This window comes from Ambystoma mexicanum, chromosome 1q, assembly GCF_040938575.1.
Source record: "Ambystoma mexicanum isolate Mex_15411 chromosome 1q, UKY_AmexF1_1, whole genome shotgun sequence".
Lineage (NCBI taxonomy): Eukaryota > Metazoa > Chordata > Amphibia > Caudata > Ambystomatidae > Ambystoma > Ambystoma mexicanum.
Window position 1 is genome coordinate 16,105,787 of NC_090922.1, and position 144,179 is coordinate 16,249,965.

Sequence of the window (144,179 nt, forward strand, 5' to 3'; positions counted from 1 at the left end):
GTGCAGCAGATGTCAATGGTACGCAAGACCCTCCTCCGCTACTAACCAAGTCAGGCAGAGACGCTGGTCTCTGTGGTACCAACCTTGACTCAAAGAATAAAGAAAGCAAAGCGGTTCATCACAGCCGGTGAGTAGAGAGGAGTATCGATAAGAAACAGAACTGTGTTGAGTGAAAAGTAGCAAGTAGCTAATTGAACTTTGAACAAACAAAGAACTGTTAGTATTTGAAGGGGGAAAATCAGTCTGGCACTACGTGAGTGCTCACTTAGGAAACTCTGGCGATTACCCGGTTGTTGAAACTACGATAACCAGAATGCTTTGGCAGAAGACAAAAAGGGGTCAAAGTGGTCATACAGGGGTCATGCAAAATTCTCTGTACCGTCAAAAGTCTTTGACCGACAGATGATTGTGAAGCAAAAGGGAAATGAATCCTGCTTGGTGAAGTGAACACCTGGACAGTGTGTAGCAAAGGTTGGAAAGAGTGAACCCTATCGAAGGACAGCCATGCTGAATTGTTTGAAAAGTCATTAAAACTCGTGAAACAGAAGTTTTGCAAGACAAGGGGAAGGGAAATGTCCCGCTTGTCATTTAGGGTCTCCTGAGGGAGATCAAGGGGTGAAAAATCATCAAGTTCATTGAGAAAGGAACCGTTTAGTTGTTTATCGAATTCGACTTGGGAGAGGCCTGCACCCAGAAGAGGGGGACCCAGGGGTGAAGCCATCACCAAACATGAACTATGGAAGAGAACATTTTGTTTGTGTTTGTTTGTTGGATACATCAATCCTCCAAGGAAAGAGACTTTTTAATGCAAGGAGACCTGGTAGCTTGAACGGAATTGTCAGCTCGTGCTCACCTTGTCCCGTGCTGAAAACGTGGGGAAGATAGACCCCTGACAATCACATCCTGACTTATTATTTGTAACACTTCTTTTCTTTATTGAAACCCTATCCCAGACTATTTCTATAATTGGTTGTAAGGAATTGGCAATAGGTTTTCTTAGTATAGGCCCTTTTTATTTTGACCGCCTTATTCAGGTCCATACTTACGACCGCCTTATTTTTCAGTTGATGGTCGACGCTAGCTCCCTTCTTAGATTTAGGTTTAGGTTAGGCGTTTTTCCACCCTGCATTCATTGTTCAATAAACACACTTAAACTGTGATCACTTGTGTCTGTTTTAATGTTGCCACCATGAGTTCTTTAAAATACACATATATATGTTCACTTCCCACCATGGGCCATGCACTACTAAGACTAACACCCAGGACATCAAAGATGGCATCATTAATGACATCTCTGATGACATCCCATATGACAGCAATTCTGATGCAAAGTCCCCAAAAGGAGCTCTGTTTAGGGTGTTGCTTGCAACATAGGAAGGTGGATCGGGATATCTCTCACAAACTACTCCATGTATCACAAAATGCACTTATTGAAACATAAACGTTCTACTGAGGTTTTGTTGTTAATATAGCAATCTAATAATGCATACACATAGTCAATGGCTGCAGCATGAACCATAGAAGTAAAGTATTTTTAATCTGGTATGTTTGGCAAGTAGAATCATAAGTCAAAGCCTATCAGAATCTTGCCTAATGATACATTTGGAATTAACAGCTAACGATACAAGAATTACTACACACATGTGTTAGTACAAAAAATATATATGGAGAGCACCAATGCATACAAATCTGAGGCACACAGGGAAACTCTACTAAGGCGAAAACAAATACCATGACCAAAAAATTACACTAACATTAGAGTTCATCATCATGTATAAAAAATGTATTGTCTCTCTGAGGCCTGCTTATTGTTCCATGTATGTGCGTCATGAGCTCAGGCGAAACCCTAAGGAAATTACCTTAAGAACATAGCACACGGTTAAGGTCTGGTTATCCAACACCATTGAAGTATGTGTGTCATGTTTTCAGTGCAGTATGACCAGATCAAGTACTTTGCTTAAAATGTTCACTGTCACTGAAAAAACCAACCTCCCAGGATATTTGATATTATCAGTGATGTCATCTTTGATGCCATTTGTGATGTCATCTTTGATGTCCTGGGTATTAGTTTTAGTAGTGCATGGGAGAGGCACAAGTTATGGTTGTATAGCTTACCAAACTGCTGAAATTCTTTGGTTCTTTGATTTTACCTTGCAACCATAACTTGCCTTTAACAAAGTTCTTTCACTGAATTTCAATGGGATTTATAAGTGAAAATATTTCATGGTGTTACAGTAAGTTATTAATTCCTCTTTTAACATATATGAAAGGACTATCAAACTCCTTTAACAAACATGTTGTTTGCAGCGCCTACTGATGTGTGTCATTTTCATCACACATGCTGGGGATGCAAGTCATGGTTGAATGGTCTAGGGCATGAGACTCGACCATGACCCCAGCCCCACAAAACAACTGCACCTAGTTATTTATTTGAATTAATGTATTCATTTAATGTATTCATTTGTAAGGTGCCAAGCGCATAAGCGCTTTGAAACACATTGTGTATAGGCGGTGGTCGGTCAAAATGTTGAAAATAAAATGTAGAATGACAATAATGTCGAAAATAAAATGTAGACTTTTTTTTCGAATTCCCTTTTTTAATTATATATTTATTTTGGGGTCTGGGAATAAAAAAAAAATGGGTAAAAAAAAAAAAAGAAAAAAGAGGGTTGGGGGACCCCCCCTTTTCTAATAAAAAATAAAATAAAATTCGAAATGTTTTTTTCTTTTTTTTTAAACTTTTATTTTTTTTGACAGAGGCAAAAGGCATACACACACATCCGAGCAATAACCACAAATTCGTTGCATATACAGGTGAATACAGAGCATATAGGCAAAATTATGGTAACAGTGGTAGAATAATGACATATCACAGGGCACCAAGAAGCCGAACAGCAATAGGGACGTCAGGGGGATTCATCCACAGAGGAAGTGTCATTTAAGCTAATCAAGTAGTTGTTGAATGCAGTCCATATGTTTCGAGGACGATAGCATACTGGGAGCATACCCAGAAACTCCTCCTCACAGTTTCGGGACCAGGTGAGTAAATTTAACCATTTCTGGAATGCCGGGGGGCTGGGGCTCTTCCAGCTTAGTAGGACACACTTTTTGGCAATGATACAGCTCACATTTAAGAATTTAATAATGTCTCCCGCTCCCCCAGCCTGCCACACTCCAAACAAAACCCCCAATGGGTCAGGGTCTACCTCAGTGTCAGTGATCTCAGACAGTGTCTCTATGACTTTTCTCCAGAATGTGGCCAGCTCCGGGCAGCTCCAAAACATATGCAAGTGGTCAGCGCCCTCCGCGCCGCAGCGAGGGCACAGCCGAGGATCGGAGCCAGCAAACCTAGACACTCTACCTGGAGTGTAATACAGCCTATTAAGCAGTTTATATTGTATGGTGCGGTAGCAGAAGTTTAGGGACACTTTGCTAGTATGGGAACACATCTTCTCCTTACTGTTGGTCAGTAAGTGCCAGTTCCAACTCGGAGGCCCAGTCATCACGGGCCCTGGACGGAAATGGAGAGGGCGAGGACAAGAGGAGCATATATAATGAGGAGACCACCCCGCGGGCGCCACCCGAGTTGGCGATGTAAGCAATCGCAGGAGAGTCCAGAGGTTCGATGGGGAAGATAGGCCATAGATTTCGGAAGGCAGCGCGGAGTCTGTAGAACTGCAGGAGCTCCAGAACAGAACCCGAGTTCCCCGGCCTCCACGTCTGCGGTGTTATAAACTGTCCCTCTGGATAGAAATCGGTGAGGGCGCGGTATCCCAGGGCCTCCCAATGGTGCACCAGGGCGGTGTCATGCGTGGGTTCCAGCCCGGGAAACCTCCAGGCGGGGAGCCATTTGTAGTACGGACATTGCTCGTCGCAAGTTTTGAATATCTGGCCCCAAGCCTGAACCGTGGTCCGGACCGGATCAATGGGAGAGTCCGGCACATACTGCCGGTTGAGAATCAAGGACATGACATCAGTGCCTGCCGCTGCCAGAACCTCAAGTTTGACGTGGGGACGAGGTGGGGGCCCAGGGTACCAGTATGATGCGAACTGCGCCTGTGAAGCAGTCCAATATCGCAGCAAGTTTGGGGCTGTGAAACCCCCCCTGTAATAGGGTAGTGACATATCCGACCACTTTTTACGCACCGCGCCAGAGTGCCATAGGAATTGGGCAAACAATTTATGCAGATTCGTAAAATATTTCCTACCCAGCCAGACAAGAACATTACCAAATATGTACAACAACTTGGGTAGGAGGATCATTTTTACCTGCGAGAGTTTGCCGGCTAGTGATAGTGGAAGGGTACGCCAGCGCATGACTTTCGCCCCGGCTTGCTCGGCTACTGCCTGGTAGTTGTCTGCTAGCAGCGATTCTCTGGTGAGGGACACCTGAACTCCCAAGTACTTAATCCCATTCGGGCACCAACGGAGCGAGTACTCGGTGGTGGGCTGCATCGTGGAGCTAGTGAGGGGGAGGATCTCAGATTTCGTATAATTTATTGTGAACCCCGAGTATGTGCCTATGCGGGTGACGTCACGTAGGATCGGGTCCAGATGAACAGCTGGGTCTCTAATAAAGAGTAGCACATCGTCCGCATACAGCGAGATGATCTCAGGGGAGTCCTTCAACCGCACCCCCCTCCGCGCATGCCGCTCCCTGACGTAGTCGGCCATCGGCTCGATCGCCAAGGCTAAGAGGATCGGGGAAAACGGGCAGCCTTGTCGGGTACCTCTGAAGAGAGGGAACAGACCGGACGTCTGAGAGTTAACTCGCACCCTGGCCACCGGGGAAGTGTACAGTAACCTAATGTATGCTATCATATTGGGCCCTACCCCTATATTTTCCAAGACCAACCAGATGTATTTCCAAGACACCATGTCAAATGCCTTCTGGGCATCCAGTGTGACCGCAACCGCACTCGCCCCTTGGTCAATACGTGCCATGATGTTAAGCAGCCTCCTAATGTTGTGGGATGTTGATCTTCCGGGTACAAAGCCTGATTGATCCTCGTGGACCATGTATGACATGACCGGGAGGAAGCGGTTGGCAATCACTTTGGTGAAGATTTTGGTGTCCAAATTCATCAGTGAGAGAGGCCTATATGATCCACATTCGTTAGTGGGTTTATCGGGTTTGAGCAGGACCGTGATGGTGGCCTCGCGCAGCGAAGGGGGAAGAGTGCCCGCCCGAAGTGACTTGTTCCAAACCTCAAGCAGCCTGGGAGCCAAGATGGCCACATGCTCCTGGTAAAACTCAGCCGTCAGCCCGTCGGGACCAGGTGCTTTTCCTTTAGGGAATTTAGATATAGCCTCAACTATTTCATCCAGCAGGATGGGGGAATCCAATCGGTCCCTGGTAGCGGGGGAGACGATAGTCATGGGGATCTGCTCAAGGAGGTCGCGCATTTGGGACTCACTGTGCTCGGGGGGTTGTGTGTACAGCTCTGAGTAGAAGTCCGTGAACGCCTCCAGAATATGTTGGTCAGACCACCGTTCCGACCCCAGGCTGTCCTTGATACAAGTTATCTGGGTCTGGCCCCACTCACCCCTGGCCAACATAGCCAGTGTCCTGCCAGGTCTGTCCCCCTCTCCATATCTACGAGCCGCCTGTGGGCGACTGAAGTATTGGACTTCCCTGGTGGCTTGTTCATTGAAAAATTGGAGTTCCTTGCTGATCTGGGATAGAGTCGGGGGGTCGATAGACGTTGGATGAGCGCTCTCAAGTTCGCGTAATTTGGCTTCAGAGCGGGCGAGGGCGGCCCTAATGGCCTTGAGGGTTCCCGCCTCCCTAGATATGGACATTCCCCTGATGAAGACTTTGAAAGCTTCCCACCGGACCCCTGTAGAGGTAGATTGAGATGTATTAAGTTCGAAGTAGGACTGGATGTCGGACAATATATCAGCCTTAAATACTATGTCCTGTAAGGCCAAAGACTTGAAACGCCAAGAGTTAATTGTAGGGGCGGGCACGCCCAAATCCATAGAGAGCCGGATCGGTGAGTGGTCCGACAGGGTGCGCGCCAATATTTGAGTTTCCAACACCCTCCCTAGCAAGGAACTGGACAGGAAGAACATATCAATTCTGGAGGAGCTGTCATGCACCGAGGAATAATGAGTATATTCCCGCGTCTGCGGGTGCAATACCCGCCAGGGGTCACGAATGTCAAGAGCAATGGTGTGTGCAAGGAGCTTACGCGCCGCATTGGAAAGGAGTCTGGGGGCCGAGCCAGTTCTGTCAAGTGTGGTATCTAAGATAAAGTTCATGTCCCCCCCCCAAATGATCTGCACCCCTACATATCCCAACAATATGGAAGCAATCCGGTCAATAAAGTCGGGAGAGTCCACGTTGGGGCCATACGTATTAACCAGTAAATAGTCCCTGTTCGCTATTGCGCAGTGTAGAATAATGTACCTTCCCTCTGGATCGATGTAGCTCTTGTGGAGTACAAATTTAAGTGACCTGTGGATCATTGTCAATACCCCTCTGGCGCGGGTCAAATAAGCCGTGAAGTACCTGTGTGGACCCCATGCAGGCGCGATGCACCTAGCTAGCGAGCCCCCACAGTGTGTTTCTTGCAATAATAATATCTTGCAACCATGTCTGTTGGCATGGGCTATGATTTTGCGCGCCTTGGTGAAGTTACTTAAGCCCCGGATATTCCAGGACATCACTGTTGTGGACATTACGGGAGACTAAGGTACATCCCACAACCGTCGGAGAAACTTACACAGTGAATGAGGAGAGCTCCCACGAGGGCGCCCTGATGTTGTGCGCTTTGCCAACCCGCCCCTGTCATTTACAATATTGTTACCCCAAACCCCAACCATACCACCCCCCTCCCTCACTGCCCACCAACAACTTGCAGTGGAAATCACCCCCCCCAGATGCACGCGCCAACAACTAACCCGACCATCACCAGGAAGTAAGGGTCGGTGGGCGAAATCCAACAGGGATATGCCCTTTCCAGGGCCCAACTGGGGCCAACTAGCAGTAGCATCCAATAAAACATAAACATTGCAATTGCAGTGAGGTGCGCTGTTACTGTGTGGACGGCCATTTAGACATTACGCAAGACAGCATAAGCTGTCAAATAACAGGTTCCTGCGGAATACAGAGTTTTTGTAGGGTCCCAACGCTAGTCTCCAACACCCAAGCCGGGCCACGGCCCGTAAGTATATTAAGGGTACCCTTATGATAGAAAATTGCCATTGACCCATGCACATTGACGGATTACCAGTCAGGTGATGCAGTGACAGACTAAGCTACATCTGGTCAGTCAGCGCCGGCATGATCAGGCGCCGGATTGTGGAGTGGTATGTGAGCCTCGATGAATTTTGTCGCTTCATCCGGGACAGTGAAAAAGTATAGTTTATTATTGTGAGTAATTTTGAGACGTGCCGGGAACAAAATGGCATACGGGACATTGCGCTCTCTAAGCAGTTTCTTAACCCCAAGGAATTGGCGCCGCTCCTGCTGCACCGCAACTGAAAAGTCCGGGAAGATCCTGATGGTGTGGGACTCATGGCGCAAGTCTCCCCTCTCGCGGGCCAGCCGGAGGACAAGGTCTCTATCCGGATAGTTGAGAATCCTGGCGATGATGGGCCTCGGGATATCCCCCGGCTTGGGCCGCGGAGACAGGGCCCTGTGCGCACGCTCGACAGTAAAGTACGGTGAGAAACTCGGGTTGCCCAGCAGATCCTTGAGTAGAGCTTCGACGGCGTCCTCCATGCGGCCCTTAAGTGCGTTCTCAGGGACCCCGATTATACGCAGCTTGTTCCTACGGGAGCGCGATTCTAGGTCATCACACTTGGCTCTCACGCTCTTCATATCGCGCGACAGGGAGGCGACGGTGTTCTGCAGCACATGAATCTCGTCCTCGTTCGTGGATATCCTACTTTCGGCCTCGGTGATTCTGGTGCCCGCCTGGACCACTCAGGTTTTAAGAGAGGCAACATTGGCATTAATGTCGTCCAATTTTTCGTGGAACGAGGCGAAGTTCTTGGCCATGGATTCCATAAGTGTGGTCAAATCGGGGGTTCTCGCCCCAGAGGGGGTGTCACTTTCCGGGTCCTCCTGCAAGGACGATGCGTGTCCCATCTCCTCCCTCGGGACGGATTTGGCAAATTTGTCCATGGTTCCTCTCCCAGAGACCCCCTTGGTTTTATTAGGCATTGTAGATAGAGACATAGAGATGGCAGATGGCCGCTGGGGCAGACGACGGAGTGGGGGAACCAGTCGTGGGATCCAAACAGTGGAAATCCGCAGGAGAGTAGGAAGCCAAGGCCGTGTAGGAGTCGACAGCGAGCGGCTCCCTGATAATGAAGCCAGGCAGTTGTTTCATAGAGGTCCCCCTCCAATCATGTCAGAGAATACTGAGTAGATGCTGCTCGCCAGGTGGCCCCTGTGGAGTGGGAATTTGTAGGCTCGGTACCCCGCCGGGCCCGAGACACGGCGGCCACCAGTAGCTCGCGTAAGGCGCGGTCCGGGCCCCCAGTATGGGAAGCAGTGCAGCAGCCCGCTGCTAGAGATCCAGGCCCTCCGAGAATGCAGGCCGCACAGATGACACGCAGGGCAGAGTGAGAGGGCCAGGATTCACAGGAGCAGGCAGACAAGTAGATGGTGGTCCGCCCGGTGCACCCCCCCGCTCCTCACCTCCTTAGTCCAGTAATGTGAGCCTCACAAGCTCAGGGTAACCAGGCTCCCGCCAGCCGCCTAGACGAGATGAGCTCTCCGGCACTGTATGCAAAGGGAGAAGTGGCAGGCGGGGTCCCAGTCCGGTCGCCACGCCGGCGCCGACTGTGGAGGAGGAGGCGAGTGCACGCGGGTCCCGGCAGCGGACCTCCGTTCGATGGTGTCCTTAGGGGGGCCGCCGTGCCCGCGGCTGATGAAGGAGGGCAGGGAGCGGGAGCCAGGCGCCCGCCAAGGCCCGGCGCGCCAACCGCCAGCAGGCCCAGAAGTCCCGTTCGCAGGCTTCCCAGGGCCGATTCGGGTCGGGATTGCAGCAAGATTGCCAGAAGAGAAGGGGCAGCAGCTCCACCAAAGATAAGGCAGTGCAGGCAAAAGGAACCGCAGTTGATGACGGATTTCAGCCGGAGCCACACGGAGCTCAAGAGCTAGGCAGCCATCTTGGGCTGCTCCACAGCGCCACCCCCGACATTTTTTTTCTACATTTTCTTTCCGACATTTTGACTTTCTACATTTTCACTATAAACCGTATAGGCACTATATAAATAAACTATATCATATATCATATCAAGGGCCCATAGGCATTAAAGCGCACATATAAAAGATACAAGAATGAACAAATATAAACAAAAACTGGAAAAACACTCCAGACCAAAAGCAAACTCATAAACCAGAAACTGAAATTGGCAAAAGTAGTCAGGGACAGGCCATTAAAGTAGCACTAGCAAATCCAGCAACAACTTATTTTAAGAATTGATTCTGAAGTGACTTCTTAAATAGGGGAAGGGAGATTATTTCTCTAAGGTCTAATGGAAGGCTATTCCAAAGATGAGGAACCGTTGAGCCAAAGGACGTCTACCAGCTCTTTCAAGTTTGACTCAAGGTATGGTCAACAAATTGGTGTTGCCGGAGCACAATGTCCGAGCACAGGATTTAAAGGTCAGTCTAGATGTTAAATAGGACAGACTTGTCCCATGTAGGCATTCATGGGCAAGAGTAAGTACTCTAAAGGCAAAACGCACCTTCACAGGTAACTAGTAACATGACTTCTACTTTTGATTTGGTTCACAATTCTAACCGCGCTATTTTGTAGTGTCTGCAGCTTATTTATAGTGCCTTGTGTAGTGCCGTGCAATGGCTGCCACAGTAATTATTCTGTGCACTAAGAATGGCATGTGCCAGAAGAGCATAATTGTCCTTATACAGGAAGGGTCGAATATGGCACAACAGTAAAAGAAATAGGTCACAGAAACAACATTGTTTGTGTAGGCTTTTATCGTAAGGCGGGCATCAAGATAAACTCCCAACGTTTTTTAACCTTTGTTGCCACTGGAATGACAGAACCAGCAATGGTAAATTCCCTAAAGTCAGAAGAGAGCTTCACTAGTCTTTATTGGGTGCCAACAATAAGCAACTCCGTTTTGGAGTCAGTCATTCAGCACTAATCCACTGAAAGCCATCTAGGTTTGGACGCTATAAAAATCGTGTTGATATTGTCTGAATCCTGTTTATAATCCCTGGTAAAATGCAGCAAACTCTGGGTGTCATTGGCATAGTTAGTATATAACACACCAAGATCATCAAGAATACCCCAGAAAGGTTTTGTGACTACATTATATAAGGTGGGGGAAAGACAAGACCCCTCCAGGACACCACAGATCAAGTTAACAGGGGGAGCTGCTTCAGATTCGCTTACAACTCTTGCAGTGCTTTCAGATAGAAATGAGAGAACCCAGGCTGTGGTCAGATTAGCATCGGTCTATCTACCAATATATTATAATCTACCAAATCGAACATCACAGAGAAATGAAAGATTCAAAAGAATAAGCATACACCACCCTTATCCTTAATCCGGAGCATGTTAGACTTATGGTCTAATAGGGTGGTCTCCGTCCTATGCACAGCCCAAAGCATGTCTAAGACCAAGTAAATTGTACTCCTCCAAATAAGACTGTATTTGTAGGTATGCTACATGATCGATAATCATGAGTAAGAAAGGTACATTAGTTATTGAGCGGTAGTTAGTAGCCACACTAGGGTCCAGGGAGGACTTTTTAAGAAAAGTTATTATCCACGCCTGCTTGATGGTATAAGGTACAGTAGCTGAATTAAAGGAAACTAATGATCACAGAAAATAGAGAGGGTACACAGTCCTTCACAATGATAGCTGGGCATGGATCTACTTCGCACACTGTGTTCTTAAGGGAGTGGATAATAGCTGGAACCTCCTGTGCTGTAACATTAGAGAATTTAAATGATGGAAAAACAGCATAAGGGTTATCCAAGCGACTGGGAAGTGGCGACAAAATAGATAGTTTTTGAGCAATTGTTTGTTTAAGAGTTTTAACCTTATTCATTAAGGCATCCTGTATAGCAGTGCACCACGCTTCATCTTTGCTGATAAAATCTTGTGGTTTCACATCAGGTGATGCAGGAATCAAAGTGTTCCTTTTTGGCATTAAGTAAAGCTTCCTTATATTTTTTTTGCAGCAGGCAGTTAATCTTCCTAGCCTGCATTCTGGTTCAGTGTCCACTATACCTCCATAATGTGACCAATGGCCAGTGCTCATGGCTTGCAGCAATGGCCAATGCCATTATCTATGGGTTGTGTGCATCGGCCATGCCACAGGCAGCAATCAGAGTAGACTTTGTGAACGCATAATAAGCAAATCAGAGTAGACTTTTCTCCTTGCCGAAGGGCCAGGCCACTGCCGAGGCACCAAAGTTATATCATTTTTTATGCATACATTTTGACATTTTGGAAAAAATAAAACACAGGACAGATTTGCAAAAGCATGCTTTCAGGTCAGTGCTGATTCTTCTCATTCAAGTTTGGTTCAAACCCGCACAGCACTTCATGCTGTAGCCGCAAGCAGATTTATTTCCCCCCATTCAAGCCTATTGCGATTTTGAAAATGTTGGGACCCCCTACAATTTAGCCCCCTCTTGACAAAATCCCTTCTAACTTTTCACAGACATTAAAAGTTGGATCTGTAAACCTTTTGCACACTTTTGTGCAGATTAATCAAACTGCACTAACGTTATAAGCCAGACGAAATGTCACCAAACAGTCAATGTTTGGTCTATATTTATATTGCAAACATTTGTGCAGTTTCGTTGAAGGTTGAATAGCGCCAAAGTTATAAGCCATCTAATAACTGCTTTCTACCAACCATGTAATGCACACATATGCATTGATGTCCTCAAATATTTGTCAAGTTCGCGAACATCACAGCAATGTCCACGAACATCTCAGAAGGAAAATCACCAAATGTTGGCCTTTTTCAGGACATGACCCATCCCATTTTCATCACCCCTCACTTACCCAGAGATTGTTTCATTTGTTTGACAAGTGTAATGTTGTATGTTTTTACTGCAATGTTTGCAGACTACGGGCGCAGTTTACGAATCCAACATGTCTCCCGTTTCAAATGTTTTGATGCACTTCATGTTTTTAATTGACCAATCAGCAGCCACTTATGATGTCCGCCAACGTTATGCAGCTCCCTGATTGGTCTAGAAGCGTCTGCGGATGCCAAATCCGGAAGTGAGTCAGTGGACCAGGCAGAGATATCACAAATTCTTTTGGCCTACATACATTTCTGCCATTTTGAAAGAATCTACTAGACGGATAACTCCAAATTTGCAAAAGCATGTTTTCAGGACCAGGCCGCAGCTCCTCACGCAAGTTTGGTGCAAATCCGTCCAGAGGTTTGGGCTGTAGCCTCAAGCAAAAACAATTCAATTCATGTCTAGCTGGATTTCAAAAGTTCTGGAACCTCCCTATAACTTTGCCCCCCCCTTGATGAAACAGTACAAAACTTCACTAACTAATTCAGAATTGGCTGTATACTTTTTTTTGCAAAGTTTTGTGAGGATTCATCGAATAGTGCCAGAGATATAAGCCACCTAAAAACTGCTCTTCCTATGGGTTGAACAACTTGACATAACTACAGGGGGGCACTACCACAGACCCTGTAATATATTAAGATATCTATCACTGAAAAACCTGTTAAAGGGAAGTTATGGTTAAGTTGCACTAATACCAAATTCAGTGAACAAACATTGTTAAAGGGACATTATGGTAAAGTTGCACTAACAAAAACCTATCAAATTCAGAGAAAAAACGGTATTAAAGGGATGTTATGGTTACAAGTAAAATAAAAAAAACAAGAGACACGCTAGTTATGGTAAGCTATGGAACCATAAATCGCTGGCACCATGCACTGCTAAGTCTAACACCAAGGACATCAACGATGACATCACAAATGGCATCATCGATGGAATCACTGATGACATCACATATCTGGGCTGGTTCTTTTAGTCCAGTGACAGTGAGAATTTACAAATTTTAAAGGTGCTGTATACCTAGACGTTAACCTTGTCATATGTTCTTAAGGTACTTTCCTTAGACTTTCCTTAGGGTTTGGCCTGAGCTCATGATGCACATGATTCACATAAGCAGGCCCCAGACAAACAATTTTTATACATGATGCTAAACTCTAATCTTATTGTCATTTTCTGGTCATGGTTTTTTTTTCCTCCTTACTAGGCTTTCCCTTTATTTGCCCCAAATTTGTCAGCATTGATGCTCTTCATATGTATTGTTTGCACTAACACGTGTGTAGTAATTCATGTATTGTTAGCTGTTAATTCCAAGATTAACATTAGTCCAGATTCTGTTAGGCTTCGATTTACGATTCTACTGGCCAATATTACCAGCTTTAAAATACTATACTTTAATGGTCCATTCTGCAGCCATTGCCTATATGTGTGTATTATTACATTGCTGTGTTAACAACAACACTTCAATATAACGTTTCGGTTTAAATAAGTACATTTGTTGATACACGGAGTAGTTCATGAAAGGTCTCCTGATCACCCTTGATATGTTGCTAGCAACATTCTAAACAGAACCCTTTGTTGGGACCTTTCATAAGAATCACAGTGATGTCATCAATGATGCCATTTGTGATGTCATCTTTCATGTCCTGTGTATTAGTCTTAACATGGCGCATGGTGGTGGTGCGAGTTATGGTTGCATAGCTTACCATAACTGGCAAATTTACTTGCACCCATAACGTCACTTGGACAACGCTTTTTCTCTGAATTGTATAGGTTTTTCTAAGTGCAACTTAACCATAACGTTCCTTTAACAACGTTTTTTCACTCAATTTCATAGGATTTTATTAGTGAAACTTTACCATAACGTCCCTTGAACAAAATGTTTTCACTGAATTCCGTAGGTTTGTATAAGTGCAAATTAACCATAACTTTTCCAAAGTTTTTTCACTGAATTTCATAGGTTTTTATTAGTGAAAATGGTTCATAATGTTACTTCAATTTATATCATTTATTAATAATTCTTCGTTTAACATTTATGAAAGAACTAATAACCTACTGTAACAAACATATTTTTTGCAGCGCATACTGTTGTGTGTCACTATCAGCAGCGCATGCTGGGGATGCAAGTCAAGGGGCATGAGGCTCGACCATGACCCCAGCCCCACCAAACCACCCCCATTATCCACTGCACCTAGCCTGCATCCTAGTACAGTGTCCACTACACCCTCATAATGTGACCAATGGCCAGTGCTCATAGCTTTCAGCCATGGCCAGTCTCCACAATCCATGGGGCTTGGGCTTCTGCCATGCCACATGCACCAATATGCAAATCAGAGTAGACACTTATCCTTGCCGAGGGCCAGGCCCACTGTCCAGGCACCAAAGTTATATCACTATTTTTTGTACTTACATTTTGATACATCGGAAAAGGTAAAACACAGGACAGATTTTCAAAAGCATGCTTTCAGATCCTTGCTGATGCTCCTCGGACAAGTTTGCTGCAATCCTGTCTAGCACTTCAGGCTGCAACCACAAGCAGATTTCTTTTTCCGAGTCAAACTTAGGGCTTTGGCCATGCTGCATGCCCCAATAACCAAATCAGAGTAGATATTTGTCCTTGCTCAGGACCAGGTCCACTGGCCAGTGTGAGAAACCAGAGGGTGACTCAGCTGCTAGTCCCTGGGGATCTCTCTCTCACAGGTGGCCAGAGCACACCCATCGCCTTTGGATCCACACCTTGACAGTGGACCAGTGCAGGAGGATCACCTGGGTGAGGCATCTTTGGAGAGTGGGGGTGGGGCAGCCGATGGTTAGATGCGGTATTCCCCCCTTTTTTGTACATCCAACCCCTTTAGGATCTGATGTCCCCACTCCCCCGCCACCCTTTCTGCACAAACACTAGGCTGAGGAAGAGGGCGACTGAGAATAACAAGACTAACTCTTATGCATCGTACTGGACATGTCCCGCTAACGGGCTCAGGCAGTCAGGCAGTCAGGCACTTGAATTCAAGTGCATACACCTGATAACAATTAGCTTTTATCACATGGATAAAAGGCAGAACCTAGAGATACACTCTAAGCAAGGTGGAACACGAGTACAAGCACAATTTCCGGGACGAAGACAAACCTACTAGAGCAGAGCGACGGACCAAGGCTAATATGGCTAATGGCTAATAGCGCCATGACTAGCACCATTACCGGTACCGTGACGGCCCTGGTTCAATGGGGATTTACCAGTCTAGTCTGACCTTTGCGGGACCGGTAAGTCCCCATTGAAAATGTCAATCCCCATTCCCATGTGAGCCCCCATAGGGCTCAATGGGAATGGGGATGGAGGTAATAACGGTACCGTAAATTACGGTACCGTTAGTAGCTCTGAAGTCCCTTTGCGGGTCCCGTCCTTAACGCCTGCTAAAAGCAGGCGTTAAGGAAGGACCCACAAAGGGAACTCGTAGTAGGGCGGTAAGGGTTTAACGGCACCGGTCTCCTTACCGGTGACCGTTAACCCTTACCGCCCTACTCGGAATGAGGCCCAATGAGCTTTCAACGGCCAAAAACACATTTTTATCTTTTCATCCACCCTTGGGCCACACAACATTGTGTGCTATGCATCTCTGCCTGTATTGCACTGTAGAGCAATAAGGGTGCAATACAGCCACTCATGATGCATCTATAAAAATGCCCTTGCCTTCAAAAAGGATACCTCCCACTGCCAGAGTTCCTGTCCAAATCTCTGGGCATATGTCACAGTTTTATAGCTAGCACACAAGCACACGCCCCAGCCACGCAGAACTAGCCATCCCCTCTGCATGGTGGAGGTGCACGGGAGAGTTTCCATCTTCCATTTCCACAATGCTGGCTGGCGCTGTGCACCGCATGCCCAGAGGCGTATGTCTGTCTCAGGGCTCATATGCGAGGACGTGCAGTCACGTACTGAGGATTGCCTGGACTGGCCCACTATTTATTGCCCCCACCTGCTCGTGCATATCAATGAGCTGAGTAGGCTCTACAGGTTAAGTGGCTCACCTTTATCAACAGTCCTTTTCAGCAGTCCTAGCCGCTAATTGCAAGCTGATCACACTGCACTAACTTTATTTCAATGCAATGTAGACAGTGCATTTTTAACCCGCACACACCGCCTATGTTCTCACGGGCTTGGCCGAATGCCTGACTAGTCAATCTAAGCCTGGGCCTGTGCAGTACATTTTTTTTTAAAAAAGTGAAGGAGCAGTAACAATCATCTGCAACTCTAACAGCTGTCACAGTCTCAGCTGAAGTTAGTAGGAAAGTGCCATTTACTTGGCTAATGGCAAACAATAATCAAAGTTTGCTGTGGAAAGAAATCAATGCACAGCTGTACTTCGGCCATTTCATGCCGTGAGAATCACCAGTTCTGGTGCCAATGAGAGAGTCTGCTTCACAAACTCCCCTTTCCCTCTGTTTTACCCGTAGCTATGCCCTTGCATATACGTGGCGCTAGCACCACCAATTAAGCCAAAAACCAAAATGAAGAAATATGCTGACTGGTAATGAAAAGTCAGGGAATCCCAAATACAACCAGGAGAAAGTGTAGTGGTGCGTCAACCCGTTTCCCACAAAGAAACGCCGCCATTTGACCCGCAACCATTGATGATCACTGCTAAATGGAAAAAAATAGAGAATCTAGAAGTGCAACATTCTTCAGAAAGACAACAGATACCAAATCACACAGTGATGATAAAAAGGAAGAGGAGCAAACTTTCCACAACGCCGAATCGGGTTACACAGGTGATGGAGACTGTCCGGTTAATGAAGAAATACCTTTGGAAGAAGAAGATAAAAATGAACCACCAGGATCTACACAAGTGCGACAAAAGAGACTGATAAATTGGCCTACTAGATGGATAGAAGAAATGGGATACAATTGTTACTTATCATTTATTCAAGGAGGAGCTTTCCTGCACATCATATTCAGGATGGTCAGGATTGAATTGTGTTCAAGGGAGGAGGACATTACGTAAGGAGAGAAGGGACGAAGGAGTTCCTATTTGGTCTCCATTGTGTGAAGATGTGGATTTCTTACTTGTATAATTGCATAAATTAGTCCAGACAATAAAGATGGGCTGTCTGCTTTGGGGGATTTAGGTTGGTTTTGTATGCTGATGCAAATTGGGTGGTCTCAGTATTTGCCTTGTAAACCCATCTCATCCCTATCTTCAGCATTCTTCAAAAGTAAGTACTGGGATGAGTAAGAAAGACATGGAGGTAATGGTAGGATTACTTCCTGTAATCACTCCTAGTCCTACTTACCTCATCAACATGCCTCACACTGCATGGCATGGAGAGGCCAATGACCTACTTGATTATGTAACTGAGGACTTGAGAGAAATTGGGGGTGGAGGGTATACCTCGTAGGGGAAAATGGTACCTATCTAAATGAAAAGTGTGTTTCTGTCTCAGAGGTTGGTATCTCCAAAGGAAGTACTGTGACGATGAAGAGTAGGTCTAGGAATAATGAAGATTAACAGTAAGTACTCCTACCAATAATAGAATCAACCAATAAGTTCTCTGTGCTAGCTAAGAAGGCTTAGCTAGCACAGAGAACTTACACAGGACAAAAGCGCACAGAATATTACTCTGGCATACACCGAGTATGGAATGAGTGAGTTTTTATTTTGGGCTATTATGTGTCGCTTGCGATGACGAGGGACACAGAAGAATGACATCTGAGGAGGGACACACAGTGTATAAGTGTTATTTGGTTAGGAGCCCATCCATTGCCTGCCCATAGCCATGCTAATCCCTATGGCCATTCACACCCATTCCTGTCTCTCCCTGCCCAAAACTCCTCCTCATGGGAACTCTTTGAGCTTGCAAGCTCGCTTTAATGAAGGCTTTCGGTTTGTGCAATGTGCTGACGTAAGGCGCAGGCTGGCGGTTTTTTGTTTGGTTTGGGTTGCGGGAGGGAAGTTACACAGGGGACATAACAAGGGGATTACAAGTAAGGGTGAGTTTGTAAAGATGCCTTTTTCTGCCACTTCAAGTTCTTATTCTGAAATACCGCAAAGCACTCTTGCAGCTTTGCAGTAGTAAAACCTGGACAGCAATGGTTTGCAGACACGTACGGAACATACATCTTGTAGCAATTAGTGCCGCCCAAGCCCCCTTTGCTCCCATTAGACTCTAAGTCATCAGATAGCTCTAAATGTTCATGGTAAATTTTCTTTTTGAGAAAAATGCCTGTGAGGCAGTTCCTGCCATGCACGTATACACATGGAAATTGAGCCCTTGAAAGCTGCGGGTAAAAGAAGGAACTGAAGTGCTATGTGGATGACACTGGGCTCATTTTTAGGCTCCCTTCTGCCACCTCCTGTCCTTCTCTCATCTCTGACTGTCTGTCCGCTATCCAGGAGTGGTGTGCCACCAATGATCTCTGCCTTAATGTCAGTAAGACAGAGATTCCCCTCATCAGCACACCTGCTCCCTCCTTTCCTATCACTCTCTAGCCAGCCTCACTTGGCCCTCTAAAACCTTGGGGTCATCTTCGACTCCACACTCTCCTTCTCTCCTCACATCTCTGACATCTCTAAGACATCACACTACCAGCTGCACCTCCTCAGAGGTATTCTTCCTTTCCTCTCCTTCCCCCAGAAGCTCAATGTCTCCAGAGCACTGGTTCTCTCTTGGCTGGACTACTGCAACAGCCTCTTTCTAAATCTGCCTGCTTCTACTCTCTGCCCTCTGCAACTCATCCAGAACAGGACTACAAGACTTGTCCTTGGCCTCAAGCCCAGGGAGCATATCTCCCCAGGACAGAAATCTCTGCACTGGCTCCCAGTGGCAGCGAGGACTAAGTTCAAAACCCTCTGCATTGTCCACAAGACCTTCTGGGACCTGGGGCCTCAATACCTTCAACTCTCTTTTCCTAAATATTTTCCTTCTCGAGCTCTTCGTTCATCTGCCTCCAACTCCCTCAGGATCAGTCGCTTCGCCAAGCAACAAGCTGGTCGTAGAACTCTTTCTTCGGCTGGGGCCTCCCTCTGGAACAGCCTCCCTGCCTCCCTGAAACTTGAGGAGAACCATCTCTGGTTCCGGAAGCACCTCAAGACCTTTCTCTTTGCTTCTGCTTTCCCTCCTCTTCTCCTCCTCTCCCCTGCTGAACTCCTGACTGAAACTGCACTGGTCACCTGGCTACTCTCTGATCTCGGGCCCAGGTCCCCTCCCCCATCAGCTGCACACCTGCACTGCCTCCCAGGCAACCCCTGCACTTGGGGGCTGTTTCTGTATCCCTATAGTCCACAACAGCTGTTGACACTTGATGTCTGCACTTACCCCTGCACTTGCCACAAGCTGGCCACACTTTTTATCTATTGCCTTTATTATTCTATTTATTTATTACTGTTGATCCTATGTACTGCACTGCCCCCTGCCCCCGCACTTTCCCTCTCCTCCTCCCCTGCACTTGCGCAATCTCAATGTCACCTGGCCTAGTAAGATCGTTGTCTCTGTCTTCCCTCTGTTCCCCCTCCCTTGCCTAGTCACGCCTTGAAGCACTGTGTATAGGCGCCTTATAAATGCCATATCATATCATATCATGCCCAGGAAAAGGTTAGTGTGTCCACATCAGATAGGCCTTCTTCAAATGGCCGAGGGGTGGGTATTGAAAATGTGATATGCATTGATGGGGTGGGTAATTTACCTCTTGGTCCTAATATTCCTTCTTTAATCCAAGGAATCCCACCTGTGAGTCCTAGTACGACTCAGACAACGGTTCCTCTGCAGATAGGAATAGGGGAACAAACTGACCTATGCCCTTCAAAGTTTATAGGATTGGAAACAAATACACAAACCCATGGGTTGATAAGATTAAATAGGTCAAGGCTTATGGACACATTCAAGCAAATTCCTCTATTAATAGCTCTGCAATCAGAATAGATTCTATCTCACTTCCTCTGGATTATACTAATCGGATGCTTTCTCATTTTCTATCTGTGATTGTTGTGAATATGGTATGGGGACAAAGGGTTCCTTGGGGTATGACCTTGTAGGAATTAAATCAGCAGAAGAGGCCAAATCTTTTTTGTTGTTTCCCGTCGCAAGTAAAAAATCTACACATATGTCCGATCGGATTGATAGAGGTTTAACTTCTGATTCTTTGCAAAAAACACAACCACGGCCCACCCCCAACAATGGTTAGGATTGGTCATGGATTGAGTCGGCCCTCAAAACTGTTTTAGCATGAGGCAGGGTTTGACTCCTCCCTAAGCAAAGCTTGCGAAGGATTCTATCATGGGATGTGTGCGATTTATCCAATTTGAAGCGTTTGTGGGAAAGCCCTAGGTCTTTGAGGAATTTATGTGGATTTAGGAGGATATTATACCTACACCTTGCTGGCCACTTGGGCAAAGCCGTGCCGCCCGAGTGGAGGTTTGGTTATAGCTAATGATCTTGCCCTTAATCTAATTTATTTACTTTGGTGTGCTGCAAATGGAATTTTAGCTGTGGGAATGAGCTGTCCTGGCTCTAAACTAGAGTTTTGGTATTACCCAAATTGGTCGTTTACAATTGTTCGAATAAACAATTGACCAAATTTAAAGGGTCATAATTGACCTTTTCACAATTGACCGAATATATATATATATATATATATATATATATATATATATATATATATATATATATATATATATATATATATATATATATAGGGGTTTTGGGGGGTTTGGCGTTGGGTGGGGGGCTGTGGTACAATTGACCTTCACAATTCGGTCAATTGTCATTCGAGCAGTTGTAAAACGATCAATTCGTATACAACCAGAGTTTTTACTAGTTAATGGGCCTCATTACGACCCTGGCGGTAAGGGGTTTACGCCAGCGTTAGCTGCGCCGACCCCTTACCGCCAATTATGAGGTCCCTTAGCGCCATGGCGCTTTTAACACCTGCTTTTAGCAGGTGTTAAAATCCATGGCGCTAAGGGACCATGGAGTTAATTACGCCACCGTAATTTACGGTGGCGTAATTAACGCCTTCCCCACTCCCATTATGCCCTATGGGGCAAAAATGGGAATGGGGAAGGGTAAATGGGGATTGGGGACTTACCGCCCCGCCAAGGTCGGAATGGGGTGGTAAGTCCGCCAACCACCATGGCGTAAACGTAGTTTACGCCATGGTGGTAAAGTCACGGCCCAGGCGGTAACTTACCGCCTGGGTCGTAATGAGGCCCAATGTATATTGGAACCCTGCAAAGTATTCTATTCATGAGTAATTTGGATAAACTTTTTGAGGCCCCGTTGGTGGAGGGTCGTGACCACACGATAATCACGGAGGGTGATTTCAATGCCAACTGTGCCAAAGGTCTTAAACATAATATCGAAATATTGACTGCGTTATGAGAGGTTCTAACTGGGACTCATTCATGACAGAGTGGGATTTGATCCAACTGGACTCTCCATACAGGGCACTTCACATGTTTTCACCTGTTTTAGGGGTAATTTCACATCTTGTATTCATTATTTTTTTGTCTCTGGATCCTTAAAACGTAGGAGTGGTAGGTTGTGGTGCTAAAACCCGTGTATGGGTGACCATTTGAAGATTCATTTTAATTTATAAATTAGCTTCCCTAGTAATGATGTGTCTCCCGTCCACCTTCCAGTAGTTACAGACTCTAAAAGTTTATCCTGTTGATGGGACAACAACATGTACAAAAGAACCTGTTGCAATTCCCTTGCAGAGGGTTGGGCCCTTATCTGAGCCATCTGAGAGAGGTGAGATATTGGACATGGTTAACTCACAGCACTGGGCTGTGTTGACCCCCTTGACGTGACCATAGCCCACTGTATTACAAGTCTATCCTTTGAGTACCACGCATCCACTAAAAAGGGTTACCCTCATCACTTTGATGAAAGGATCTCGTTCTCGAAGCGTGAGAAACGATATAAGATCAGAAATCTAAGTGTGCAGGGTCTCTCTGTGGCTGCGTACAAAATGGCAAAAGAATGTGTCTGTCAACAACATAAAAACCTTGTCAAATATATTAAATATGATATGTACTTGAGGTACAACCAATCCATTCTGAGCCTTGAGGTTAAGGCTGACTCTAGGCAGTTCTGGTCACGCATTAATATTACACCAGAAAATGAAATCTACCTCTAGTGTTTTTGAGATTACATGATCCAACTAAAGGCTTGGTTACCTCAGAAATGTGTTTATGGACTATGGAGGAGGTAATATGGGCAATCACAAAACTCAAACCATCAAGGGCACCGTGTCCTGATGGTCTTCCACGTTTTATACTGAAAAAGGATCCTGGTTTGTGGGCTTGTTTTTAAAAACCTTATTTTGAGATTTATAAAACTCATGTTGTTCTCATTTCCTGGACTCAGTCGGTCATTATACCAATGTTTAAAAAGGGGGACACTGGGGACCCATCTAATTACAGGCTGATCGCTTTGATTGACTCAGTAAGTGTCACGACTTGGGGAAATTGGCGGCTCTGGAACCGATGGAAACGACATCCTTCGATGAAGTTTCTGTTGCGTTCCATACAACGCCGGGTGCAGGTCTAGTCTTCTGTCATGATGCCCGCTCCCGGGGAGCCGGTTCAAGCCCTGCGTCCCGAAAGCAGACATCCAGTCCCCAAGGAAGGACCCAGCAACCCCATATAGGGGCCCTTTGGACAGTGTCCTGGCGCCTATGGCACCAGGCTCATAAAAGACATCAGTCCTGGCGCCATAGGCGCCAGGCTCATTATGGGAGTGCTTGGGTGCACTTACCTGATGCAGACCATGCTGCAGGATCCCAGCCTCCTTGAGGCCTGAAAGGAACTACTTTACCTGTGGGACTAATTTACCATCCGGGCGTGGTCGGGGAAGGATACATACCTGATTGGAGGAAGGATACATACCTGGAACTTCTTCCAAGGCTATTTAAACCCCACCCGAACAGCCACACGTGCTTCGCGTTGTTCTGCATCTAGCAGCTGGACGCTCACCGTGTCTGCTCCTGCATCCTGACTTCTGCCACGCCTGCCAGCATCCTGGATCACCTGCAAAGGAAGAGAAGAAGAGAACAGAAGAAGGAAAAGTCCTTACCTGCTAAATCCACATCCCGGAGACATCTCGCCGACATTCCTGAAAAGGAAGACTTTTATTTAAAAGCTCATCGCATCGATTGCTGCAGCGCCGCATTCCACTCACCTTTACCGGGCGCCTCCATGTTCAGCAGCGATCATCCGGATTCGCAGTCACGCCCCAGCGCCTAGGGAGAAAAAGACAAGAACAAAAGGTGAGAGAGAGAAGGGAATAAGGAAAGCTAAATCTCCATGTTAAGACTTACCTGTTGATTCATTCCCTCTTCATTTCGGCTCCACACCGCATTTTCCGGACCCCGGCCCCTAAGGGGAAAAAGAGACATCAGCGTTAATGAGCGAATGAAAAGACATTACCAAAAAAACGCTCATTAAAGACTTACCTGATTTCTACAAGGATTTCACCTCTCATCTCGGGTCGGTGCCTGTTCCCCGGCATTCCGTACCCCGGCCCCTATGGGGAAAAAGACATTAGCATTAGTACATTAATGCATGGACACAAGGGGAACCTCTTATCAAAAAAACTTACCTGGAAGCCAAGCAAGTTTGGTTCTCACCAATCCGAAAATCCAGTGAAGTAACTGGATACCAACTCGCCCCTGCATCAGAAGCAGGATGGAGAGCTCGTCCTTCCAGACCCTAAGAAGGATACTTCTGCGAGCCAGACAAGCCAGATTTGGGGGGCCCGGTCCAGTCCGCCTTCCGAACCCTGCGCATCACCTCAGAAGAGGTCACAGCAGCGCAAACCAGGCCAGCGCCTCTGTGGGAGTCAGGTGAGCGTTACAGAACGCGAAGCCTTCCTACAAATTCCCACCCAGGCGCTATGGAAAGTTCTGAGACTGATCAGTTGGCCCTATTACTGGGGGAATTACGGGCCGAAGTACATGCCGCTCGTCAAGAGACTAATGCCCTCAGGAGGGAATTAATAATATCAAAGGAAAGAACTGATGACCTGGCCAGACAGCTTTTGCAAGGTCAAGCTGGGCAAACTCCTCTACCCGGTTCCGGAGGGAACCCCGCTCCTGTGGTTTCCAGTAACCCTGTGCAGATTAATCTACCTGGAAACATGCCGGTGGCCCCAACCGAACGCTTTGCTGGGGACCCAAAACGATTAGCATTATTCATGAATCAGTGTTGTTTGCACTTCCTATGCAGACCTGGGCCTTCCCTAATGATCAGACCAAGGTAGCCTTTGTATTGTCATATCTCAGCGGCTGCGCTGCCGATTGGTCAGTTCCACTGGTTACTCAAGATGACCCGATTCTCCGTGATTTTCAAGGGTTTCAAGCAAGCATGGAAAAGTTATTTGCTCGACACTCTCAGGGGCAGGCTCTGGATGACGAACATCTATCCCTGCGACAGGGCAATCAGGACCTCCTATCCTATATTGCAACCTTTAATAGACTAATTGTGGAAACGGGATGGCCAGAGGATAAAAGAGTCACGTTGTTTTATCGAGGCCTACGCGGAGAACTTAAATATGTCTTGGCCCAAGTTGTAAATCCACCCGAAGAATGCACAGAATATATATAGACTTAGTGGTCCAATTGGATCACAGACTTCAAAACAGAAAAGCAGATCGGTCCAGGTTTGAGACCCGGGTGTTGGTCAAGACCCATGCTAATCCCAAGGGATTTGATGTCTCTGAGCCTATGCAAATTGGAGGGGTTAAAGGACCCTTAACTCAAAAGGAACGTGAAAGGAGGTGGCAGTTAAAATTATGTCTTTATTGTGGGAATTCTTGACACTTTCTACGAGATTGCCCGGCAAAACCGGCCCGAAAGGCGGTAGGAGCCGCTGATAAAAACCATGAAGACTCTGTTTCGGGAAACGACTCCGCCCGACAAGCGTAGGGGTCCGCTTGCCGAGCTTGAAAACTAACTCTCAGACCTCGCATTTCATTGTGCCAATGGTTCTCGTAGATCCAGAACAGCCTAAGCGGTTGCATGCAATAAAGGCATACATCGATAGTGGGGCTATTGGAAACTATGTGGATCGTGAATTGGTCTCTAGGATTAACCTCCCTCTCCGTCCTAAAACCAGCAAAGATGTTATCACCACAGTCGATGGAACTGAAATTGCCTCTGGACCGGTAACATATTCCACTACTGAGGTGACTCTTATTGGTCCCGACGGCCATCGGGAGGGTGTTGTGTTTGATGTAATCAAGGCTCCACAGTTTCAGGTTATTCTTGGAATCTCTTGGTTAGAGACACATAATCCTCGAATTGATTGGCGAGCTAAAAGAATAACCTTCCCGGATTGTACACAAACCTGCTACCCAGAAAACCTGAAGATTAATCTAGCATCTGTAACCTCTGCCTCCATGCAACTACCTCCGGAATACCAAGACTTTCAGGACGTCGTCCAAAAGGAACAGGCCAACACGTTACCTTCTCACAGATCGTACGATTGCCAAATCGATCTGGTGCCCGGTGCACAACCCCCTTGTAGCAGGATTTATGCCCTTACCGAACCTGAGAACCTGCATTTGAGACAATATTTGGATCAATACCTAGCTAATGGTTTTATTCGCCCGTCAAAGTCCCCGGCATCCTCGGCTTTGTTCTTCGTGCCCAAAAAAGAAGGCGACCTTAGAACTTGTATCGATTACCGTGCATTGAACCAGATAACGGTTAAAAACCGTTATCCTCTGCCTCTGATCCCTGAACTCCTTGACCAGGTGAAGGACGCTTGCATATACACCAAGTTAGATCTCCGGGGGCTTATCATCTGGTACGAGTTAAAGAAGGCGACGAATGGAAAACTGCCTTCCGTACTAAATATGGATTATTCGAGTACCAGGTGATGCCTTTCGGATTGTGTAACGTGCTGGCTGCCTTCCAATACTTCATGAATGATGTCCTTCGGGAACTCATCGATGTTTGTGTTGTCGTATATATTGATGACATTCTGCTGTACTCCTCTTCGGAATCTGATCACAGAAAACACGTCAGGGCAGTACTTGAAAAACTGCGCCAACACAAACTATGTGCTAAATTGGAGAAATGTGTTTTCCACACCACAGAAGTCGAGTTTCTAGGTTTCATCCTGACACCCAAAGGAGTCCGAATGGACTCAAGAAAAGTGGATGCCATCCTCAAATGGCCATCACCTAGCTCTGTAAAAGGGGTTCAAAGCATGCTCGGCTTTGCCAATTTCTATCGCAGGTTTATCCCTGAATTTTCACGCGTGGTACAACCCATTACTGCACTCTTGAGGAAAAATAAACGTTTTGAATGGTCTGAAGAAGCCGAGCAGGCCTTTCATGATTTAAAGGCTAAGTTTACCTCCGTACCTATATTGAAACACCCGCGTCCAGATCTCCCTTATGTCGTCGAGACTGACGCATCCAGCCTAGCCATGGGAGCTGTCCTGTCCCAAAGGGATCCCGAAACCAACCAACTGCATCCCGTAGCATTTTGGTCCAGAAAATTCTCGGCACCCGAGGTTAATTATGCAATCACTGACAAAGAACTGTTAGCCATTAAGTCCGCTTTTAAAGCCTGGCGGCATTATCTGCTTGGCGCTCGACATACCATCACAGTGATCACTGATCACCGGAATTTACAGTATTTGAAAACTGCCAAGGCTCAGTCATCACGGCAACTCCGATGGGCTTTGTTTTTCGCTGAATTTGATTTCGTGATTACCTATCGACCTGGCTGCAAGAATGGCAAAGCAGACGCCTTATCCCGAATTGGAATGGGAGAATCTGATACAAACTCAGAACCAGTACCAATAATTCCCGAACAGAGGATTCTAGGCATGACTTCGTTACAGACGCTTGAAGACATTCAAGCCAGAGTGAAACAACTCCTGGACCCTACAACCTTACAGGATTGGATACAAAAGGGATCAGACTTTACCATAGATAATGGTTTACCTTATTTCCAAGGACGCTTATTCCTGCCACATAAGGAATTACACGAACTAGTTATTTCCGGTTATCATGATACATTAATAGAGGGACACCCCGGTATTGCCAAGACAGAGGAAAAGGTGAAACGACAATTTTGGTGGCCCTCTTGGCGAAAAGATGTTAAATCTTTTGTGATGTCCTGTGGTGTTTGCGCCCAAATTAAAAGTCAAAAGAAAAGACCAGCCGGTCTCCTTCAACCTCTAGACATACCGCCAGCACCCTGGCACACCCTATCAATGGATTTTATTACGGACCTGCCTCCTTGTTCGGGGTACAATACTATTCTGGTAATTGTGGATTTGTTTTCCAAAATGGCCCACTTTATTCCTTTGAAAGGTTTACCTTCAGCTTCTGTCCTAGCCAAAGAATTCCTCGAAAATATTGTTCAGCTACATGGATTCCCATCTATACTAATCTCTGACCGGGGAAGCCAATTCATTTCCCACTTCTGGCGCAAATGTTGTCAAATGGCGCAGATCGACGTAAGATTATCGACCAGTCACCACCCTCAGACCGATGGTCAGCCCGAGAGGACAAATCAGACCCTTAAGCAGTACTTACGGTGTATGTTACAGCAATCTGAAAGCAACTGGAAAGACATTCTTTGGATAGCCGAATACGCATATAATAATTCGGTACACTCTGGAACTGGCCACAGTCCTTTTTATACCTTGTTTGGGCATCACCCTCGAACCTCAAACCTTGACTCACCTCAGAACCATGCAATGCCTGCAGTAGAACATCTGCATTCTACAATTACCCAAGCCTTCAAAGAGGCAACTACGCATTTACAACAAGCCAAGAGAAAATACAAGGAGAATGCTGCTCTACATCGGAGTGAAGCACCTCCGTATCAGATTGGGGATCAAGTGCGGTTAGCTACCAGACATTTACCACTCAAAGGGCCTCGAACTTTTAACCCAAAATATCTGGGACCTTATTCTATTACGCAATAATTAACCCAGTGGCTGTTAAACTTGATTTACCAGCTAGTATACGAGTTCACCCTGTTTTTCATGTGTCACTTCTGAAACCAGTGGTACCCGGAACCCGACTACTCAAACCTCCAGAACCTATTTTAATAGATGGGGAGCCCGAATTCGAAGTGAAGAACATTTTAGACTCAAAAATGTTTAGGTCAAAACTCTTCTACCTAATTGATTGGAAGGGGTACGGACCTCAGGAGAGGTTGTGGGAACCCAGCGACCATGTGCATGCACCTCGATTAGTCAGGAAATTCCACCGACTCTTCCCAGACAAACCAAAACCCCCGGAGGGAACAACTTTGGGAGGGGCCTTGGGGGGGAGTGCTGTCATGATGCCCGCTCCCGGGGAGCCGGTTCAAGCCCTGCGTCCCGAAAGCGGACATCCAGTCCCCAAGGAAGGACCCAGCAACCCCATATAGGGGCCCTTTGGACAGTGTCCTGGCGCCTATGGCGCCAGGCTCATTATGGGAGTGCTTGGGTGCACTTACCTGATGCAGACCATGCTGCAGGATCCCGGTCTCCTTGAGGCCTGAAAGGAACTACTTTACCTGTGGGACTAATTTACCATCCGGGCGTGGTCGGGGAAGAATACATACCTGATTGGAGGAAGGATACATACCTGGAACTTCTTCCAAGGCTATTTAAACCCCACCCGAACAGCCACACGTACTTTGCGTTGTTCTGCATCTAGCAGCTGGACGCTCACCGTGTCTGCTCCTGCATCCTGAGTTCTGCCACGCCTGCCAGCATCCTGGATCACCTGCAAAGGAAGAGAAGAAGAGAACAGAAGAAGGAAAAGTCCTTACCTGCTAAATCCACATCCCGGAGACATCTCGCCGACAATCCTGAAAAGGAAGACTTTTATTTAAAAGCTCATCGCGTCGATCGCTGCAGCGCTGCATTCCACTCACCTTTACAGGGCGCCTCCATGTTCAGCAGCGATCATCCGGATTTGCAGTCACGCCCCAGCGCCTAGGGAGAAAAAGACAAGAACAAAAGGTGAGAGAGAGAAGGGAATAAGGAAAGCTAAATCTCCAAAGCTACAAAACCATTATATTAAAAAGACAGTCACAAGGGGGCTTACCTGTTGATTCATTCCCTCTTCATTTCGGGTCCGCACCGCATCCAGACTTTTCCGGACCCCGGCCCCTAAGGGGAAAAAGAGACATCAGCGTTAATGAGCGAATGAAAAGACATTACAAAAAAAACGCTCATTAAAGACTTACCTGATTTCTACAAGGATTTCACCTCTCATCTCGGGTCGGTGCCTGTTCCCCGGCATTCCGTACCCCGGCCCCTATGGGGAAAAAGACATTAGCATTAGTACATTAATGCATGGACACAAGGGGAACCTATTATCAAAAAAACTTACCTGGAAGCCAAGCAAGTTTGGTTCTCACCAATCCGAAAATCCAGTGAAGTAACTGGATACCAACGCGCCCCTGCATCAGAAGCAGGATGGAGAGCTCGTCCTTCCAGACCCTAAGAAGGATACTTCTGCGAGCCAGACAAACCAGATTTGGGGGGCCCGCTCAAGTCCGTCTTCCAAACCCTGCGCATCACCTTAGAAGAGGTCACAGCAGCGCGAACTAGGCCAGCGCCTCCATGGGAATCAGGTGAGCGTTACATCTTCCCTGTTTGCAGCACATCCGACGCCGGTTGTTTTGTTTCCTCACTTCCGGCTTTCGGGCGTGGTGCAACGTCCTGTATTCCTGGCCGTCTGCTGTTGCCTACGCTCCCGCTGTTTTCTGCTTACCGTTCCTTCCTGTTTCCTTCCTCTAAACCTTCCAGTTCTGTTTTCTGCCTTTCTCCGTTTCCCTCTGCTTTCTGCCCATCCTCCTTTCCTTTCATTTCCCTTTTCCTTTCCTCCCATTCCTCCCGTCTGCCATTAATTTATCTGCTTCTTCTCTTGCTTGCCTTCCTTCCCACTTGTCATTTTTACCTTTCTCCTTTCGCTCATAATGACCTACTGTTCACCGGCTCCTGGCCTGCTACTTGGATTGCTCCGCCTTCTCCTTTTGCCATTGTTGTATGTCATCGTGTTTTTTGACCCGCGCCTGTCCCAGGACTGCCTCCTCAACCCCGGCTCTGGGTTCCAGCTAGAGCCGCTTCTTGTGCTGCTGTCAACATTTTCTGAGGATTACTCACGTTGAATCTCCAACCCCAGCATTCTTTCCGCTACTATCCAGACCTTGAGACTCTCTTCTTGGAATCTCCTCCAAAGTCTACCGGAACTCGACTACTTCAACTTATCCTGTGGAGACCTCTTAGGTTTTTTTTGTGCCACTGGCTTTTTCCCCTCCTCTTGGTGACCGCGGAGAATTGCCACAGTTTACCTATAAGGTGACACTGTGGCGTCCTTCCGCGACTGCCCTTATCTACATAAAAAAAGAAGGAGTCAGACCAAAAGGAAGAAAGAAACCCGCTCTTCGGTGGAAAAGCAGAGGTGAGGAGGAAGGGGAGGTGGGAGAGACAGAGTCAGTGGAAGAAGAGGACATAACTGACCATCCTGACAGTAAGTAAGGTATTTGCCCTACTTCTCCTAAGAGATCTAAACACAGTTCTAAATCAAAATCACATTCTTTCCCACTCTCAGGTAGGTTTCAGGAAGAACATGGGTACACCTCACAATGCCACAATCTTGACTCATTTGTTACACAGAGTCAAATACAAGCAAACTGGTACCATCTATATGGCTTCGCTAGATATGTCATCAGCATTTGACTGTGCGGTACATGCCAATTTGTGTACTAAATTAATCAAATCTCCATTAAAATTGGTCCAACTAATGGCACTTCTACATCAGAAAATGATCCGTTTGAACCAAGAGGGGCGGTTTCAATTTCCATCCCTGTACATTTTTAAGTTAGACAGGTATGCATTTTGGCTACTACCTTGTTCAATGTCTACCTTTGCGATAAAGAGTAATTGTGGCAGGCGAATTATATTTCTTCTGTGAGACTGAGACATGTGAGGCTACATTAGCTTGCCTTCCTGGATGATCTTATCTTGTTTGATAGGACTCGGGGAGGTTTACAACACAAGTTGGATATATTCCATTCCTATGCCTTGTGGAATAATCTCCAGGCGAATGGATTCAAATCGAGAGTTGTGATCTTCTCGACTTACAGTAAGCCGAAAATCTCCTTAATTGTTTCATATTGAGCGCATACATGTAAAATTGTGTACATGTTCCATTGAGCCTATCTTGAAATATTATCTAGCCAAAGTTGAACCTACCCTATTGTATGGGCTAGACATAACTCACGTAGGCCTTGGCCCTTATCTTGATTCTCTGCAGGGTCTTATTGGGACTTGCAAAACCCATCCCAAATCCAGTTATACGTCACAAGTTGGATTTAACTTCTCTTCAGGCTCGCTATCATTGGCCACGACTGTCGAACTATGCAGAATGTTTGTCTCCTCCCAGCAATTAATTGTATACAGATCTGCATAGTATAATGTTGGATTCGTCTGTTAGCTCTATTGACGCTTATAAGAAACGGAAGCAGAGGTTGCTTGACTGTTCTGGGTCTTCGGATGAGGAGATAATATCTTGACCCGAGGCAGTTACATTTAAGTTATTCAGGGACGATTGGAGAAGTAACATAGATATGCTCTCCACTTATTCTGCATATTCTGAATATGCAAAGTAGCCGCGTAAAAAAAGATCAACGCTCTCCTTACCTGAAACGCCTTCCTTGTAATAGATTGTGTGGTGTATATCTACGACGCCGGCCCAATCAATTCCACGCCAGAGAAAGGCCCAATAGTTGGCTAACATCCACTGTTGAAATGACCTGGTCGCTCTGTCGTTTCTGCCACCTACTTGATGTTCAGGAAACTTTAAAACATTGGGTGACTGACTGTCAGGCACTGGCCAATATTAGGAAAGTGACTTTCCAGAAAAAAGTTGATAGCTTTCCTTCTGGCTATTCAAGGGAACTTATATGGTCTAGATTAATGTGGGGTGGGGGGCACGGGGGGGGTGGACTATTTCTTTAGTTATTGCCTTGGGATGCTTTTTAAATGATGTCTTGATGTCAATATAATACATTTAAATGTTTAATTGTCAAAGGTCCTTCCCTTCTTTTTTATGTATGTCTTAAATCGGAAGGGAAATCTGTTGAATTTCTTCCCAGAATGTGTTCTTTTTCTATTCATATAGATTCTAATCAATTAATAAACACAGTCGTCTCCACTCCTTCCATGCCTCTCCCTCCCTTGCCAGCTTGTTTTCTTTTTCTCTATGTACCTAAGATTGCACTATGTACTATGCATACCCTTGCCCTGCCTCTCCCTCCCCTGCCCTTCTGTTTTCTTTTTCTCCTTGTAGCTAAATGGTACTATGTAACTAAGCATGCTGTCTTGTAACAGCGCCGTAATGCCCTCGGGCTGCTGCACGCTTTATACATGTTAATAAATAAATATGTTATTTTTTTACTTTTGTGTAAGGTTTCATGTAAACAATGTCACAATAGAATAAATGTGGCCTCCCTTGTATCCCCTTCTCTGCCACACATAGAAGCAATGCTTAGCTGCAGGGCTCACACTGGATATGACATAGGGTAACAGCAGACCTATGAAACTAGATACATGCTGCCTTCTAGCAGTGGAGTCCCCATAGCGAGCTATGCCAGATGCCATTCTGCAGCCTGAACCAGAGAGGCTTAATTGGCACGGGCAAAATGTCTGTGATCCAGTCAGTGGTAAAGTAAAAAGTGCGTGGCCACTGTGCCAGAGGCACAATGCAGGTAGGACATTCTGGTTGCAACACCCTAATTGTCCCTCGTTCACAAACTCTTCAAGCAAGCACAATAGTCCCTAACCTGTCTGTCTCCCAAAGCTAGAAGAGTATAAAGCACTTTTGCTGAAAAACAGGGTAGTTCGAGGTAAGAGAACATAAAGTCCTGTTGCCTGAGAACGTGGGCACAGGCTGGCTGGACACACTGTTATATATATACTAGGCTCTATTTCCAAAGCCCTGGGGAAACATGACGCTACAGGCTCTGGCAAAGCTCATGTTTATGAGTACACCCTCTGCCTGATTGCATACCCTCAGAGGGCTTTTTTCCATCCTCATTTTTAGTTTGGGGTATTAGGTGTCACTTATGACGCCTATAAACTGAAACTATTCTATTAAAGTACACAGAGAGAGAAATGGCTTATAAGGGATACAACGTTTGAAGGTGTTGTTTTGTTATTTGCTCACTCATTGAGTGCCCATGGCCATGCTAATCCCTTGGACATATCAACCCAGTTCCTGCGCCTCCTCGCCCAAAACACCTCCTCATGCGAACTATTTGGGCTTGCTTTAATCAAGCCTTACCATCAAACTTTGCACTTCAAAGTGTCAGCCAGTATGTTTTGAAAGCAGTCTTCTGTGAGTTAGTGACTTAATTTGAGCTCTAAGCCTACTCCTGGTGTAATAAAAACGTCTTACCATGTGTGCCTTCAGCCACTCGATGTATAAGCCGTCCTTATCTGAAGTCTTGTTAAAATAGCCATTGGCAAAGCCAACAGTTTTGGCTTGTTTATAAGTAGTAGGTATTTGTCAAGCACTGTTATTACTCACACCATTTTGCACCTGCTACCATCTCTGGCCAGTTAATACCACTACGACAGTCCCTGGCAAGTGTCTTCCCCATGCTTGCACAAAAGCCCAAACTGTTGGCATTGCCAATGCTTGTTTTATTTGTATGTATGTGTACAACACCTTACATACTGTAACTTTGTGACAGTATGTATATACGTGAAATAACACTGCTTCTATAGAATGAAGTCATCAACAACGAGACAAACCGTTAGATGCGGTGAGGTGGGGGAAAACAGGTGCGCAAATCCCTAAAGAGGCCAACAGATGGAGCTGCAAACAAAACTGGACATTTGAGAAAGAGACGAACGAAACAGATGGACCGCAACACTGCCTGATATAAGAACTCGAAATGGAGGTGGGAGGATGGATGACGTCTACACGTAATTAGATTGGATCTGATGATGGAAGACTCGATTTGTCCAATTATGATTGGCAGCTTCGGTGACACTTTAGCTTTCACTGAAAACAAAGGCTAGGGAGGGCGAAGCTGGAGAGGCACCCAGTGAGGGGGACCAGGAAAAACAAAGGGAGTGCAGAGCACATGGTATGAATGGGGGTTCCTTCTGAAAGCTGTCAGCAGAGGCAGTGACAGATTGTCTGCTTATCAACCATGGGGACCTTCTGTCACCTAATGCACACAAAATCTGGACTCCATAAAACAGAAAGGGGCAAGAGAATGAGAGAAAGCGAGGAACAGCAAAGCCCTTCTGTCCGCCATGTATGTAGTGTGCGGGAAGAGAGACGGCGGTGCTGGGGCGGGGCAGCGTTACACAAAAGAGGGCAGCCGGCCAGAGAGGGAGCCCGAGCGATAATTAGTTAAGTGGCAGGCTTAGTAATACTGCCAGGGAACACAGAGATCAATCAAGGAAATAATGGCCGCAAAAAAATGCAGGAAGGCAGGGGTGGCAAGACATTTGGAAACACGCCTGACAGCCATAAACAGACACATGTTTGCATTTGAATACACAGAGACGCGATTATAAAATATCAAATATAAATGAAGAGCTATACACGGAGGTACAGAATCAAAATGCTCAAAGACACACACACAAACAAAAGATTGTAGACAGATACATGACAATCATTTACAAATCATACAAATACTGGTATAAACCTGCATACATATTAGACATGGGTCTCATGTTGTTAAAGGGACATTATGGTTCCAATTAAAATCGTGTCACCACTGTTGATATTGCACCTTTTGAATGTTCATATTCTGACTGTCAGTGAACAAAAGCACCTTGCCCAGATATGCAAAGTGAACAAAAACACGTGACCTAGATATGTGGTGTCATCAATGACATTTGTGAAGTCATATTCTATGCTAACGTGTTAGCAGTGCACGGTGGTGGCGCGAGTTATGGTTGCTTAGCTTATCATAACTGGCGAATTTCTGGGGGTTTTTGGTTTCACTCACAGAATTTCATAGGTTTCTATTAGTGCAACTTAACCATAACGTCCCTTTAACAAAGTTTCTTCACTGAATTGCATAGGTTTTTATTAGTGCAACATTACCATAATGTCCCCTTAACAAAGTTGGTTTTTATTAGTGAAAATATTTAAGTACATTTTTTGTAAGTTATTGATAATTCATCTTTTCACATATATGTAAAAACTGTAAACCTCCTTTAACAAACACATTTTTTGCAATGCATACCGATGTGTGTCGTTATCAGCAGCGCATTCTGGGGATGCAAGTCATGGTTGAATTGCCTAGGGCATGAGACTGGACCATGAACCAGCCCCACCAAACCACCCCAGTTATCCACTGCGCCTACCCAGCATCCTAGTTCAGAGCCCACTATCCCCTCATAATGTGACCAATGGCCACTGCTCATGGCTTGCAGTCATGGCCAGTCTCCACAATCCATGGGGCATGAGCTTCGGCCATGCTGCATTCCCCAATAGACAATTGTCCTTGCCGAGGGGCAAGCCCACTGTCCATGCACCAAAGATATATCACTATTTTTTGTATTTACATTTTGACACTATAGAAAAAATAAAACACAGGACTGATTTGCAAAACCATGCTTTGAGGTCGTCGTTGATACCACTTGTCCAATCCTGTCCAACATTTCGGGCTGTAGCCACGAGCATCATTTGTTTCCCCATTCAAAGCTATCCTGATTTGGAAAAACATTACCACATAGCTGGTCCCTGGTGGCCATGGCCACTTTAACCCCATTGCGGGTCCCTTTGTGATGCCGTTTGTGATGTAATCTTTCATGTACTAGGTGTTTCTGTTAGCAGTGCACGGTGGTGGCGCGAGTTATGGTTGCTTAGCTTACCATAACTGGCGAATTTCTGGGGGGTTTCGGTTTTACTTGTTTTTCATTAAATATTTTTATCAGTGCAACTTAACCATAACGTCCCTTTATTAAAGTTTTTTCAGTGAATTTCATGGGTTTTTACCAGTGCACGCTAATTTGCTACAATTTATTATCATACTTACCCCAATATAGCAAAAAGTTTCTCACATTTAGAAAGTTTCACCATAAAACTCTGCCTTTTTCAACCTTTGAGCATCATTTTTTTTAACACTTATATACACTTCTTGCAACATTTTCCACTCTTTTTGTGTTTAGCGATGTTTGCGAACGTCTGACATCTTCACAGACTTTCTGGACAGTTTCACGTGACCACGCGCTTTTGCACAGCATGCACGAAGGCATATGTATTTTCGCGAACCGGTCCATGGTTCGCAAACAGTTTGGAACTGCATTTTTCAGCTCACCTAAGAACTTTAAAGCTGTTGCACAGCTCCTACACCTATTCTTACTCGTTATCCATGAAGAATCTAGCACACAGCACATATTTGGAAGAATATTAGGAAAACTGCTATTTATCTTAAAAATGGCATCACCTATTGCCATCCCTCCTTCTCAAGAGCAACCACCACCACCAGCTGGAGGACCTACACAACAAAAGAAGCACAATACTTCAAAAGACAATCAATAAAACCAGAAAGATGAGGTAGAAGAAGTGCCTTCTTCTAGCACCCAGAGAGAATCATGGGTGAGGCAGTTCTTTACTACAGTTGGAAATCTACCAAAGGCTAAAGCTACCAAAGTGAAATGCACATTGTACTCAGTCTCGAACAACCTGGGCAGTACTGGGCAACCTATGAGACCACCTCCATGCACAGCCACTCCAAATCCAACCACTGCAATGCTCTCAGAAAGGTTGCTCCTTTCTTAGGAAGTACTAGGTTTTCTTCGTCTCCCTCATCTTCCTCAACCCATGCTGTAACCACACAGCCTACTTCTGTGAGATGCAAGCAATAAAATAAGTTGTTGATACATATCTTTCAAAAACAGCAACACACCACTCTGCAGAGGGAGCAATTTCAAAGTGCTTTTGCAGCTGTAATCAATGAGCATGAGAAACACTGCCCTCTACCTTAGATTTAACGCACACGCAACATCTTCCCTTATCCACCTGCCCCTTCATATGTGTGGTTGGTGCCCCTTCACCCATTTCCCTCCCCCTTTACTTTCTGGCCTCTCCTGCAAAAGAAACAAAATAAATAAATAAAAAAAGCATAAAAAAGGTTCATTTAGGAACCACCTTTCATAGTTAAAAAATAGAACTACAAAAATAAGCTTATAGACTGCATCTACTTTTTACATTTTTTTAGATTCAATAAGATTCTCCAACATTCCCATTAGCATTTTCTACTATGCTAATGGAAATAATGGACAATTGTATACTAGAGAAAACGAAAAAAAGCACAGAAACACATTTCTGTCTGAAATTCTCTAGTAAACAATAAACACCATAATCCATTACCGTTTATAACTATCCACAGTCTCTGCATTCCCCTGTCTAGCCCGTGCCTTATTAGAAAACCCGAATTTCACATGCAGACCATCACAAAAAACAGCCCTGCTACTCTTTTTACTGTTATGTTTGTAACACTCCCTCGTTGCCCGATTTAAACCATTCACACATATATCCACCAATCACTTTAAAAAACTCTGCATATCAACATATTAAACTTCCATCCACCAACTGCCACTTAACAATATTCTACAAATCTTTTGCATCTACATTTCCCATACTTATACCAAATAAATGTACATGGTGCTCCTATAAATGCACATGTGCATTGTGCAATGACAGAAGTGCATAAATAAATGGGGCAGTACGGATGGACAAGCCCCCATGGGAGCCCAGGAGGGAAGTGCCAAGGGATGCCAAGGTGGAAGACCACTAGCTAACTGCTGGGGCAGAGGACTCTCAAGGGTGGGGTACAACTTAACTTTAACGTCCATTTAGCAATGTTTTTTCTGTCTATTGAATACATTTTCATAAGTGAAAATGTTTCATAAGGTTACATCATTGTATATAAGTTATTAATAATTCCTCTTTTAACATATATGAAACAACTACAAACCTCATTTAACAAACATACTTTTTAGCCGTTAAAAAAAATGACTGAACGGTTTTACACCAAATTTACAAAAGCATGCTTTTGGGAGCAATGCGCTGCTCCTGTTGCAAATTTGGTGAAAATCCATCCAGCAGTTTGGGCTGTAGGCGTGAGCAAAATTATTTTTCCATTGCGTCTATGATGAATACCACACATTTTGGGACCCCTAAAAACGTTCCCCCCTTGGAAGAAACCTCACCAAACTCTGCAGAAGCAATCAGAGGGGGGAATATACTTGTTTCGCAAAGTTTGGTGAGGATTCCCCCATGGGGGGCAAAGTTATAACCCACCCAAAAAGTGCTCTTGCTATGGGTTAAGCAACTTAACTATTGTTAAGACGGATTTCTGAACTCTGTCCTGGTGGCGCAGAAGTTCAGAAGGCCAACCTAATTACTTGGAACAGGGTAACCTCTGGACGAGCCAGACCAATCAAGGTAGCGATCGCGGCGGTCAAGACTAGGTCTCAAGAGGGGTGAGGGTGACTGAAAGCCTGCAATGAGCACACAAAGCAAGATCACTTACAAACTACTCCAAACAGTTGTTATATTAAAAATATATACACATTTATTTCAAGGCCTTTAAAACAATGACCGTAGCGAGAAAATCACAATATAACGATAGTAAACCAACACATGCCATATCAACACAATATATATACAAATACAACAAGTCTCAAGCGTTATAAGCACGAAATGTGTAGTCCACCTAAAAGGGAGGGAAAACAGGCAGTGCACAATAATGCTTAGACCCAGTTCGCCTTCAGAGGCACCTAACTAGATGGAAGTCCGAACCCTGCGAAGAGTGGAGCCTTGTGCTCAAAAGTACCTGCACGCGCTGGTGCCAACGGGCAAAAGGAGAAGCTCTTCGAGGGAAATCAGGCAGTTTAGTTTAGTGCACAAAAGAAGAACAAGTTCCGCGACTCAAGCGCAGCCTCCACAGTGGGCAGAAGCAGAGCGCGAGTACGGAAAAGGGTGCTGTTTGACACAGCGGGGAAAAGCAATGGGCTCCTGCAGGAGGGCGACCAGATCCTAGCTATGCTACTCACCGGTCCCCGATGCAAGCAGACCCAGGCTTCTCCGCGTCCGTTTCAATAGCTGGCAGGTTCAGAAGAGCAGGGAACGCCTCGTCGTCGTGATGAGTAAAAAGACGTCCCAATCGAAGAAACCCGCACAGTTTGTTACCACAGCAGGGCAACGGAGCGGCCGTGTGTATCTGAGCCAAATGTACACTACTCACTTCAGACCTGGGAACGCCAAGTGTACGAAGCGTGTGAGAGTGACAAGGACTCGAAATACTACACAACCTGGCGGCGGTTACAGAGCAAGACTCCCGTGTAAGCTGGTCAGTCAGCTGGATGGCCCAGAGACGCTTCCGAAAGCTTACTGGCAGGAGATGGTGAAGATGCCGAGAATAGCTGTTCCCGCTATTCCAAGGGTCGAAGTACCAGTACAGGCCTTCTGGTTCGATTAAAGGTGAAAAGGGTTTCACAAGGCGACGGCAGTGCCGAGGAGAAGTACTTCAGCGGGTCACCAGTGATTCCTCGGTCCAGCCTCTTGGTTGCAGGATACTTGGCTCCTGTATTCCTTCGTTCGTGAGAACTCAGGAGATCGACATGGTAGTGGTGTTTCCAGCCCCCTCTTATCCACGGTTCCCTTCGCGCCAAAACCGAGGGGACCCAATGGGAGATCCGCTCATCAACACTCACACCATTCGTGGACCAATCACGGACCACAGTGGTCCCAGGCATTCACACCACCCTAGACTCTCTGGCACCCAGGATGTGTATTGGGACCAGACATCCCAGCCCACATCCTGGAGGCACACACAAGACATGTAGAAGCCCGCGAAAGCATCCGCGTTTCGCGGGAAAGTACATGCCCAAATAAGGAAGGCCCCGGGTCGGCTCGACCTGGGGAAGGTGAAGGGAGCAAGACGGTCAGCGGACAGGACAAAGGAGCCTCGTGGTCTGGCCATTTTGGGAGCCAGGCCACCATTTTGGGTTAAGCGCGAGAAACGCGCTTAGAACGCCAAAAGGAGCTTAAAACGCAAGAAACGATCGCTGCCACCATTCCCGTCCCTGAATCACTTGCACCGATCAGATACAATCCTAAACGAGTATCTAGGGCCTGTAGAAGGCTAGAGACCCAAGAGAGCTGTAACTTAGTTTACAGTGCCCTCTTGTGTCATGTTGCACGAAAGCCGCAACATGATAAAAGAAACTACGGGAAACAGCGTTCCCCGGTACTGACTGTCTTAAGGGCATGTCAGTTTCCCCGTAAGAAAGGAGCGAAAGCCCAGAGGAGTGTGGCAGAAGGCTGCACTTCTCTGGTAAAGTCAAGAACAAGGTGAAAAACAACAGCAAAAAGTTTAGGGGTTGCCACATGCAAGGAAAATTACCTACAATTACGAAATCTTTCCTAACACTCGCCCCTCCCAGACTATGGACAGGGGGAACTAATCCACCCCTGGATGAGTCTCTTGTTCAGGTCAGTTAAACATTCTGGACAACCCATCAGCATTGCTATGTTGGACACCTGGCCTATGCTAAATAGTGAAGTCGAAGCCTTGTAGACTTATGGACCACCTAAGCAACTTTGGATTCTCCCCCTTCATTAGCCACTTTAAGGGCTTATGGACAGTTTGCTCAGTGAAGTGGGTCCCATAGAGTTAGGGCCTCAGCTTCCTTAGAGCCCACACAACAGAGAAACATTCTTTCTCTACCGTGGACCATCTGAGCTCTCTGTCCTTAAGCTGGCAGCTAATAAAACCAATAGGGTGTTCCTTACCCTTCTCATCTACTTGTGATAGTACAGCTCCTATCCCAGTGTCAGAGGCGTCCGTCTGCACGATAAAAGGTCTTTGATAATCAGGGGCCCTGAGGACAGGGGCCTGGCACAAGGAGTCTTTTAAGCCATTGAAGGCCTTCTCACACTCGTCGGTCCAAGTTACCTTCTTGGGTTTCTTCGGAGTTGTGAGGGCAGTCAGAGGGGCAGCTATGGTGCCATAGTCTGCCACAAAATTGCGGTAATACCCCGTGAGTCCTAAGAAGGCTCTCACTTGGGTTTGCGTAGTGGGGGTAGGCCAGTCTTGTACTGCTTGTACTTTACTGGGAAGAGGCTGTATCCTCCCTCCACCTACTTCATGTCCAAGGTAAACCACTGAGCCTTGTCCAATCTGGCATTTACTAGCCTTTATGGTCAAGTGTGCTTTCTGAAGAGCCTGGAGCACAATCCCGAGGTGTTTCACATGGTCTTCCCAGGTGGCACTGAAAACTGCTATATCGTCCAGATATGCAAGACAGAATTCGTCCAACCCATTCAACACATGATTCACAAGCCTCTGGAAAGTGGCAGGTGCATTCTTCAACCGGAACGGCATTACCCGGAATTGGAAAAGGCCGTCTGGAGTAGAAAATGCTGTCTTCTCCTTGGCATGTTCTGCTAGAGCTATTTGCCAATAGCCAGCAGTGAGGTCAAACGTCCTGAGGTACTTGGAGGCACCCAAAGTATCCACCAGCTCATCTGTTCGAGGCAAGGGGTGTGCATCTGTCTTGGTGACAGCATTCAGAGCCCTGTAATCCACGCAGAACCTCAATTCAGAAGTGCCTGCCTTTGGAACCAAAACCACAGGGCTGGACCAAGGACTACTAGAGGGTTCAATCACCCCAAGGTCTAACATCTTGTTGACCTCGGTCTTAATATAAGACCGTACTTTGTCTGACATCCTGTATCCCCTACTTTTGGTAGGTACACTGTCTCCTGTGTCAATGTTATGTTTGCACCAAAGTGTCAAACCAGGCGACTGTGAAAACAGGGGGGAAAACTGCCAAAGCAAACTTTTCACCTCAGCCTGCTGATCAGAAGTCAGGTGAGGGGCCACTCGGACACCCTCAAAGGAGCTATCTGAAGGACCGCTTTGGGACAGGTCGGGGAGAGGTTCAGACTCCTCTTCCTCAACATCTGAAGCCAGTAGCAGTGCTGCGATTTCGACTCTTGGGACGAAAGCCTTCAGCCTATTCACGTGAAACACTTTTGGAGCCTGTCCAGGCCTTCCAAGGTCCACTAAATAGTTAACCTCACCCAGGGGCTCCACCACTGTGTAAGGGCTTGACCATTTGTCCTGTAAAGCTCGAGGCCTTATGGGATTCATGATCAGGACTTACTGACCAGGTGTAAAGTTGATGAGGGAAGCTTTCTGGTCATACCAATGTTTCACCAGCGCTTGTCCTGCCTTCAATTTATCACTAGCCAAGCCCATTAGAAGTACCATCCGTTTACTGAGCCCTAGCACATAATCAACTAAGTTGGTAGTAACAGGGGGAGTGGGCATCTCCCATCCCTCTTTGACGATGGCTAAGGGTCCCCGTACGGGATGACCGAACAGAAGTTCGAAGGGGCTGAAGCCAACACCCTCCTGTGGTACCTCTCGGTAGGCAAACAGTAAGCATGGTAAAAGAAGATCCCATTTTCTTCTCTGAGGTTCCTCCAGAGCCCCAATCATGCTCTTTAACGTTCTGTTGAAACGTTCCACCAGACCATTGGTCTGGGGGTGGTATGCAGAAGAGAACTTGTAGGTGACCCCACATTCTTTCCACATAGCCTGCATATCCTTCGACATAAAGTTGCTGCCACGATCCGACACAACTTCTTTAGGGAAGCCAACCCTAGTAAATATGCCAAGTAAAGCTTTTGCAACTGACTTGGCAGTTACAGTTTTCAATGGGATGGCCTCAGGATATCTGGTTGCATGATCGACCAGCACCAGGATAAACCTATTGCCCGAGGATGTTTGCGGGTCAAGGGGACCAACGATGTCGATCCCTACCCTTTCAAATGGTACCCCCACAACTGGGAGCGGTACCAACGGAGCTTGGATTGTCGCGCCAACCTTACCAGACAACTGGCAGGAGGCACAACTCCTGCAGTGACTTTCTACTTGCACCCCCATCTTGGGCCAGTAGAAGTGCATGGACAACCTTTAATTGGTCCTCTTCATACCAAGGTGACCAGCAAGGGGAACTTCATGCGCCAACTGCAGGAGGAAGGGCCTAACAGCAAGGGGAACCACCAACCTCCTATGGTCTCCTTCTGTAGACTCTGTGGGCTCACTATACAGGAGTCCACCTTCCCAATAAATCCTATGCGTCCCAGGAGGTTCACCCTCAAGCTGGGAGCAGGCCTGTCTCCTTAGGCCTTCCAGAGATGGGCACTCACGTTGGCCTTTACTGAATTCGTCCCTATCAGGACCTCCTTCAACTAACAAGTCTTTTAGTTCAGGATGATCGTTGGGGTCAAATACTTCAGGCATCGCCACCTCCTCGTCAGGCCCGGGCGATTGACCAACTTCCTCCACCGCAGTGGTAGGCGAGCTCGGGGGAATATTCTCTTTCCCTCGTCTTGACTTGTCGACTCCTTTCGCCTTGGGTTTCCCCTTCGGCTGGGGCAGCGTATTGGTCTTGGCCAATGCTGCCCGTGCTTGAGACCGTGTGTAGGGTCTTTCGGCAGTGTCTCCTACGAGCCCTAAAGCTCTGAGATCATTACCTAACAAGACCTTTCCCGGGACGTTTCTCTGAATGCTCACTGGAATCCTGACTGCTGTACCATTTAAAGTAAGATTTACAGGTATTACTGGGAACATACGGAGTGGGCCGTCAGCCAATTTAGTGGGCATCAGAGTAGCTCTGGCAACTTCCTCTGAGTCTACCAAGGTAGAATCCACTACAGTGCGACTGCACCCACTATCCCTAAGAGCTGGAGTATCTACTCCATTTATCAGCACACTGTCTTTAAAGTAGTGCTTGGTATTATCCGGAATCCTAGCATAAGCCTCTGCGACTTTAGGCTCCCAGGAACCCAGGGACACTAAAACTACCTCAGCCTCTATCCCGCTGGGAAATGAGTCTGAGGAGAAGGATGCTCCTGTAATCTCTTCTTCCTCGTAGGAGGAGAAGGCCAGATTAGCGGAGTGGACCCCCAAAGGTCTAACCTTACACCGGGGATCCCCCTTCACGTGGTCAGTTGCTCCACAAGCAAAACAAGATCCATTGGGTCTCTTTACATATGGAGGCTTATTGTAACCAGAGTTCTGTTTCGGAGGCTGACCTCCACTACCCTGTGAGTTCTCTTGTGTCTTACCCTTATTTTTCTTTTTGTGGCCCTTATGAGAAGAAGAATTATCAGATGCTCCACCCTCCATATCTTTGGACTTTTTCCCTTCCTCCTGCTTACCAGGATGAGTTTTGTCCTTATGGGACACTCGATGTGACACCCATAAGTCGGCTGCAATGGCCAGCTTCTTAGGATCTATCTCCTTCGAATCGGCCAAATGCTGCTTAAGCTCCGGGGAAGAAGATGCAAAAATGTGTTCCAGCATGACAAGATTTATCATGCCTTCGAAGGTAGAAACCTTATAACCTTCGACCCAGCCAGTTAAGTTTTTCAAGGATTCAGTGACATAAGATACCCAAGTACCACCTTCCTTTTTCTTATACTCCCTGAAACGTTTGAAATATTGGGCCGGAGTCTTCCCAAACTTTAAAATGAGAGTTTGCTTTAACATTGCGAAATCAGCTCGCTCAGCCTTCGACATTTCCATAATGGCACTACAGCCAGAATGGGGCAGTCTGCCGAGTAACCAGGCAATCTTATCAGCATTGTCAACTTGTTGAACTTCGCACGCATACTCAAACGCATTCAGCCAGTCCATAATGTCATTCCTTTCCTCATATACACTGAGCAGATCTTTCGGAAACCGTGGATGAGAGGAAGCCCCAGACCCATGTCCAGGTCCCTTGGACCCATTTGCAAACTGAAGCTTGGCCAGTTCCAACTGGTGATCCCTGTCTTTTTGTTTTTCTGCCTGTTCGATTTTTAGTTTGGCTATGCTGAATTCAGCTCCTGCTGCCTAAACCGCAGCTCTTGCTTCTTGAATTCAAGCATAGCCTCCCCATCAGCACTGGCAGAGGAAACATTAGACATCTCGTCCTCCCTGTCCTCGTGGTCGCGATGGATCAGTGCAGCGGCAGAACCGTCGGTTCTACCAGTGAGAGCAGCCCCACCACCTTCCGCACTGTCCTCAGAAGTTATAGCGTCAAGCTGCGCTTCTTGCCACGCCACGATTCTTTGGATCATTTCCAATTTCGTGCCTTCAGAGGAAACACCTCTCTCCGCACACATCTTTTTCAATGTTTCTGATTTGGAAGCCTTTAAAGTTAACAAGGTATTTGTTTCCATACTGTTAGATAGGACTATGGCCTTTTTAAAGTTATACTACAACAATTCACTACGTGTCCTGGTTGGAATAACCTGAAATGCCTTAGTTTGTGCGCAACACTGGATACCTTCAGTCGTATCCCACCGCTGTACACCAATTTGGTAAGACGGATTTCTGAACTCTGTCCTGGTGGCGCAGAAGTTCAGAAGGCCAACCTAATTACTTGGAACAGGGTAACCTCTGGACGAGCCAGACCAATCAAGGTAGCGATCGCAGCGGTCAAGACTAGGTCTCAAGAGGGGTGAGGGTGACTGAAAGCCCGCAATGAGCACACAAAGCAAGATCACTTACAAACTACTCCAAACAGTTGTTATATTAAAAATATATACACATTTATTTCAAGGCCTTTAAAACAATGACCGTAGCGAGAAAATCACAATATAACGATAGTAAACCAACACATACCATATCAACACAATATACATACAAATACAACAAGTCTCACCGTTATAAGCACGAAATGTGTAGTCCACCTAAAAGGGAGGGAAAACAGGCAGTGCACAATAATGCTTAGACCCAGTTCGCCTTCAGAGGCACCTAACTAGATGGAAGTCCAAACCCTGCGAAGAGTGTAGCCTTGTGCTCAAAAGTACCTGCACGCGCTGGTGCCAACGGGCAAAAGGAGAAGCTCTTCGAGGGAAATCAGGCAGTTCAGTTTAGTGCACAAAAGAAGAAGAACAAGTTCCGCGACTCAAGCGCAGCCTCCACAGTGGGCAGAAGCAGAGCGCGAGTACGGAAAAGGGTGCTGTTTGACACAGCGGGGAAAAGCAATGGGCTCCTGCAGGAGGGCGACCAGATCCTAGCTATGCTACTCACCGGTCCCCGATGCAAGCAGACCCAGGCTTCTCCGCGTCCGTTTCAGTAGCTGGCAGGTTCAGAAGAGCAGGGAACGCCTCGTCGTCGTGATGAGTAAAAAGACGTCCCAATCGAAGAAACCCGCACAGTTTGTTACCACAGCAGGGCAACGGAGCGGCCGTGTGTATCTGAGCCAAATGTACACTACTCACTTCAGACCTGGGAACGCCAAGTGTACGAAGCGTGTGAGAGTGACAAGGACTCGAAATACTACACAACCTGGCGGCGGTTACAGAGCAAGACTCCCGTGTAAGCTGGTCAGTCAGCTGGATGGCCCAGAGACGCTTCCGAAGGCTTACTGGCAGGAGATGGTGAAGATGCCGAGAATAGCTGTTCCCGCTATTCCAAGGGTCGAAGTACCAGTACAGGCCTTCTGGTTCAATCAAAGGTGAAAAGGGTTTCACAAGGCGACAGCAGTGCAGAGGAGAAGTCCTTCAGCGGGTCACCAGCGATTCCTCGGTCCAGCCTCTTGGTTGCAGGATACTTGGCTCCTGTATTCCTTCGTTCGTGAGAACTCAGGAGATCGACATGGTAGTGGTGTTTCCAGCCCCCTCTTATCCACGGTTCCCTTCGCGCCAAAACAGAGGGGACGCAATGGGAGATCCGCTCATCAACACTCACACCATTCGTGGACCAATCACGGACCACGGTGGTCCCAGGCATTCACACCACCCTAGACTCTCTGGAACCCAGGATGTGTATTGGGACCAGACATCCCAGCCCACATCCTGGAGGCACACACAAGACATGTAGAAGCCCGCGAAAGCATCCGTGTTTCGCGGGAAAGTACATGCCCAAATAAGGAAGGCCCCGGGTCGGCTCGACCTGGGGAAGGTGAAGGGAGCAAGACGGTCAGCAGACAGGACAAAGGAGCCTCGTGGTCTGGCCATTTTGGGAGCCAGGCCACCATTTTGGGTTAAGCGCGAGAAACGCGCTTAGAACGCCAAAAGGAGCTTAAAACGCAAGAAACGATCGCTGCCACCATTCCCGTCCCTGAATCACTTGCACCGATCAGATACAATCCTAAACGAGTATCTAGGGCCTGTAGAAGGCTAGAGACCCAAGAGAGCTGTCTCTTAGTTTACAGTGCCCTCTTGTGTCATGTTGCACGAAAGCCGCAACATGATAAAAGAAACTACGGGAAACAGCGTTCCCCGGTACTGACTGTCTTAAGGGCATGTCAGTTTCCCCGTAAGAACGGAGCGAAAGCCCAGAGGAGTGCGGCAGAAGGCTGCACTTCTCTGGCAAAGTCAAGAACAAGGTGAAAAACAACAGCAAAAAGTTTAGGGGTTGCCACATGGAAGGAAAATTACCTACAATTACGAAATCTTTCCTAACAACTATAACTACAGGGCCGCTACCGCAGGTCCTGTAATATATATCACTGAAAGAACCTTAGTTAAGGTGCAGTTGAGTTGCGCAGATTTAATGTAAAAAAAACTTGAAATGCAGTGGAAGTGGAAAGTCATGACCAGCGTAACTCGTCTCGCTCCCGTTGATGTTACTCATAATGATATGCCCCCCTAATGCCATTTTGCATATCATTGTGAATCCCTTTTCTTATAGTATGTATGTGCTCATGGGTTTTGCAATGGGAACATGCCAAGTTAAGCTGGTCATGACTTCCAATATCTGGGTTTTGTCGCGTTAAATCTGTGCAACTCAACTAAAGTTTTTCCAGTGAATTTGAAGGGTTTTGTTATAACAGAATTTATTTATGGGCCACTAGCCATTGCCTTCGGCTGTGTCCACTGTACATGTTCCCCCAATATATTTCTTTTGCACCCACTACTATACATTTCTTTCGGGCCGACTATCCAGGACCTTGGGTCGTGCCCACTGTACATTTTAAACCCTACCTTTCTTTCTTACTCACTAGCCATGGCCTTTGCCCATGAGCATTGGCCCCAGCCTTCGGCCATGGGCCCTTTACATTTTGCCCCAATATCTTTCTTTCGGTCCCACTAGCCATGGGTAGTGCCCATGGCCTTCAGCAGTAGCCACTCTATATCCAATAGGTTTCCTAAATGGGCCCACTAGCAATGGCCTTTGGCTGTACCACTTTCCATGTTTCACCCCTTGACATGTTTCCCCAGGCCCCCTAGCCGTGCCCTTTGTATCTCTTAAAACAACACCTTTTTTTCCTGTTCACTATCCATGGCCTTTGCCCATGACCATTGGCCCCAGCCTTTGGACGTGGCCCCTTTACATGTTACCCCAATAGCTTTCTTCCAGTCCAACTAGCCATGGCCACTCTACATTAGGGGTGTCACTGTATTAGTTTTAGGATGGTACAATAACCTTCTTGCCAAATGACGGTATATCATGGTTATCGCGGTATAGCAGGTGGAGTTAACTAATCTTAACAAATATTTTCTAAAAGGTCATAAATTGTCAGATGTATCATCACAAACAAAACCAGGAACCCAGGGCCAGAACTGGGCTTTTCAACATACTTTCCACTGAAATGCCACCCCTTGCTTCCACCAAACACAAACACACGTGTGGAGAGGAGGAGGGGCGGGGGGAGCCCTGCTGCGACTGGCAAAGCAAACTGAATAGCTTTTCGTAAGTGGTCATTTCGGCTTTTAGCCCCCCTACTGGCTACTGGTGAAGATGAACATGTTGCCATCGTGATAACCTGCATGCCACAGATCAATGGAGTCTGATGGTAGTATACCCTTGTGTGCATACACACACACGCACACACGCACTCTCTCTTTACGTTACAGCCTTTAGTTTACTTGCGGGGCAAAAGGTGTTCACTAATCACAGACATGTTACACTTTGGTATGGCAGCAGGGAATACCCACAGAGATGAGTACATTTTGCACTGTGACTTATTATATGTAAATTCAATGATGGAATCAGGGAAATCCACCATTGTCATATGTTTAGAAAACATTATCCATTATAAATATATAAACCCCAAAACCGCCAACCCAAAGTAAACCCTTTTCCTTCTTGGCACTGTAGTTATTCTTCCTATTGCTAACATATTGATTTTGTGTCAGGCACGTGTGGTTTATGGAATGGAATTAAAAACTGCTCCAACTGAAACAACTTGGCAGACAGCACATCCAACAGTGCAAGACCAAGACTGCGCAGCACTTGCTTACTGCAGCCTTTCCAAATCAGATTGAAAAGCACACTTAACGGTATGAACGGTATACCGGTATAAACAATGTGACGGTTATTATTGTTCAATTAAGTGGTTCACGGTATCTTTAACAGTATACCGTAATACCGTTGCATCCCTACTCTACATGTTGCTCCAATAAGTTTCCTAAACGCGCCCAATAGCCATGACCTTCAGCCATGGCCAGTGGCCCTGACTGTCGGCTATCGGACGTCGGTGGTGGACACAGCACTAGGTTTCTTGTGGGCACATTAGGCATGGCTCTAGGCCATGGCCAGTGACCACAGCCTTTTGCCGTGGTCCCTTGGCATGTTGCCCCAAAAGGACAGCAAATAAACATGGTTATCCATAAAAAGCACACAAAACCCAAAACTCTTCCCTGCTCTCCCAGCCACTCACCAAGTACCCACCTCTTGCAATGCTCTTCCCAATCCCCTCAAGTCATTTTTCCCTCCCTACCACTCTCCCATTGCCCCAACACTCATCATTTCATGTGACGCACTTTCAATCCTGATTGCGGGATAACTGCAGTTATCCAGCCCAATAACCCCGATTAAACATTCGATCTCTGAACTCGGTCCACAACCACCCAACTGTTTACCGCCTACTCCCATTCATTCCCCATAGAGAATAAATCAACATTTCTGCGCAGCACACAGCAAAAAACGCTGGATGGAATTGGACCAGATATGAAACAACCTGGGCATGAAGCGTTGACTCGATTTCCGGGAGGAGTCTGGGGGGTTATTTCATCCAGTAGTTGTTAAAATATTTGATGGGGAACCCCCTTCTCCCAAAATTATAGCTATATCCCCCATGGTGCTTTGCAGCAGAGAGGCTTTTTCAGATATGAGAAAGCCACCATCATTTTTTTTGTTCGATGCGAGAGATAAATGGGGTCATTCTGAAATAACAGAGTTAGCTGAAATCGAACAGTAGACAGAATTCCATTTGGAGGAGGAAATAGAATGAAATGGCTTCAGACTAGAGGTGGGGAGGGGGAAAGAGTGAAACTGGCGAGTTGGGGGATGGTTGGGACCAAGTGCAGAGCTCGAACGTTTTCTCATAACCAGGGTTATTTTCGAATATCGAGGGTTATAGCAGAAAACAGGATCAGGAAAGAAAGTGCGTCACATGAATAACTGGGGTTATTTTATGAATAACTGGGGTTATTTGTAGTACATTACTTTTATCAGGTGTATACTAACCGCCGGGTTGAGTTGAAAAAAGTGATTCATATAAAAAAGAGTGGAATGTTACAGATACAGTGAAGTGTGGGGTAATGGGTGTGGTGAAGACTTTGGCTTCTGGGTTATTTTGAGGAACCGAATGATGCAATATTGAAAGTGGACACGGCTGAAGGCTGGGGCCACTGCTAATGGGCCCCAGTGAAACGATTTGGGGCAACATGTCAAGGGCAACACTCACCATGGTGAAAAGGCCATGGCTACTGTGCCCAAAAGTAACCAGGTGCTGTGGCCAGGGCTGAAGGCCATGGCTAGTGGGCCCAATTAGGAAACTTATTGGAGCAATCTGTAGAGTGGCCATGACCAAAGGCCATGGCTAGTGGGACTGGAAGAAAGCTATTGGGGCAACATGTAAAGGGGCCATGGCCAAAGGCTGGGGCCAATGGTCATGGGCAAAGGTCATGACTAGTTAGTAGGAAAGAAAGGTAGTGTTTTAAAAGATACAGAGGGAGCGGCTGAAGGCCATGCTCACTGGCCGGGAACAAAGGCCCTGGCTAGTGGGCTCGAAAGACATGTAAAGTCAGCTGTGGCCACTTAGTGGGTCCAAAAGAAACATATTGGGGGAACATGTACAGTGGCCGGTAAAAAAACAATTGTGTAACAAAACCCTTGAAATTGACTGAAATAAACCTTAGTAAAGGTGCAGTAATAATGCATTTTGTGCGTTCCTGTTGCAAAGCTCATGAGCACATGCATATTATAAGAGAAGGGATTCACAATGACATACAAAATGGCATTATGGGGGACATCAATGGGAGCATGCCGAGTTAAGCTGGTGATCAGCCGGGTCTGTAGCTCAGTGGACTAATGCATCCACTACAGGTGCCTGTGTTTGACCGCATGGTCACAGGGTCGAATCCCGGCAGGTCCACTCAGCCCTTCATTCTTTAGAGGTTGATAAAATGAGTACCATTAAGTTTGGTAACAATAAACATCTATTATCTGTCAATAGCGCCAAGATGCCTCTCGGGGGGTTGTGCTCTACAAATATAATATGCCTGTTATGTTATGACTTCCCACATCTGCTGAATTTCAATGGTTTTGTTGTGCTAAATCTGCTCAACTTTACTAAACTTTAACTAAGGTTTTTTCAGTGAGAAAGTTAAGTGTGATCAGATGTAACGCAACACAACGCTTGAAATTCGGCGGAAGTGGGAAAGGATGATCATCTTAACTCAACGTCCCCCCATTGATGACCCCTAGGATCTAATGATGTGCTATTTATATAGCGCTTTACATAGAAAAAATATACATACAATTTCACCCAACTGTAGTTGGTACTCATTTTTCAACTGCAGAAGGATGGAAGTTGAGTTGGCCTTCCCAGGATTCAAACCTACAACCTGCAGATTACACACTGATCGTAACAGTGAGCATTCTGCCCAGTGAGCTACCTTGTTGGCCTCTAATTTTGTTTGTCATTGTGAATCCCATCTGTTATGCATGTGCTCATGGGCTTTGCAACAGGGAGGACGCTAGGTTAAGATGACAATCCTTTACCACGTCCTTTGAATTTCAAGGGTTTTGTTGCATAAAATCTGATCACTTTAACTGTCCCTTAAAGACAGTTTTTTCAATTAATTTAAAGGGTTTTGTTATATCATAGTTTTTTCAGAGACCACTAGCCATGGCCTTCAGCCGTGGCCACTGTACATGATCCACCTATAGTTTTCCTTGGGGCCCACTAGCCATGACCTTCAGTTCTGGACAGTGAACACAGCCTTTGGCCATGTCCACTGTGTATTTTAATGCAGTAGGTTTCTTTCAAGCCCCCTTGTTATGTTAATCGCCCATGGCCAGTGGCCATAACCTTTGGGTGTTGCTGCTGCACATGTTGCACCAATAGGTTCCTTTGGAGCCCACTGGCTAGGGACACTGGCACTACCCCCTGCCTATTAGATATGATCACAACAGATGTCCCCCCCATTTCTTTTTTCTCAGTTTCCAATCCTCTGATAATTATCGATAACGCTTGAAAATGAAAAAGTCACAGGTGCTCCACATGTGCCTCCTTCCTTTTCCCTAGGTCCCCCACCACCTCTGTTGATGTGTACTCCCCTGAACCCCTACCATTACTCCCATTCTCTCTTTACTTCATGTGACTTATTTTCGTTTCCGAGCACCTCTAGTGGTAATGGTGGTAATCTCACAAGATTCCCCTGGTATTCCCCGGATAATGTGAAAAGGTCTGAACTGTAAATGGCTCCCTAGATCATCCACAACTCCCCAATATCACACAATGTCCATTTTCCCCTCCCCACCTCTATCCTGATGCGAGATCCTCCTTTTGTATCCTCCAAATAGCTTTTTTGCACTTTTTATTTTCGGATACACCTGGTATTACTGCAGTAATCGATTGTATCAAGCAAAAAAAAGGCAGGTTTTCATTTCTGAAAATGCTTCACTGCTGCAAAGCACCAAAAGAGATATAGCTATATTTTTGGGAAAAGCCCCCCCCGCCCCCTTTGCTGTCATATATGTGGTGTATCTGTAAGGGAAGGAGATGTGTTGTATAGTGCTTGTCTGTGTATGTTGGGAGCATGTGATGTCATGTGGAATGTTGTGATGTGAATGGGAGAATGTTTGGTTGAAGGTTCCACACTCAGGCAGTTAGCGCTCCAGTGGGTGCCAGTGTTTTCTATGTCCTATATACTTAAGTGTAACTGCAACCAAGAAGATGTCATTAAAGCTAAAGTAAACTATAAAGAAGCCTGGAGGTCACTTTATTACAGTACCGTTACAGCCTCTGAAGATCATGGGCAGAGAAAAGAAACTGCGGACAACGCCTTCACGGGGGACCCAACTATTTCTTATAGTCATTCTGAATCTGACACAGAGCAGGCAAGAGCTGTGTTCTTGTGAGCCGCCGCTAACAAAATTAAAGCTGACATGGCATCATGCATGGCCAACCCTTACCACCTGAAGGACCTGGTGGAGGGAACTGGGGCACTGCAACAGGTGAGCTGCAGGAGGATCAAGATGATGAGGTAGATGTACCTGAGACGTCTGGTAACCAGAAGGGGTTCTGGGTATGGTGGTGTTTCACCACCATTGGCACTCCGCCAAAGACGCAGGCTGCCCACTTGTGTGTCACTGAGTGTGGTGTTTCACTCAATTGCAGCCAAAAGGGGCAGTGTTCCTTTACACTTGCACTTTCCATCCGGATGCCCACATAAAGGCCATTCCTTTATTTGGGGGTGTCCTAGTACCTCTACTATCTCGCCATCATCTTCAATCCCTGCCCATAGTCAAGCTACCTCGGTTGGGCTAAGGGTTCTTCCAGCTGCATCGAAAGCTATACTGGAAGCAGTTGGCCCCTACCTTCTGAGAACAACTGTCCTTTTGTATATATGAGGTGTGTTCATTGGGAGCAATTTGAGAGTACATTTGAGGCAGCAGTAAAGGGGCACGAAAAGGATTGCCCCCTAGCTTAGTTTCATCGGTAGAGCTCAACATCTTCCCTTCTCCAACTGTCCCTCCTTTTCATTGGTTGGTGCCCCTCCCCCCCTGCTTAAAAAAAAATGAAAACAAAATAAAATAGGTTCTGTGGGGAACTACCTTTCAAACTAAAAAAAAATTGAATAAAATAAATACTGTAACCTCCTGAGTATCCCTCCCACCCTCTCCCCCCACCCCCCAGTGTCTGCAAACACATGGAAATGTCTGCCAACTAGATGATGAAACAACAGGGAATGGAAGCTGTATCAACACAACTTTTTTTTGGGCAAGATAGTCCTAGCCTGTGCCATGCTTCATGAGCAACATACCACTCCCCCCGGACATGGACATGCACCCACCTGATGCAGAGAATGAGAATGACAGTGATGATGAACTGCCATTGGCCCATCGCAGGGATGGCATGGATGGTCATGATGCACGCGATGCACTGATTAACCACTATTTCTGAGCACATCACACAAGCACATGTCCTAGGCCAGCTAACCCACTCAACACCGTAAGGAAATTAAACACTCACTCACACTAAAAATGAATGTCCAGTCATGATTACTATGCAACACCAATTGTAACATGCAGTGCGCCGGCGACTGGCTTGTACACTTTCCCTCATCAACTGTGCCTCTTGGAGGTGCTGCTGCACTAGGGCAGTTAAGGCATCCTGCCAGTCCTCAATACAGCACAGTCGGCCTTACATTTCCATTACACTGGGGGGAAGGGCGGGCGTTGTGGGCTCATTAGGTTTATGTTGGTTTAAGTTTGAGTGAATGTTTCCAGACAATATTCGCGCTTAGTACATATATTTTCAGTTCAAATTTGTCTATACAAATCAAAAGTAATTTCACAACTCATAGTTGAAATAACTGAGCAGAATCTTGAAATAAACAATGTCTTGGGTTGCAAAATTGTTGTGTTTTATTTCTTGGTGTTGACCAGAACAGCCTCTTGGAGTTCAACAAAACAGCCGACAGGTGTTTTGACCAATCCGCTATATTTGTGCGGGCGAATGACGTTTTTTGTTTACCTCATGATGTCAAACGCCGTCGCAGCGTTTCCTGCAAAGTTTAATTCCAAATATAGAAACGCAAAGAACATTACCCTTGCGGACACCGTTAGGCATGCACTGTGTCTCCGGGGATTGGACCCACTGTATATTTAGCGCACTTGAACGACCACAATTACTAGGTAAGCATATTCTTTTAGACTGCAAGTGTATTTAATAAATGAATGAAAAATAAATTGTTTTTCCCAAAGAAGAGGAGAACGTTGTAATAAGAACGCACAACTAAGGCGTGTCCACATGTTATGCTTGATTGTACAAACATAACGGAGGGTGTTTAGATGCATACTTAATGAAATGGTGAAAAGATGTATTGTTGTATGAACCATTAGGATTCTTTTATATGTATTATTTGTGTTTTATATTTTTTTATGACTGTGATAGACATTAAAATATGTGTTATTTTTTTAAAGGCCTTGTGTGTCTACCTATATATTGAATGGGTAGCATGTATGTGTAGTAGGCAGGTGCTACAGACAAACTCATAGCCTGAGAGGGAGGAAGCCGTTTTTGTGGGATTTTGTTCGTTTTGACAGAGTCTATTCAATCATACATCTACCGGGATTCTTTACCTGCTATTACATTTTGATGAAGAGGTTTTTCATCTTGGAATATTTGATTTCAAAGTGACAACACAATAATGCAGAAGTGGGACGGATTGGTCCCTGAGGTAGGTTGCTTCTGATATTGATTTAACTAGATCAATTTTTATATTGGAATCATAATTATATACTTTCTCTTATATAGTAAAACCCAACGTATATCTTATTGTTATTTCAGATTTGAGATGAATCAATCCAGTTTGCGGTAAGCCAAGGTTCTTTTGGTTGCACTTGCAATTTTTGTAGCATGCTTTTGGGTGGAGAACCCACAAAAGGGATTTATATTATTCATTAGCACATGAACGTTCAATGAATATTAACTACAATTACTCACTCATCACTAAATGGGGAATTATCAATGTCTCTGGACACTGGTAACTTGCACTGGACATTATAACTTGCTTGGTGATCCATATTACGTCTATTTTAAGTTGTTTTCAGGCTACAATAATTATCAAACATGGTATACAATTGATTTATGATGAGACAATGATCAATGCTGACTTTAAATTGTACTTTCTTCTTTTTTCTGAATCTTTACCACGCGTTTTGCTTTCCTCAATGCCAACATCCTGTGTGGTATGTGTCATTTTAATTTTAACTTATATTGTTAATGCTTTGTGCTCTTTTTCTTTCTTCTTGGCTATATTGCCTTTATTACTTTGTCTTCTCAAAATTGGGAACAATGATAATATACAGCCTTGATGCCGATCAAGCTGGTCGAAACACGTGTCAGCTGTTCTGTTGAACACAAGAGGCTGTTCTGTTGAACACCAAGAAATAAAACGCAATCATTTTGCAACCCAAGACATTGTTTATTTCAAGATTCTGCTCAGTTATTTCAACTATCAATTGTGAAATTACTTTTGATTTGTATAGACACATTTAAATTGAAAATATATCTACTAAGCGCGAATATTGTCTCGAAACTTTCACTCAAACATTGATATTTATTTTGAACTTTAGTGGGTGGTTCTCAGTTATTGAGATTTTCGCAGCTGGTTTTTGTTTCAGTGTACAACACAGTTTGGAGAATAGTGCACAGTTATTTGTATCCAACCCGCTAATACGTGAATCCTTCATTAGGTTTATGGGGCTGAATTCTGCAGACTTGTAGCTGCTATGATCGCTGGTCTCCCCTGTGTTGTCTCCAGCATTGTCAGATATTTCCTCAGCACTTGATTGATGCCCATGTGCATATGGCTGCTGTGATGGTGGTGGTGTAACAACAGCATTTGGGGCTGGCTGGAGGGGTGAAGCAGTGGTGACTGTGGCAGTTGGGGCAGGCTGGATGGGCGCAGCCGTGGTGACTGTGGCAGTTGGGGCTGGCTGGATGGCCGCAGCAGTGGTGACTGCGGCACTTGGGCCTACCAGTGGACCCTGCAGTGTAATCTGTGGTGGTGGTGGTGGTTCGTGCTGTCCGGCGGCGGCTGGTGCCCCTTGAGCTGCATGCATGGGCCACTTCACTGTCAGATGATGATCAGAAGATGATCAGAAATGCATGTTGTCAGTGAGCAGTGTGGATTCAGGAAGCACAGATACATACATTATGTTGGTCATGGCCGTGCTGTGTCAGGGACATGGCGCGGTACATGTCATGGTACACACATGCGTACTGAGATGCATGATGTGTAATGTTTGGACAGTGTCAGGCCTAGTACGATAGTCACTTGTTTTGTTCCTCCCCTCCCTTTCTGCACCCCTCTCCCTCACCTTTTGTTTTCCTCTGGCTCTACCAGAAATGTCGTCAGGCCTAGTACGGTAGTCACCTGTCTGTTTCCATTTCCTTCCCACTCTCCCCCTCCCTTCCTTATCTATGTTTTAGCACTTGCACTATCTGAAATGTCGTCAGGCCGAGTACGATAGTTAATTTCACATCCTTACTGTTCATGGCCTGTAAGAATTTCGTCGTATTTTCCCTTGTTCCCTTCCTTGCCTTGAAGTGCTTTGAAACACATTGTGTATAGGCGCTATATAAATAAACTATCATATCATATCATATCATATCATATCATATCATATGGTGGACTACTGCGCTGTGCATATTGTTGTGGTGTACTGCCACTTGCTGGGTATGGTGTTAGGGGGGGTCGTTCCTGCCGTGGGATGTTGGGGTGGGGAGGGGTGTGGTATGGATGACCTTGCTCCCTGGACCAGTTACAGGGACAGAATGTACATTTGTGCTCGGGTGAGTCTGGCTGGGACGAGGGGGACACATGTTGACTTTGTGTGTGACAGTGGTCATGTGTGGGTGGAGATGAGGCTCAGTACTGCTGTGACTTTGTGCCAGTGGCAGCACGGTGGGCACATATGCAGTACGCTGTGGCAGGGGGTTTGTGTGTCTGTGTGGAAGCAGATGCTTGAACAGTTGGCAGTACAGGGTACCAGTGCTGTGTTCAACAATTATTTCAGGCATGGGTCATTGTTAGGTGGACACAGTGTATGTCCATGTATGCACCAGGGATGTAGTTTCTTAGGGTGGGGGTGTGTGCATGCAGGGTGTGTTTCGGGGTGTGGATGCTGAAATTCCCATTTCTGTGACTTGTTGCTACAGTGGTGGGAGCAGGGTGGGCCAGGATGTTGATTAGTACATTGTGGTGTCCCCTCTGGCCTCTGCAGCACTGACCCCTTTGATTGACACCAGGTGCAGCACACTGCTGCACCTCTCCTCCCATGGCATCAGGCGTATTGGTGATGCACTCCCGCCACCTGTGGCCATGCCTGGTCTCCGCTGGGTAGAGAGGAGGTTCCTTATCCTCAGATGCAGGTTGTCCCAGCACTGGTGGCTGTCACGAACTGTGCGTGGTGTTGTCCCCGCTGCCAGCAACTTCTGTGCAACCTCCTCCCAAAGCCTCGTCTTGCGCAGCTGTGTTTGCTTGCGCAGGTCATTGCTAAATAGCTCCCCTGCATGCTGGAAAATGGTGTCTGCAAGCATGTTGAGCTTGGGCTCCGAGAAGCGTGGCTTCCGCTTGCGGGTCTCACACACTCAAAATGACATGCTACTGGTGTAATTTGTCTGGTCAGGAGGGGTGGATGTCATCTGTGCTTTGCAGATTACAATGGATTGTGTTCTTGTAATGGCCACCGGCCCGTTTCCTGTTCCGGTGATCACTTTGTTTCCGGTCACATTAATAGCGGTACCGCAGTTTCCAGTACCGATGGATCTGGCATCGTGATGCCGGATTTGGGGACACCAGCAACAAGGGTGATGGTGTAGTACATTTTTTTACATGTTTTAATGGAGTTTCTGTGATGCCGATACTGCAGTTTCCGGGCATGACGGAATGCGTGTGCCTGACAACTAGTAATCATCTGGTGATTCCGGCATCATGGGTTGCCGGAAACGGTGGCACCGGTATGACAGTGACAGGGAAAACTTACCGGCGATCTCATAATGAGGCCCCTAGACAGTCCCACCCCCTTCCTGGCCCACACACACACACGCAAAGGCATCTCTAGCCTACAGAAATATCTACTTTCCCAGCAAGTGCATGATCTTATATGGGATTTCCATACCTGGTAAAGCAGGAAAAAGTCCAAACCACAATATGGCCAAAAAACAAGCAACAATCTCTAGGTGTGGCCATTTTAGGGCATTAGCCACATTCAGTAGCAATTTGTGGGAAATGCAAATGTACACACTAGAAATAATTCAAACATTGTAAAAATATGTTTGCTGTCACCAGCTTGTCTTTAGGCACTTATAGAAGTCCCAAGTGTAAAAGACTAGGGTGATACAAAAGTAGCCCCCGTGCACTGCATTGAAAAATAATGTGTGTGCACTGTTAAAACATTACCGAAAAGGTAAAAGGTAAAACACAAAAGTGAAACATTGTTCCCAGTACTAATAGTCTGAATGAACAACATGAACAAAAAGGCCAGGGGAGTGAAGCTGAAGGCTTCACTTCCATGTAAAAAGTCAGGATAGGTTCAAAAACAAAAGCAACAAGTTTGGTGGTTCATAGAACAATGGAGTGAAAGTTGCCAATAGAGAAATCTTTCCTAACACTAAGACACATGGCATTTGGAGGTCTCTGTACATAATGTGTGTATTTAGTGATACGTGTATGACTTGTGGACATGTGGCTGGTCAAGATATTTCTAAACATGTGCACTTATTACTGGTGCCATGGAGGTGTACAAAAGAATTGCCCCGTTTGGCACATTTTGATAGAAAGGTTACACTTTTGCTTGCACTGTACAGTATAAGTGCACAACAAGGTCTGGGAGCCCCTCTGCCGAGAATGAACACAGCCTAATAACCTGTTCTATGGGAAGGTGCCCACTTGGGAGGGTCTACAACCACATTTTAGCTCATGTTACCTTTCACAGAGGTGAAATATCCGTTTGCATATCAGTCTTTGTCCCACCCACAAGGGCAGTCCAACACCGAAACACTAGGCAAATCTCCTCTGATTAAGAGTATCAACAGCAGCCCCAGACATGTGTTTAGGCCTAGTCGGGCCTCATCAGTGAGGTGAAGCTGTGCCTCTCTAAGCACAGTGAGCAAAGGGTCCACGTCTGGATTATTCTGGGTAATTTAGGATGAAACCCCAAGTTCCTAAAACATTCTGGGCGAAAATACTATGGTTATGTGAGAGTAATGTGCAGTTTGTGTCATTTGGGACAAAGACTGATATGCAAATGGGTATTTCTCCTCTGTTTAGTGTGCAGTGAGCTAAAACGTGGCTGTAGACCCCCCTGAGTGGGCACCTTCCCAGGGAACAGGTTATTTGGCTGTGTTTGCTCCTGTTAGAGGGGCTTCCAGACCTTTTTGGGAACTGTACAGTAGAAGGTTACCATTTAACGAATGTTAATGCTACTGATTCTATGACATACAGTGCCAGCAGAATGATAAATTACATCCACCTTCCCCTGCATACATTTTGCTTAGTGAGTTTGTAATATGTCCAATATGTTTTTTATATCTGGGGTTACAGGTTCGTTGGCAAGGCTTTGGGAATTGTGCTTTTCTGGGAGGAACACTTGGGGTGGTCTTGTCACATTGCATTATGGGAATCGTAGTGTCCATTACTATGATTTAATTTGGCACAGTATTTTCCAAACAAATGGGTGCGCCTGTGCGACATGGTAGGGTAGGACACATGCTAGCTTAAAACCGTGTTGGCTCTCCATATGTCATACTTTTAGATGCACATATTTCTTTGTTAGGTGGTCCAGCGTGGGGTTGAATATATTTGATTTGCATTCATTGTTGGATGCAGACATTCCTTCTTCCTCCTCCTCCTCCTCCTCCTCCTGAGAGCCGAAGCCCAAGGTTCTGCCAATGTTTATAGCTTTCAGGGCACCTCCCATGATCGTAGGACCATTGTTGGATTGCTCCTTCCTCCTGGATCAGCTGCAAGAGATTGCGGTGTTTAAAGTATTTCCACTGCTTCTTGACCTCCTATATGGTACAGGGGTGGGCGAAGACAGCTACAATGTGGTCTCTGATCGGCTCCCACAAGAGGGTCCTCCCTCATGGCTCCTGTGGGGGCCAAACAGCCAAGGAGGCTTCTTTTCCACATCTTCCTCCTGCACCCCAGGTCACCCTCAGATAATTTTACCTTCTCCATTCACTGTAGATTGGCCCCTCATTTTAAATTAATGGGAACAGAAAAGTATTGATTTTTAGCAGCTTTCATTTTTCAAAATAGCTGCGGTAAAAGCCATTTTTGAAAATGTAAACAGTCTTTTAGGTTTACGGCATGTAAAATGTTATCTTCACACAGGAGATTATGTTACCACATCATCATCCAATTGCTCATAATGTCATAATCAGGTGGATTCACTCACAAATCTGTACACAGGATTGCATTTTAATGCCTGCCGACTTTCAGGATGAAATCTGACACATGTACAATGGCCTTGGTGGTGTTGTCTCTGTTATTGGGTGGAGTGATTCATAAGGATTAAAGGGAAGAGAGTTTGCAATTGTGTAGCGTGGAAATTGCTGCAAACATAATGTGTACCACTACAATTAGGGTAAATATAGAGCGAGAGCCACGTACAGGAGACTATAGTGATGACTAATGACTAGTGAGCATAACCTGTGTATGCACTAAGATGGAAAGGTGAGTCTGAAAAGATAAGAAGGGACCAATACTAAAGGGAGAAAAGTAAGGGTAGGAGAGAGCAAAAACAAAATTGAGTAGAGGGAATATTCAGTAATAGGGCAAAGGTGAAGAAGTATAGGACACAGGCTAGACAGGAAACAGACAACAACATAAGGATAATATTGCTCAGAATCAATGGGATGGGGCGCTAGATAAAAAGAAAGACGACACTTAATGTCCTGGTTACAGAGTTACTCAGGTATTGCACGATTAAAGGAAACACATTTGGCAAATACTAAGGCAGAGAAATTAATGGACCGCTGATGGGTCCAATTGTATCACAATATGAGCACAGGGTAATGAAAACTCAGTTCGCTTTTTGGGCGAGGAAGTCATCTAATTCCATGCCTAAATATTTGTTGCGAGCCGGTATTAAAGTTTCCTAATTTCGAGAAGGAATTCATACTACAGACAGATGTGTCTAGGGTGGGTCTTGGAGCTCTCTTTTCCCAAGAATGTGATGGGTTGGAACATTCTGTATTATACATTCGCACACACAAAACTGTGCCGCTATCGAGTTAGAGGCTCTTGCCATCAAGTGGGCTAAAGTATATTTAAAATACTATTTAACTGGTCATATGTTTAGGCTAGTTACTGGGTTCGGAGATTTGTTTCCTTAATATATGAGCTCCGTTGGTCTGTAGGTTTGAAGAAAAAAAAAGAGAATAGGGTGATCCCTTCTTAGTGGTAGGGTCTACCAGCAAACTGATGTAGGGATCTTATCTGATCCAGATTTGACTACTCAGGTCGCAAAAAAAGCCGACCGGTTTCAGTGGTATTGAGACTGGATGTCACCCCTTTCTTCAGGGTTATAGACGCGCACTGGTTTTTATTGTGTGGTCTGTAGAATTCTTCATAGGAGAACTGGGTCTCTAAGATCCAGGAGTGGAGAGTCACCCCAATAATGCTTTAATCAAATCCCATCTATCAGGGTCCTGATGAGCTACGGCACGACTGCGGCGTTCCGACAAGCGAGTGGAAGGTGGGCAAACGAACCCAGTGGATTCGCAAATTAAAAAACGCGTGTTACCCGAATCCAGGACCCTGATAGATGGGAGAGCCCTTCCCTGTGAGGCTAGGGAGGTGAGGCTGCTACCCAATAGTCCCCCTTGGGGTGGTGAAAAGCGGGTCCTCCCAGGGAGAGAGTCCCCTCATGGGAATAGGGACTAATAGGACCACCCCTTTCCTGTGCATCAGTTCATTCTATTTGCCTGTTCCTACGTTCCTTCCTCTTTGCCCTGTTGTGGGCGCTTTGAAACACAATGGGCCTCATACTGCCGGCGCCGGTAACCCCCTACCGCCTCATTACAAGGTCTGCTCGCGGGACCCGCTAATGATGCCTGGTAAAACCAGGTGTCCATAGCGGGTCCCGCAAGCAGACCAGGACGCTAACAACGGGCCTGTCATTAAGGGGCCCATTGTTAGCATCCCCCCATTCCCATTGAGCCCAATGGGGGCTCAAATTGGAACGGCGATGTACCTGGTCCAGGTTCCTTGAATGGGTAAATACTGGGCTCTCCAAGGTCGGAATGGCCCGGTATTTCCCCATTCAAGGAACCCGGACCCAGTACCCGGTATGGGGGTAGCCATGCCACTAAAAGCGGCATGGCTACCTCCATACTGGGAATGAGGCCCAATGTCTTGATGTATAAGTGCCTTAAAAATGCACAATAAATAAATCATTAAATAAAATGAAGGAACTCCCTAACCCTCTTGCCCTTGCGCCTATGAAAACCCTAAAGCCTCCAGAGAGTGCCACTGAAAGTACTACTGTGTGGTACTGTAACATTCCCTCCCTTCCTTCATTCAAACTTGACACCACTGAGATGATGAAGAAGAATGATGATATATCTTTTTCCAAAAGTAGTGGGAAGAGGTGGCGACGAGGAAGTATGAAGAGTACCTCATGGAACCAACCAAAAGACTGTGACACTGAGCTGGGGTGGGACAAGCTAGGAGAAATAAAAACAGAGGAAAGACTGAAAGAAGAGAGAAGGCAACAAGGAACAAGTGAAGCCCAGGAAATTCTAACCTGGGAACCTGTCAGAAGAGACGACGCAGAAGACTTGAAGTCGCAGAGACGTCCCGTGAGCCGGCAGAGAGCTGATCCACTCCAGTGCTGGGGAAGTCGAGGTAGTGGCGTGACCTCTGGGAGCTGGGTCATTCAGTCCAACAACAATGGCTAGACCGCCAGCACCATGCCATAGTGGAGCCGCAAAGGCGAACCAGAAGGAAGTGTCGAGCGAATAGCAATTAGGGAAGAACCGGACACCCGTTACCAACACAAACAAGGTAATGGGAACTGACTGAGACCCGTTTAGGGCCCATGCAGACAAAAGAGTCACAAAAGCCTCTGGAGTAATCTTCCTCATCACAGTGGTGATACTTAGAGAACTACGAGTCAAGAAAGCCTCACAAGTAATTTCCCTCATCACAGTAGTGATAGCTAGAGAACCAAGAGTCAAGAAAGCCTCAGAACTAATATCCCTCATCACAATAATGATACCCAGCGAACTAAGAGTCAAGAAAGCCCCTGCAGTAATCACCCTCGTCACAGTAGTGATATCCAAAGGCCTGAAAATCAAGAGTGCACTGGGAGGAATCTCCCTCCTCACAGTGATAATCCAAGTAAGACTAAAGAGAATTCTAGACAGCAAGAGTTATCTGGAGATAATCTTTATAACGTCCTACGACAGGGAATAATTGCTAGAACTGTAAAGTAAGCTTTCAAAAGCCCTTGGGAGGAAGTGAAGAGACTTTTGAGGACAATTGCCAAAGAATATCCCAAGGCAGCCTTCAAGACTGTGTGAGATGTGTCAGGAGTAGGGAGTACATTCTCCTAACCACAGTTTTAGAGTAGGTTTTTGGATAGAGGACAGACCTTTTCATTTGGACAAACATCCTGATGATGAGCACCCCAGTTGATATTTGTTTAGTCAGAGATAACCCTTTAGAGATAGGGAAAGGTAAGACCTTTTCTTTATATTTCAAATAAAACTTGTTGAAACATGCCAGCCCTTTCTCCGACTCCTTTCTCAACCATGTCATAAATGGTGTCAGTAGTGGATCCTGCCGAGCTGATCAAAATTAGGGTACCCTTAACTTAAATTCAGCAACCTTACTCTCAAAGCCTCCAATCCAACTGTTGCTACTGCCAAGTCTATCGGTTTTGATCTTCACAGTCGTAGTGATGTTACCATTGCTGTAGTTGAATGTCAATTAATTCCCACTGGCCTAATTCGATCTCTGCCAAACGTCACCTATATAAGATAACTTTCTAAATCCATTTGGCTTGGAAGCATGGCCTGGATGTCATGGCTGATGTGATAGCTCCTGACTACCGAGGTGGCATCAAAATACTAATGCACAATAATGGAAATGAGGACTATCATCTAAAAGTTGGTGAGAAAATCCTGCAAGGAATGTTGGACAATGCATTGTTTCCCATACCTGTTGAAATCCAGGAGCAAGATATTACAGAGAGCGGTACAAAGGGGTTTTTCCTGATTTAAACGGCAGCTTTTTCGAAGGTCATTGCAGAGGCTGAGGGTAGTTCACAGGGAGGACCTTTCTTTTTCATTAAATATGGGTACTTGTATCGAGGATCTATCTATCAAGCACCCAGCGTGTGATACATTGCAGCTGTTGGAATGCACTTACAGCTTTTCAGCCAGGCAAAATGTTTCAGGCTGAGCAAATCCTATTAGCTCATACCCTAGTGTGAGCAGAGCGAGTATGGCACGGCAGAAGGCACATGTTTCACTTGTAGTTCATTTTGACACATATTGGATATCCACATAGAGCAACACAGAAGGAGCAACAGATGCATTAATGTTGCAGTTGTAAAAGTATTGTTGAAGTACAATGTTTAGTGGCATGGCACTCTTTGATGGCTTTCAGGATTTGATACAGCACTTTGATGTCTTTAAGTGAATCAGTTGTCATGTTTCATTTATTTGCTATATTTGGGCATCTCAGTTATTTTCATGAGCTGTCAGATTACATTGATATAGTATATTGGCTGGCTGTGCTGCTATTCTTTTTGTAACGAGCGCCAGCTGTTTTCTTTTACTTTTTGTTTGTTTTCATTCGATTAGTATTCTATGTTACAGATTCTTTTTCTTTTATGTTTTGAAAAGGTGAAGAACATCAGTGGGACAGAATGGGCACATCATTTTTAATGTCTAAGAAAGCACATGAGAGCGTTGTAATATGTGGTCTGTTTATCACACAATAAACACATGTGTGTTCCTTGCTACACACATTAAATCATGGGGGAAAGATGCAGCATTATTCGTCACCCTTAAACTGTTCCTCTTTAATCAAGTCTATGGAAAAAGGACGAGCATTAGAATAATTAATGTAATGAAAATAAAGATCTTAAAACATCGAATGTCCAGCAATGTGGGTGTTTAATCCTCCCACAGCCGCTCACACAGCTTGGAGGAGTGTTATAGAAACCTTCTCCATGGTTACACACATTAATATAACATAGATGTATTCTGTTAGTTCTCTAGAATCTAGAGTAAAGAGCGAGATCTGTGTGTGGCAAATACATTCCTCTCTACACGTACATTAATATAGCACTTCAAAAAGGAAGGTATGTAAGTGGTGCATAGAAAATACATTGATGTGATAGAAGATGTGAGTGACTGAGCAGATCATGGAAATACATAACACCTGATGGTACTCCCAATATTTGTTTGACATTTCATGGTGTGTGTGTGTTCCTTCACCACCACTTACCCTCATCATTACCTCTACCTCCCTCTTCCTCATCCCAGTTCTTGTGAGGTATGTGCCCTCCATCACAGGAATGCATTCTATCGTTTTACTGTTACATACACCTTCCGCACCCCACCCTGAGAGTGCAATACCCCCAAATACCCACAATGGATCCGTTGTAATGTTCCTGCCTACCTATCAGGATCTTAGGTGTGTGGTTGTGCACCTCTGTGTTTCCCTTCCCCCTGCACTCCCTCTTGAGTGGTCAGGCTGGGATGGCCTCGGTGGTCTTCTTCACAGGACAGAGAATTGCTCCACACCTGGATATGGTTGGGTGGGGGCTGAAGTGGGGGCCTTCTGTTTTCTTATGGAGCACGGGCAGGTGCTGTGACAGCATTAACCTGGAGGGGGAGTAGGCTGGTGTGGTTCCCTTCTCTGTGGGACTCCTGTGGGGGAGAGATGTGTGGAGCCAGTCCCCATTTCTGATGCCGGTTTGTGTGTGCACGAAGACTGTGGTCGAGGCTTCAGTGTGCACAGCAGCCCGGGGGGAGCTTTGGAGAGGTCAGAAAGGCTTCTTTAGCCTCGCGGGGATGTGGATGGTGCCTGGCACCTGCGCAAGGTTGCTTTGTGTTTTTTTAAAAAAAGGAAAAAAGAAAGAAAATAAAGTGTGCTGCACAAGTAGCCAACGGGGTGTGGGGAAATTACCTTCCCAGTTTGGGAAGGGGCTGTGGCTGTCCAATCGGGTCCGTCGGTCCGTTGGCTGTCCCAGGTTCAGACAGGCGGAGCTGGCACTTGAGGAGCTTGATGAGGAAGTTGATGCGCCTGCGTGGCCCTTGCTGGCCTTTATGAAGGGTCTATGCTGGGTTATTTTTGCTTCTGGTGCTTCGCTGTACTGGTGTCATGCTCGTGCTATCCTGAAGTAGTATTTTGTGTGCTTAATGTGTCAGAGGTTTTTAAATAGGTTATGTTTTTGGTTACAGTGCACAGATTGAAGAACATTCCCAAGAATGGGGAATTAGACCTACATTGTGTTTAAGTTTGTTGTCCTGATGAAGGCCTCTTGGGACTGAATGTGGGCGTTGGCTAGAAGTGGCTAGAAACACAGTGTGTCGACTTATGGTTTGATGGAGTTTTTGATAAGTCAGCCTCCCCCTTGATTGAAGTGCCTGCTTGTTACATACAGCAAGATCTTAATGTACAATAGAACCTACAGAATAGATATTTTGTAGATACATTTGATAGGTATATGTAGATATAGCCTGTCATAGAGGGTGCAATAAGGCTCTCACCCTGAGTATCATCAGTTCAGTACAGATAAGATGCAACGAGCTGCCTGGCATACCATAGAGGGCAAATAAATTAGCAATTGTGGTAACTTTGTCAAATTTTTTACTAACCTCACATTGTTGATGAAGTTGTTGTGTTTGGTTTCAATTGATTGCGGTTTTTTGGATATTAGAGCTTTTAGGTCACACAACAGCTCTACTCTTGAGGTCTAAGCATAGACATGGATTATACTTTTTAGATGCATGCATGTATTTTGTTTTGTAACTGTGTGTATATGTTTTACATTGGTATATTACATTGTTTTTCTATTTTCCTCCGACTACATGTGCTGATGATTGCTGCACTTTAGTAATTTCCATAGCTTCAGTCCATGAGCATACGTGATTATGGGTGGGGTAGCCTGTTTTCCTGGCGTTTTGTATTTTAGATGGTTCTTCCCCTTTTGAAACAGGCCCCCCCGTGATAAGAAAAAGTGGGAAGTACCCAGAGTATACCCCAGGGCCGTGTCTTCTGACATTTGGGTGAACAGGATTGTATGGTGGGGTGCAAGATCGAGTTTGTCTTGCCTCTGCCTTGGCCGGGAGCATTGGCGACTCCTGTTCCCAGGAGAGCAAAGTATGCTTTGGCAATGATGCAAAGTATCCTGGATTTGTTGGAGAATGGGATGATCCAGGAAGTTCCATGGAAGGAGAGGGCTCTGGGTTTCAACTCGGTCAGATTTGTGGTGCCTTAATCAAATGGCAAGTTCAGACTGGCCATGGACCTCAAGTGGCTGAATGTATTTGTGCACACCCTGCATTTCAAGATGGAGAGTCTGCAGAGAATAATCCTGTTGATCTAGGAGTTGGACCTTTTGGCATCCCTGGACCTCCAGGACATGTATTATCATGTGCCCATTCAGAGGTCTCATCGGAAATATCTGCGATTTCTCTTCCTGTGCAGCCATTTCTAACTCTGGGCCCATCCCTTCGGCCTAAAGACTGCTGCCAGGGTATTTACAAAGATGGTGGGTCCGGTGGTTGCACTCCCCGCTATGGGGATACAGGTATTCTTACCTGGAGGACTAGCTGCTCAAGGCTTCCTTCAGACTGCTGCTTATGGAACATGTATGATATGAGATATGAGGTTACTTATAACGCGCTTAACACCCAGAGGTTTCTAAGCGAGGACCCGGGGATCGAACCTGTGTTGCTCCGTGTCGTCTTGCTTCCAAGGCGAGCACGTTGCCCCTGAGCTATCCTCAGCAATCGTCTGTGGAGTGTTGAAATCTCTAGGGTTGCTGATCAATTGGGACAAATCTTGTTTGGAACCTTCCCAGGATTTACAGTACGTAGGGGCCCACTTTTGGACTACACAGGGGTGGGTGCTAGTGTTGATGCGTCGGACAGTCCGCCTGCAGCGTCTCTTGGGGGGGTCTGCAGGCTAAGGACTGGTGGCCTGTGTGTTTGCGGTTCCGTGGGCAAAGCTTCACATGTGTCCATTCCTGTCACACCTGCACTGTTCTTGGAGGACAGATTCCTAGATGTACAAGGAATGGATTGCAATGTTCTGAGATGTGAGTGTTCAGCTCCAGTGGTGGAGGGACGTCTTCTGCAGGGATTTCCATTGGTTCACCCTTTGTCGAACCTAGTTACTACTGATGCCAGTGGCCTCGAGTGGAGTGCAATGTTTGGGCCCAGAGTGCTCAGGAGCATTGGATGCTGGTGCAGGCTTCTCAGTGGTCCAATTGGAGGGAGCTGGTGGCGATCTTCCTTGCCCCGAAAAGGATCTATGTGATAACATTGAGAATATTTTCTCGAAGACGATTTCCTCTAGTTCTTTAATGACATTTCACTGCAAATATATGTGGGGGACACCTCCCCAAACCCCCCCCCCCACTGCCCCTACCACCCCCACCTTAATTATTACCCTAACCCAAACCCCAGCATATATTGCCAGCGAAATATATCAAAATACGTTGTTGTAATCGTCTTTGACAAAATCCACTGCGATGTAATCTATGCATACCCTTGAAAACATGTGTCATTCCTTCCTGAGGTCAGCTGTTCTGGTGCGGACGAACAACACGTCAGCATTGCTGTATGTGATTTGCTAGGGTGTTATGAAGTCCCACCAGCCGGAATCACTAGCATTCCAGTTGGGATGCTGGGCGACTGCTCACCTTGCGTGTGGTTAATGTCGGTGGGGTGACAACGTCCAAGCCAAAAGCCTGAGCAGAATTTTCCCCTTGTCCTTTTGGATCTTGCACAGTTCTGTATTTTGCCTGATCTGCCAGAGGTTCAGGATGCCAGTGCTGGACTTGTTTGCCTCACCTCTGGATGCACAACTGCCCTGGTTTTGTTTCCGGGTTCCTATCTCACGAGGCGTGGGGAGAGGAGCTTTGACGCTGGGCTGGCCAAAGGGGTTTCTTTATGCATTTCCTCCCTTTCCGCTGCTTCCCAAGGTACTGCTGAAGATTCAGGCTCGTGTCAGAGGTGATTCAGGTAGCGCCGGTGTGGACAAGGCACTCCTGGTATCCTCGTCTATTCGACCTGGCAGTTGCTCTGGGATGGCTGCTGCCCTTGTCCCCGTGCCCGTCCAGGATGGGCTGGTGTCACTCAAATTCCGAATTGGGGCGTTGGAAGTTGAGAGGCAGAGGTTGTGCAGACAGGGCTTGACTCCACAGTTGGCAATGGTGATACAGAAGTCCAAATGGCCCTCCATTTTGAGGGTCTACAAAGCGCATTGGAGGAACTTTGCACCGTGGTGCGCAAGGAAGTCTGTGCAGGCAATGGATTGGTTGAGCCCATGATTTTGCAGTTTGTGCAAGATGGCTGGGACGTGGGTCTGGCAGTGTCATCAATAAGGGGCCACTGGGTGCTGATCCAGGTTTTCACAGAGACCTGAGTTTTCAGTTCTGGCTGTGAGCCATTGGTCTCGTGGCTGTTGAAAAACGCCCTGTTGTCCAAGCCCAAGGTGTATGCTGGGTTACCTCCCTGGGACACTCCCCTATTTTTGCAAGCTTTACTGGACTCGCCATTTGAACCGGTGGAGTCGATTGTTTTCCACCTGAGAAACTTGATGTTAGTGTTGCTTGTGTTAAGACCTCAGCTAGAAGGCTGGAGGAAAATGGAGTGTTGTGTATGGCTCCATTCCTGCATATTCTCTCAGATTCCCTGGTTTTCAGGTTTGATCTGGGGTTCCTTCCTAAAGTCATCACTAAGATCCATCAGGCGCAGGATAATGGGCTTCTATCCTTCTTTCCCAGTCGCACCTCGCCAGAGGATTAGCAATGGCACAAATTGGATGTTAAAACGTCTGTCTTGGCTTGCTTGGTCAGAACGTCTTCCTTTCGGCAGTTGAACAGTTGCAGCATTTGGGGTCCAAAGCCTGACATGAGGTTGATTGTGCCTATGATTAGCCGATGGATTCGGCAGGCAATTGCCTCATCATGTTCTGGGATGCAGGTTTCTTTACCGGCTTGTGTTTAAGGTCGCTCTACTAGAGGCATGGCAGCGTCTTGGGCTCAGTTATGGCTTCAAAGGTGCCGGGGTGTTGAGTGCTGGTATACATGGTCAAGGGTGATTTACTGTCGTGTTTGGGAATAAATTGGTGATGGGGTGTTGGAACTGCACCCTGGTTGGTCTGTGTTGTTTTTCATGGAGCATTTTTTCACTGCTGTCTTTTTGTATGCCTCACAAGAAAGTACTAGAACGAGGAAGAGGGGCATGGAGGTAATGACCTGGTTGTTTATTGTTAATTTTCATTACTCCTAGTCCTACTCTTCCCCTTATGACCCTCCTCAGCTGGCCGGATCCGGGATGAAAAATTCTTCCATGCTGTGTTAGGTGGCATTGAACTGACACATTGTGGAGGTTTGCGGGTATTGTACTCGCTGGGGAGGGGTGGGGCAAGCATATGTAATAGTAAAAGGATGCCATGGATTCCTGAGATGGAGATCAGGACCTCACAAGTAAGTACTTTGACTAGGAAAAGTAGGAACAGAGTAATGAAGATTACCGGTGGTCATTTAACCATCTGCCACAGGGGATCCTTTTATGCTGTGAAGAAACTCTATTACTGTGTTGTTACAAGTTCTAAGCATGAAGGATATAGCATTACGTGACTTTGTGTGACTACGGGTCTCGGGAGGATAACTCAGCAGCAACGTGCGCGCTTTGGAAGCAAGACGAAAAGGAGCAACACAGGTTTGATTCCCCGGGTCCGAGCTTAGAAACCTCTGTGTATTAAGCGCGTTATAAATAACCTATCATATCATACCATACCATACGGTGAACCCATTTGGCTTCCTTTGGGTATATGAAAATTTCAAGTTCTCTGCAGCCTCCACCCTATGTGTCAAATATTTTCAGAAAAGTGCATTTTTGATACGCCATTTTTCGCCTTTTTCTGTGGTTCTTCTTTCTCTCCTACTTTGAAATGCCTCACCATTTTAAATAGACAATGAATGCGAGGGATCTGACTTGTCTACACTGGTTGGTCCGTTGGGAGGACGCAAAGGACAGCTGTGCGAGCTATTTACAAAATAACATATGGCTGAATGCAAAAATGTTCATGCATGCTAAATCGAATTAAAGCAATGTGGCTGCAGCAGGAAGCTTGGAAGAGATACTTTCATTAGCAGTAACTTTCATTTAACCTGAGGAAATTAAGAGCATTGCATTGAAAACCCTTGCGTTCTCCATAGCGATTATTGTTCGTCAATTTCCCTGGACATTTAATGATGTTGGCTTCACTCATTTGTAGCTCCTGCAAACATGTGGCACTCGTGTGGCTGTAAACCTAGACTACTCATGTATTTATCAGTTTAAGCTATTTTACTTCACATCCAACATTTGATTCGAGTTAATTCCCCTTCCCCTAAACGAACACACAATAGCATAGTGCATTCATAGATTAATACGTGACTCCCATCAGCAAATTCATCCTTTGCTTACTACAGTATGTCTCTCTTAGCCCCATCCCTACTTCACCCGAACTCTTCTTTATCCAGACTGGCCGATCCATATCCAAACCAAGCTGACGGCCCCTCCATAACTTACTGCAGCAATACAACATTGCTTTTAAACATATTTATTTAACTCCTCCCACCTAATCTAAAGCTTCCTTGCCTAGGATTTTTTCTACTCCTCTCCTTGATAAATATTTAAACGCTTGCGCGATTCATGCAAATATTTGCGTGTAACATCTAGGATTTGCGTGGCAATCTGCACGCATATCCCCATTCGACGATTCATGGAACCAAATGCGCAGGACTCTTCTGGGACTTGCGAGGATTCCACGCACGCCCAGTTGCACGTAGATTTTCCGAGTTTGACCCGAGTTACGCAAAATCATACGCATGTCGTCGGGGTGCCGGTGCCAGTTACGGGGGACCCCGCGCAGGGTCTATGAGATGCAGGCCTGCCTGTGTGGGACCCCACGTGCTGTTTGAAGGGTGTGTGTATTCGGGTCCGGGGGAGCACGCAAAGGTAGCTGTTCTGGCTGTTTTTTGCTTTGCATGGGGGCATGTCAGGGGGCACTTGCGTATACGGTTACATTTTGCTGAAAATTCCATGAATATGCAGGGCGTGTATTTTTTATACTGCGCGCAGGCTCGCTGAGTGTCGTTCTTGGCACGTGGCCTTTGCAGGATTAATGTGCACTTTTCCCTTTCTTTTACCTTTTACAATTCTCAAATAACAGGAGCAATTCTATACCATTAAGGGGCCGATTCATGGATCAAATGTGCGCCGAAAATCTCAGCGCAAGTTGGCACAAGCTGGCGCAAGCGTGAAAAAGCAAGCGCACGCGTGCGATTCAAGGAAGGCCCTGCGATTGTTTCCCCCTGGATGTGTGCCAAATCCGCGCGTGGCGCACACGGGCACACACGTCATTGCAACATCCCGAACGCTGTGCGCAATGCACACAGGGAAAGCGCACAATGTTGGTGCACGCACCAAAAAGGGGGTGGGACACGGGGTGTAACACGTGGAATGGGGAACAACGCGTGAAAAAGAAGGCGTAACTGGGGAAATACTGCAGGGAAATAGACGGAACGCCCACACGCACGCGAACAACACGTATTCATGTAATTGAATACGGGAAACACGCGCACGCTAAAATATGCGCACAGGCGTCAACACGTCTGCCACAGGAAGGCAGGCGTAAGCGTCCCCGCGCATAGCATAAAAGTGTGCACAAACACGTATATACAGCGACGATGAATGCCCCATTTGTCACAGCACTGATCGTGGGACACCGCAGGAGGAAGAGAATAGCCAGGGCCCGCATTTTTTCCCCCCGGACTAGCCTTTTTGGGATGCCTGACGACCAGGTCTATGGCAGGTATAGGTTTCCACCTCATATCATCCTAGACCTGGTCAGGGAGAGGGAAGATGACCTTACATCCCCCACCCTGTGCTCCCAAGCATTGAGCCCCTTGGAGAAGGTGCTCAATGTCCTGCATTTTTTGGCCACTGGGTCATTTCAGTGGACTACTGCCATAGTGGGGGGGTCTCACAGGCCACGCAGTCACGCTGCATATCAGGTGTTGGCAATCATGACTGCGCGCCCCTCACTCCGCAGGCACATATACATGCCCAGAACACCCGCAGAAAGGCAGGCCGTGGTCCAGGACTTTTACATGGTGGCACACTTCCCCAAAGTGCTCGGTGCCATAGATTGCACCAATGTGGCCCTACGTCCACCTAGGGCCACTGAGCACATCTATCGAAACCGCAAGCACTGGCATTCCATCAATGTGCACATCAGGTCGTATGCGATGCAAAGGGAATCATCACCTCTGTCTATGCAAACTACCCTGGCTCCACCCATGACAGTTTCATATACAGAATGTCCGCCCTGAGCAGGGCACTGGAAGCTGGGCAGCATGGCGACACATGGCTCCTAGGTGAGTACAAATGCCCGTGCACATGCATGCATGTCACACACAGACAAATACACAAACCCTAATAATCACACCATTATCACCTCCCCAGGGGACAGTGCCTACCCTCTGAGCAACCACATGATGACACCAATCCAGAACCCCACTACACAACCCCAGGTAAGATACAACGCTGCCCATATTGCAACCAGGGGCATAGTGGAGCCCACCGTCGGAGTGCTCAAGTCATGCTTCCGCTCCCTTGACCGCTCTGGCGGGCAGCTACTATATGCCCCCCCAGTAGTGTGCAGGACCATTGTGGCAGCATGTGTCCTGCACAATGTTGCAACACAGCACGGCGTACCGGTGGACATGGTGGTGCCCCCACATCCCCAATCACAGGCACAGGCGCTGGCCATGGGAGGGGATAGGTCACGTGGCGAGGCAGCCCGGACCCAGCTTGTGGCCACATTTTTCACCTAAACTCCCACCCCTGCGGAGTGCACACAGGCCTGGCACATACCAGGTGACAATCGATGATGACAAAGAGACAGTCAACTGTCACAACCTTACCACCCTGAGAATGTTGCCATGGAAGTGCTACATTGTGTGCATCCCTAGCTACTTAAACCTAACCAATCCTGTGTGACCAAAAGGAACACTTGCGAGGTGTGTATCACACACCCCCGCAAAACAGCCCATGACAATTCCTGGTATGTCACCCAAACCCTCCCAACCCCCATCACCCTTGTCTGCCACACCATGACATGGCAAGCAATGCCAACACATGACCAATAGGATCCGAAGTGACATGTGATAAATGGAAAGTGGCTCCAGACAATGACGACTGACATGGAATCACATGAAATGACTGACCAACAACCTCCCAGACATACCAAGTCATACACAAATGCATTCCACCAGTCATAGCATGAACATAACACTGAATGCCTGTTCACATGCACATTGGGCAAGGCAAAATCCCTACTCCCGAACCCGTGTGCTGTGTGTGTCTCCTGCAACACACTGCTCAGCACACAGCACAGTGAGCAGCCATTGTGTTGGAGATACACCTTGAGAATCACATAAAAAGGACTAATTAAAAAAATAACCAATTGACGCATGTACAGGATCCCCAAATGGTCATAGATCATGTGCTGCGGGCCCCAGAAGGCAATTTGTGTGCACCTGTGGCCATGTAAGGGTGGTTGTCCATGTGGTGGATCATTGTGCAACTGTGTGTGTCAGTAGGGACATGCACTCAATACATGCATGTGAAATCAAGTGACCCTCAGTGTCCTGTACACATCACATGTGAACATTGCCCATGTGTACACCCCAGCATGTCAAACCACACCAATCCCCTCACACCTAAAAAGTAAAGACAACACAGGAACAGGCATTGGCCAGCAGAACACATCATGTACATAGTACCCCACAATTACAATGTCAGAGTGCCCAAAACACTGTAGCCGAAGCCAACTGTCCAACAACAAAAGGCCCTCCCCCTTCACACATCACCATGATCTACTGAACAACTGTGTCTGGGGTATGTAGCCTTCTTCCTTCAAGTATACCTGGCCACAGCATCACCCTACCCCTTGGTCTCCATGTTCCACCTTGTGTGTAAATAGGGTCCAGCCCCCTCAGAGGACACCTTGACTGGCAAAAAGAAATTGCGAGAACTCCAAGGAGCCAAACCCACAAACCATGGAAAAAGCCTGTAGGCAACCAAAAACTCTGGAAGAGTCTCCAGTAGATGACTTGAAGTAGCAGAAAATGTCCAAGCACATGTCCAAGCACAATGATACAACAACCAAAGTAGCACAGTTCAACAATGCCACAATAGGATGGGTACCATGTTCGGTACAAAATATACAATGATGATGCACCAACTGATGGGTAGCATCACAGCTCCGTTTTCCAGGCGCAGGAGTGGCACAAACCAACCACCCCCTCCGTGGTCTATGCGCCTGCAAGGTCAAACTTACACAGGCCTCTGAGACCCCGGTGGGGAAGGAGGGTCAGGGATATGTAGTTTGGACAGGCATTGGTATTCAGGATTACCGGAAAGAGGGGCAGCAGAGGGGAGTAGGATTGTCAAGAGAAAGTAGGGAAAATACAAAAAACAACTATTCACAATAACACATACTCAATCAGACAAAACATGTTCATCATGCACATTCTACCAAATGAGTCAAATACAAGCCAAAGAGAGACTTATCTCTGGGGTGAGTGCTGGCCTCCTGCCTGTGCACTCTCAGGTCCGGTAACAGGAGCAGTTCAATACTGCAAATAGAGTGTGAGTTACTAATCTGTGTGTTCCTACAACACACACACGCAACACCATACATGCCCCAAAGTAAGTGATTCCCCCACAAACAAACACTCTTGTCTGCTGCTTTGTACCCATACGTTAGCTTGCCCCATAAACTGTCAATGCAGTAAAGCAGGCGCACGTGGGCGCGCGGCAAATGGAAGACCAATGCGTCAACCATCACACATCATACAATGGACCCTGGGTGAGCATCTAGACGCGTATAGCGAGGTGCGACTTCAGTACAAGTTGTGTTCTGGCATCCGAAGATTAAAATAGGTAGTGCACGCGTCAATTTCCACATGTAAATGATATGCACTACACACAAGTCTGTGCCTCGCTGGGTGTCCCTGTGCGCTGCTTCATTTTCTGGCTAGGAACGCTACTGCCAGTGCTTTAAGTGGGCCGGGGCCTGCCGGGGCCGGACCCCGCCAGTCTCCAAAAAGTGGGGCTGAGCCGGGGCCCTGCCGGGGCCCCCCGTCCCACCACGCCATGGCAGGACGCATTATCCCGCCACGGCCGCAGCCGCGACGGGAGATGCGCCCGCCAGTGTAACGTTAGGCAAGTGGACAGAAGTGCCAGCCAGCCACAGCGTCTCTGAGGCTGGCTGGCACTTCTGCCAGTCACTGTAACTTCCCTGATGACCCCCCATCCGAGGGGTCATCAGGGAAGTTACAGTTCCTTTGTTTGCCCTCGCCAGGTCACTGACCCTCTGTGAACCCGCGGGTTCCCAGAGGGTGAAAGACGCCTCGGGCTCTGTGATCTCTGCTCAGAGCAGCGATCACTGAGCCCGAGGTGCCTGTCTCCTTTGGCAAATCTTTATAAAAGATGCCTTGAAATGTGTACGTTTCAAGCCATCTTTTATAAACGTAGAAATATTTCTACGTTTATAACAGACGGCTTGAAACGTACACAATTCAAGGCATTTTTTATAAAGCTTTGTCGACGGACAAAACCACCTTGGGTTTTGTCCGTCCTCAACGCTTTATAAAAGATGGCTTGTACGTTTCAAGCCGTCTGTTATGAACATAGAAATATGTTACAAATGTCTATGTTTATAAAAGGTGGCTTGAAAAGTACACAAACCATAGTAAGGTAAGCACACAAGTGTGCGTAACTTACTATGGTTTGTACACTTTCAGGGGTGACAGGGGCTGGGGCAAGCAGGAAGAGGGAAAGGATCCCTCTGCAGCCTGTTATTGCTGCCCTACTAAGAGGACAGTCGCTACTCAGCAGCATATGAAAATCGATCTTGTCCTGAAGAAGATGGTCGTTAATCACCCTTGAACCATCGAAACCGGTCGACCTCACCTGTTGTGGCCTCACCACAACATTTTATGATACCCCCAATACCAACAGGGGTTACTGCATGTAATTGAGAGAAAACCCCACAACAACATGGGTTTTCCCATCCCATAACAAGTGGGACAGTGCATTTTTTAGTGATATTTTGATATCACCTCACCCACCCTCTGGGCAGCCACCCTTTTGCAAGGAACTTTCCAGTTATCAATGCTAAAATAAAAATTACATGACTATTCCGATGCCTCAATCTCTGCACTTGTGACGGCTAGCTGCTTAGATTTAAGAATCCGAGATTTAATTCCCCTCTCGCACTCCCCCACATCATTGTGCTGGTTGCCCTCCTTCCCTGCATCAGACCAGCTTTTCCACCTGTGCCTAAGTGAACAGGACCATGGTTAACAAAAATATCATTAGTTGTTTGGTCTTGCCCTCACCGGCAAGTTGATGAATCTTTTTCCCCAGAAAACCGTTCCCTGTGTATCAGTATTTCCCTACGGTTTGGGAAGGCAATTGCCACTCTGGCTCTTCGAGCTTTAATTTACCCTGTTGTTTTTTTCTTGTACACTTTCAAGCCACCTTTTATAAACATAGAAATATGTAACATTGCTATGTTTATAAAAGAAGGCTTGAAAAATACACAAACCATACTAGTACGCATACAAATATATAAATGCTCTACTACATTGATTTGTGCACTTTTAGGCCACGCCCACAGCGGATGCCACGCCCCCAAACGAGGCCCCCCCCTCAATTTCTTAACCCACTTAAAGCACTGGCTACTGCGCTAATGACTCTGCTTCTATGGAGCAGGGTGGACCAGAGGATATGTGCGACAGCCCCTGCGTATGCCTCTGACAACTTGGTAAGCAACTTGCCATTTGTCCCCCAGCGTATCTTAGCTGTAATGTGCACTTCAACAACAATATCTGTCCAAGCTCCCCATCAGTGGCGCCACTTAGCATGCATGTGAAAGTGGCCTGGTGGAAGCTTGGCTGCGGTGTGGCCCCCTTGTGCTGCTCACCTTGCCTGGAGCTCCTGGAAGCACGTCTACTTCTGTTGGACGTCTGAGCTAAAGCCCTGTGGAACTGCTTGCGCACACATGTGCATGTCTGCCCCACCGAACGTGGCCAGCTGTATGTCGTACAATGGCCCATTTCTGCTGGCAAAGGTGGTCTGGAGACTCATTCTCCTGCAGAAAGGGCACAAAACATATAATTAACGAAGGAAAGTTCCCTGTGTGTGTCTGTTCATGCTGGTTGTGACTGAGCCATGTCAGACACCTACATCAGAATTCCTCCCACCATCAGTGTGACTTTGACAGGCAAAGGGTGCCAGCCACTGTCTACAGCATGAAGTGCATCAAGCACATGTACAGCAAAGAAAATAAACATACAGCACAATGTATATCAATTAATGGACACATCAATCATGAACCCACCCAAATCTAATGCAGACATGCGTGGATAAAACCCCCACAATCCACACTAGGGGTGTTAACACAAGCAGTACAGCAGCAGACAGGCCACAGATATGACAGTCCAAACCCCCACCCCCCCTCATGCCCCGTGTCTCTCTCCTGTTACCCCCCACCCCCTCTCATGCCCCGTGTCTCTCTCCTGTTGCCACCCCCCACCCCCGGTCATGCCCCGTGTCTCCCTACTGTTGCCCCACACACCCCGCTCATGCCCCGTGTCTCTCTCCTGTTACCTACACCCCGCTCATGCCCCGTGTCTCTCTCCTGTTGCCCCCCCAACCCCCGGTCATGCCCCGTGTCTCCCTCGTGTTCCCCCCACCCCCCGCTCATGACCCGTTTCTCCCTGCTTTTGCCCCCACCCCCTGCTCATGCCCCGTGTCTCCCTCGTGATCCGCCCACCCCCGGCTCATGCCCTGTGTCTCCCTGCTGTTGCCCCCACACCCTGCTCATGCCCCGTGTCTCTCTCCTGTTGCCCCCCACCCCCCGCTCATGCCTCGTGTCTCTCTCCTATTACCCCCCACCACCCACTCATGCCCCGTGTCTCCCTCGTGTTCTCCCCACCCCCGCTCATGCCCCGTGTCTCCCTGCTGTTGCCCCCACCCTCCGCTCATGCCCTGTGTCTCCCTGCTGTTGCCCCAAACACCACGCTCATGCCCCATGTCTCTCTCCTGTTACCCCCACCCCCGCTCATGCCCCATGTCTCTCTCCTGTTGCCCCCCCGCTCATGCCCCGTGTCTCCCTGCTGTTGCCCCTCACCCCCCGCTCATGCCTCGTGTCTCTCTCCTGTTACCCCCACCCCCCGCTCATGCCTCGTGTCTCCCTGCTGTTGCACCCCACCCCCCGCTCATGCCCTGTGTCTCTCTCCTGTTACCCCCCCAACCCTCTCTCATGCCCCGTGTCTCTCTCCTGTTCCCCCACCCCCGGTCATGGCCCGTGTGTCCCTGCTGTTGCCCAAACACCCCGCTCATGTCCTGTGTCTCTCTCCTGTTACCCCCACCCCTCACTCATGCCCCGTGTCTCTCCTGTTACCCCCCACCCCCGCTCATGCCCCATGTCTCTCTCCTGTTGCCCCCCTGCTCATGCCCGTGTCTCCCTGCTGTTGCCCCTCACCCCCCGCTCATGCCCCATGTCTCTCTCCTGTTACCCCCACCCCCCGCTCATGCCCCGTGTCTCTCTCCTGTTGCCCCCCACTGCCCGCTCATGCCCCATGTCATTCTCCTGTTACCCCCCACCCCTGCTCATGCCCCGTGTCTCTCTCCTGTTGCCCCCACCCCCCGCTCATGCCCATTGTCTCTCTCCTGTTACCCCCCACCCCCCTCTCATGCCCTGTGTCTCCCTGCTGTTGCCCCCCACCCCCTGCTCATGCCCCATGTCTCTCTCGTGATCCGCCCACCCCCGGCTCATGCCCTGTGTCTCCCTGCTGTTGCCCCCACACCCTGCTCATGCCCCGTGTCTCTCTCCTGTTGCCCCCCACCCCCCGCTCATGCCTCGTGTCTCTCTCCTATTACCCCCCACCACCCACTCATGCCCCGTGTCTCCCTCGTGCTCCCCCCACCCCCGCTCATGCCCCGTGTCTCCCTGCTGTTGCCCCCACCCTCCGCTCATGCCCTGTGTCTCCCTGCTGTTGCCCCAAACACCGCGCTCATGCCCCATGTCTCTCTCTGTTACCCCCACCCCCCGCTCATGCCCCATGTCTCTCTCCTGTTGCCCCCCGCTCATTCCCCGTGTCTCCCTGCTGTTGCCCCTCACCCCCCGCTCATGCCTCGTGTCTCTCTCCTGTTACCCCCACCCCCCGCTCATGCCTCGTGTCTCCCTGCTGTTGCACCCCACCCCCCGCTCATGCCCTGTGTCTCTCTCCTGTTACCCCCCCAACCCCCTCTCATGCCCCGTGTCTCTCTCCTGTTACCCCCCCACCCCCTCTCATGCCCCGTGTCTCTCTCCTGTTCCCCCACCCCCCGGTCATGGCCCGTGTGTCCCTGCTGTTGCCCAAACACCCCGCTCATGTCCTGTGTCTCTCTCCTGTTACCCCCACCCCTCACTCATGCCCCGTGTCTCTCCTGTTACCCCCCACCCCCGCTCATGCCCCATGTCTCTCTCCTGTTGCCCCCCCGCTCATGCCCGTGTCTCCCTGCTGTTGCCCCTCACCCCCGCTCATGCCCCATGTCTCTCTCCTGTTACCCCCACCCCCCGCTCATGCCCCGTGTCTCTCTCCTGTTGCCCCCCACTGCCCGCTCATGCCCCATGTCATTCTCCTGTTACCCCCCACCCCCGCTCATGCCCCGTGTCTCTCTCCTGCTGCCCCCACCCCCCGCTCATGCCCATTGTCTCTCTCCTGTTACCCCCCACCCCCCTCTCATGCCCTGTGTCTCCCTGCTGTTGCCCCCCACCCCCTGCTCATGCCCCGTGTCTCTCTCCTGTTACCCCCCACCCCCTACTCATGCCCGTGTATCTCTCCTGTTACCCCCCACCCCGCTCTCATGCCCCATGTCTCCCTCGTGTTCCCCCCACCCCACGCTCATGTCCCATGTCTCCCTGCTGTTGCCCCCACCCCCCGCTCATGCCCCGTGTCTCCCTCCTATTGCCCCCCACCCCCTGCTCATGCCCGGTGTCTCTCTCCTGTTACTCCCACACCCGCTCATGCCCCGTGTCTCCCTGCTGTTGCCCTCCACTCCCAGCTCATGCCCCGTGTCTCCCTGCTGTTGCCCCCCACCCCCCGCTCATGCAACATTTCTCCTTTCTGTTGCCCCCCACCCCCCGCTCATGCTTCGTGTCTCTCTCCTGTTACCCCCACCCCCTCTCATGCCCTGTGTCTCCCTGATGTTCCCCCACCCCCGCTCATGCCCCATGTCTCTCTCCTGTTACCCCCCACCACCCACTCATGCCCTGTGTCTCCCTCGTGTTCCCCCCACCCCCGCTCATGCCCCGTGATTCTCTGCTGTTGCCCCCACCCTCCGCTCATGCCTCTTGTCTCCCTGCTGGTGCCCCCCACCCCCCGCTCATGCCCCGTGTCTTTCTCCTGTTACCCCCCCACCCCCCGCTCATGCCCCGTGTCTCCCTCTTGTTGCCCCCCACTACCCGCTCATGCCCCGTGTCTCCCTGATGTTCCCCCACCCCCGCTCATGCCCCATGTCTCTCTCCTGTTACCCCCCACCACCCACTCATGCCCCATGTCTCCCTCGTGTTCCCCCCCACCCCCGCTCATGCCCCGTGATTCCCTGCTGTTGCCCCCACCCTCCGCTCATGCCTCTTGTCTCCCTGCTGGTGCCCCCCACCCCCCGCTCATGCCCCGTGTCTTTCTCCTGTTACCCCCCCACCCCCTCTCATACCCCGTGGCTCTCTCCTGTTACAGCCCACCCCCCTCTCATGCCCCGTGTCTCCCTGCTGTTGCCCCAAACCCCCCGCTCATGCCTCGTGTCTCTCTCCTGTTACCCCCACCCCCCGCTCATGCCCCATGTCTCTCCTGTTACCACCCACCCCCGCTCATGCCCCATGTCTCTCTCCTGTTGCCCCCCCACTCATGCCCCGTGTCTCCCTGCGGTTGCCCCTCACCCCGCTCATGCCTCGTGTCTCCCTGCTGTTGCCCCCACCCCCCGCTCATGCCCCGTGTCTCTCTGCTGTTTCCCCCACCCCCTGCTCATGCCCCATGTCTCTCTCCTGTTGCCCCCCACTCCCCGCTCATGCCCCGTGTCTCTCTCCTGTTACCCCCCACCCCCCGCTCATGCCCAGTGTCTCTCTCCTGTTACCCCCCACGCCCCTCTCATGCCCCGTGTCTCCCTGCTGTTGCCCTCCAACCCCCTCTCATGCCCTGTGTCTCCCTGCTGTTGCCCCCCCCACTGCTTATGCACCGTGTCTCTCTCCTGTTACTGCCACCCCCTGCTCATGCCCCATGTATCTCTCCTGTTACCCCCCACCCCCCTCTCATGCCCCGTGTCTCCCTCGTGCTCCCCCCACCCCCGCTCATGCCCTGTGTCTCTCTGCTGTTGCCCCCACCCCCCGCTCATGCCACGTGTCTCCCTCCTGTTGACCCCCACCACCCGCTCATGCCCCGTGTCTCTCTGCTGTTTCCTCCCACCCCGGCTCATGCCCCGTTTCTCCCTGCTGTTGCCACCCACCCCCCGCTCATGCCCCGTGTCTCTCTCCTGTTACCCCCCACCCCCTCTCATGCCCCGTGTCTCCCTCTTGTTGCCTCCCACCCCCCGCTCATGCCCCGTGTCTCCCTCGTGTTCCCCCCACCCCCCACTCATGCCCCGCGTCTCCCTCGTGTTCCCCCCACCCCCCGCTCATGCCCCGTGTCTCCCCTGTTCCCCCCACCCCCGCTCATGCCCCGTGTCTCCCTCATGTTCCCCGCGCCTCCCGCTCATGCCCCGTTTCTCCCCTGTTCCCCCCCACCCCCGTTCATGCCCCGTCTCTCCCTCCTGTTGCCCCCCGCTCATTCCCTGTGTCTCTCTCCAGTTAACCCCCACCCCCCGCTCATGCCCTGTGTCTCCCTCTTGTTGCCCCCAACCCCACTCATGCCCCATGTCTCTCTGCTGTTTCCCCCACCCCCTCTCATGCCCCGTGTCTCCCTCTTGTTGCCCCCCACCCCCCGCTCATGCCCCGTGTCTCCCTCGTGTTCCCCCCACCCCCCGCTCATGCCCCGTGTCTCCCTGCTGTTACCCACCACCCCCCGCTCATGCCCCATGTCTCTCTACTGTTGCCCCCCGCTCATTCCCCGTGTCTCCCTGCTGTTGCCCCTCACCCCCCGCTCATGCCTCGTGTCTCTCTCCTATTACCCCCACCCCCCGCTCATGCCTCGTGTCTCCCTGCTGTTGCACCCCACCCCCCGCTCATGCCCTGTGTCTCTCTCCTGTTACCCCCCCAACCCCCTCTCATGCCCCGTGTCTCTCTCCTGTTACCCCCCCACCCCCTCTCATGCCCCGTGTCTCTCTCCTGTTCCCCCACCCCCCGGTCATGGCCCGTGTGTCCCTGCTGTTGCCCAAACACCCTGCTCATGTCCTGTGTCTCTCTCCTGTTACCCCCACCCCTCACTCATGCCCCGTGTCTCTCCTGTTACCCCCCACCCCCGCTCATGCCCCATGTCTCTCTCCTGTTGCCCCCCCGCTCATGCCCGTGTCTCCCTGCTGTTGCCCCTCACCCCCCGCTCATGCCCCATGTCTCTCTCCTGTTACCCCCACCCCCCGCTCATGCCCCGTGTCTCTCTCCTGTTGCCCCCCACTGCCCGCTCATGCCCCATGTCATTCTCCTGTTACCCCCCACCCCCGCTCATGCCCCGTGTCTCTCTCCTGTTGCCCCCACCCCCCGCTCATGCCCATTGTCTCTCTCCTGTTACCCCCCACCCCCCTCTCATGCCCTGTGTCTCCCTGCTGTTGCCCCCCACCCCCTGCTCATGCCCCGTGTCTCTCTCCTGTTACCCCCCACCCCCTACTCATGCCCGTGTATCTCTCCTGTTACCCCCCACCCCGCTCTCATGCCCCGTGTCTCCCTCGTGTTCCCCCCACCCCACGCTCATGTCCCATGTCTCCCTGCTGTTGCCCCCACCCCCCGCTCATGCCCCGTGTCTCCCTCCTATTGCCCCCCACCCCCTGCTCATGCCCGGTGTCTCTCTCCTGTTACCCCCACACCCGCTCATGCCCCGTGTCTCCCTGCTGTTGCCCTCCACTCCCAGCTCATGCCCCGTGTCTCCCTGCTGTTGCCCCCCACCCCCCGCTCATGCAACATTTCTCCCTTCTGTTGCCCCCCACCGCCCGCTCATGCTTCGTGTCTCTCTCCTGTTACCCCCACCCCCTCTCATGCCCTGTGTCTCCCTGATGTTCCCCCACCCCCGCTCATGCCCCATGTCTCTCTCCTGTTACCCCCCACCACCCACTCATGCCCCGTGTCTCCCTCGTGTTCCCCCCCATCCCCGCTCATGCCCCGTGATTCCCTGCTGGTGCCCCCGCCCTCCGCTCATGCCTCTTGTCTCCCTGCTGGTGCCCCCCACCCCCCGCTCATGCCCCGTGTCTTTCTCCTGTTACCCCCCCACCCCCTGCTCATGCCCTGTGTCTCCCTCTTGTTGCCCCCCACTACCCGCTCATGCCCCGTGTCTCCCTGATGTTCCCCCACCCCGCTCATGCCCCATGTCTCTCTCCTGTTACCCCCCACCACCCACTCATGCCCCATGTCTCCCTCGTGTTCCCCCCCACCCTCGCTCATGCCCCGTGATTCCCTGCTGTTGCCCCCACCCTCCGCTCATGCCTCTTGTCTCCCTGCTGGTGCCCCCCACTCCCAGCTCATGCCCCGTGTCTTTCTCCTGTTACCCCCCACCCCCTCTCATACCCCGTGGCTCTCTCCTGTTACACCCCACCCCCCTCTCATGCCCCGTGTCTCCCTGCTGTTGCCCCAAACACCCCGCTCATGCCTCGTGTCTCTCTCCTGTTACCCCCACCCCCCGCTCATGCCCCATGTCTCTCCTGTTACCACCCACCCCCGCTCATGCCCCATGTCTCTCTCCTGTTGCCCCCCACTCCCCGCTCATGCCCCGTGTCTCTCTCCTGTTACCCCCCACCCCCCGCTCATGCCCAGTGTCACTCTGCTGTTTCCCCCACCCCCTGCTCATGCCCCATGTCTCTCTCCTGTTGCCCCCCACTCCCCGCTCATGCCCCGTGTCTCTCTCCTGTTACCCCCCACCCCCCGCTCATGCCCAGTGTCTCTCTCCTGTTACCCCCCACCCCCCTCTCATGCCCCGTGTCTCCCTGCTGTTGCCCTCCAACCCCCTCTCATGCCCTGTGTCTCCCTGCTGTTGCCCCCCCCACTGCTTATGCACCGTGTCTCTCTCCTGTTACTGCCACCCCCTGCTCATGCCCCATGTATCTCTCCTGTTACCCCCCACCCCCCTCTCATGCCCCGTGTCTCCCTCGTGCTCCCCCCACCCCCGCTCATGCCCTGTGTCTCTCTGCTGTTGCCCCCACCCCCCGCTCATGCCGCGTGTCTCCCTCCTGTTGACCCCCACCACCCGCTCATGCCCCGTGTCTCTCTGCTGTTTCCTCCCACCCCGGCTCATGCCCCGTTTCTCCCTCCTGTTGCACCCCACCCCCCGCTCATGCTTCGTGTCTCTCTCCTGTTACCCCCCACCCACCTCTCATGCCCCATGTCTCCCTCTTGTTCCCCCCATCCCCCGCTCATGCCCTGTGTCTCCCTGCTGTTGCCACCCACCCCCCGCTCATGCCCCGTGTCTCCCTGCTGTTGCCCCCTACCCCCTGCTCATGCCCCGTGTCTCCCTCTTGTTGCCCCCCCCCCGCTCATGCCCCGCGTCTCCCTCGTGTTCCCCCCACCCCCGCTCATGCCCCGCGTCTCCCTCGTGTTCCCCCCACCCCCCGCTCATGCCCCGTGTCTCCCCTGTTCCCCCCACCCCCGCTCATGCCCCGTGTCTCCCTCATGTTCCCGTGCCTCCCGCTCATGCCCCGTGTCTCCCCTGTTCCCCCCCACCCCCGTTCATGCCCCGTGTCTCCCTCCTGTTGCCCCCCGCTCATGCCCTGTGTCGCTCTCCAGTTAACCCCCACCCCCGCTCATGCCCCGTGTCTCCCTCTTGTTGCCCCCCAACCCCACTCATGCCCCATGTCTCTCTGCTGTTTCCCCCACCCCCTCTCATGCCCCGTGTCTCCCTCTTGTTGCCCCCACCCCCCGCTCATGCCCCGTGTCTCCCTCGTGTTCCCCCCACCCCCCGCTCATGCCCCGTGTCTCCCTGCTGTTACCCATCACCACTAGCTCATGCCCCGTGTCTCTCTCTTGTTGCCCCCTAGCCCCCGCTCATGCCCTGTGTCTCCCCTGTTCCCCCACCCCCGTTCATGGCCCGTGTCTCCCTCCTGTTGCCCCCCACCCCCCACTCATGCCCCGTGTCTCTCTCCTGTTAACCCCCCCCCGCTCATGCCCCGTGTCTCCCTCGTGTTCCCCCCCACCCCCCGTTCATGGCCCGTGTCTCCCTCCTGTTGCCCCCCATCCCCCGCTCATGCCCCGTGTCTCTCTCCTGTTAACCCCCACCCCCCCGCTCATGCCCCGTGTCTCCCTCTTGTTGCCCCTCACCCCCGCTCATGCCCCATGTCTCCCTGCTGTTGCCCCGCACCCCCGCTCATGACCCGTGTCTCTCTCCTGTTACCTCCCACCCCCTCTCAAGCCCCGTGTCTCCCTCGTGTTCCCCCCACCCCCCGCTCATGCCCCGTGTCTCCCTCTTGTTCCCGTCATCCCGCGCTCATGCCCCGCGTCTCCCTACTGTTGCCCCCCACCCCCCGCTCATGCCCCGTGTCTCTCTCTTGTTGCCCCCACCCCCAATCATGCCCTGTGTCTCTCTCCTGTTACCCTCCACCCCCTGCTCATGCCCTGTGTCTCCCTCATGTTCCCCCCACCTCCAGCTCATGCCCTGTGTCTCCCGGCTGTTGCCCCCCACCCCCCGCTCATGCCCCGTGTCTCTCTCCAGTTGCCCCCACCCCCCGGTCATACCCCGTGTCTCCCTGCTGTTGCCCCCCACCCCCCGCTCATGCCCCGTGTCTCCTTCGTGTTCCCCCCACCCCCCGCTCATGCCCCGTGTCTCCCTGCTGTTTCCCCCACCCCCGGCTCATGACCCGTGTCTCCCTGCTGTTGCCCCCCACCCCCCGCTCATGCCCCGTGTCTCCTTCGTGTTCCCCCACCCCCCGCTCATGCCCCGTGTCTCCCTGCTGTTTCCCCCACCCCCGGCTCATGACCCATGTCTCTCTCCTGTTAGCCCCCACCCCCCGCTCATGCCCCGTGTCTCCCCTGTTCCCCCCACCCCCCGTTCATGGCCCGTGTCTCCCTCCTGTTGTCCCCCACTCCCCGCTCATGCCCCGTGTCTCTCTCCTGTTAACCCCCACCCCGCTCATGCCCCGTGTTCTCCCCTACCCCCTGCTCATGCCCCGTGTCTCCCCTGTTCCCCCCACCCCCGTTCATGGCCCGCGTCTCCCTCCTGTTGCTCTGCACCCCCGCTCATGCCCCGTGTCTCCCTGCTGTTGACCCCCACCTCCCGCTCATGCCCTGTGTCTCTCTCCTGTTACCTCCCACCCCCTCTCATGCCCTGTGTCTCCCTCGTGTTCCCCACACCCCCCGCTCATGCCCCGTGTCTCCCTCTTGTTCCCCCCACACCCGCTCATGCCCCGTGTCTCCCTACTGTTGCCCCCCACCCCCCGCTCATGCCCCGTGTCTCCCTGCTCTTGCCCCCACCCCCCGGCTCATGCCCTGTGTCTTCCTGCTGTTGCCCCCCCTGCTCATGCCCTGTGTCTCTCTCCTGTTGCCCCCCACCCCCCACTCATGCCCCGTGTCTCCCTGCTGGTGCCCCCCACCCCCCCGCTCATGCCCCGTGTCTTTCTCCTGTTACCCCCCCCACCCCCTCTCATGCCCCGTGGCTCTCTCCTGTTACAACCCACCCCCTCTCATGCCCCGTGTCTCCCTGCTGTTGCCCCAAACACCCCGCTCATGCCCTGTGTCTCTCTCCTGTTACCCCCACCCCCCGCTCATGCCCCATGTCTCTCCTGTTACCCCCACCCCCGCTCATGCCCCATGTCTCTCTCCTGTTGCCCCCCCACTCATGCCCCGTGTCTCCCTGCTGTTGCCCCTCACCCCCGCTCATGCCTCGTGTCTCCCTGCTGTTGCCCCCACCCCACGCTCATGCCCCGTGTCTCTCTGCTGTTACCCCCACCCCCTGCTCATGCCCCATGTCTCTCTCCTGTTGCCCCCCACTCCCCGCTCATGCCCCGTGTCTCTCTCCTGTTACCCCCCACCCCCCGCTCATGCCCAGTGTCTCTCTCCTGTTACCCCCCAACCCCCTCTCATGCCCCGTGTCTCCCTGCTGTTGCCCTCCACCCCCTCTCATGCCCTGTATCTCCCTGCTGTTGCCCCCCCACTGCTCATGCACCGTGTCTATCTCCTGTTACCCCCCACCCCCCTCTCATGCCCCGTGTCTCCCTCGTGTTCCCCCCACCCCCGCTCATGCCCTGTGTCTCCCTGCTGTTGCCCCCAACCCCCGCTCATGCCGCGTGTCTCCCTCCTGTTGACCCCCACCACCCGCTCATGCCCCGTGTCTCTCTGCTGTTTCCTCCCACCCCGGCTCATGCCCCGTTTCTCCCTCCTGTTGCACCCCACCCCCCGCTCATGCTTCGTGTCTCTCTCCTGTTACCCCCCACCCACCTCTCATGCCCTGTGTCTCCCTGCCGTTGCCCCCCACCCCCCGCTCATGCCCCGTGTCTCCCTGCTGTTGCCCCCCACCCCCTACTCATGCCCCGTGTCTCCCTCTTGTTGCCCCCCCGCTCATGCCCTGTGTCTCCCTGCCGTTGCCCCCCACCCCCCGCTCATGCCCCGTGTCTCCCTGCTGTTGCCCCCCACCCCCTACTCATGCCCCGTGTCTCCCTCCTGTTGCCCCCCACCCCCGCTCATGCCCCGCGTCTCCATCGTGTTCCCCCCACCCCCCGCTCATGCCCCGCGTCTCCCTGCTGTTGCCTCCCACCCCCACTCATGCCCCATATCTCTCTCCTGTTGCCCCCGACCCCACGGTCATGCCTCGTGTCTCCCTGCTGTTGCCCTCCACCCCCGGTCATGCCCAGTGTCTCCCTGCTGTTGCCCCCCACTCATGCCCCATGTCTCTCTCCTGTTATCTCCCACCCCCCTCTCATGCCCCGTGTCTCCCTCGTGTTCCCCCATCCCCCGCTCATGCCCCGTGTCTCCCTGCTGTTGCCCCCCACCCCCGCTCATGCCCCGTGTCTATCTCCTGTTACCCCCATCCCCTGCTCATGCCCCGTGTCTCCCTCGTTATCCCCCCACCCCCCGCTCATGCTCCGTGTCTCCCTGCTGTTGCCCCCACCCCCCGCTCATGCCCCGTGTCTCTAACCTGTTGCCCCCCCACCCCCCGGTCATGCCCCATGTCTCTCTGCTGTTTCCCCCACCCCCCACTCATGACCTGTGTCTCCCTGCTGTTGCCCCCTAACCCCCGCTCATGCCCCATGTCTCCCTCATGTTCCCCCCACCCCCGCTCATGCCCCGTGTCTCCCCTGTTCCCCCCACCCCCGCTCATGCCCCGTGTCTCCCTCATGTTCCCCCCGCCTCCTGCTCATGCCCCGTGTCGCCCCTGTTCCCCTCCACCCCGTTCATGCCCCGTGTCTCCCTCCTGTTGCCCCCCGCTCATGCCCTGTGTCTCTCTCCAGTTAACCCCCACCCCCCGCTCATGCCCCGTGTCTCCCTCTTGTTGCCCCCCAACCCCACTCATGCCCCATGTCTCTCTGCTGTTTCCCCCACCCCCTCTCATGCCCCGTGTCTCCCTCTTGTTGCCCCCCACCCCCCGCTCATGCCCCGTGTCTCCCTCGTGTTCCCCCCACCCCCCGCTCATGCCCCGTGTCTCCCTGCTGTTACCCACCACCACTAGCTCATGCCCCGTGTCTCTCTCTTGTTGCCCCCTACCCCCCGCTCATGCCCTGTGTCTCCCCTGTTACCCCCACCCCCGTTCTTGGCCCGTGTCTCCCTCCTGTTGCCCCCCACCCCCCGCTCATGCCCCGTGTCTCCCTCGTGTTCCCCCCTACCCCTCGCTCATGCCCCGTGTCTCCCCTGTTCCCCCTACCCCCCGTTCATGGCCCGTGTCTCCCTCCTGTTGCCCCCCACCCCCCGCTCATGCCCTGTGTCTCTCTCCTGTTAACCCCCACCCCCCCCGCTCATGCCCCGTGTCTCCCTCTTGTTGCCCCTCACCCCCGCTAATGCCCCATGTCTCCCTGCTGTTGCCCCGCACCCCTGCTCATGCCCTGTGTCTCTCTCCTGTTACCTCCCACCCCCTCCCAAGCCCCGTGTCTCCCTCGTGTTCCCCCCACCCCCCGCTCATGCCCCGTGTCTCCCTACTGTTGTCCCCCACCCCCCGCTCATGCCCCGTGTCTCTCTCCTGTTGCCCCCACCCCCGATCATGCCCCGTGTCTCTCTCCTGTTACCCTCCACCCCCTGCTCATGCCCCGTGTCTCCCTCATGTTCCCCCCACCTCCAGCTCATGCCCTGTGTCTCCCGGCTGTTGCCCCCCACCCCCCGCTCATGCCCCGTGTCTCTCTCCTGTTGCCCCCCACCCCCCCGGTCATTCCCCGTGTCTCCCTGCTGTTGCCCCCCACCCCCCGCTCATGCCCCGTGTCTTCTTCGTGTTCCCCCCACCCCCCGCTCATGCCCCGTGTCTCCCTGCTGTTTCCCCCACCCCCGGCTCATGACCCGTGTCTCCCTGCTGTTGCCCCCAACCCCCCACTCATGCCCCGTGTCTCTCTCCTGTTACCCCCCACCCACCGCTCATGCCCCGTGTCTCCCCTGTTCCCCCCACCCCCCGTTCATGGCCCGTGTCTCCCTCCTGTTGCCCCCCACCCCCTCCTCATGCCCCGTGTCTCCCTGTGTTCCCCCCACCCCCCGCTCATGCCCCATGTCTCCCTCATGTTCCCCCCCACCCCCGCTCATGCCCCGTGTCTCCCTGCTGTTACCCCACACCCCCCTGCTCATGCCCCGTGTCTCCCCTGTTCCCCCCACCCCCCGTTCATGGCCCGTGTCTCCCTCCTGTTGGCCCCCACTCCCCGTGTCTCTCTCCTGTTAACCCCCACCCCCGCTCATGCCCCGTGTCTCCCTCGTGTTCCCCCCTACCCCCCGCTCATGCCCCGTATCTTCCCTGTTCCCCCCACCCCCCGTTCATGGCCCGCGTCTCCCTCCTGTTGCTCCGCACCCCCGCTCATGCCCCGTGTCTCCCTGCTGTTGCCCCCCACCCCCCGCTCATGCCCTGTGTCTCTCTCCTGTTACCTCCCACCCCCTCTCATGCCCTGTGTCTCCCTCGTGTTCCCCCCACCCCCCGCTCTTGCCCCGTGTCTCCCTCTTGTTCCCCCCACCCCCGCTCATGCCCCGTGTCTCCCTACTGTTGCCCCCCACCCTCCGCTCATGCCCCGTGTCTCCCTGCTCTTGCCCCCACCCCCCGGCTCATGCCCTGTGTCTTCCTGCTGTTGCCCCCCCCTGCTCATGCCCTGTGTCTCTCTCCTGTTGCCCCCCACCCCCCGCTCATGCCCTGTGTCTCCCTGCTGTTGCCTCCACCCCCGCTCATGCCCCGTGTCTCTCTCCTGTTGCCCCCAACCCTCCGCTCATTCCCCGTGTCTCCCTGCTGTTGCCCCTCACCCCCTGCTCCTGCCCCGTGTCTCTCTCCTGTTACCCTCCTACCCCCCTCTCATGCCCCGTGTCTCTCTCCTGTTACCCCCCACCCCCCTCTCATGCCCCGTGTCTCTCTCCTGTTGCCCCCCACCCCTGGTCACGCCCCGTGTCTCCCTGCTGTTGCCCCCCACACCCCGCTCATGCCCTGTGTCTCTCTCCTCTTACCTCCCACCCCCTCTCATGCCCTGTGTCTCCCTCGTGTTCCCCCCACCCCCCGCTCATGCCCCGTGTCTCCCTCTTGTTCCCCCCACCCCCGCTCATGCCCCATGTCTCTCTCCTGTTACACTCCTACCCCCCTCTCATGCCCCGTGTCTCTCTCCTGTTACCCCCCTCTCATGCCCGTGTCTCCCTGATGTTGCCCCTCACCCCCCGCTCATGCCCCGTGTCTCCCTGCTGTTGCCCCCGCTCATGCCCCGTGTCTCTCTCCTGTTACCCCCACCCCCGCTCATGCCCCGTGTCTCTCTCCTGTTAACCCCAACCCCCTCATGCCCCCTGTCTCTCTCCTGTTACCGCCACCCCCCGCTCATGCCCCGTGTCTCGCTGCTGTTGCTCCCCACCCCCCGCTCATGCCCCGTGTCTCTCTCCTGTTACCCCCCCACCCCCTCTCATGCCCCGTGTCTCTCTCCTGTTCCCCCACCCCCCGGTCATGGCCCGTGTGTCCCTGCTGTTGCCCAAATACCCCGCTCATGTCCTGTGTCTCTCTCCTGTTACCCCCACCCCTCACTCATGCCCCGTGTCTCTCCTGTTACCCCCCACCCCCGCTCATGCCCCATGTCTCTCTCCTGTTGCCCCCCCGCTCATGCCCGTGTCTCCCTGCTGTTGCCCCTCACCCCCCGCTCATGCCCCATGTCTCTCTCCTGTTACCCCCACCCCCCGCTCATGCCCCGTGTCTCTCTCCTGTTGCCCCCCACTGCCCGCTCATGCCCCATGTCATTCTCCTGTTACCCCCCACCCCCGCTCATGCCCCGTGTCTCTCTCCTGTTGCCCCCACCCCCCGCTCATGCCCATTGTCTCTCTCCTGTTACCCCCCACCCCCCTCTCATGCCCTGTGTCTCCCTGCTGTTGCCCCCCACCCCCTGCTCATGCCCCGTGTCTCTCTCCTGTTACCCCCCACCCCCTACTCATGCCCGTGTATCTCTCCTGTTACCCCCCACCCCGCTCTCATGCCCCGTGTCTCCCTCGTGTTCCCCCCACCCCACGCTCATGTCCCATGTCTCCCTGCTGTTGCCCCCACCCCCCGCTCATGCCCCGTGTCTCCCTCCTATTGCCCCCCACCCCCTGCTCATGCCCGGTGTCTCTCTCCTGTTACCCCCACACCCGCTCATGCCCCGTGTCTCCCTGCTGTTGCCCTCCACTCCCAGCTCATGCCCCGTGTCTCCCTGCTGTTGCCCCCCACCCCCCGCTCATGCAACATTTCTCCCTTCTGTTGCCCCCCACCCCCCGCTCATGCTTCGTGTCTCTCTCCTGTTACCCCCACCCCCTCTCATGCCCTGTGTCTCCCTGATGTTCCCCCACCCCCGCTCATGCCCCATGTCTCTCTCCTGTTACCCCCCACCACCCACTCATGCCCCGTGTCTCCCTTGTGTTCCCCCCCACCCCCGCTCATGCCCCGTGATTCCCTGCTGTTGCCCCCACCCTCCGCTCATGCCTCTTGTCTCCCTGCTGGTGCCCCCCACCCCCCGCTCATGCCCCGTGTCTTTCTCCTGTTACCCCCCCACCCCCCGCTCATGCCCCGTGTCTCCCTCTTGTCGCCCCCCACTACCCGCTCATACCCCGTGTCTCCCTGATGTTCCCCCACCCCCGCTCATGCCCCATGTCTCTCTCCTGTTACCCCCCACCACCCACTCATGCCCCATGTCTCCCTCGTGTTCCCCCCCACCCCCGCTCATGCCCCGTGATTCCCTGCTGTTGCCCCCACCCTCCGCTCATGCCTCTTGTCTCCCTGCTGGTGCCCCCCACCCCCCGCTCATGCCCCGTGTCTTTCTCCTGTTACCCCCCCACCCCCTCTCATACCCCGTGGCTCTCTCCTGTTACACCCCACCCCCCTCTCATGCCCCGTGTCTCCCTGCTGTTGCCCCAAACACACCGCTCATGCCTCGTGTCTCTCTCCTGTTACCCCCACCCCCCGCTCATGCCCCATGTCTCTCCTGTTACCACCCACCCCCGCTCATGCCCCATGTCTCTCTCCTGTTGCCCCCCCACTCATGCCCCGTGTCTCCCTGCTGTTGCCCCTCACCTCCGCTCATGCCTCGTGTCTCCCTGCTGTTGCCCCCACCCCCCGCTCATGCCCCGTGTCTCTCTGCTGTTTCCCCCACCCCCTGCTCATGCCCCATGTCTCTCTCCTGTTGCCCCCCACTCCCCGCTCATGCCCCGTGTCTCTCTCCTGTTACCCCCCACCCCCCGCTCATGCCCAGTGTCTCTCTCCTGTTACCCCCCACTCCCCTCTCATGCCCCGTGTCTCCCTGCTGTTGCCCTCCAACCCCCTCTCATGCCCTGTGTCTCCCTGCTGTTGCCCCCCCACTGCTTATGCACCGTGTCTCCTGTTACTGCCACCCCCTGCTCATGCCCCATGTATCTCTCCTGTTACCCCCACCCCCCTCTCATGCCCTGTGTCTCCCTCGTGCTCCCCCCACCCCCGCTCATGCCCTGTGTCTCTCTGCTGTTGCCCCCACCCCCCGCTCATGCCGCGTGTCTCCCTCCTGTTGACCCCCACCACCCGCTCATGCCCCGTGTCTCTCTGCTGTTTCCTCCCACCCCGGCTCATGCCCCGTTTCTCCCTCCTGTTGCACCCCACCCCCCGCTCATGCTTCGTGTCTCTCTCCTGTTACCCCCCACCCACCTCTCATGCCCCATGTCTCCCTCTTGTTCCCCCCATCCCCCGCTCATGCCCTGTGTCTCCCTGCTGTTGCCACCCACCCCCCGCTCATGCCCCGTGTCTCTCTGCTGTTTCCCCCACCCACTCTCATGCCCCGTGTCTCCCTCTTGTTGCCCCCCACCCCCCGCTCATGCCCCGTGTCTCCCTCGTGTTCCCCCCACACCCCGCTCATGCCCCGTGTCTCCCCTGTTCCCCCCACCCCCGCTCATGCCCCGTGTCTCCCTCATGTTCCCCGCGCCTCCCGCTCATGCCCCGTGTCTCCCCTGTTCCCCCCCACCCCCGTTCATGCCCCGTGTCTCCCTCCTGTTGCCCCCCGCTCATGCCCTGTGTCTCTCTCCAGTTAACCCCCACCCCCCGCTCATGCCCTGTGTCTCCCTCTTGTTGCCCCCCAACCCCACTCATGCCCCATGTCTCTCTGCTGTTTCCCCCACCCCCTCTCATGCCCCGTGTCTCCCTCTTGTTGCCCCCCACCCCCCGCTCATGCCCCGTGTCTCCCTCGTGTTCCCCCACCCCCCGCTCATGCCCCGTGTCTCCCTGCTGTTACCCACCACCCCCCGCTCATGCCCCATGTCTCTCTCCTGTTGCCCCCCGCTCATTCCCCGTGTCTCCCTGCTGTTGCCCCTCACCCCCCGCTCATGCCTCGTGTCTCTCTCCTGTTACCCCCACCCCCCGCTCATGCCTCGTGTCTCCCTGCTGTTGCACCCCACCCCCCGCTCATGCCCTGTGTCTCTCTCCTGTTACCCCCCCAACCCCCTCTCATGCCCCGTGTCTCTCTCCTGTTACCCCCCCACCCCCTCTCATGCCCCGTGTCTCTCTCCTGTTCCCCCACCCCCCGGTCATGGCCCGTGTGTCCCTGCTGTTGCCCAAACACCCCGCTCATGTCCTGTGTCCCTCTCCTGTTACCCCCACCCCTCACTCATGCCCCGTGTCTCTCCTGTTACCCCCCACCCCCGCTCATGCCCCATGTCTCTCTCCTGTTGCCCCCCGCTCATGCCCGTGTCTCCCTGCTGTTGCCCCTCACCCCCCGCTCATGCCCCATGTCTCTCTCCTGTTACCCCCACCCCCCGCTCATGCCCCGTGTCTCTCTCCTGTTGCCCCCCACTGCCCGCTCATGCCCCATGTCATTCTCCTGTTACCCCCCACCCCCGCTCATGCCCTGTGTCTCTCTCCTGTTGCCCCCACCCCCCGCTCATTCCCATTGTCTCTCTCCTGTTACCCCCACCCCCCTCTCATGCCCTGTGTCTCCCTGCTGTTGCCCCCCACCCCCTGCTCATGCCCCGTGTCTCTCTCCTGTTACCCCCCACCCCCTACTCATGCCCGTGTATCTCTCCTGTTACCCCCCACCCCGCTCTCATGCCCCGTGTCTCCCTCGTGTTCCCCCCACCCCACGCTCATGTCCCATGTCTCCCTGCTGTTGCCCCCACCCCCCCGCTCATGCCCCGTGTCTCCCTCCTATTGCCCCCCACCCCCTGCTCATGCCCGGTGTCTCTCTCCTGTTACCCCCACACCCGCTCATGCCCCGTGTCTCCCTGCTGTTGCCCTCCACTCCCAGCTCATGCCCCGTGTCTCCCTGCTGTTGCCCCCCACCCCCCGCTCATGCAACATTTCTCCCTTCTGTTGCCCCCCACCCCCCGCTCATGCTTCGTGTCTCTCTCCTGTTACCCCCACCCCCTCTCATGCCCTGTGTCTCCCTGATGTTCCCCCACCCCCGCTCATGCCCCATGTCTCTCTCCTGTTACCCCCCACCACCCACTCATGCCCCGTGTCTCCCTCGTGTTCCCCCCCACCCCCGCTCATGCCCCGTGATTCCCTGCTGTTGCCCCCACCCTCCGCTCATGCCTCTTGTCTCCCTGCTGGTGCCCCCCACCCCCCGCTCATGCCCCGTGTCTTTCTCCTGTTACCCCCCCACCCCCCGCTCATGCCCGTGTCTCCCTCTTGTTGCCCCCCACTACCCGCTCATGCCCCGTGTCTCCCTGATGTTCCCCCACCCCGCTCATGCCCCATGTCTCTCTCCTGTTACCCCCCACCACCCACTCATGCCCCATGTCTCCCTCGTGTTCCCCCCCACCCCGCTCATGCCCCGTGATTCCCTGCTGTTGCCCTCACCCTCAGCTCATGCCTCTTGTCTCCCTGCTGGTGCCCCCCACCCCCCGCTCATGCCCCGTGTCTTTCTCCTGTTACCCCCCCACCCCCTCTCATACCCCGTGGCTCTCTCCTGTTACACCCCACCCCCCTCTCATGCCCCGTGTCTCCCTGCTGTTGCCCCAAACACCCCGCTCATGCCTCGTGTCTCTCTCCTGTTATCCCCACCCCCCGCTCATGCCCCATGTCTCTCCTGTTACCACCCACCCCAGCTCATGCACCTTGTCTCTCTCCTGTTGCCCCCCCACTCATGCCCCGTGTCTCCCTGCTGTTGCCCCTCACCCCCGCTCATGCCTCGTGTCTCCCTGCTGTTGCCCCCACCCCCTGCTCATGCCCCGTGTCTCTCTGCTCTTTCCCCCACCCCCTGCTCATGCCCCATGTCTCTCTCCTGTTGCCCCCCACTCCCCGCTCATGCCCCGTGTCTCTCTCCTGTTACCCCCCACCCCCCGCTCATGCCCAGTGTCTCTCTCCTGTTACCCCCCACCCCCCTCTCATGCCCCGTGTCTCCCTGCTGTTGCCCTCCAACCCCCTCTCATGCCCTGTGTCTCCCTGCTGTTGCCCCCCCCACTGCTTATGCACCGTGTCTCTCTCCTGTTACTGCCACCCCCTGCTCATGCCCCATGTATCTCTCCTGTTACCCCCCACCCCCTTCTCATGCCCCGTGTCTCCCTTGTGCTCCCCCCACCCCCCGCTCATGCCGCGTGTCTCCCTCCTGTTGACCCCCACCACCCGCTCATGCCCCGTGTCTCTCTGCTGTTTCCTCCCACCCCGGCTCATGCCCCGTTTCTCCCTCCTGTTGCCCCCCACCCCCCGCTCATGCCCCGTGTCTCCCTCGTGTTCCCCCCACCCCCCGCTCATGCCCCGTGTCTCCCTGCTGTTACCCACCACCACTAGCTCATGCCCCGTGTCTCTCTCTTGTTGCCCCCTACCCCCCGCTCATGCCCTCTGTCTCCCCTGTTCCCCCCACCCCCGTTCATGGCCCGTGTCTCCCTCCTGTTGCCCCCCACCCCCCAATCATGCCCCGTGTCTCTCTCCTGTTAACCCCCACCCCCACTCATGCCCCGTGTCTCCCTCGTGTTCCCCCCACCCCCCGTTCATGGCCCGTGTCTCCCTCCTGTTGCCCCCCACCCCCCGCTCATGCCCCGTGTCTCTCTCCTGTTAACCCCCACCCCCCCGCTCATGCCCCGTGTGTCCCTCTTGTTGCCCCTCACCCCCGCTCATGCCCCATGTCTCCCTGCTGTTGCCCCGCACCCCCGCTCATGACCCGTGTCTCTCTCCTGTTACCTCCCACCCCCTCTCAAGCCCCGTGTCTCCCTCGTGTTCCCCCCACCCCCCGCTCATGCCCCATGTCTCCCTCGTGTTCCCCCCACCCCACGCTCATGTCCCATGTCTCCCTGCTGTTGCCCCCACCCCCCGCTCATGCCCCGTGTCTCCCTCCTATTGCCCCCCACCCCCTGCTCATGCCCGGTGTCTCTCTCCTGTTACCCCCACACGCTCATGCCCCGTGTCTCCCTGCTGTTGCCCTCCACTCCCAGCTCATGCCCCGTGTCTCCCTGCTGTTGCCCCCCACCCCCCGCTCATGCAACATTTCTCCCTTCTGTTGCCCCCCACCCCCCGCTCATGCTTCGTGTCTCTCTCCTGTTACCCCCACCCCCTCTCATGCCCTGTGTCTCCCTGATGTTCCCCCACCCCCGCTCATGCCCCATGTCTCTCTCCTGTTACCCCCCACCACCCACTCATGCCCCGTGTCTCCCTCGTGTTCCCCCCCACCCCCGCTCATGCCCCGTGATTCCCTGCTGTTGCCCCCACCCTCCGCTCATGCCTCTTGTCTCCCTGCTGGTGCCCCCCACCCCCCGCTCATGCCCCGTGTCTTTCTCCTGTTACCCCCCCACCCCCTGCTCATGCCCCGTGTCTCCCTCTTGTTGCCCCCCACTACCCGCTCATGCCCCGTGTCTCCCTGATGTTCCCCCACCCCGCTCATGCCCCATGTCTCTCTCCTGTTACCCCCCACCACCCACTCATGCCCCATGTCTCCCTCGTGTTCCCCCCCACCCCGCTCATGCCCCGTGATTCCCTGCTGTTGCCCTCACCCTCAGCTCATGCCTCTTGTCTCCCTGCTGGTGCCCCCCACCCCCCGCTCATGCCCCGTGTCTTTCTCCTGTTACCCCCCCACCCCCTCTCATACCCCGTGGCTCTCTCCTGTTACACCCCACCCCCCTCTCATGCCCCGTCTCTCCCTGCTGTTGCCCCAAACACCCCGCTCATGCCTCGTGTCTCTCTCCTGTTATCCCCACCCCCCGCTCATGCCCCATGTCTCTCCTGTTACCACCCACCCCAGCTCATGCACCTTGTCTCTCTCCTGTTGCCCCCCCACTCATGCCCCGTGTCTCCCTGCTGTTGCCCCTCACCCCCGCTCATGCCTCGTGTCTCCCTGCTGTTGCCCCCACCCCCTGCTCATGCCCCGTGTCTCTCTGCTCTTTCCCCCACCCCCTGCTCATGCCCCATGTCTCTCTCCTGTTGCCCCCCACTCCCCGCTCATGCCCCGTGTCTCTCTCCTGTTACCCCCCACCCCCCGCTCATGCCCAGTGTCTCTCTCCTGTTACCCCCCACCCCCCTCTCATGCCCCGTGTCTCCCTGCTGTTGCCCTCCAACCCCCTCTCATGCCCTGTGTCTCCCTGCTGTTGCCCCCCCCACTGCTTAAGCACCGTGTCTCTCTCCTGTTACTGCCACCCCCTGCTCATGCCCCATGTATCTCTCCTGTTACCCCCCACCCCCCTCTCATGCCCCGTGTCTCCCTTGTGCTCCCCCCACCCCCCGCTCATGCCGCGTGTCTCCCTCCTGTTGACCCCCACCACCCGCTCATGCCCCCTGTCTCTCTGCTGTTTCCTCCCACCCCGGCTCATGCCCCGTTTCTCCCTCCTGTTGCCCCCCACCCCCCGCTCATGCCCCGTGTCTCCCTCGTGTTCCCCCCACCCCCCGCTCATGCCCCGTGTCTCCCTGCTGTTACCCACCACCACTAGCTCATGCCCCGTGTCTCTCTCTTGTTGCCCCCTACCCCCCGCTCATGCCCTGTGTCTCCCCTGTTCCCCCCACCCCCGTTCATGGCCCGTGTCTCCCTCCTGTTGCCCCCCACCCCCCCCTCATGCCCCGTGTCTCTCTCCTGTTAACCCCCACCCCCGCTCATGCCCCGTGTCTCCCTCGTGTTCCCCCCACCCCCCCCCGTTCATGGCCCGTGTCTCCCTCCTGTTGCCCCCCACCCCCCGCTCATGCCCCGTGTCTCTCTCCTGTTAACCCCCACCCCCCCGCTCATGCCCCGTGTCTCCCTCTTGTTGCCCCTCACCCCCGCTCATGCCCCATGTCTCCCTGCTGTTGCCCCGCACCCCCGCTCATGACCCGTGTCTCTCTCCTGTTACCTCCCACCCCCTCTCAAGCCCCGTGTCTCCCTCGTGTTCCCCCCACCCCCCGCTCATGCCCCATGTCTCCCTGCTGTTGCCCCGCACCCCCGCTCATGACCCGTGTCTCTCTCCTGTTACCTCCCACCCCCTCTCAAGCCCCGTGTCTCCCTCGTGTTCCCCCCACCCCCCGCTCATGCCCCATGTCTCCCTGCTGTTGCCCCGCACCCCCGCTCATGACCCGTGTCTCTCTCCTGTTACCTCCCACCCCCTCTCAAGCCCCGTGTCTCCCTCGTGTTCCCCCCACCCCCCGCTCATGCCCCGTGTCTCCCTCTTGTTCCCGTCATCCCGCGCTCATGCCCCGTGTCTCCCTACTGTTGCCCCCCACCCCCCGCTCATGCCCCGTGTCTCTCTCTTGTTGCCCCCACCCCCGATCATGCCCTGTGTCTCTCTCCTGTTACCCTCCACCCCCTGCTCATGCCCCGTGTCTCCCTCATGTTCCCCCCACCTCCAGCTCATGCCCTGTGTCTCCCGGCTGTTGCCCCCCACCCCCCGCTCATGCCCCGTGTCTCTCTCCTGTTGCCCCCCACCCCCCGGTCATACCCCGTGTCTCCATGCTGTTGCCCCCCACCCCCCGCTCATGCCCCGTGTCTCCTTCGTGTTCCCCCCACCCCCCGCTCATGCCCCGTGTCTCCCTGCTGTTTCCCCCACCCCCGGCTCATGACCCGTGTCTCCCTGCTGTTGCCCCCCACCCCCTGCTCATGCCCCGTGTCTCCTTCGTGTTCCCCCCACCCCCCGCTCATGCCCCGTGTCTCCCTGCTGTTTCCCCCACCCCCGGCTCATGACCCGTGTCTCTCTCCTGTTACCCCCCACCCCCCGCTCATGCCCCGTGTCTCCCCTGTTCCCCCCACCCCCCGTTCATGGCCCGTGTCTCCCTCCTGTTGTCCCCCACTCCCCGCTCATGCCCCGTGTCTCTCTCCTGTTAACCCCCACCCCCGCTCATGCCCCGTGTCTCCCTCGTGTTCTCCCCTACCCCCTGCTCATGCCCCGTGTCTCCCCTGTTCCCCCCACCCCCCGTTCATGGCCCGCATCTCCCTCCTGTTGCTCTGCACCCCCGCTCATGCCCCGTGTCTCCCTGCTGTTGCCCCCCACCTCCCGCTCATGCCCTGTATCTCTCTCCTGTTACCTCCCACCCCCTCTCATGCCCTGTGTCTCCCTCGTGTTCCCCACACCCCCCGCTCATGCCCCGTGTCTCCCTCTTGTTCCCCCCACACCCGCTCATGCCCCGTGTCTCCCTACTGTTGCCCCCCACCCCCCGCTCATGCCCCGTGTCTCCCTGCTCTTGCCCCCACCCCCCGGCTCATGCCCTGTGTCTTCCTGCTGTTGCCCCCCCTGCTCATGCCCTGTGTCTCTCTCCTGTTGCCCCCCACCCCCCACTCATGCCCCGTGTCTCCCTTCTGGTGCCCCCCACCCCCCCGCTCATGCCCCGTGTCTTTTTCCTGTTACCCCCCCACCCCCTCTCATGCCCCGTGGCTCTCTCCTGTTACAACCCACCCCCCTCTCATGCCCCGTGTCTCCCTGCTGTTGCCCCAAACACCCCGCTCATGCCCCGTGTCTCTCTCCTGTTACCCCCACCCCCGCTCATGCCCCATGTCTCTCCTGTTACCCCCCACCCCCGCTCATGCCCCATGTCTCTCTCCTGTTGCCCCCCCACTCATGCCCCGTGTCTCCCTGCTGTTGCCCCTCACCCCCGCTCATTCCTCGTGTCTCCCTGCTGTTGCCCCCACCCCACGCTCATGCCCTGTGTCTCTCTGCTGTTACCCCCACCCCCTGCTCATGCCCCATGTCTCTCTCCTGTTGCCCCCCACTCCCCGCTCATGCCCCGTGTCTCTCTCCTGTTACCCCCCACCCCCCGCTCATGCCCAGTGTCTCTCTCCTGTTACCCCCCAACCCACTCTCATGCCCCGTGTCTCCCTGCTGTTGCCCTCCACCCCCTCTCATGCCCTGTATCTCCCTGCTGTTGCCCCCCCCACTGCTCATGCACCGTGTCTCTCTCCTGTTACTCCCACCCCCTGCTCATGCCCCATGTATCTCTCCTGTTACCCCCCACCCCCCTCTCATGCCCCGTGTCTCCCTCGTGTTCCCCCCACCCCCGCTCATGCCCTGTGTCTCCCTGCTGTTGCCCCCACCCCCCGCTCATGCCGCGTGTCTCCCTCCTGTTGACCCCCACCACCCGCTCATGCCCCGTGTCTCTCTGCTGTTTCCTCCCACCCCGGCTCATGCCCCGTTTCTCCCTCCTGTTGCACCCCACCCCCCGCTCATGCTTCGTGTCTCTCTCCTGTTACCCCCCACCCACCTCTCATGCCCTGTGTCTCCCTGCCGTTGCCCCCCACCCCCCGCTCATGCCCCGTGTCTCCCTGCTGTTGCCCCCCACCCCCTACTCATGCCCCGTGTCTCCCTCTTGTTGCCCCCACCCCCCGCTCATGCCCTGTGTCTCCCTGCCGTTGCCCCCCACCCCCCGCTCATGCCCCGTGTCTCCCTGCTGTTGCCCCCCACCCCCTACTCATGCCCCGTGTCTCCCTCCTGTTGCCCCCCACCCCCGCTCATGCCCCGCGTCTCCATCGTGTTCCCCCCACCCCCCGCTCATGCCCCGTGTCTCCCTGCTGTTGCCTCCCACCCCCACTCATGCCCCATATCTCTCTCCTGTTGCCCCCCACCCCACGGTCATGCCTCGTGTCTCCCTGCTGTTGCCCTCCACCCCCGGTCATGCCCAGTGTCTCCCTGCTGTTGCCCCCCACTCATGCCCCATGTCTCTCTCCTGTTATCTCCCACCCCCCTCTCATGCCCCGTGTCTCCCTCGTGTTCCCCCATCCCCCGCTCATGCCCCGTGTCTCCCTGCTGTTGCCCCCCACCCCCGCTCATGCCCCGTGTCTATCTCCTGTTACCCCATCCCCTGCTCATGCCCCGTGTCTCCCTCGTTATCCCCCCACCCCCCGCTCATGCTCCGTGTCTCCCTGCTGTTGCCCCCACCCCCCGCTCATGCCCCGTGTCTCTAACCTGTTGCCCCCCCACCCCCCGGTCATGCCCCATGTCTCTCTGCTGTTTCCCCCACCCCCCACTCATGACCTGTGTCTCCCTGCTGTTGCCCCCTAACCCCCGCTCATGCCCCATGTCTCCCTCATGTTCCCCCCACCCCCGCTCATGCCCCGTGTCACCCCTGTTCCCCCCACCCCCGCTCATGCCCCGTGTCTCCCTCATGTTCCCCCCGCCTCCTGCTCATGCCCCGTGTCTCCCCTGTTCCCCCCACCCCCGTTCATGCCCCGTGTCTCCCTCCTGTTGCCCCCCGCTCATGCCCTGTGTCTCTCTCCAGTTAACCCCCACCCCCCGCTCATGCCCCGTGTCTCCCTCTTGTTGCCCCCAACCCCACTCATGCCCCATGTCTCTCTGCTGTTTCCCCCACCCCCTCTCATGCCCCGTGTCTCCCTCTTGTTGCCCCCCACCCCCCGCTCATGCCCCGTGTCTCCCTCGTGTTCCCCCCACCCCCGCTCATGCCCCGTGTCTCCCTGCTGTTACCCACCACCACTAGCTCATGCCCCGTGTCTCTCTCTTGTTGCCCCCTACCCCCCGCTCATGCCCTGTGTCTCCCCTGTTACCCCCACCCCCGTTCATGGCCCGTGTCTCCCTCCTGTTGCCCCCCACCCCCCGCTCATGCCCCCTGTCTCTCTCCTGTTAACCCCCACCCCCGCTCATGCCCCGTGTCTCCCTCGTGTTCCCCCCTACCCCTCGCTCCTGCCCCGTGTCTCCCCTGTTCCCCCCACCCCCGTTCATGGCCCGTGTCTCCCTCCTGTTTCCCCCCACCCCCCACTCATGCCCCGTGTCTCCCTCTTGTTGCCCCTCATGCCCGCTAATGCCCCATGTCTCCCTGCTGTTGCCCCGCACCCCTGCTCATGCCCCGTGTCTCTCTCCTGTTACCTCCCACCCCCTCCCAAGCCCCGTGTCTCCCTCGTGTTCCCCCCACCCCCCGCTCATGCCCCGTGTCTCCCTCTTGTTCCCCCCATCCCGCGCTCATGCCCCGTGTCTCCCTACTGTTGTCCCCCACCCCCCGCTCATGCCCCGTGTCTCTCTCCTGTTGCCCCCACCCCCGATCATGCCCCGTGTCTCTCTCCTGTTACCCTCCACCCCCTGCTCATGCCCCGTGTCTCCCTCATGTTCCCCCCACCTCCAGCTCATGCCCTGTGTCTCCCGGCTGTTGCCCCCCACCCCCGCTCATGCCCCGTGTCTCTCTCCTGTTGCCCCCCACCCCCCGGTCATTCCCCGTGTCTCCCTGCTGTTGCCCCCCACCCCCCGCTCATGCCCCGTGTCTCCTTCGTGTTCCCCCCACCCCCCGCTCATGCCCCGTGTCTCTCTGCTGTTTCCCCCACCCCCGGCTCATGACCCGTGTCTCCCTGCTGTTGCCCCCAACCCCCCACTCATGCCCCGTGTCTCTCTCCTGTTACCCCCCACCCACCGCTCATGCCCCGTGTCTCCCCTGTTCCCCCCACCCCCCGTTCATGGCCCGTGTCTCCCTCCTGTTGCCCCCCACCCCCTCCTCATGCCCCGTGTCTCCCTGTGTTCCCCCCACCCCCCGCACATGCCCCATGTCTCCCTCATGTTCCCCCCACCCCCCGCTCATGCCCCGTGTCTCCCTGCTGTTACCCCCCACCCCCCTGCTCATGCCCCGTGTCTCCCCTGTTCCCCCCACCCCCCGTTCATGGCCCGTGTCTCCCTCCTGTTGGCCCCCACTCCCCGATCATGCCCCGTGTCTCTCTCCTGTTAACCCCCACCCCCGCTCATGCCCAGTGTCTCCCTCGTGTTCCCCCCTACCCCCCGCTCATGCCCCGTATCTTCCCTGTTCCCCCCACCCCCCGTTCATGGCCCGCGTCTCCCTCCTGTTGCTCCGCACCCCCGCTCATGCCCCGTGTCTCCCTGCTGTTGCCCCCCACCCCCCGCTCATGCCCTGTGTCTCTCTCCTGTTACCTCCCACCCCCTCTCATGCCCTGTGTCTCCCTCGTGTTCCCCCCACCCCCCGCTCTTGCCCCGTGTCTCCCTCTTGTTCCCCCCACCCCCGCTCATGCCCCGTGTCTCCCTACTGTTGCCCCCACCCTCCGCTCATGCCCCGTGTCTCCCTGCTCTTGCCCCCACCCCCCGGCTCATGCCCTGTGTCTTCCTGCTGTTGCCCCCCCTGCTCATGCCCTGTGTCTCTCTCCTGTTGCCCCCACCCCCCGCTCATGCCCTGTGTCTCCCTGCTGTTGCCCCCACCCCCGCTCATGCCCCGTGTCTCTCTCCTGTTGCCCCCAACCCTCCGCTCATGCCCCGTGTCTCCCTGCTGTTGCCCCTCACCCCCTGCTCCTGCCCCGTGTCTCTCTCCTGTTACCCTCCTACCCCCCTCTCATGCCCCGTGTCTCTCTCCTGTTACCCCCCACCCCCCTCTCATGCCCCGTGTCTCCCTCTAGTTCCCCCACCCCCGCTCATGCCCCGTGTCTCCCTACTGTTGCCTCCCACACCCCGCTCATGCCCCGTGTCTCTCTCCTGTTGCCACCCACCCCCCGCTCATGCCCCGTGTCTCCCTGCTGTTGCCCCCCACCCCCGGCTCATGCCCCGTGTCTCTCTCCTGTTACCCCCCACCCCCCGCTCATGCCCCGTGTCTCCCTCGTGTTCCCTCCAGCTCATGCCCCGTGTCTCCCTGCTGTTGCCCCCCACCCCCCAGTCATGCCCCGTGTCTCTCTCCTGTTGCCCCCCACCCCCCCGGTCATGCCCCATGTCTCCCTGCTGTTGCCCCCCACCCCCCGCTCATGCCCCGTGTCTCCTTCGTGTTCCCCCCACCCCCCGCTCATGCCCCGTGTGTCCCTGCTGTTGCCCCCCACCCCCGATCATGGCCCATGTCTCCCTGCTGTTGCCCCCCACCCACCACTCATTCCCTGTGTCTCTCTCCTGTTACCCCCCACCCCCCGCTCATGCCCTGTGTCTCCCTCGTGTTCCCCCCTCCCCCAGCTCATGCCCCGTGTCTCCCTCCTGTTGGCCCCCACCCCCCGCTCATGCCCCGTCTCTCTCTCCAGTTAACCCCCACCCCCGCTCATGCCCCGTGTCTCCCTCTTGTTGCCCCTCACCGCCACTCATGCCCCGTGTCTCCCTGTGTTCCCCCCAGCCAGCGCTCATGCCCCATGTCTCCCTCGTGTTCCCCCCACCCCCCACTCATGCCCCGTGTCTCCCTGCTGTTACCCACCACCACTAGCTCATGGTCCCTGTCTTTCTCTTGTTGCCCCCCACCGCCCGCTCATACCCCGTGTCTCCTTTGTTCCCCCCACCCCCCGTTCATGGCCCGTGTCTCCCTCCTGTTGCCCCCCACCCCCCGCTCATGCCCCGTGTCTCTCTCCTGTTACCCCCACCGCCTGCTCATGCCCCGTGTATCTCTCCTGTTACCCCCCACCCCCTCTCATGCCCTGTGTCTCCCTCGTGTTCCCCCCGCCCCCTGCTCATGACCCGTGTCTCCCTGCTGTTGCCCCCACCCCGCGCTCATGCCCTGTGTCTCCCTCCTGTTGCCCCCCAGCCCCCGCTCATGCCCCGTGTCTCTCTCCTGTTACCCCCACCCCCGCTCATGCCCCGTGTCTCCCTGCTGTTGCCCTCCACCCCCCGCTCATGCCCCGTGTCTCCCTGCTGTTGCCCCCCACCCCCCGCTCATGCACCATTTCTCCCTGCTGTTGCCCCCATCCCCCGCTCATGCCCCGTGTCTCTCTCCTGTTGCTCCCCCACCCCCCGGTCATGCCCCGTGTCTCCCTCGTGTTCCCCCCACCCCCCGCTCATGACCCGTTTCTCCCTGCTTTTGCCCCCACCCCCTGCTCATGCCCCGTGTCTCCCTCGTGATCCCCCCACCCCCGGCTCATGCCCTGTGTCTCCCTGCTGTTGCCCCCACCCCCTGCTCATGCCCCGTGTCTCTCTCCTGTTGCCCCCCACCCCCCGCTCATGCCCCGTTACCCCCCCACCCCACTCATGCCCCGTGTCTCCCTCGTGTTCCCCCCACCCCCTGCTCATGCCCTGTGTCTCCCTGCTGTTGCCCCAAACACCGCGCTCATGCCCCATGTCTCCCTCCTGTTACCCCCACCACCCGCTCATGCCCCATGTCTCTCTCCTGTTGCCCCCCTGCTCATGCCCCGTGTCTCCCTGCTGTTGCCCCCCACCCCCTCTCATGCCCCGTGTCTCTCTCCTGTTACCCCCCCACCCCCCTCTCATGCCCCGTGTCTCTCTCCTGTTCCCCCACCCCCCGGTCATGGCCCGTGTGTCCCTGCAGTTGCCCAAACACCCCGCTCATTTCCCGTGTCTCTCTCCTGTTACCCCCACCCCTCACTCATGCCCCGTGTCTCTCCTGTTACCCCCCACCCCCCGCTCATGCCCCGTGTCTCTCTCCTGTTGCCCCCCCGCTCATGCCCGTGTCTCCCTGCTGTTGCCCCTCACCCCCCGCTCATGCCCCATGTCTCTCTCCTGTTACCCCCACCCCCGCTCATGCCCCGTGTCTCTCTCCTGTTGCCCCCCACTGCCCGCTCATGCCCCATGTCATTCTCCTGTTACCCCCCACCCCCGCTCATGCCCCGTGTCTCTCTCCTGTTGCCCCTGTCCCCCGCTCATGCCCAGTGTCTCTCTCTTGTTACCCCCCACCCCCCTCTCATGCCCTGTGTCTCCCTGCTGTTGCCCCCCACCCCCTGCTCATGCCCCGTGTCTCTCTCCTGTTACCCCCCACCCCCTACTCATGCCCGTGTATCTCTCCTGTTACCCCCCACCCCGCTCTCATGCCCCGTGTCTCCCTCGTGTTACCCCCACCCCACGCTCATGTCCCATGTCTCCCTGTGTTGCCCCCACCCTCCGCTCATGCCCCGTGTCTCCCTCCTATTGCCCCCCACCCCCTGCTCATGCCCGGTGACTCTCTCCTGTTACCCCCACACCCGCTCATGCCCCGTGTCTCCCTGCTGTTGCCCTCCACCCCCCGCTCATGCCCCATGTCTCCCTGCTGTTGCCCCCACCCCCCGCTCATGCAACATTTCTCCCTTCTGTTTCCCCCCACCCCGGCTCATGCTTCGTGTCTCTCTCCTGTTACCCCCACCCCCTCTCATGCCCTGTGTCTCCCTCGTGTTCCCCCCACCCCCCGCTCATGCCCTGTGTCTCCCTGCTGTTGCCCCCCACCCCCGCTCATGCCCCGTGTCTCCCTCTTGTTGCCCCCACTACCCACTCATTCCCCGTGTCTCCCTGATGTTCCCCCACCCCCGCTCATGCCCCATGTCTCTCTCCTGTTACCCCCCACCACCCACTCATGCCCCGTGTCTCCCTCGTGTTCCCCTCACCCCTGCTCATGCCCCGTGTCTCCCTGCTGTTGCCCCCACACTCCGCTCATGCCTCGTGTCTCCCTGCTGTTGCCCCCCACCCCCTGCTCATGCCCCGTGTCTTTCTCCTGTTACCCCCCCCACCACCTCTCATGCCCTGTGGCTCTCTCCTGTTACACCCCACCCCCCTCTCATGCCCCGTGTCTCCCTGCTGTTGCCCCAAACACCCCGCTCATGCCCCGTATCTCTCTCCTGTTACCCCCACACCCCGCTCATGCCCCATGTCTCTCCTGTTACCCCCCACCCCCTTTCATGCCCCATGTCTCTCTCCTGTTGCCCTCCCACTCATGCCCCGTGTCTCCCTGCTGTTGCCCCTCACCCCCGCTCATGCCTCGTGTCTCCCTGCTGTTGCCCCCACCCCCCGCTCATGCCCCGTGTCTCTCTGCTGTTACCCCCACCCCCTGCTCATGCCCCATGTCTCTCTCCTGTTGCCCCCACTCCCTGCTCATGCCCCGTGTCTCTCTCCTGTTACCCCCCACCCCCCGCTCATGCCCAGTGTTTCTCTCCTGTTATCCCCCACCCCCTCTCATGCCCCGTGTCTCCCTCCTGTTACCCCCCACCCCCCTCTCATGCCCCATGTCTCCCTCTTGTTCCCCCACCCCCCGCTCATGCCCTGTGTCTCCCTGCTGTTGCCCCCCGCTCATGCCCTGTGTCTCCCTGTTGTTGCCCCCCACCCCCTGCTCATGCCCCGTGTCTCCCTCTTGTTGCCCCCCACCCCCCGCTCATGCCCCGCGTCTCCCTCGTGTTCCCCCACCCCCCGGTCATGCCTCGTGTCTCCCTGCTGTTGCCCTCCACCCCCGGTCATGCCCCATGTCTCCCTGCTGTTTCCCCCCACTCATGCCCCATATCTCTCTCCTGTTATCTCCCACCCAGCTCTCATGCCCCGTGTCTCCCTCGTGTTCCCCCCATCCCCCGCTCATGCCCCGTGTCTCCCTGCTGTTGCCCCCCACCCCCGCTCATGCCCCGCGTCTATCTCCTGTTACCCCCATCCCCTGCTCATGCCCCGTGTCTCCCTCGTTATCCCCCCACCCCCCGCTCATGCCCCGTGTCTCCCTGCTGTTGCCCCCACCCCCCGCTCATGCCCCGTGTCTCTCACCTGTTACCCCCCCACCCCCCGGTCATGCCCCATGTCTCTCTGCTGTTTCCCCCACCCCCCACTCATGACCTGTGTCTCCCTGCTGTTGCCCCCTACCCCCCGCTCATGCCCCATGTCTCCCTCGTGTTCCCCCCACCCCCGCTCATGCCCCGTGTCTCCCCTGTTCCCCCCACCCCCGCTCATTCCCCGTGTCTCCCTCATGTTCCCCCCGCCTCCCGCTCATGCCCCGTGTCTCCCCTGTTCCCCCCGCCTCCCGCTCATGCCCCGTGTCTCCCCTGTCCCCCCCGCCCCCGTTCATGCCCCGTGTCTCCCTCCTGTTGCCCCCGCTCATGCCCTGTGTCTCTCTCCAGTTAACCCCCACCCCCCGCTCATGCCCCGTGTCTCCCTCTTGTTGCCCCCCAACCCCACTCATGCCCCATGTCTCTCTGCTGTTTCCCCCACCCCCGCTCATGCCCCGTGTCTCCCTCTTGTTGCCCCCCACCCCCCGCTCATGCCCCGTGTCTCCCTCGTGTTCCCCCCACCCCCCGCTCATGCCCCGTGTCTCCCTGCTGTTACCCACCACCACTAGCTCATGCCCCGTGTCTCTCTCTTGTTGCCCCCTACCCCCAGCTCATGCCCTGTGTCTCCCCTGTTCCCCCCACCCCCGTTCATGGCCCGTGTCTCCCTCCTGTTGCCCCCCACCCCCCGCTCATGCCCCGTGTCTCTCTCCTGTTAACCCCCACCCCCGCTCATGCCCCGTGTCTCCCTCGTGTTCCCCCCTACCCCTTGCTCATGCCCCGTGTCTCCCCTGTTCCCCCCACCCCCCGTTCATGGCCCGTGTCTCCCTCCTGTTGCCCCCCACCCCCGCTCATGCCCCGTGTCTCTCTCCTGTTAACCCCCACCCCCCTGCTCATGCCCCGTGGCTCCCTCTTGTTGCCCCTCACCCCCGCTCATGCCCCATGTCTCCCTGCTGTTGCCCCCCACCCCCGCTCATGCCCCGTGTCTCTCTCCTGTTACCTCCCACCCCCTCTCAAGCCCTGTGTCTCCCTCGTGTTCCCCCACCCCCCGCTCATGCCCCGTGTCTCCCTCTTGTTCCCCCCATCCCGCGCTCATGCCCCGTGTCTCCCTACTGTTGCCCCCCACCCCCCGCTCATGCCCCGTGTCTCTCTCCTGTTGCCCCCACCCCGATCATGCCCCGTGTCTCTCTCCTGTTACCCTCCACCCCCTGCTCATGCCCCGTTTCTCCCTCGTGTTCCCCCCACCTCCAGCTCATGCCCTGTGTCTCCCGGCTGTTGCCCCCCACCCCCCGCCCATGCCCCGTGTCTCTCTCCTGTTGCCCCCCACCCCCCGGTCATGCCCCGTGTCTCCCTGCTGTTGCCCCCCACCCCCCGCTCATGCCCCGTGTCTCCTTCGTGTTCCCCCGACCCCCCGCTCATGCCCCGTGTCTCCCTGCTGTTTCCCCCACCCCCCGCTCATGACCCGTGTCTCCCTGCTGTTGCCCCCAACCCCCCACTCATGCCCCGTATCTCTCTCCTGTTACCCCCCAGCCCCCGCTCATGCCCCGTGTCTCCCCTGTTCCCCCCACCCCTCGTTCATGGCCCGTGTCTCCCTCCTGTTGCCCCCCACCTCCTGCTCATGCCCCGTGTCTCCCTGTGTTCCCCCTACCCCCCGCTAATGCCCCATGCTCCCTCATGTTCGCCCCACCCCCCGCTCATGCCCCATGTCTCCCTCATGTTCCCCCCACCCCCCGCTCATACCTGTGTCTCCCCTGTTCCCCCTACCCCCCGTTCATGGCCCGTGTCTCCCCCCTGTTGCCCCCCACTCCCAGCTCATGCCCCGTGTCTCTCTCCTGTTAACCCCCACCCCTCGCTCATGCCCCGTGTCTCCCTCTTGTCGCACCCCACCCCTGCTCATGCCCCGTGTCTCCCTGCTGTTGCCCCCCACCCCCGCTCATGCCCTGTGTCTCTCTCCTGTTACCTCCCACCCCCTCTCATGCCCCCTGTCTCCCTCGTGTTCCCCCCACCCCCCTCTCATGCCCCGTGTCTCCCTCTTGTTCCCCCACCCCCGCTCATGCCCCGTGTCTCCCTACTGTTGCCCCCCACACCCCGCTCATGCCCCTTGTCTCTCTCCTGTTGCCACCCACCCCCCGCTCATGCCCCGTGTCTCCCTGCTGTTGCCCCCTACACCCGGCTCATGCACCGTGTCTCTCTCCTGTTATCCCCCACCCCCTGCTCATGCCCCGTGTCTCCCTCGTGTTCCCTCCAGCTCATGCCCCGTGTCTCCCTGCTGTTGCTCCCCGCCCCCCGGTCATGCCCCGTGTCTCTCTCCTGTTGCCCCCCCACCCCCCCGGTCATGCCCCATGTCTCCCTGCTGTTACCCCCCACCCCCCACTCATGCCCCGTGTCTCCTTCGTGTTCCCCCCACCCCCCGCTCATGCCCCATGTCTCCCTGCTGTTGACCCCCACCCCCCTCTCATGGCCCATGTCTCCCTGCTGTTGCCCCCCACCCACCACTCATGCCCTGTGTCTCTCTCCTGTTACCCCCCACCCACTGCTCATGCCCCGTGTCTCCCTCGTGTTCCCCCCACCCCAAGCTCATGCACCGTGTCTCCCTCCTGTTGCCCCCCACCCCCCGCTCATGTCCCGTTTCTCTCTCCTGTTAACCCCCACCCCCCGCTCATGTCCCGTGTCTCCCTCTTGTTGCCCCTCACCGCCACTCATGCCCCGTGTCTCCCTGTGTTCCCCCCACCCCCCGCTCATGCCCCATGTCTCCCTCGTGTTCCCCCCACACCCACTCATGCCCCGTGTCTCCCTGCTCTTACCCACCACCACTAGCTCATGGTCCCTGTCTTTCTCTTGTTGCCCCCTACCGCCCGCTCATGCCCCGTGTCTCCCTTGTTCCCCCCACCCCCGTTCATGGCCCGTGTCTCCCTCCTGTTGCCCCCCGCTCATGCCCCGTGTCTCTCCTGTTAACCCCCACCCCCGCTCATGCCCTGTGTCTCCCTCGTGTTCCCCCCTACCCCCCGCTCATGCCCCGTGTCTCCCCTGTTCCCCCACCCCCCGTTCATGGCCCGTGTCTCCCTCCTGTTGCTCCCCACCCCCCGCTCATGCCCCGTGTCTCTCTCCTGTTGGCCCCCACCCCCCCGCTCATGCCCCGTGTCTCCTTCGTGTTCCCCCCACCTCCCGCTCATGCCCCGTGTCTCCCTGCTGTGTTTCCCCCCACCCCCCGCTCATGGTCCGTGTCTCCCTGCTGTTGCCCCCCCACCCCCCACTCATTCCCCGTGTCTCTCTCCTGTTAACCCCCACCCCCCGCTCATGCCCCGTGTCTCCCCTGTTCCCCCCACCCGCTGTTCATGGCCCGTGTCTCCCTCCTGTTGCCCCCCACCCCCTTCTCATGCCCCATGTCTCTCTCGTGTTAACCCCCACCCCCCGCTCATGCCCCGTATCTCCCTCTTGTTGCCCCCCACCCCCACTCATTCCCTGTGTCTCCCTGCTGTTGCCCCCCACTCCCCGCTCACGCCCTGTGTCTCTCTCCTGTTACCTCCCACCCCCTCTCATGCCCCGTGTCTCCCTCGTGTTCCCCCACCCCCCGCTCATGCCCCGTGTCTCCCTCTTGTTCCCCCCACCCCCCACTCATGCCCCGTGTCTCCCTACTGTTGCCCCCCACACCCTGCTCATGCCCCGTGTCTCTCTCCTGTTGCCCCCCACCCCCCGCTCATGCCCCGTGTCTCCCTGCTGTTGCCCCCCACCCCCCGCTCATGCCCCGTGTCTCTCTCCTGTTACCCCGACCCCCTGCTCATGCTCCGTGTCTCCCTCGTGTTCCCTCCAGCTCATGCCCCGTGTCTCCCTGCTGTTGCCCCCCACCCTCCAGTCATGCCCTGTGTCTCTTTCCTGTTGCCCCCAGCCCTCAGTCATGCCCCGGTCTCCATGCTGTTGCCCCCCACCCCCTGCCCATGCCCCGTGTCTCCTTCGTGTTGCCCCCACCCCCCGCTCATGCCCCGTGTCTCCCTGCTGTTTCCCCCCCACCCCCCGCTCATGGCCCGTGTCTCCCTGCTGTTGCCCCCCACCCGCCACTCATGCCCCCTGTCTCTCTCCTGTTACACCCCACCCCCCGCTCATGCCCTGTGTCTCCCTCGTGTTCCCCCCACCCCCCATTCATGCCCTGTGTCTCCCTCCTGTTGCCCGCACACCCCACTCATGCCCCTTGTCTCCATCGTGTTCCCCCCACCCCCCAGGCTCATGCCCCGTGTCTCCCTGCTGTTGCCCCCCACCCCCCACGTCTCTCTCCTGTTGCCCCCCACTCCCCCGGTCATGCCCTGTGTCTCTCTCCTGTTGCCCCCCACCCCCCGCTCATGCCCTGTGTCTCCCTGCTGTTGCCCCCCACCCCCCGGTCATGCCCTGTGTCTCCCTGCTGTTGCCCCCCCTGCTCATGCCCTGTGTCTCTCTCCTGTTGCCCCCCACCCCCCGCTCATGCCCCGTGTCTCCCTGCTGTTGCCCCTCACCCCCACTCATGCCCCGTGTCTCCCTGTGTTCCCCCCACCCCCCTGCTCATGCCCCATGTCTCCCTCGTGTTCCCCCCACCTGCCGCTCATGTCCCGTGTCTCCCTCCTGTTGCCCCCACCCCCCGCTCATGCCCCGTGTCTCTCTCCTGTTAACCCCCACCCCCGCTCATGCCCCGTGTCTCCCTCGTGTTCCCCCCTACCCCCCACTCATGCCCCGTGTCTCCCCTGTTCCCCCCACCCCCCGTTCATGGCCCGTGTCTCCCTCCTGTTGCTCCCCACCCCCCGCTCATGCCCCGTGTCTCTCTCCTGTTAACCCCCACCCCCGCTCATGCCCCGTGTCTCCCTCGTGTTCCCCCCTACCCCCCACTCATGCCCCGCGTCTCCCCTGTTCCCCCCACCCCCCGCTCATGGCCCGTGTCTCCCTCCTTTTGCTCCCCACCCCCCGCTCATGCCCCGTGGCTCTCTCCTGTTGGCCCCCACCCCCCGGGTCATGCCCCGTGTCTCCCTGCTGTTGCCCCCACCCCCGCTCATGCCCCGTGTCTCCTTCGTGTTCCCCCCACCCCCAGCTCATGCCCCGTGTCTCCCTGCTGTTGCCCCCCACCCCCCTCATGCCCCGTCACTCTCTCTTGTTTCCCCCGGTCATGCCCCGTGTCTCTCTCCTGTTACCCCCACCCCCATCTCATGCCCCGTGTCTCCCTACTGTTGCCCCCCACCCCCCGCTCATGCCCCATGTCTCCCTCCTGTTGCCCCCCACCCCCCGCTCATGCCCCGTGTCTCTCTCCTGTTAACCCCCACCCCCGCTCATGCCCCGTGTCTCCCTCGTGTTCCCCCCTACCCCCCACTCATGCCCCGTGTCTCCCCTGTTCCCCCCACCCCCCGTTCATGGCCCGTGTCTCCCTCCTGTTGCTCCCCACCCCCCGCTCATGCCCCGTGTCTCTCTCCTGTTAACCCCCACCCCCGCTCATGCCCCGTGTCTCCCTCGTGTTCCCCCCTACCCCCCACTCATGCCCCGCGTCTCCCCTGTTCCCCCCACCCCCCGTTCATGGCCCGTGTCTCCCTCCTTTTGCTCCCCACCCCCCGCTCATGCCCCGTGGCTCTCTCCTGTTGGCCCCCACCCCCCGGGTCATGCCCCGTGTCTCCCTGCTGTTGCCCCCACCCCCGCTCATGCCCCGTGTCTCCTTCGTGTTCCCCCCACCCCCAGCTCATGCCCCGTGTCTCCCTGCTGTTGCCCCCCACCCCCCTCATGCCCCGTCACTCTCTCTTGTTTCCCCCGGTCATGCCCCGTGTCTCTCTCCTGTTACCCCCACCCCCATCTCATGCCCCGTGTCTCCCTACTGTTGCCCCCCACCCCCCGCTCATGCCCCATGTCTCCCTCCTGTTGCCCCCCACCCACCGCTCATGCCCCGTGTCTCCCTGCTGTTGCCCTCCACACCCTGCCCCATGTCTCTCTCATGTTCCCCCCACCTCCAGCTCATGCCCCGTGTCTCCCTCGTGTTCCCCCACCCCCCGCTCATGGCCCGTGTCTCCCTGCTCTTGCCCCCACCCCCCGCTCATGCCCCGTGTCTCCCTCGTGTTCCCCCCACCCCCCGGCTCATGCCCCGTGTCTCCCTGCTGTTGCCCCCCACCACCCGGTCATAACCCGTGTCTCCCTGCTGTTGCCCCCCCAACCCCGGTCATGCCCCGTGTCTCCCTGCTGTTGCCCCCCCTGCTCATGCCCTGTGTCTCTCTCCTGTTGCCCCCCACCCCCGCTCATGCCCTGTGTCTTCCTGCTGTTGCCCCCAGCCCCCGCTCGTGCCCCGTGTCTCTCTCCTGTTACCCTCCTACCCCCCGCTCATGCCCTGTGTCTCTCTCCTGTTACCCCCCACCCCCCGCTCATGCCCTGTGTCTCTCTCCTGTTACCCCCCACCCCCCGCTCATGCCCCGTGTCTGTCTCCTGTTGCCCCCCCGCTCATGCCCCATGTCTCTCTCCTGTTACCCCCCACCCCCCGCTCATGCCCCGTTTCTCCCTCGTGTTCCCCCCACACCCCGCTCATGCCCTGTGTCTCCCTGCTGTTGCCCCCCACCCTCCGCTCATGCCCCATGTCTCCCTGCTGTTGCCCTCCACCCCCGCTCCTGCCCTGTGTCTCTCTCCTGTTACCCCCTACCCCCCTCTCATGCCCCGTGTCTCTCTCCTGTTACCCCCCACCCCCCTCTCATGCCCCGTGTCTCTCTCCTATTGCCCCCCACCCCCGCTCATGCTCTGTGTCTCTCTCCTATTACCCCCCACCCCCTGCTCATGCCCTGTGTCTCTCTCCTGTTGCCCCCCTGCTCATGCCCCGTGTCTCCCTGCTGTTGCCCCTCACCCCCCGCTCATGCCCTTTGTCTCCCTGCTGTTGCCCCCCGCTCATGCCCCGTGTCTCTCTCCTGTTACCCCCCACCCCCGCTCATGCCCCGTGTCTCTCTCCTGTTGCCCCCCACCCCTGCTCATGCCCCGTGTCTCTCTCCTGTTGCCCCCACCCCCCGCTCATGCCCATGTCTCTCTCCTGTTACCCTCCACCCCCCCTCTCATGCCCCGTGTCTCCCTTCTGTTGCCCCCCACCCCCCGCTCATGCCCTGTGTGTTAGGGAGAATTCTCTGTTGAGGCTGAATTTCCTAACCTAGTGAGTCCCCCAGCAGCTTTGCTGGATTTCTGGAGTTAGTTTTTTTCCATCCTGCCAAGAGTGAGACTCTTTTTCTCCCACTCTTGGACATGAATGTGTGTAATTCCTTTGAATGTCAATGTGTTCTATGGGCTATGGGGTCTTTTACACCATAGGGTCTCATATGTTTTTCTATGTGTGTTACACCGCACCCTCCGTGCCGTAACACTGGGGCGTCCTAGAGGATCCCCACCATAGACTCCATACCCTGGGACTGACTACTGTCTCTCAGGGCATGTAAAGTCACCATTGGCTTTACTAGACCTAAATTTACTAACAGAACTAGTACAAACCATCCTATTGTGGACGTACTAGTAGGGGTAATTCGATTACTCCTGGGTCTGTTATTCGAGGGGGCACTGTCCCGTCCCCCCTCGTCGAGTTTTGGCTGGTGGCAGTGGAAACTACTTGTGTTCGACCCCGAATATAACTCTATGGGATTCTTCCCATTGTTGGAGGTTAATACTTTTTCTTGTTAATCTCTAACATACCACCGGTTTATTTATCTTAAATAAATCTATCGGTTGGTATTTTCTGCCAGGTTTTTAAAATGGCGTCTGTGTTCGTCTCTGTGACTCCTAAACCAAAGGTTGAGCCCTTTGTTCCACTTTTGGCGGGCTTCTACACATTCTGTCTGGGTACCACAGGGGGTGTGGGAGGGGGTTTAGGCACCCTGGACTGAGTTGCCTTGCCAACTCAAGTCGCACTCTGGTGTGATTGGCCCAAGTGGTGAGCCACCCCGCTCACCACTTAGCGTGTTTTGATTGACAGCTAGGCTGAATGAATGGGGGTTTCCTGCATAAAAGCAGGGCTTTTGGGACTGGATCTTCAGAAGTCGCCACAGGACCTAAGAATCCGACGAGGGTAAAGCTGAGCCGACCTGCAACGACGACACCTCCGGTGGAGCCCTGCTGAACCGACTCACCACTTCCCGACGACAGAGGAGATTTCCCCGCCGGAGAGTCTCTTCCCCTGACTGGTGGGAACAACCAGTCCCCTTTGCTTTTTCTTCGTTCCAGGACGTAGTGGTCGAATTGCCCGTGCTGAGCACCCCGGCAACCGGATAGCCACTAACCCCTGTACCGCGACCAAAAGGTGGTGCCTTGTGACGGAGCACTTCGCGGCTGGTCTCTTCCCTGGTGGTGCAACAATCTTCAACTTTCCTTCGACGACGAGATCATCTCTTCTCTTGGCAAAGCCCCGACTTGCATCCACCACCAGGAACAACTGCCCCCGCCGGAGCTGTCTCTCCACATACAAGGTACCGTGTCCACCTGGCTTCCCTTGTGTCGGTTAGAGTGAGGTGTCTTAATCCTCGCCTCTCCATTGGGTCGCCTCCAAGCCTTCTAACTTTCTGTTCTGAACTGGTCCAATCTTTCTGTGACAATTTGCGCCAAAGACTCGAAGTGCATTTCCACTGTGATACTTTTTGGAACATTTCGCCTTGCCCCTCTCCGAGTGGGCCTGGCCTCTGAACTTTGCGATCTACAGTAGACCCTGCCTTACTTGCCTTGCATTTGTTCGTAAAAGTGTTGGTACCGAGTTGATTTCATACCCTGCCTTTTCTCTCCCGTCCTAACGAATACTAGAGTGTCATCTAGGTTAAAGCATTCACCTCTGTCTGCAAATAAGTGGTGCCATTGAACCTAGACTTGTCGAACTATTGTTAGGGGGATTGATTTACTTTTAGTAATTGTGATTGAAGTTGTTTGCCGTATTAGTGCCAGGGTGTTTTCCATAGATGTGTTGTTATAAATAAATACCTATATATCTTTACACCGAAGCTCTGTTCCGTGTTTGCTTGTTCTACTGTGTAGATTGCTCTATTTTATATACTTCACATACTGCCTAACTCTTCTTGAGGGAAGTCTGACTGCTCAGCCACAGCTACCAAGTGAATCTGTGTGGTACAGACTGCTACCAAGTGGGTTTACTGCCAAACACCTGTAGTCCTAAATCTTTTGCAGCGCTCCCAGAGGGAACTGCACAGGTTTCCGCCTAACACTGGTGTACAGCGGTGGTATTTGTATCGAGTATACAGTTTAGAGTGCTTTTTAACACTTTAGGATAACTAACCACAAAGCTTAGCACTAAAAAGCAACTTTCAAAAACATGTCTACTATGGAAGTTTACAGTCAAGAGTCCTTGTCAGGTGAAAATACTGAGAGTTTACGAGCTCTCTGTAGACAAGAGAATCTTTCTGTAAGAGGCAAGAAAGTAGAACTGATAGCGAGATTGCTGGAAAACCAAAGTCTGGGTACTGGTTCAGAGGAACTAACTTCTCCAGCGAATGTAGAAAACAGTGATAGTATTGATCTGAATCAAAGTCTTGATAATGAGTCAGAAGAGGAAAGTGAACCTAATGAAGTTAGCCACTCTGAGCCTCTGTCTGCCTTACCTACTGTACCTACGGAGCCCATACCAGGTCCCACATGTAACCCTGCTTATTTTGAACTTGAAAAAATGAAGCTCGAGTTAGAATACAAACGGTTTTTGGCTCAATCTGAAAAAAACCAAGAGCTAGAGTTCAGACTGATGAATGCCCAGGCTGAGCAGAAGCAAGCTGATTTAAGGCTCAGAGAAATAGAACTTAATCACGAGTTAGAGATGAAAAAGTTGTCTGTGGAAAATGCTTCTCTCTCCTCTAGAAGCTCCAGTCCCAAAAGACCCCGGATGCCGAAGGAATTAGTGGGTATGTATGAACCGAGATTGGATGTTTTGGATTGGTTGAAACTGTTTGAATATAATCATGGGCTCCAGGACATCACCGGGAATGAGTTACTTCCCTGGTTGTTCTCTAGGCTTCCCCCTGTTGCGACTGATGTGGTAATGGAGTTGGGGAGGTGGATAAGAAGGATTACGAAAGTGTGAAACTAGCTTTGATAGCTAGATTAGGGAAGACTCCTTCCCAGTATCTTAAGAGGTTTAGAACCCTCAAAAAGCATGATGGTACCCCTTGGGCTACCTGGGTGAGTGAAGGGTTGAAAAACTTAGAGGGATGGATTAAGGGTTACAAAGTGAACACTTATGAGGGTATGAAGAATCTTTTTAAGTTGGAGTCTATTTATGATGCCTGTTCTCCGGAGCTCAGACAGCACTTGGCTGATTCGAAGGAATTGGATTCCAGGAAGCTAGCTAAGGCTGCTGACTTGTGGGTTGCCAACAGGGCTACTCATAAGGATTCTGGGGCAACTCAGAAAAAGGATGAGGGAAAACAGCCTAAAAAAGACTCAAAAGAGAATTCGAATAACTCAAATTCCAAAGAGGGCCCCAAACAAAACCAGAAGGGTAAGCCACAAGGAAAACCGCAGCAGAATAGTGTGTCTTCTGGTGCCAAACCAGAAGGAGGCCATAACAAGCCACCATTCCAGAAAGCATTCAGTAAATGCTTTGTTTGTGGCTCAACTGACCACGTGAAAGGAGATCCCAGATGTAAGGGTAAACCTTCAGGGGTCCAGCTTGTCTCCTTAGCCTTCGCTCCAGAGGAGGAAGTCCAAATGGCAAGTGGAAACTTTCTACTGCTGGCTGATGAACCCATTGGAGTCTCAGCCAGCGTTTCTTTAGTATCTCTGGGGCTGTGGGAACAACAGAATCTAGACGTCTATAATTCTATCCCCGATAATACTAAAGAGTACTATAAGGACAGTGTCCAGGTGAATGGTCAGGAGACTCCTGCCATTAGGGACACTGGGGCCAGCATAACTGTGGTGGATAAATCTTTTTTTCAGGCTGAGGATGTAGCTAAGGCACCCAAACGCCTCACCAAGTTAGCTGGAGGGCCTGTGCAGATGCTTCCCCATTTACCAGTTCTTATCCAGTGTAACGACATGACTGTGAAGATACCTGTCAGCATACAGAGTGAGGTACCAGGACGCATTCTGTTGGATAACGACTTAAAAACTCTCGGAATTGTGTCACATACTCCCAGACCTCCTAGTAAACGGTTACAGGAGCTAACCAGACCTGCAAGGGAGAGAACCATGCGAGGTACTCTCCAGGAGATGATGAAGAAAGAAATCACTCATGCTCCACTGGAATTGTCGGCCGCTGTCTCAAAGAAATCAGAAGCGAAAGGGAAACCTAAGACTTCTATACTGAAACCAGCAGCCAGCATTTCAGTGCAGCCAACAAGGACTTCCCCGCGGTTGTCCAAAGTTACACCCGTAACTCCACCTCCAGCTGAGGCTGAGAGGGAGGTACAACCCTGTGTGGTAGAATTAGACTCTGAAGAAGAGCTAATGGAATGCCAGGAACTCATTGGAGATGTGGATCCTGTTGACCATCCTGAGCTGCAGTCTTTACTGACAGAAGGTTGACCCAGCAGGGCAGACTTCAGTAAGGGAAAGAGAGAATGTCCAACTCTGGAAGGTCTTCGCCACCAGGCAGAAGCTCAGGCTGAAGGGCAAGAGCCTAGGAAATACAGGTTGCACTGGGAAGATGGCCTCTTCTACAGTGAACCGACCGAGTCTGCACCTGGAGACTACAAACGACTTGTAGTACCCCAAGAGAACAGACCGCAGTTAGCCCACGAGATTCCTTTGGCTGGTCACTTGAGTTTCAAAAAGACTAAGGAAAGGCTCTCTCTCTACTTTTATTGGCCGAAGGTGGGGGCCGAAGTAGAAAAACACTGCAGGAGCTGCCACACCTGCCAGACCTGTGGTAAGGTTGGCTCCAAGAATGTGGCACCTTTAGTGCCTCTCCCAGTTGTGGGAGTCCCATTTGAGAGAGTAGGGATTGACATTGTTGGTCCCCTTGATCCTCCAACCTTCTCAGGCAACAGGTTTATACTTGTTGTAGTAGACCATGCTACTAGGTATCCTGAGGCAATTCCTATGAGGACTGTTACAGCTCCGGCTGTGGCTAAGGCCCTCCTTGGTATTTTTACCAGGGTCAGGTTTCCTAAGGAAGTAATCTCTGACAGGGGGTCAAACTTTATGTCCCACTACATGAAAGCCATGTGGAAGACCTGTGGAGTTACTTACAAGTTCTCAACAGCCTACCACCCCCAAACCAATGGGTTGGTAGAACGGTTCAACCGAACCATGAAGAGCATGATAGGTGCTTTAGAGGAACCCCTTAAGCGAAAGTGGGACCTTCTACTGCCATGCCTTCTCTTTGCTTATAGAGAAGTCCCTCAGGAGGGAGTAGATTATTCTCCCTTTGAGCTTCTCTATGGTCATCCCGTCAGAGGTCAATTGGCCCTAATTAAGGAGGGGTTAGAGAGCGCTCCTTCCCCCAAGCCAGTCAGAGTGACTGACTACGTGATAGGTCTCCGGAGGAGAATGTAGCACATGATGACAGAAGCAAGTGAGAACTTGAAAGCTGGACAAGCATTGGTCAAGCACTGGCATGATCAAAAGGCTAACATGGTTGAGTTCACTCAAGACCAGCTCATTCTCGTTATGATCCCAACAAGGCAGAGGGCCTTGCAAGACAAATGGATGGGACCCTTCAGAGTTGTGGGTAAACTCGGAGAGGTCAACTATCTGGTAGGTTTCCTTCCCCTATTCAGGCTATTTTCCCTTATTCAAGTTTCTTTCAGATTATTTCTATTTTATTATCCTTTTTTAGATTAGCCTTGTGTGGGTGGGGAGTTTTCTATTGTACTTGGTTTGGCCTTAACTTCCTGATTCAGAATCCTGGTTCTGACCCAAGGCAAAATGGAGTTTCACAGTGACAGCTCTGATTGGTTAGAAAACACTGCAGAACAACAATGAACATTCTAAACTGTCACTCTTTGCCTTTCATCATCTAAGCCCCAGCTGAGAGGACGTGTGTAGTGGCTGCTCCTGCTTAAGACTTGGGCCTAGTGGATTTTATCCTTTAGGCGCTAGCAGTTGAGCGGCTACTTTCTTGGGGGTTTCAGGAGAAGTTCTCAGCTGTCAGGAATGCGATTTGAAGACAGGAAACTCTGAAAATCTTTAGGAAATCGTTCTGGAGATAAGTGACTTTGTTTAGAGATTATTAGACTGCCGCTCTGTTTATCTTAAAGACATTTAAGTGAGAACTCATAAAATGTTTTCTTTGAATTTATTTTTTGAACTGTTTGAGTGCGCTTGAAATGAAGCTCAAGGTTAACGGGTGAACGCTATTTGTTAAACACGTACTACGTGTAATCTGAAACTAACCGTTAAACCTTTGCGTGTGCGAAAATTATTTAACGTCTTTGATTCCTCGCGAGTGAAAATTGCGCGTGTGTTTTCAAGTGTGCTATTTCGGCGCGAGAATTCAATTGCGCGTGTGAGTTTCAGCGCGTGTGCTTCCTGGCGAGAGAATTCAATTCAATTACGCGTGTGAGTTTCAGCGCGTGTGCTTCCTGGCGAGAGAATTCAACTGCGCGTGTGAGTTCCAGCGTGTGTGCTTTTTTTTAACGCGAGAATCGACCGCGGGTGAACTCTGTTGCACATTTGATTTCAAGCGCGTGTGTTTCTACGCGAGAACTCAATAGTGCGTGCGATTTCCTGCTTTTTTTTTTTAACGCGAGATTCTGTCCGCGTATGAACTTTTTGGCGCGCGAGTTATAAGGCGCGTGTGAATAGGCGCGGGAGTTCAACAGCGCGTGTGAATACTAGCGCGTGTGTTTTCTGCGCGGGAATCCGTTTGCGTGGGAATTCTGCTTCGCGTGTGTTTACAAGCGCGTGTGTTTTCTGCGTGTGGATTTTTCTTACAGTGCACGTGTTCTTCAGCGCGGGAAGTTTTCAACGTGCGAATCTTCAGCATTGAGATCATCTGCGCGTGTGCTTTTGCACGTGTTTCTTGAAGAATTCTCAAACTCTATTGAATTGTAAAAAGGTTTTGGAATCTAAAGAAAAGTTTGAAAGAAAATATTAAAGACAATTTAACTGGACAATTAGTTAACTTTGGAAAAAGGCGAAGAGCAAAACTTTCCAGGTTTGCCCAAAATAAGAAGTTGTTGTGAATTTCAAGAGACTCAAGTAAGAGAGATTTTCAGCTTCTTTAAAAGCTTCTCTAAGAAATTTAAAGAGAAGAACCAGGTATGATTCTTACTTATTAGTTAAGGATTTAAAGTCTTTCCAACTCTAAAGGTTAAGTAAGTAATAAAAGGATTTGTATGTGCTTTTCTTGTATCCTCTGCAGCTTTGGTTAGCCTTAACGCAGTCAGCCTGGTGTTGTTATGTTATCCACTTCCCCCTTTCCCTTTGGGGTGTGGTTTGCAGAGCTGAATTAATATCTAGTTCTGGGAATTACATTTCAGGGGGATTGTCGGGGTTTCAGCAGCTTCCGCGGACACAGAACCTCTCAGCCTGACAGAATGAAAGGCCAATAATTTAGTCCGCCCGAGCTGTCATGAACCCCGATGAATCCATGGAGGCGTTAGGATCTTTGATCAGGGAGTTAGGGGAGGAGTTGAAAATATCCCGTAATGAAAATGCTTTACTTAGTCAAAAGGTGGATGACTTGAGTGTTAAAGTAATACAAATTAAACAGAGGGGAGTAAGGAGAGAGGATGAGGTTTCAGGGGGTGCTGGTTCTCCACCTGAGTTAGAAAGGGAAGGTGGAGATCGATTACCACAAATACAACGGGCACTCCAGTGGCGGAAGGGGTAAGGAGTTTAATTATGCCAGTTCCTTTGGCGCCTCCAGAACGTTATCATGGGGACCCCAAGAGGTTTAGGGTGTTTTTGACGCAATGTGAATTACATTTTATGAGTAGACCAGAGATCTTTCCCACGGATGCATCTAAGATAACTTTTATGTTGTCCTATCTTTCTGGGGAGGCATCTGCTTGGGCTGGGTTGTTGGTGAGTCAAAAGAGTACGGTTCTAGGAAATTACACCAGTTTTTTAGAGATATTCCGAAAGATGTTTGATAGAAGACAGTTATCTCTGGAAGTGGATGGTGAACTTTTAGAACTAAAACAAGGTAATAGAGATTTGATCGCTTATATAACACAATTTAAGTCCCCTCTGTTAGAAAGCAGGTGGCCCGAGGATAAACAGGTCTCGTTGTTTTATCGGGGCCTTAGAGATGAGTTAAAGGGTGCATTGTCAAGAGTGGTTGAGCGCCCTTCTACTTGTGAAGCTCCGATTGATTTGGTTATTCAATTAGACTTTCGTTTGAGTGAAAGGAAGGCAGAGAGGCGACATAGTCAGAGTGATGTAAAGTCTCTAGTTAAAGTGGATAGATCCAAAGTAGAGAGTAGATCCAAAGGGAATAATCCACCTCCCAGGGTCCGAGGTCCTTTAACTATGGAAGAAAGGGCTAGGAGGAGAGATAACAATCTGTGTTTATATTATGGAAGAGGTGGGCACTTTTTAGGGAATTGTCCTTACACTCCCAAGAAGACTTCTACTTCAGCGGCCAAGATACAACAGTTCGACAATACTGTGCAGACAGCTGTTCCCCATATAACCGTAAATGTATCCTTGTTCCTTGAGTTGGAGTGTAAGGGAAATGGTCCCGTTATGATTGACTCAGGTGCCACCGGGAATTTCATGGATTGGGGTCTGGCAAAATCTTTGGGAATTCCAATTCTTCAGAAAGAAGTTGTAGAGCAAGTTAGGGCTGTTGATGGTACGTCTCTGTCTTCTGGTCCCATTACTCACAGAACTGGTTCTTTAATTTTGGAGTTAACAGGAGGTCACAGAGAGATAATTTCGTTCGAGTTAATTGATGCTCCTTTGTTAAAGATTATTTTGGGTATGCCTTGGCTTACTCTCCATAATCCTTTGATTGATTGGAGTGCTAGGACAATTAACATGCAGTCAGATTTCTGTAAAGAGAATTGCTTTTCAGGAAGTCTCTTTGAGGAAGATTTCAAACAAAGTAATTCAGTATCTAGCTTTCTGGCTGAGACTGGAATTGGATGTCATGATGTGGGAGCTGTAGTGGGTCAACTTCCCCAGTGTTACCAAGATTTTTGGGACGTATTTGATGAAAAAGTGGCAGGAGAATTACCACCCCATAGGCCCTTTGATTGTAAAATTGAGCTGGAGCCAGGAACAATTTTGCCTAGTAGTAGAGTATATGCTCTTACAGAGAAAGAGAATGATTATTTAAAAGAATATTTAACGGAAAACTTTGCCAAAGGGTTTATTCGTCATTCTAAGTCGCCGGCGGCCTGTCCTTAATTTTTTTTACCAAAACCGGATGGAACACTTCGAACTTGCATAGATTATCGAGCAGTTAACAGAGTCACTGTTAAGAACCGGTATCCTCTTCCTCTCATCTCGGAAATGCTTAATCAAATACAAGGAGCAAATATTTTCTCTAAATTAGATTTGAGAGGAGCTTACCATCTTGTGCGTGTGCAGGAAGGGGACGAATGGAAGACAGCGTTTAAGACCAGGTTTGGGCTGTATGAATACCAAGTTATGCCATTCAGTTTATGCAATGCTCCAGCGGCTTTCCAATTTTTTATTGACGAGGTTTTTAGAGAATTCCTGGATATTTTTGTTGTTGTGTATATCAATGACATTTTGATTTTCTCTTCTGACCTGGATCAACATCAGAAACATGTTCGCTTAGTCTTACAAAAGTTGCGAGAAAACCATTTGTTTGCCAAATTGGAAAAAAGTCAATTCCATACAGATTTGGTGGAGTTTTTAGGTTTTATAATTTCACCTAAGGGTTTAGAAATGAATCCTAAAAAGGTTCAAGCAGTTCTTGAATGGCCCACTCCTACTAAGGTTAAGGAAATACAAAGTTTTTTAGGGTTTGCCAATTTTTATAGGAGATTTATCGAAGGTTTTTCTCGGCTGGTTGCTCCTAAAACGAGACTTTTGAAAAAAGGAGTGAAATTTGACTGGGACCTTGAAGCAGAAAAGCTTTTCAAGAGTTAAAAGAAAAATTTACTTCTAGTGCGATTCTAATTCATCCTGATCTCTCTAAACCTTTTTTTGTGGAGGCGGACGCTTCAAATTTAGAGTTTGGGGCGGTGCTTTCTCAAAGGCATGAAACTACTGGTCAGCTACATCCAGTTGCCTTCTTTTCTAGGAGGTTTTCTGCTGCTGAAGTGAACTATACAATTGCAGATCGTGAACTGGTAGTAATAAAGTCCGCTTTTGAAGAATGGAGGCATTTTCTGAAAGGGGCAAGACATACGGTAACGGTTCTTACTGATCATCGAAATGTATTGTTTTTAAAATCTGCAAGAACTTTGTCTCCACAACAACTTCGTTGGTCCTTATTCTTTGCCGATTATGATTTTGTTGTGACCTTTAAACCCGGAAGTCTGAACAAAAAAGCTGATGCCTTATCCTGCCAATTTCCTGGTAGTGAGGAGAGAGAGGTTCTGGAGCCAGAACCTCTAATTGCTCCAGAACGTTTTTTGTTAGCCGGAGCCATTAAAGGAATGGATTTTTTGAACGAAGTTCGCCAGAAAATGTCCTTACAGATGGAGGAGTGGGTGAGACTGGATCCAGCCAGAAGTTTGAAAGACGGTCTACCATTTTTTGATAACAAGCTTTATTTACCTACTGAAGAGTTAAGAGAAAGGATTTTGAGAAATTGTCATGAATCCATTTTATCAGGACATCCTGGTTTCAGAAAAACTCTGGAATTGGTTCGAAGGAACTTTTGGTGGGAAAAAATTTGCCAAGACACATTGAACTTTGTTAAAACATGTGCAGTCTGTGCACAAGTAAAAAGTCAAGATGGGAAGCCGCATGGTTTATTGGAGCCGTTACCTGTTCTTCCTCGTCCTTGGCACACTATTTCTATGGATTTCATTGTTGACCTCCCTCAAGATAAGGGTTGTACTAACATTCTTGTTGTGGTGGATCTTCTTACTAAAGAGGCGCATTTTTTACCAATGGGTTACCGCGGAAAAACTGGCTCATAGTTTCTTGCAAGGTGTGGCTAGACTACATGGACTCCCAAGTCAAGTTATCTCTGATAGGGGATCTCAATTTATTTCAAAATTTTGGAGGGCCTTCTGTAGGAAACTTGGGGTAGACGTTAGTTTAACTTCTGGGTATCATCCGGTGACTAATGGACAAGTGGAGAGAGTAAATCAGGAATTGGAGAAATTTTTAAGGTGTTATTTGCAAGCTGGAGAGGAATGGGTGGATTTGGTATGGTTGGCAGAATTCTCATACAACAATTGTGATAAAGATGCTACTTCTATGTCCCCTTTCTTTTTGGGTCGTGGGTTTCATCCTCGCTTTCTGAGTTTTGTGGTGTTGGAGGATTCCGGGAATCCTAGAGTGGAAGATCGTTTGCTGGTAATGAAGAATAACTTGGATAGAGCAAAGTGGGAGACTTAGTTTGGCTTTCTACCCGGTACCTAAAAATTAAGGGGACAAATAAATTCAGTCCACGATTTGTAGGCCCATTTGAGGTAGAGAGAATCATCAACCCTGTGGCAGTACGATTGAAATTACCCAAGCATTTGAAGGTGCATCCTACTTTCCATGTTAGCCTTTTAAAACCAGTTTGTTCAGGAACTAGATTTAGAACACCACCTTCCCCTTTGATTTTGGAGGATTCATCTGAGGAATTTGTGGTTAAACAAATTTTGGATTCCAGGAGGGTGAGGGGAAGGTTGCAGTATTTAATTGATTGGGAGGGATATGGACCAGAAGAACGATCTTGGGAAGATTCAGTTGATGTACATGCTCCCAGTTTAGTTGCTAAGTTTCATGCTAAAAATCCACATAAGGTAGGGGGGTACTGTCAGGTTTCCTTCCCCTATTCAGGCTATTTTCCCTTATTCAAGTTTCTTTCCCTTTATTTCTATTTTATTATCCTTTTTTAGATTAGCCTTGTGTGGGTGGGAAGTTTTCTATTGTAGTTGGTTTGGCCTTAACTTCCTGATTCAGAATCCTGGTTCTGACCCAAGGCAAAATGGAGTTTAACAGTGACAGCTCTGATTGGTTAGAAAACACTGCAGAACAACAATGAACATTCTAAACTGTCACTCTTTGCCTTTCATCATCTAAGCCCCAGCTGAGAGGACGTGTGTAGTGGCTGCTCCTGCTTAAGGCTTGGGCCTGGTGGATTTTATCCTTCAGGCGCTAGCAGTTGAGCGGTTACTTTCTTGGGGGTTTCAGGAGAAGTTCTCAGCTGTCAGGAATGCGATTTGAAGACAGGAAACTCTGAAAATCTTTAGGAAATCGTTCTGGAGATAAGTGGCTTTGTTTAGAGATTATTAGACTGCCACTCTGTTTATCTTAAAGACATTTAAGTGAGAACTCGTAAAATGTTTTCTTTGAATTTATTTTTTGAACTGTTTGAGTGCGCTTGAAATTAAGCGCGAGGTTAACGGGTTAACGCTATTTGTTAAACACGTACTACGTGTAATCTGAAACTAACCGTTAAACCTTTGCGCGTGCGAAAATTATTTAACGTCTTTGATTCCTCGCGAGTGAAAATAGCGCGTGACTTTTCAAGCGTGTTATTTCGGCGCAAGAATTCAATTGCGTGTGTGAGTTTCAGCGCGTGTGCTTCCTAGTGAGAGAATTCAATTGTGCGTGTGAGTTTCAGCGCGTGTGCTTTTTTTTAACGCGAGAATCCGACCGCGGGTGAACTCTGTTGCACGTTTGATTTCAAGCACGTGTGTTTCTACGCGAGAACTCAATAGCGCGTGTGATTTCCTGCGCGTGTGTTTTCTTACGCGAGATTCTGTCCACATGTGAACTTTTTGGTGCGTGAGTTATAAGGCGCGTGTGAATAGGCGCGGGAGTTCAACAGCGCGTGTGAATACTAGCGCATGTCTTTTCTGCGCGGGAATCTGTTTGCGCATGAATTCTGCTTCGCGTGTGTTTACAAGCGCGTGTGGTTTCTGCGCGTGGATTTTTCTTACAGTGCGCGTGTTCTTCAGCGCGGGAAGTTTTCAACGTGCGAATCTTCAGCACATGCCCCGTGTCTCCCTGCTGTTGCTCCCCACCCCCCGCTCATGCCCCGTGTCTCTCTCCTGTTACCCCCCACCCCCTGCCCCGTGTCTCCCTCGTGTTCCCCCCACCTCCAGCTCATGCCCCGTGTCTCCCTCGTGTTCCCCCCACCCCCCGCTCATGCCCTGTGTTTCCCTGCTCTTGCCCCCCACCCCGCTCATGCCCCGTGTCTCCCTCCTGTTGCCCCCCACCCCCACTCATTCCCCGCTTCTCCCTCGTGTTCCCCCCAAACCCCTGGCTCATGCCCCGTGTCTCCCTGCTGTTGCCCCCCACCCCCCGCTCATGCCCGTGTCTCCCTGCTGTTGCCCCCACCCCCTGCTCATTCCCCGTGTCCCTCTCCTGTTGCCCCCCACCTCCCGGTCATGCCCCGTGTCTCTCACCTGTTGACCCCCCACCCCCCGGTCATTCCCCGTGTCTCTCTGCTGTTTCCCCCACCCCCCAGTCATGCCCCGTGTCTCCCTGCTGTTGCCCCCCATCCCCTGCTCATGCCCCATGTCTCCCTCGTGTTCCTCCCACCCCCGCTCATGCCCTGTGTCTCCCCTGTTCCCCTCACCCCCGCTCATGCCCCGTGTCTACCTCATGTTCCCCCCGCCCCCGCTCATGCCCCGTGTCTCCCCTGTTCCCCCACCCCCTTTCATGCCCCATGTCTCCCTCCTGTTGCCCCCCACCCCCCGCTCATGCCTGTGTCTCTCTCCAGTTAACCCCCACCCCCTGCTCATGCCCCGTGTCTCCCTCTTGTTGCCCCCCACCCCCACTCATGCCCCGTGTCTCCCTATGTTCCCCCCAACCCCGCTCATGCCCCATGTCTCCCTCGTGTTCCCTCCACCCCCGCTCATGCCCCGTGTCTCCCTGCTGTTACCCCCATCCCCCGCTCATGCCCCGGGTCTCTCTCCTGTTACCCTCCACCCCCTGCCCCGTGTCTCTCTCGTGTTCCCCCCACCTCCAGCTCATGCCCCGTGTCTCCCTCGTGTTCCCCCAGCCCCCGCTCATGCCCCGTGTCTCCCTCCTGTTGCCCCCCACCCCCCACTCATGCTCCGCTTCTCCCTCGTGTTCCCCTCACCCCCCCGACTCATGCCCCGTGTCTCCCTGCTGTTGCCCCCCACCCCCCGCTCATGCCCGTGTCTCCCTGATGTTGCCCCCCACCCCCGCTCATTCCCAGTGTCTCTCTCCTGTTGCCTCCCACTCCCCGGTCATGGCCCGTGTCTCCCTCCTGTTGCCCCCCACCCCCCACTCATGCCCCATGTCTCCCTGCTGTAGCCCCCCTGCTCATGCCCTGTGTCTCCCTCCTGTTGCCCCCCACCCCCCGGTCATGCCCCGTGTCTCCCTGCTGTTGCCCCCCCTGCTCATGCCCTGTGTCTCTCTCCTGTTACCCCTGACCCCCGCTCATGCCCTGTGTCTCCCTCGTGTTCCCCCACCCCCCGCTCATGCCCTGTGTCTCCCTGCTGTTGCCCCCCACCCTCCGCTCATGCCCCGTGTCTCCCTGCTGTTGCCCCTCATCCCCCGCTCTTGCCCCGTGTCTCTCTCCTGTTATCCTCCTACCCCCCTCTGATGCCCCATGTCTCTCTCCTGTTACCCCCCACCCCCTTCTCATGCCCTTGTCTCTCTCCTGTTGCCCCCCACCCCCGGTCATGCGCCGTGTCTCCCTCCTGTTGCCCCCCACCCCCCACTCATGCTCCGCTTCTCCCTCGTGTTCCCCTCACCCCCCCGACTCATGCCCCGTGTCTCCCTGCTGTTGCCCCCCACCCCCCGCTCATGCCCGTGTCTCCCTGATGTTGCCCCCCACCCCCGCTCATTCCCAGTGTCTCTCTCCTGTTGCCTCCCACTCCCCGGTCATGGCCCGTGTCTCCCTCCTGTTGCCCCCCACCCCCCACTCATGCCCCATGTCTCCCTGCTGTAGCCCCCCTGCTCATGCCCTGTGTCTCCCTCCTGTTGCCCCCCACCCCCCGGTCATGCCCCGTGTCTCCCTGCTGTTGCCCCCCCTGCTCATGCCCTGTGTCTCTCTCCTGTTACCCCTGACCCCCGCTCATGCCCTGTGTCTCCCTCGTGTTCCCCCACCCCCCGCTCATGCCCTGTGTCTCCCTGCTGTTGCCCCCCACCCTCCGCTCATGCCCCGTGTCTCCCTGCTGTTGCCCCTCATCCCCCGCTCTTGCCCCGTGTCTCTCTCCTGTTATCCTCCTACCCCCCTCTGATGCCCCATGTCTCTCTCCTGTTACCCCCCACCCCCTTCTCATGCCCTTGTCTCTCTCCTGTTGCCCCCCACCCCCGGTCATGCGCCGTGTCTCCCTGCTGTTGCCCCCCACCCCCCGCTCATGCCCTGTGTCTCTCTCGTGTTACCCCCCACCCCCCGCTCATGCCCTGTGTCTCTCTCCTGTTACCCCCCACCCCCCGCTCATGCCCCGTTTCTCCCTCGTATTCCCCCCACCCCCCTCTCATGCCCCGTGTCTCTCTCCTGTTACCCCCCACCCCCCTCTCATGCCCCGTGTCGCTCTCCTGTTGCCCCCCACCCCCCGCTCATGCCCCTTGTCTCTCTCCTGTTACACCCCACCCCCCGCTCATGCCCCGTGTCTCTCTCCTGTTGCCCCCACCCCCCGCTCATGCCCCGTGTCTCTCTCCTGTTACCCCCCACCCCCAGCTCATGCCCCGTGTCTCCCTGCTGTTGCCCCCCACCCCCCGCTCATGCCCTGTGTCTCTCTCCTGTTACCCCCCACCCCCTGCTCATGCCCCGTGTCTCCCTCGTGTTCCCTCCAGCTCATGCCACGTGTCTCCCTGCTTTTGCCCCCCACCCCCGGTCATGCCCCGTGTCTCTCTCCTGTTGCCCCCCACACCCCCCGGTCATGCCCCGTTTCTTCCTGCTGTTGCCCCCCAGCCCCCCGCTCATGCCCCGTGTCTCCTTTGTGTTCCCCCCACACCCCGCTCATGCTCCGTGTCTCCCTGCTGTTTCCCCCCATCCCCCGCTCATGGCCCGTGTCTCCCTGCTGTTGCCCCCCAACCCCCACTCATGCCCTGTGTCTCTCTCCTGTTACCCCCCACATCCCCGCTCATGCCCTGTGTCTCCCCCTTGTTCCCCCCACCCCCCACTCATGCCCCGTGTCTCCCTGCTGTTGCCCCTCACTCCCCGCTGACGCCCCGTGTCTCCTTCCTGTTGCCCCCCACCCCCCACTCATGCCCCTTGTCTCCCTCGTGTTTCCCCCACCCCCCGGCTCATGCCCCGTGTCTCCCTGCTGTTGCCCCCCTCCCTCTGCTCATGCCCGTGTCTCCCTGCTGTTGCTCCCCACCCCCGCTCATTCCCAGTGTCTCTCTCCTGTTGCCCCCCACCCCCGGTCATGCCCTGTGTCTCCCTGCTGTTGCCCTCCACCCCCCGGTCATGCCCCGTGTCTCCCTGCTGTTGCCCCCCCTGCTCATGCCCTGTGTCTCTCTCCTGTTGCCCCCCACCCCCCACTCATGCCCCTTGTCTCCCTCGTGTTTCCCCCACCCCCCGGCTCATGCCCCGTGTCTCCCTGCTGTTGCCCCCCTCCCTCTGCTCATGCCCGTGTCTCCCTGCTGTTGCTCCCCACCCCCGCTCATTCCCAGTGTCTCTCTCCTGTTGCCCCCCACCCCCGGTCATGCCCTGTGTCTCCCTGCTGTTGCCCCCCACCCCCCGGTCATGCCCCGTGTCTCCCTGCTGTTGCCCCCCCTGCTCATGCCCCGTGTCTCCCTGCTGTTGCTCCCACCCCCACTCATGCCCCGTGTCGTTCTCCTGTTACCCCTGACCCCCGTTCATACCCTGTGTCTCCCTTGTGTTCCCCCACCCCCCGCTCATCCCCTGTGTCTCCCTGCTGTTGCCCCCCACCCTCCGCTCATGCCCCATGTCTCCTTGCTGTTGCCCCTCACCCCCCGCTCCTGCCCCGTGTCTCTCTCCTGTTATCCTCCTACCCCCTCTGATGCCCCGTGTCTCTCTCCCGTTACCCCCCACCCCCTTCTCATGCCCGTGTCTCTCTCCTGTTCTCCCCCATCCCCGGTCATGCGCCGTGTCTCCCTGCTGTTGCCCCCCACCCCCCGCTCATGCCCTGTGTCTCTCTCCTGTTACCCCCCAACCCCCGCTCATGCCCTGTATCTCTCTCCTGTTACCCCCCACCCCCCGCTCATGCCCCGTGTCTGTCTCCTGTTGCCCCCCTGCTCATGCCCTGTGTCTCTCTCCTGTTACCCCCCACTCTCCGCTCATGCCCCGTTTCTCCCTCGTGTTCCCCCCACCCCCCGCTCATACCCTGTGTCTCTCTCCTGTTACCCCCCTACCCCATCTCATGCCCTGTGTCTCTCTCCTGTTAACCCCCACCCCCTCTCATGCCCTGTGTCTCTCTCCTGTTGCCCCCCACCCCCTGCTCATGCCCCGTGTCTCTCTCCTGTTACCCCCCACCCCCCGCTCATGCCCCGTGTCTCTCTCCTGTTGCCCCCCCGCTCATGCCCCATGTCTCCCTGCTGTTGCCCCTCACCCCCCGCTCATGCCCTGTGTCTCCCTGCTGTTGCCCCCGCTCATGCCCCGTGTCTCTCTCCTGTTACCCCCCACCCCCGCTCATGCCCCGTGTCTCTCTCCTGTTGCCCCCCACCCCCCGCTCATGCCCTGTGTCTCTCTCCTGTTCCCCCCCGCGTCTCTCTCCTGTTGCCCCCACCCCCGCTCATGCCCCGTGTCTCTCTCCTGTTGCCCCCACGCTCATGCCCCACGTCTCCCTGCTGTTGCCCCTCACCCCCCGCTCATGCCCTGTGTCTCCTGCTGTTGCCCCCGCTCATGCCCCATGTCTCTCTCCTGTTACCCCCCACCCCCGCTCATGCCCCGTGTCTCTCTCCTGTTGCCCCCCACCCTCCGCTCATGCCACGTGTATCCCTGCTGTTGCCCCCCACCCCCGCTCATGCCCTGTGTCTCTCTCCTGTTACCTCCACCCCCCTCTCATCCCCGTGTCACTCTCCTGTTACCCCTACCACCTCTCATGCCCTGTGTCTCTCTCCTGTTACCCCCCACCCCCCGCTCATGCCCCGTGTCTGTCTCCTGTTGCCCCCCTGCTCATGCCCTGTGTCTCTCTCCTGTTACCCCCCACCCCCGCTCATGCCCCGTTTCTCCCTCGTGTTCCCCCCACCCCCCGCTCATACCCTGTGTCTCTCTCCTGTTACCCCCCTACCCCACTCTCATGCCCCGTGTCTTTCTCCTGTTACCCCCCACCCCCCTCTCATGCCCCGTGTCTCTCTCCTGTTGCCCCCCACCCCCTGCTCATGCCCCGTGTCTCTCTCCTGTTACCCCCCACCCCCCGCTCATGCCCCGTGTCTCTCTCCTGTTGCCCCCCGCTCATGCCCCGTGTCTCCCTGCTGTTGCCCCTCACCCCCGCTCATGCCCTGTGTCTCCCTGCTGTTGCCCCCGCTCATGCCCCGTGTCTCTCTCCTGTTACCCCCCACTCCCGCTCATGCCCCGTGTCTCTCTCCTGTTGCCCCCCACCCCCCGCTCATGCCCTGTGTCTCTCTCCGGTTACCCCCCACCCCCGCTCATGCCCCGTGTCTCTCTCCTGTTGCCCCCACCCCCCGCTCATGCCCCGTGTCTCTCTCCTGTTACCCCCCACCCCCCTCTCAGGCCCCGTGTCTCCCTGCTGTTGCCCCCCACCCTCCGCTCATGCCCCGTGTCTCCCTGCTGTTGCCCCCCCACCCTCCGCTCATGCCCTGTGTATCCCTGCTGTTGCCCCCCACCCCCCGCTCATGCCCTGTGTCTCTCTCCTGTTAACCCCCACCCCTCTCTCATGCCCTGTGTCTCTCTCCTGTTACCCCCACCCCCCTCTCATCCCCCGTGTCACTCTCCTGTTACCCCTACCTCCTCTCATGCCCCGTGTCTCTCTGCTGTTGCCCCCCACCCCCCGGTCATGCCCCGTGTCTCCCTGCTGTTGCCCCCCACCCCCGCGCATGCCCCGTGTCTCCTTCGTGTTCCCCCCACCCCCCGCTCATGCCCCGTGTCTCCCTGCTGTTTCCCCACACCCCCCACTCATGGCCTGTGTGTCCCTGCTGTTGCCCCCCACCCCCCACTCATGCCCCGTGTCTCTCTCCTGTTACCCCCCACCCCCCGCTCATGCCCGTGTCTCTCTCCTGTTGCCCCCCACCCCCAGTCATGCGCTGTGTCTCCCTGCTGTTGCCCCCGACCCCCCACTCATGCCCCTTGTCTCTCTCCTGTTACCCCTACCCCCTCTCATGCCCCGTGTCTCTCTCCTGTTGCCCCCCACCCCCCGGTCATGCCCCGTGTCTCCCTGCTGTTGCCCCCCACCCCCCGCTCAAGCCCTGTGTCTCTCTCCTGTTACCCCCCACCCACCACTCATGCCCTGTGTCTCTCTCCTGTTACCCCCCACCCCCCGCTCATGCCCCGTGTCTGTCTCCTGTTGCCCCCCTGCTCATGCCCCGTGTCTCTCTCCTGTTACCCCCCACCCCCCGCTCATGCCCTGTTTCTCCCTCGTGTTCCCCCCACCCCCCGCTCATACCCTGTGTCTCTCCCCTGTTACCCCCCTACCCCCTCTCATGCCCCGTGTCTCTCTCCTGTTAACCCCACCCCCCTCTCATGCCCCGTGTCTCTCTCCTGTAGCCCCCCACCCCCCGCTCATGCCCCGTGTCTCTCTCCTGTTACCCCCCACTCCCCTCTCATGCCCCGTGTCTCTCTCCTGTTGCCCCCCCGCTCATGCCCTGTGTCTCCCTACTGTTTCCCCCGCTCATGCCCCGTGTCTCTCTCCTGTTACCCCCCACCCCCGCTCATGCCCCGTGTCTCTCTCCTGTTGCCCCCCACACCTCGCTCATGCCCCGTGTCTCTCTCCTGTTACCCCCCACCCCCCGCTCATGCCCCGTGTCTCCCTGCTGTTGCCCCCCACCCCCTGCTCATGCCCCGTGTCTCTCTCCTGTTACCCCCCACCCCCTGCTCATGCCCCGTGTCTCCCTCGTGTTCCCTCCAGCTCATGCCCCGTGTCTCCCTGCTGTTGCCCCCTACCCCCCGGTCATGCCCCGTGTCTCTCTCCTGTTGCCCCCACCCCCCGGTCATGCCCCGTGTCTCCCTGTTGTTGCCCCCCACCCCCAGCTCATGCCCCGTGTCTCCTTTGTTTTCCCCCCATATCCCGCTCATGCCCTTTGTCTCCCTGCTGTTTCCCCCCACCCCCCGCTCATGGCCCGTGTCTCCCTGCTGTTGCTCCCCCACCCCCACTCATGCCCCGTGTCTCTCTCCTGTTACCCCCACCGCCCGCTCATGCCCTGTGTCTCCCTCGTGTTCCCCCCACCCCCCGCTCATGCCCCGTGTCTCCCTGCTGTTGCCTCCCACCCCCCGCTCATGCCCCGTGTCTCCTTCCTGTTGCCCCCCACTCATGCGCCTTGTCTCCCTCGTGTTCCCCCCACCCCCCGGCTCATGCCCCGTGTCTCCCTGCTGTTGCCCCCCACCCCCGCTCATGCCCGTGTCTCCCTGCTGTTGCCCCCCACCCCCTGCTCATTCCCAGTGTCTCTCTGTCAGAATTCCTCTTCACTGGTTGACCCCGTAGTGTAGAAGATGAATTCTTCCCACCAATGTACCCCTCTGAATGGTACCAATCACACATACAGAGGGATCAATTAATTGAAAGATGTATGGAATTCCCGTTGAGACCCAAGTAGCTGTAGAAGGAAGGAAGCACAATTAGTATCCAAGTATACTTTTAGGCTTCAAGCAGTTACTAACACTCCTTCCCCACTAACCTGATCAAGGGAAGAGCTGATCTCTGAGCATGGGTCGTATTTCGTAGTAAATACTGCAAAACAAACCACCCTTCTGGTTACAACCCCTTAAGTACAAGGCTGCCAACAATACTTTGACTGTGCAATAACTTCTTACCAGAGATTCCAATATTGTTGCACACTTAGTCACTGACACAGACTAGATAAACGAGGAAACCACACTCCGTATGGTTTACACGAAATGCATCAACAGAAAGTTACCACTCCCGCGATGCAGCCGATGCTGTCCCACGGAGCAGCGGAGGCTGTGTTGCTGGATGGAAAGTGCTCCCACGTTACAGCAGAGGCTGTCCCCCGGCGCAGCGGAGGCTGCGTCGCTGGACGGCTAACGCCTCCCACGTTGCAGCAGATGCTGTCCCACGGCGCAGCGGAGGCTGTGTCGCTGGACGGCTAACGCCTCCCACGTTGCAGCGGAGGCTGTCCCACGGCGCAGCGGAGGCTGTGTCGCTGGATGGCTAACGCTTCCCACGTTGCCGTTGCAGTACAAAGAAGTACAAGAAGTCAACTAGTAACGCAATCCTTTAAACAAACCGGGTCGGAACCACACAGGCAGAATAGACCAAGGAGTAGGCAATTTCAAATCCAGGGACAGAAGGCGAAGGTCGAAAAAACCAGGATATCACCAAAGTACCGAAACAGACAAGGAAGATCCAAAAATCAAGGTCGGGTTCAAAAGCAGGGAGTCAAGAAACCAGGGAATCAGGAAACAAGGTCAAGAACAAAAAAGCTCCAAAAACAATGCTTGATCAGAAGCACCGAACAAGCAGGGAGGCAGGGTTAAATAACCAGGAACACATGATCAGCGCCGTGACCCAGCACGTAAGTTGCGTCTCCCTAGCAACGTATTGCCTAACTTCCATGGCAACCTCCAGCCGCCTCGGAAAGCCGGGTTTTGAAGTACTCGTTTCCTGGTTGCACGAAGCGTGCGTAGCCTGGTACGAAACCCTGCACGCATAAGACTCTCTCCTGTTGCCCCCCACCCCCCGGTCATGCCCTGTGTCTCCCTGCTGTTTCCCCCCCTGCTCATGCCCTGTGTCTCTCTCCTGTTGCCCCCCACCCCCGCTCATGCCCCGTGTCTCCCTGCTGTTGCTCCCATCCCCGCTCATGCCCCGTGTCTCTCTCCTGTTACCCCTGACCCCCGCTCATGCCCTGTGTCTCCCGCGTGTTCCTCCACCCTCCGCTCATGCCCCGTGTCTCCCTGCTGTTGCCCCTCACCCCCCGCTCCTGCCCCGTGTCTCTCTCCTGTTATCCTCCTACCCCCCTCTGATGCCCCGTGTCTCTCTTCTATTACCCCCCACCCCCTTCTCATGCCCGTGTCTCTCTCCTGTTGCCCCCACCCCCGTTCATGCGCCGTGTCTCCCTGCTGTTGCCCCCCACCCCCCACTCATGCCCCTTGTCTCTCTCCTGTTACCCCCCACCCCCCTCTCATGCCCCTTGTCTCCCTCGTGTTCTCCCTCCCCCGGTCATGCGCCGAGTCTCCCTGCTGTTGCCCCCCACCCCCCACTCATGCCCCGTGTCTCTCTCCTGTTGCCCCCACCCCCCGCTCATGCCCCGTGTCTCTCTCCTGTTACCCCCACCCCCCTCTCATGCCCCGTGTCTCCCTGCTGTTGCCCCCCACCCTCCGCTCATGCCCCGTGTCTCCCTGCTGTTGCCCCCCACCCCCTGCTCATGCCCTGTGTCTCTCTCCTGTTAACCCCCACCCCCCGCTCATGCCCTGTGTCTCTCTCCTGTTACCCCACCCCCTCTCATGCCCCGTGTCACCCTCCTGTTACCCCTACCCCCTCTCATCCCCCGTGTCTCTCTCCTGTTTCCTCCCACCCCCCCGGTCATGCCCCATGTCTCCCTGCTGTTGCCCGCCACCCCCCGCTCATGCCCTGTGTCTCTCCCCTGTTACCCCCCACTCATGCCCTGTGTCTCTCTCCTGTTACCCCCCGCTCATGCCCCGTATCTAACTCCTGTTGCCCCCCTGCTCATGTCCCGTATCTCTCTCCTGTTATCCTCCTACCCCCCTCTGATGCCCAGTGTCTCTCTCCTGTTACCCCCCACCCCCTTCTCATGCCTGTGTCTCTCTCCTGTTGCCCCCCACCCCCGGTCATGCGCCGTGTCTCCCTGCTGTTGCCCCCCACCCCCCGCTCATGCCCTGTGTCTCTCTCCTGTTACCCCCCACCCCCCGCTCATGCCCTGTGTCTCTCTCCTGTTACCCCCCACCCCCCACTCATGCCCCGTGTCTGTCTCCTGTTGCCCCCCTGCTCATGCCCCGTGTCTCTCTCCTGTTACCCCCACCCCTGCTCATGCCCCGTTTCTCCCTCGTGTTCCCCCCACCCCCCGCTCATACCCTGTGTCTCTCTCCTGTTACCCCCCTATCCCCCATTCATGTCCCGCGTCTCTCTCCTGTTACCCCCCACCCCCCTCTCATGCCCCGTGTCTCTCTCCTGTTGCCCCCCACCCCCAGCTCATGCCCCGTGTCTCTCTCCTGTTACCCCCCACCCCCCGCTCATGCCCCGTGTCTCTCTCCTGTTGCCCCCCCGCTCATGCCTCGTGTCTCCCTGCTGTTGCCCCTCACCCCCCGCTCATGCCGTGTCTCCCTGCTGTTGCCCCCGCTCATGCCCTGTGTCTCTCTCCTGTTACCCCCCACCCCCGCCGCTCATGCCCCAAGTCTCTCTCCTGTTACCCCCCACCCAGCTCTCATGCCCCGTGTCTCCCTGCTGTTGCCCCCCACCCTCCGCTCATGCCCCGTGTCTCCCTGCTGTTGCCCTCCACCCTCGCTCATGCCCTGTGTCTCTCTCCTGTTAACCCCCACCCCCCTCTCATGCCCTGTGTCTCTCTCCTGTTACCCCCACCCCCCTCTCATCCCCCGTGTCACTCTCCTGTTACCCCTACCCCCTCTCATGCCCCGTGTCTCTCTCCTGTTGCCCCCCACCCCCCCGGTCATGCCCCGTGTCTCCCTGCTGTTGCTCCCCACCCTCCGTGCATGCCCCGTGTCTCCTTCGTGTTCCCCCGACCCCCCGCTCATGCCCCGTGTCTCCCTGCTGTTTCCCCACACCCCCCACTCATGACCCGTGTCTCCCTGCTGTTGCCCCCCACACCCCACTCATGCCCCGTGTCTCTCTCCTGTTACCCCCCACCCCTCGCTCATGCCCGTGTCTCTCTCCTGTTGCCCCACACCCCCGGTCATGCGCCGTGTCTCCCTGCTGTTGCCCCCCACCCCCCACTCATGCCCCTTGTCTCTATCCTGTTACCCCCCACCCGCCTCTCATGCCCCTTGTCTCCCTTGTGTTCCCCCCACCCCCCGGTCATGCGCCGTGTCTCCCTGCTGTTGCCCCCACCCCCGCTCATGCCCCGTGTCTCTCTCCTGTTGCCCCCACCCCCCGCTCATGCCTCGTGTCTCTCTACTGTTACCCCCACCCCCTCTCATGCCCCTTGTCTCCCTGCTGTTGCCCCCCACCCTCCGCTCATGCCCCGTGTCTCCCTGCTGTTGCTCCGCACCCCCCGCTCATGCCCTGTGTCTCTCTACTGTTAACCCCCACCCACCTCTCATGCCCTGTGTCTCTCTCCTGTTACCCCCACCGCCCTCTCATGCCCCGTGTCACTCTCCTGTTACCCCTACCCCCTCTCATGCCCCGTGTCTCTCTCCTGTTGCCCCCACCCCACCGGTCATGCCCTGTGTCTCCCTGCTGTTGCCCCGACCCCCCGCTCATGCCCCGTGTCTCCTTCGTGTTCCCCCCACCCCCCGCTCATGCCCCGTGTCTCCCTGCTGTTTCCCCACACCCCCCGCTCATGGCCCGTGTCTCCCTGCTGTTGCCCCCCACCCCCCACTCATGCCCCGTGTCTCTCTCCTGTTACCCCCCCATCCCCGCTGTCATGATGCCTGCCCCCGGAAGACCAGACCAGGCCCAGCAGCCCCGGAAGCAGGCATCATGCCACTTGGAGCATGCCCAAAAGCCCCAGTTAGGGGCTGTTTGGGTACAGTCCTGGCGCCTAGGGCGCCAGGTTCATAAAGATAAAGTCAGTCCTGGCGCCATGGGCGCCAGGCTCATTGTTGATAACTTACCTGAAGCAGACCATGCTGCATACTCACCTGAGGCAGACCATGCTGCATAAAGACTCAAGCCAAATGAGGCTTAGGAGGGACTATTTTACTGAAGGGACTATTTTGTTACTTGGGTGGGGCTGTGGAAGAATACTTACCTGGATCTTCTTCCAAGGCTATTTAAACCACGCCCGGACAGCCACACGTGCTTTGCGTTATTCTGCTTGCTGCAGCGTAACGCTCACCGTGTTTTCAGCAGCTCCAGTCTTCAGCCACGCCCGCTTCAGTCCTGGGACTCCTGAAACAAGAAGACAAAAAGGATAAAGGTTAGAACAGGAGTTTTAACTTTAATCCTTACCTGAATCCTGATCCATTTCACCACGGAACTGAAAGACAGAAGTCTTTGAAGCATCGCTTTGCATTCCTACGGCGCTGCGCTGAACTCACCTGCTTGGTGGTACTTCAGCATTCCATCACGCTCTCTCCATCTCGCAGCCGCCCTCCGACACCAAAGGAGACAAAGACAGCAAGGTGAGCAAGGGGACGCTCAAGGCCATACAAGCTACCCCCAAGGACTTACCTGATTTACCACGGGAGGTACTCACCTCATTTCGGGTCGGCGCAGTCAACTCTGCTTCATCGCCTTACCCTGGCCCCTAAGGGGAGAAAGCAAGGACAATACCAGTTACCCCCCACAAAACTTACCTGATTTACCACGGGGGTCTCACCTCATCTCGGGTCGGCACAGTCAACTCTGCTTCATCGCCGTACCCCGGCCCCTAAGGGGAAAAACACAATAGACTTACCTGAATCTTACCGAGTGCCATTTGGAAATCTTCGAGTGGATTAATCGGCAACCTGCAAGGAATCGGACAGAGTGAAGAGCAGACATTTGAACTCTTATGAACAATTGGACTTTAGAGTCAATACTGGAACTCACCAATTCCTCTACGCCAGTGAAGTAACTGGTCATCAACGCGCCCCTGCGGTCAACGCAGGATGGAGAGCTCATCCTTCCAAACCATCAGGAGAGACTAAGGAGGGGACATCAAGAGTGATTAGTGGGAAGACAAAGGGAGTGGGGAAGGTGGGTTGACACTCAATTCCACGGGTGGTTAATTCCTCTTCTCCTTTGCAGAAGAATATTCTTGCGAGCCAGACAACCTAGGCTGAGCGGGCCAGTCCAGTCAGTCATCTCGGCGCTACACGTCACGCTGTTGGAAATAACAGCGGCCCAGTTCCGGTCGACGCCCCCGTGGGAACCAGGTGAGCATAACAGAACGCGAAGCCTACCCACAAATACCCACCTGGGCGTCATGGAGACCTCGGAAACTGATCAGTTGGCCCAACTATTAGGGGAATTAAGGGCCGAAGTGCATTCCGCCCGCCAAGAAACCAATGCCCTCAGGAGGGAACTGATAGTGTCAAAAGAACAAACTGATGAGTTAGCCAGACAGCTATTACAGAGCCAGGCTGGACAAACACCTCTACCAGGACTTGGGGCAAGTCCAGCTCCTGTACCATCGAGTAACCC